Below are 142235 nucleotides of genomic sequence, written 5' to 3'. Positions count from 1 at the left end.
TTACTTCCACAAACAAACAAACAAACAAACTTCAGTCTGTCACACAGGGGGAGGAGAGGAGTGATGTTTACTTCCACAAACAAACAAACAAACAAACAAACTTCAGTCTGTCACACAGGGGGAGGAGAGGAGTGATGTTTACTTCCACAAACAAACAAACAAACAAACTTCAGTCTGTCACACAGGAGGAGGAGAGGAGTGATGTTTACTTCCACAAACAAACAAACAAACAAACTTCAGTCTGTCACACAGGGGGAGGAGAGGAGTGATGTTTACTTCCACAAACAAACAAACAAACAAACAAACTTCAGTCTGTCACACAGGGGGAGGAGAGGAGTGATGTTTACTTCCACAAACAAACAAACAAACAAACAAACTTCAGTCTGTCACACAGGGGGAGGAGAGGAGTGATGTTTACTTCCACAAACAAACAAACAAACAAACTTCAGTCTGTCACACAGGGGGAGGAGAGGAGTGATGTTTACTTCCACAAACAAACAAACAAACAAAAACAAACAAACTTCAGTCTGTCACACAGGGGGAGGAGAGGAGTGATGTTTACTTCCACAAACAAACAAACAAACAAACAAACAAACTTCAGTCTGTCACACAGGGGGAGGAGAGGAGTGATGTTTACTTCCACAAACAAACAAACAAACAAACTTCAGTCTGTCACACAGGGGGAGGAGAGGACTGATGTTTACTTCCACAAACAAACAAACAAACAAACTTCAGTCTGTCACACAGGGGGAGGAGAGGAGTGATGTTTACTTCCACAAACAAACAAACAAACAAACAAACTTCAGTCTGTCACACAGGGGGAGGAGAGGAGTGATGTTTACTTCCACAAACAAACAAACAAACAAACAAACTTCAGTCTGTCACACAGGGGGAGGAGAGGAGTGATGTTTACTTCCACAAACAAACAAACAAACAAACAAACAAACTTCAGTCTGTCACACAGGAGGAGGAGAGGAGTGATGTTTACTTCCACAAACAAACAAACAAACAAACAAACAAACTTCAGTCTGTCACACAGGGGGAGGAGAGGAGTGATGTTTACTTCCACAAACAAACAAACAAACAAACTTCAGTCTGTCACACAGGGGGAGGAGAGGAGTGATGTTTACTTCCACAAACAAACAAACAAACAAACAAACAAACTTCAGTCTGTCACACAGGGGGAGGAGAGGAGTGATGTTTACTTCCACAAACAAACAAACAAACAAACAAACTTCAGTCTGTCACACAGGGGGAGGAGAGGAGTGATGTTTACTTCCACAAACAAACAAACAAACAAACTTCAGTCTGTCACACAGGAGGAGGAGAGGAGTGATGTTTACTTCCACAAACAAACAAACAAACAAACTTCAGTCTGTCACACAGGGGGAGGAGAGGAGTGATGTTTACTTCCACAAACAAACAAACAAACAAACAAACTTCAGTCTGTCACACAGGGGGAGGAGAGGAGTGATGTTTACTTCCACAAACAAACAAACAAACAAACAAACTTCAGTCTGTCACACAGGGGGAGGAGAGGAGTGATGTTTACTTCCACAAACAAACAAACAAACAAACTTCAGTCTGTCACACAGGGGGAGGAGAGGAGTGATGTTTACTTCCACAAACAAACAAACAAACAAAAACAAACAAACTTCAGTCTGTCACACAGGGGGAGGAGAGGAGTGATGTTTACTTCCACAAACAAACAAACAAACAAACAAACAAACTTCAGTCTGTCACACAGGGGGAGGAGAGGAGTGATGTTTACTTCCACAAACAAACAAACAAACAAACTTCAGTCTGTCACACAGGGGGAGGAGAGGACTGATGTTTACTTCCACAAACAAACAAACAAACAAACTTCAGTCTGTCACACAGGGGGAGGAGAGGAGTGATGTTTACTTCCACAAACAAACAAACAAACAAACAAACTTCAGTCTGTCACACAGGGGGAGGAGAGGAGTGATGTTTACTTCCACAAACAAACAAACAAACAAACAAACTTCAGTCTGTCACACAGGGGGAGGAGAGGAGTGATGTTTACTTCCACAAACAAACAAACAAACAAACTTCAGTCTGTCACACAGGAGGAGGAGAGGAGTGATGTTTACTTCCACAAACAAACAAACAAACAAACAAACAAACTTCAGTCTGTCACACAGGGGGAGGAGAGGAGTGATGTTTACTTCCACAAACAAACAAACAAACAAACTTCAGTCTGTCACACAGGGGGAGGAGAGGAGTGATGTTTACTTCCACAAACAAACAAACAAACAAACAAACAAACTTCAGTCTGTCACACAGGGGGAGGAGAGGAGTGATGTTTACTTCCACAAACAAACAAACAAACAAACTTCAGTCTGTCACACAGGGGGAGGAGAGGAGTGATGTTTACTTCCACAAACAAACAAACAAACAAACAAACAAACTTCAGTCTGTCACACAGGGGGAGGAGAGGAGTGATGTTTACTTCCACAAACAAACAAACAAACAAACTTCAGTCTGTCACACAGGGGGAGGAGAGGAGTGATGTTTACTTCCACAAACAAACAAACAAACAAACAAACAAACTTCAGTCTGTCACACAGGGGGAGGCAGGTGTCTTACGCCTTTATGGACTCAGTGACCGAGCCGATCTGGTTGACTTTGAGCAGCAGACAGTTGCAGGCCTTCTTCTCCACCGCCTGCTGGATCCTCTTAGGATTGGTCACTGTCAGGTCATCTCCTACGACCTGATTGGTTGAAACAGACACGTCAGTCACTGTAACCTTGTGGCTGGGGTCACCTCTGACCTGCCCGTCTCACCTGGATGTCTACAGAGGCGGTGAACTTGGCCCATTGCTCCCAGTCGTCCTGATCAAATGGATCCTCGATGGACTGGACTGCAAACAGAGACGGAGGTTAAAGAGAGCAGAAAGTGTGGTGCTGACCCCTACAGGCTACAAGGCGCCACTGCAGCAGTTTTAGTGAATTTAGTGGCATTTTATCTTTTAATTAGTCCCGTGTTGATTAAAATAAACTTTAAAATAGTGAATACATGGGCCCACTTTCTTCTGGAAAGGTCCAGGTGCTGAGAAGGGCCGGTTTCTATGACAACACGTGAACAGTACCTGGCCTACATCTCCACTGTCTGTGCGGTTAACGCCTGTGATTTGCACCCCCCCCCCGGCAGGTGTTTTTATGTTGTGGGGTGGCGTTACCAGGGTAACCCTTGATGAAGCTGCGGTACAGGTCTCCCAGCTTCTCTCCACTGATGTGTCTCGCTGGGTCGTCGGGGGACTTGAAGTCCAGGTCGTATTTGCCGCTGCGGAAGAACTCGGAGGCGGCTACATCCATGCCGATGATGATCTTATCGGGGTAACCGGCCTTCTCGATGGCCGACTTCAGCAGCTCGAGAGCTGTGGAGGCAAACGGCGAGGAGAGACCGCAGGAATGTCCGTTACAGCGCATGTAGCCTTAGACTGGATCCATCTGCCACAGGACCAAAGCACTCACCCTCGTTGTTCTCCAGGATGTTGGGGGCGAAGCCGCCCTCGTCTCCCACGTTGGTGGCATCCTTGCCGTACTTGGCCTTGATGACGTTCTTCAGGTTGTGGTAGACCTGAACACACAGACAGTTAGAGGAGAGTATCGGACAGAAACGGCCCTGCTGAACAGAGCTCCTCGCACCTCGGCTCCGATCCTCATGGCCTCGTGGAAGTTGGCAGCTCCAACGGGCAGAATCATGAACTCCTGCATGGCGAGCTTGTTTCCAGCATGACTGCCACCGTTGATCACGTTAAAGGCCTGAAAGGACAGAAAGACATCCACGTCAACGGCTGCCTTTCCAGGACAAAGGAGAGTTTTCCCGCCACACCACTCTTCAGATTCTACCGGACCGGGCTGTGACATCACTACCGCCGGGGGATATATCATAAAGACCCCGTGTCTTTTTCTGTGGAGTCCTGGGTTCAACTTAAACTCCTTAAACTGGTCTGGTACAGCTGCATTTTCAAATGATTAAATCAATTGATCCTTTTCATCATTGGTTGGGATTTTTAAACACGTTTTAGTCACCTGACATGTACAGAGCTCTCGAATTTAAACAGCTTTCTCCTTAAATGGGAGTGAATCTTTATTCTTAAAGACGTCTGAACATGCTCATGAGTTCTTGCACATGAGGTTTTACCCAGTGGTCTCAGAGACGGCGTGAAGTGGGAGGAAGTCACAAAATTAACACCTTTAAAGCTGAAGAGTTGTTGGGGCTCTCATGAAGTTTCAAGCCATAAGATTTGACTTTTGGAAGATGGCTGAAGGTCCAAAGTGTGCAACACTGGCAGAAAATATTTAGTTTTTGGTGTGAAACTGGCTTGTTGGTGTGAAACTGGCTTGTTGGTGTGAAACTGGCTTGTTGGTGTGAAACCGGCTTGTTGGTGTGAAACCGGCTTGTTGGTGTGAAACCGGCTCGTTGGTGTGAAACTGGCTCGTTGGTGTGAAACTGGCTCGTTGGTGTGAAACTGGCTTGTTGGTGTGAAACTGGCTTGTTGGTGTGAAACTGGCTCGTTGGTGTGAAACCGGCTCGTTGGTGTGAAACCGGCTTGTTGGTGTGAAACTGGCTTGTTGGTGTGAAACTGGCTTGTTGGTGTGAAACCGGCTTGTTGGTGTGAAACTGGCTTGTTGGTGTGAAACTGGCTCGTTGGTGTGAAACTGGCTTGTTGGTGTGAAACTGGCTTGTTGGTGTGAAACTGGCTCGTTGGTGTGAAACCGGCTCGTTGGTGTGAAATCGGCTTGTTGGTGTGAAACTGGCTCGTTGGTGTGAAACCGGCTCGTTGGTGTGAAACTGGCTTGTTGGTGTGAAACCGGCTTGTTGGTGTGAAACTGGCTTGTTGGTGTGAAACTGGCTCGTTGGTGTGAAACCGGCTCGTTGGTGTGAAACTGGCTCGTTGGTGTGAAACCGGCTCGTTGGTGTGAAACCGGCTCGTTGGTGTGAAACTGGCTTGTTGGTGTGAAACTGGCTCGTTGGTGTGAAACTGGCTTGTTGGTGTGAAACTGGCTCGTTGGTGTGAAACTGGCTCGTTGGTGTGAAACTGGCTCGTTGGTGTGAAACTGGCTCGTTGGTGTGAAACTGGCTCGTTGGTGTGAAACTGGCTTGTTGGTGTGAAACTGGCTCGTTGGTGTGAAACCGGCTCGTTGGTGTGAAACTGGCTTGTTGGTGTGAAACTGGCTCGTTGGTGTGAAACTGGCTCGTTGGTGTGAAACTGGCTTGTTGGTGTGAAACTGGCTTGTTGGTGTGAAACTGGCTTGTTGGTGTGAAACTGGCTCGTTGGTGTGAAACCGGCTTGTTGGTGTGAAACTGGCTCGTTGGTGTGAAACCGGCTCGTTGGTGTGAAACTGGCTCGTTGGTGTGAAACTGGCTCGTTGGTGTGAAACCGGCTCGTTGGTGGCTTGTTGGTGTGAAACTGGCTTGTTGGTGTGAAACTGGCTCGTTGGTGTGAAACTGGCTCGTTGGTGTGAAACTGGCTCGTTGGTGTGAAACCGGCTCGTTGGTGTGAAACCGGCTTGTTGGTGTGAAACTGGCTTGTTGGTGTGAAACTGGCTCGTTGGTGTGAAACCGGCTCGTTGGTGGCTTGTTGGTGTGAAACTGGCTTGTTGGTGTGAAACTGGCTCGTTGGTGTGAAACTGGCTCGTTGGTGTGAAACTGGCTTGTTGGTGTGAAACTGGCTCGTTGGTGTGAAACTGGCTTGTTGGTGTGAAACTGGCTTGTTGGTGTGAAACTGGCTCGTTGGTGTGAAACCGGCTCGTTGGTGTGAAACTGGCTTGTTGGTGTGAAACCGGCTCGTTGGTGTGAAACTGGCTTGTTGGTGTGAAACCGGCTCGTTGGTGTGAAACTGGCTCGTTGGTGTGAAACTGGCTTGTTGGTGTGAAACTGGCTTGTTGGTGTGAAACTGGCTCGTTGGTGTGAAACCGGCTCGTTGGTGTGAAACTGGCTTGTTGGTGTGAAACCGGCTCGTTGGTGTGAAACTGGCTCGTTGGTGTGAAACTGGCTTGTTGGTGTGAAACTGGCTTGTTGGTGTGAAACTGGCTTGTTGGTGTGAAACTGGCTTGTTGGTGTGAAACTGGCTTGTTGGTGTGAAACTGGCTCGTTGGTGTGAAACTGGCTTGTTGGTGTGAAACTGGCTCGTTGGTGTGAAACCGGCTCGTTGGTGTGAAACTGGCTTGTTGGTGTGAAACTGGCTCGTTGGTGTGAAACTGGCTTGTTGGTGTGAAACTGGCTCGTTGGTGTGAAACTGGCTCGTTGGTGTGAAACTGGCTTGTTGGTGTGAAACTGGCTCGTTGGTGTGAAACTGGCTCGTTGGTGTGAAACTGGCTTGTTGGTGTGAAACTGGCTTGTTGGTGTGAAACTGGCTTGTTGGTGTGAAACTGGCTCGTTGGTGTGAAACCGGCTTGTTGGTGTGAAACTGGCTCGTTGGTGTGAAACCGGCTCGTTGGTGTGAAACTGGCTCGTTGGTGTGAAACTGGCTCGTTGGTGTGAAACCGGCTCGTTGGTGGCTTGTTGGTGTGAAACTGGCTTGTTGGTGTGAAACTGGCTCGTTGGTGTGAAACTGGCTCGTTGGTGTGAAACTGGCTCGTTGGTGTGAAACTGGCTTGTTGGTGTGAAACTGGCTTGTTGGTGTGAAACTGGCTCGTTGGTGTGAAACTGGCTCGTTGGTGTGAAACCGGCTCGTTGGTGTGAAACCGGCTTGTTGGTGTGAAACTGGCTTGTTGGTGTGAAACTGGCTCGTTGGTGTGAAACCGGCTCGTTGGTGGCTTGTTGGTGTGAAACTGGCTTGTTGGTGTGAAACTGGCTCGTTGGTGTGAAACCGGCTCGTTGGTGTGAAACTGGCTCGTTGGTGTGAAACTGGCTCGTTGGTGTGAAACCGGCTCGTTGGTGGCTTGTTGGTGTGAAACTGGCTTGTTGGTGTGAAACTGGCTCGTTGGTGTGAAACTGGCTCGTTGGTGTGAAACTGGCTCGTTGGTGTGAAACCGGCTCGTTGGTGTGAAACCGGCTTGTTGGTGTGAAACTGGCTTGTTGGTGTGAAACTGGCTCGTTGGTGTGAAACCGGCTCGTTGGTGGCTTGTTGGTGTGAAACTGGCTTGTTGGTGTGAAACTGGCTCGTTGGTGTGAAACTGGCTCGTTGGTGTGAAACTGGCTTGTTGGTGTGAAACTGGCTCGTTGGTGTGAAACTGGCTTGTTGGTGTGAAACTGGCTTGTTGGTGTGAAACTGGCTCGTTGGTGTGAAACCGGCTCGTTGGTGTGAAACTGGCTTGTTGGTGTGAAACCGGCTTGTTGGTGTGAAACTGGCTTGTTGGTGTGAAACTGGCTCGTTGGTGTGAAACTGGCTCGTTGGTGTGAAACCGGCTCGTTGGTGTGAAACCGGCTCGTTGGTGTGAAACTGGCTCGTTGGTGTGAAACTGGCTTGTTGGTGTGAAACTGGCTTGTTGGTGTGAAACTGGCTTGTTGGTGTGAAACTGGCTTGTTGGTGTGAAACTGGCTCGTTGGTGTGAAACTGGCTTGTTGGTGTGAAACTGGCTCGTTGGTGTGAAACCGGCTGGTTGGTGTGAAACTGGCTTGTTGGTGTGAAACTGGCTCGTTGGTGTGAAACCGGCTCGTTGGTGTGAAACTGGCTCGTTGGTGTGAAACCGGCTCGTTGGTGTGAAACTGGCTCGTTGGTGTGAAACTGGCTCGTTGGTGTGAAACTGGCTTGTTGGTGTGAAACTGGCTCGTTGGTGTGAAACTGGCTCGTTGGTGTGAAACTGGCTTGTTGGTGTGAAACTGGCTCGTTGGTGTGAAACTGGCTCGTTGGTGTGAAACTGGCTCGTTGGTGTGAAACTGGCTTGTTGGTGTGAAACTGGCTTGTTGGTGTGAAACTGGCTCGTTGGTGTGAAACCGGCTTGTTGGTGTGAAACTGGCTCGTTGGTGTGAAACCGGCTCGTTGGTGTGAAACTGGCTCGTTGGTGTGAAACTGGCTCGTTGGTGTGAAACCGGCTCGTTGGTGGCTTGTTGGTGTGAAACTGGCTTGTTGGTGTGAAACTGGCTCGTTGGTGTGAAACTGGCTCGTTGGTGTGAAACTGGCTCGTTGGTGTGAAACTGGCTTGTTGGTGTGAAACTGGCTTGTTGGTGTGAAACTGGCTCGTTGGTGTGAAACTGGCTCGTTGGTGTGAAACCGGCTCGTTGGTGTGAAACCGGCTTGTTGGTGTGAAACTGGCTTGTTGGTGTGAAACTGGCTCGTTGGTGTGAAACCGGCTCGTTGGTGGCTTGTTGGTGTGAAACTGGCTTGTTGGTGTGAAACTGGCTCGTTGGTGTGAAACTGGCTCGTTGGTGTGAAACTGGCTTGTTGGTGTGAAACTGGCTTGTTGGTGTGAAACTGGCTCGTTGGTGTGAAACCGGCTTGTTGGTGTGAAACTGGCTCGTTGGTGTGAAACTGGCTCGTTGGTGTGAAACCGGCTCGTTGGTGTGAAACTGGCTCGTTGGTGTGAAACTGGCTTGTTGGTGTGAAACTGGCTCGTTGGTGTGAAACTGGCTTGTTGGTGTGAAACTGGCTCGTTGGTGTGAAACTGGCTCGTTGGTGTGAAACTGGCTCGTTGGTGTGAAACTGGCTTGTTGGTGTGAAACTGGCTTGTTGGTGTGAAACCGGCTTGTTGGTGTGAAACTGGCTCGTTGGTGTGAAACTGGCTCGTTGGTGTGAAACCGGCTCGTTGGTGTGAAACTGGCTCGTTGGTGTGAAACTGGCTTGTTGGTGTGAAACTGGCTCGTTGGTGTGAAACTGGCTTGTTGGTGTGAAACTGGCTTGTTGGTGTGAAACTGGCTCGTTGGTGTGAAACCGGCTCGTTGGTGTGAAACTGGCTCGTTGGTGTGAAACCGGCTCGTTGGTGTGAAACTGGCTTGTTGGTGTGAAACCGGCTCGTTGGTGTGAAACTGGCTCGTTGGTGTGAAACCGGCTTGTTGGTGTGAAACTGGCTCGTTGGTGTGAAACTGGCTCGTTGGTGTGAAACTGGCTTGTTGGTGTGAAACTGGCTTGTTGGTGTGAAACCGGCTTGTTGGTGTGAAACTGGCTCGTTGGTGTGAAACTGGCTCGTTGGTGTGAAACCGGCTCGTTGGTGTGAAACTGGCTCGTTGGTGTGAAACTGGCTTGTTGGTGTGAAACTGGCTCGTTGGTGTGAAACTGGCTTGTTGGTGTGAAACTGGCTTGTTGGTGTGAAACTGGCTCGTTGGTGTGAAACCGGCTCGTTGGTGTGAAACTGGCTCGTTGGTGTGAAACCGGCTCGTTGGTGTGAAACCGGCTCGTTGGTGTGAAACCGGCTCGTTGGTGTGAAACTGGCTTGTTGGTGTGAAACCGGCTCGTTGGTGTGAAACTGGCTCGTTGGTGTGAAACTGGCTTGTTGGTGTGAAACTGGCTCGTTGGTGTGAAACCGGCTCGTTGGTGGCTTGTTGGTGTGAAACTGGCTTGTTGGTGTGAAACTGGCTTGTTGGTGTGAAACTGGCTCGTTGGTGTGAAACTGGCTCGTTGGTGTGAAACCGGCTCGTTGGTGTGAAACCGGCTTGTTGGTGTGAAACTGGCTTGTTGGTGTGAAACTGGCTCGTTGGTGTGAAACCGGCTCGTTGGTGGCTTGTTGGTGTGAAACTGGCTTGTTGGTGTGAAACTGGCTCGTTGGTGTGAAACTGGCTCGTTGGTGTGAAACTGGCTTGTTGGTGTGAAACTGGCTCGTTGGTGTGAAACTGGCTTGTTGGTGTGAAACTGGCTTGTTGGTGTGAAACTGGCTCGTTGGTGTGAAACCGGCTTGTTGGTGTGAAACTGGCTCGTTGGTGTGAAACTGGCTCGTTGGTGTGAAACCGGCTCGTTGGTGTGAAACTGGCTCGTTGGTGTGAAACCGGCTTGTTGGTGTGAAACTGGCTCGTTGGTGTGAAACTGGCTTGTTGGTGTGAAACTGGCTTGTTGGTGTGAAACCGGCTTGTTGGTGTGAAACTGGCTCGTTGGTGTGAAACTGGCTCGTTGGTGTGAAACCGGCTCGTTGGTGTGAAACTGGCTCGTTGGTGTGAAACCGGCTCGTTGGTGTGAAACTGGCTCGTTGGTGTGAAACCGGCTCGTTGGTGTGAAACTGGCTCGTTGGTGTGAAACTGGCTTGTTGGTGTGAAACTGGCTTGTTGGTGTGAAACTGGCTCGTTGGTGTGAAACTGGCTCGTTGGTGTGAAACCGGCTCGTTGGTGTGAAACCGGCTTGTTGGTGTGAAACTGGCTTGTTGGTGTGAAACTGGCTCGTTGGTGTGAAACCGGCTCGTTGGTGGCTTGTTGGTGTGAAACTGGCTTGTTGGTGTGAAACTGGCTCGTTGGTGTGAAACTGGCTCGTTGGTGTGAAACTGGCTTGTTGGTGTGAAACTGGCTTGTTGGTGTGAAACTGGCTCGTTGGTGTGAAACCGGCTTGTTGGTGTGAAACTGGCTCGTTGGTGTGAAACTGGCTCGTTGGTGTGAAACCGGCTCGTTGGTGTGAAACTGGCTCGTTGGTGTGAAACTGGCTTGTTGGTGTGAAACTGGCTCGTTGGTGTGAAACTGGCTTGTTGGTGTGAAACTGGCTCGTTGGTGTGAAACTGGCTCGTTGGTGTGAAACTGGCTCGTTGGTGTGAAACTGGCTTGTTGGTGTGAAACTGGCTTGTTGGTGTGAAACCGGCTTGTTGGTGTGAAACTGGCTCGTTGGTGTGAAACTGGCTCGTTGGTGTGAAACCGGCTCGTTGGTGTGAAACTGGCTCGTTGGTGTGAAACTGGCTTGTTGGTGTGAAACTGGCTCGTTGGTGTGAAACTGGCTTGTTGGTGTGAAACTGGCTTGTTGGTGTGAAACTGGCTCGTTGGTGTGAAACCGGCTCGTTGGTGTGAAACTGGCTCGTTGGTGTGAAACCGGCTCGTTGGTGTGAAACTGGCTTGTTGGTGTGAAACCGGCTCGTTGGTGTGAAACTGGCTCGTTGGTGTGAAACCGGCTTGTTGGTGTGAAACTGGCTCGTTGGTGTGAAACTGGCTCGTTGGTGTGAAACTGGCTTGTTGGTGTGAAACTGGCTTGTTGGTGTGAAACCGGCTTGTTGGTGTGAAACTGGCTCGTTGGTGTGAAACTGGCTCGTTGGTGTGAAACCGGCTCGTTGGTGTGAAACTGGCTCGTTGGTGTGAAACTGGCTTGTTGGTGTGAAACTGGCTCGTTGGTGTGAAACTGGCTTGTTGGTGTGAAACTGGCTTGTTGGTGTGAAACTGGCTCGTTGGTGTGAAACCGGCTCGTTGGTGTGAAACTGGCTCGTTGGTGTGAAACCGGCTCGTTGGTGTGAAACCGGCTCGTTGGTGTGAAACCGGCTCGTTGGTGTGAAACTGGCTTGTTGGTGTGAAACCGGCTCGTTGGTGTGAAACTGGCTCGTTGGTGTGAAACTGGCTTGTTGGTGTGAAACTGGCTCGTTGGTGTGAAACCGGCTCGTTGGTGGCTTGTTGGTGTGAAACTGGCTTGTTGGTGTGAAACTGGCTTGTTGGTGTGAAACTGGCTCGTTGGTGTGAAACTGGCTCGTTGGTGTGAAACCGGCTCGTTGGTGTGAAACCGGCTTGTTGGTGTGAAACTGGCTTGTTGGTGTGAAACTGGCTCGTTGGTGTGAAACCGGCTCGTTGGTGGCTTGTTGGTGTGAAACTGGCTTGTTGGTGTGAAACTGGCTCGTTGGTGTGAAACTGGCTCGTTGGTGTGAAACTGGCTTGTTGGTGTGAAACTGGCTCGTTGGTGTGAAACTGGCTTGTTGGTGTGAAACTGGCTTGTTGGTGTGAAACTGGCTCGTTGGTGTGAAACCGGCTTGTTGGTGTGAAACTGGCTCGTTGGTGTGAAACTGGCTCGTTGGTGTGAAACCGGCTCGTTGGTGTGAAACTGGCTCGTTGGTGTGAAACCGGCTTGTTGGTGTGAAACTGGCTCGTTGGTGTGAAACTGGCTTGTTGGTGTGAAACTGGCTTGTTGGTGTGAAACCGGCTTGTTGGTGTGAAACTGGCTCGTTGGTGTGAAACTGGCTCGTTGGTGTGAAACCGGCTCGTTGGTGTGAAACTGGCTCGTTGGTGTGAAACTGGCTTGTTGGTGTGAAACTGGCTCGTTGGTGTGAAACTGGCTTGTTGGTGTGAAACTGGCTTGTTGGTGTGAAACTGGCTCGTTGGTGTGAAACCGGCTCGTTGGTGTGAAACTGGCTTGTTGGTGTGAAACTGGCTCGTTGGTGTGAAACTGGCTTGTTGGTGTGAAACTGGCTCGTTGGTGTGAAACTGGCTCGTTGGTGTGAAACTGGCTTGTTGGTGTGAAACTGGCTCGTTGGTGTGAAACTGGCTCGTTGGTGTGAAACTGGCTCGTTGGTGTGAAACTGGCTTGTTGGTGTGAAACTGGCTCGTTGGTGTGAAACTGGCTCGTTGGTGTGAAACCGGCTCGTTGGTGTGAAACTGGCTCGTTGGTGTGAAACTGGCTCGTTGGTGTGAAACTGGCTCGTTGGTGTGAAACTGGCTCGTTGGTGTGAAACTGGCTTGTTGGTGTGAAACTGGCTCGTTGGTGTGAAACTGGCTCGTTGGTGTGAAACTGGCTTGTTGGTGTGAAACTGGCTTGTTGGTGTGAAACTGGCTTGTTGGTGTGAAACTGGCTTGTTGGTGTGAAACTGGCTCGTTGGTGTGAAACCGGCTTGTTGGTGTGAAACTGGCTCGTTGGTGTGAAACCGGCTCGTTGGTGTGAAACTGGCTCGTTGGTGTGAAACTGGCTCGTTGGTGTGAAACCGGCTCGTTGGTGGCTTGTTGGTGTGAAACTGGCTCGTTGGTGTGAAACTGGCTCGTTGGTGTGAAACTGGCTCGTTGGTGTGAAACTGGCTCGTTGGTGTGAAACTGGCTTGTTGGTGTGAAACTGGCTTGTTGGTGTGAAACTGGCTCGTTGGTGTGAAACTGGCTCGTTGGTGTGAAACCGGCTCGTTGGTGTGAAACCGGCTTGTTGGTGTGAAACTGGCTTGTTGGTGTGAAACTGGCTCGTTGGTGTGAAACCGGCTCGTTGGTGGCTTGTTGGTGTGAAACTGGCTTGTTGGTGTGAAACTGGCTCGTTGGTGTGAAACTGGCTCGTTGGTGTGAAACTGGCTTGTTGGTGTGAAACTGGCTTGTTGGTGTGAAACTGGCTCGTTGGTGTGAAACCGGCTTGTTGGTGTGAAACCGGCTCGTTGGTGTGAAACTGGCTTGTTGGTGTGAAACTGGCTCGTTGGTGTGAAACCGGCTTGTTGGTGTGAAACTGGCTCGTTGGTGTGAAACTGGCTCGTTGGTGTGAAACCGGCTCGTTGGTGTGAAACTGGCTCGTTGGTGTGAAACTGGCTTGTTGGTGTGAAACTGGCTCGTTGGTGTGAAACTGGCTTGTTGGTGTGAAACTGGCTCGTTGGTGTGAAACCGGCTTGTTGGTGTGAAACTGGCTCGTTGGTGTGAAACTGGCTTGTTGGTGTGAAACTGGCTTGTTGGTGTGAAACCGGCTTGTTGGTGTGAAACTGGCTCGTTGGTGTGAAACTGGCTCGTTGGTGTGAAACCGGCTCGTTGGTGTGAAACTGGCTCGTTGGTGTGAAACTGGCTCGTTGGTGTGAAACTGGCTTGTTGGTGTGAAACTGGCTCGTTGGTGTGAAACTGGCTCGTTGGTGTGAAACCGGCTCGTTGGTGTGAAACTGGCTCGTTGGTGTGAAACCGGCTCGTTGGTGTGAAACTGGCTCGTTGGTGTGAAACCGGCTCGTTGGTGTGAAACCGGCTCGTTGGTGTGAAACTGGCTTGTTGGTGTGAAACTGGCTTGTTGGTGTGAAACCGGCTCGTTGGTGTGAAACTGGCTTGTTGGTGTGAAACCGGCTCGTTGGTGTGAAACTGGCTCGTTGGTGTGAAACTGGCTTGTTGGTGTGAAACTGGCTTGTTGGTGTGAAACTGGCTTGTTGGTGTGAAACTGGCTTGTTGGTGTGAAACTGGCTCGTTGGTGTGAAACTGGCTCGTTGGTGTGAAACTGGCTTGTTGGTGTGAAACTGGCTTGTTGGTGTGAAACTGGCTCGTTGGTGTGAAACCGGCTTGTTGGTGTGAAACTGGCTTGTTGGTGTGAAACCGGCTTGTTGGTGTGAAACCGGCTCGTTGGTGTGAAACCGGCTCGTTGGTGTGAAACCGGCTTGTTGGTGTGAAACTGGCTCGTTGGTGTGAAACTGGCTTGTTGGTGTGAAACTGGCTTGTTGGTGTGAAACCGGCTTGTTGGTGTGAAACCGGCTCGTTGGTGTGAAACCGGCTCGTTGGTGTGAAACTGGCTTGTTGGTGTGAAACCGGCTCGTTGGTGTGAAACCGGCTCGTTGGTGTGAGCTGAAGCCCCGCCCACTTACAGGAACAGGAAGGATGACGTCCTTGTGTCCAGCGAGGTCAGCGATGTGGCGGTACAGAGGAACTCCCTTTTCTGCTGCTCCAGCCTTACAGACGGCCAGCGACACGCCCAGGATGGCATTAGCTCCAAACTTAGCTGCAGACAGACAGGAAGACAGGTGAGACAGGTCAGACAGACAGGTCAGACAGACAGACACGGGTCCTTACATTTGTTCTCGGTGCCGTCCAACTCCAGCATGAACTTGTCGATCTTCTCCTGCTCGACGACGCTGAATTTCTGCAGACAGACAGGTGGGGGTTATCTTGAGGGTTACCTGAGCGACGGTTGGAGTCGGGATCAGCAGCGAGTCACAAGCGTCTGCTGAGTGTAGCCAGGAATTACTGATGGTCTATACCTTCTCCAGCAGCTTGGGGGTAATGTCCTTGTTGACGTGCTCCACAGCCTTCAGGGTACCTGCAGACAAACAGATGTTAGCAGCTGTACCGCCGCCTGCGCCCAGGCTTCGGCCGCCGCCTGCGCCCAGGCTTCGGCCGCCGCCTGCGCCCAGGCTTCAGCCGCCGCCTCCTACCTTTGCCCAGGTAACGGCTCTTATCTCCGTCACGGAGCTCCAGCGCCTCATGGACTCCGGTGGATGCTCCACTGGGGACGGCAGCTCTGAAACGACCTGACAAAACACACGAAGTCAGCTTTCTGAGCGAAGACTGAGTCCCAACATCAGACTTATCTGGGCTCACCTTTGGCTGTCCACAGGTCCACCTCCACAGTGGGGTTTCCTCTGGAGTCCAGAATCTCACGAGCGTGAATCTTAGTGATAGACATCCTGACTGAGGAAGACGAGACACACATGAGAGGGAGTCAGACACTGAATTCAGGACACATTACAAGCTATTTCATCCACAACAGCTCAGTCCACTGCGTGAAGAATCCCAAAGATAACGAGGGTTGAGACGAGCAGACCAGAACCAGATCCTCCGAGGACATCTGTGTCCTCTTATGGGAAAATGAGACAGGACCAGACCCCCTGTCACACAGGGACACAGTGGGCCCCATCCTCATGGACCCCGTCCCCACAGATGGAGCCCAACCCGATGGACCCCGTCCCCACAGATGGAGCCCAACCTCATGGCCCCCATCCCCACAGATGGAGCCCAACCTCATGGCCCCCGTCCCCACAGATGAAGCCCAACCTCATGGCCCCCGTCCCCACAGATGGAGCCCAACCTCATGGCCCCCGTCCCCACAGATGGAGCCCAACCCGATGGACCCCGTCCCCACAGATGAAGCCCAACCTCATGGCCCCCGTCCCCACAGATGGAGCCCAGCCCGATGGCCCCCGTCCCCACAGATGGAGCCCAACCCGATGGACCCCGTCCCCACAGATGAAGCCCAACCTCATGGCCCCCGTCCCCACAGATGGAGCCCAACCTCATGGCCCCCATCCCCACAGATGGAGCCCAACCTCATGGCCCCCGTCCCCACAGATGGAGCCCAACCCGATGGCCCCCATCCCCACAGATGGAGCCCAACCTCATGGCCCCCGTCCCCACAGATGGAGCCCAACCCGATGGCCCCCGTCCCCACAGATGGAGCCCAGCCCGATGGACCCCGTCCCCACAGATGGAGCCCAACCTCATGGCCCCCGTCCCCACAGATAGAGCCCAACCCGATGGACCCCGTCCCCACAGATGGAGCCCAGCCCGATGGCCCCCGTCCCCACAGATGGAGCCCAGCCCGATGGCCCCCGTCCCCACAGATGGAGCCCAACCTCATGGCCCCCGTCCCCACAGATGGAGCCCAGCCCGATGGACCCCGTCCCCACAGATGGAGCCCAACCTCATGGCCCCCGTCCCCACAGATGGAGCCCAACCCGATGGACCCCGTCCCCACAGATGGAGCCCAACCTCATGGCCCCCGTCCCCACAGATAGAGCCCAACCCGATGGCCCCCGTCCCCACAGATGGAGCCCAACCCGATGGACCCCGTCCCCACAGATGGAGCCCAGCCCGATGGCCCCCGTCCCCACAGATGGAGCCCAACCTCATGGCCCCCGTCCCCACAGATGGAGCCCAACCTCATGGCCCCCGTCCCCACAGATGGAGCCCAACCTCATGGCCCCCGTCCCCACAGATGGAGCCCAACCCGATGGACCCCGTCCCCACAGATGGAGCCCAACCCGATGGCCCCCGTCCCCACAGATGGAGCCCAGCCCGATGGACCCCGTCCCCACAGATGGAGCCCAACCTCATGGCCCCCGTCCCCACAGATAGAGCCCAACCCGATGGACCCCGTCCCCACAGATGGAGCCCAACCCGATGGACCCCGTCCCCACAGATGGAGCCCAGCCCGATGGACCCCGTCCCCACAGATGGAGCCCAACCTCATGGCCCCCGTCCCCACAGATGGAGCCCAACCTCATGGCCCCCGTCCCCACAGATGGAGCCCAGCCCGATGGACCCCGTCCCCACAGATGGAGCCCAGCCCGATGGCCCCCGTCCCCACAGATGGAGCCCAACCTCATGGCCCCCGTCCCCACAGATGGAGCCCAGCCCGATGGCCCCCGTCCCCACAGATGGAGCCCAGCCCGATGGACCCCGTCCCCACAGATGGAGCCCAGCCCGATGGCCCCCGTCCCCACAGATGGAGCCCAACCTCATGGCCCCCGTCCCCACAGATGGAGCCCAGCCCGATGGCCCCCGTCCCCACAGATGGAGCCCAACCTCATGGCCCCCGTCCCCACAGATGGAGCCCAGCCCGATGGCCCCCGTCCCCACAGATGGAGCCCAACCTCATGGCCCCCGTCCCCACAGATGGAGCCCAGCCCGATGGCCCCCGTCCCCACAGATGGCCCCTGTCCTGGGTCTGAATGGTTAAACTGGGTGAGAGTTTCATCGTGTCAATAAAGGCTCAGTAAATTTAAATGTCATCACAGTAACCTTGAAAAAATAAAAACTTTCTCTTCCTCCGAACGCGTGCATGAGTAGCGTGCTGCAAGTGTTCGTGTAGTAAATGTGTGCGAGAGTGTAGTAAATGTGTGTGCGCGAGAGTGTAGTAAATGTGTGTGCGCGAGAGTGTAGTAAATGTGTGTGCGTGAGAGTGTGTCAGACCTGCAGCAGAGATCCTGTGTAACGCCATGATGCCTCCATGCTGTCTGTTGGCCCCGCCCACTTCCCTCCCCAGCCAATCGACCAACAGGAGGCAGGGAGATACCACTCTGCTGTTAGAGGGGGGGTGTCTGCGCTCAGACGCTCACACAGAACAGGCCACTGACCTTTCAGCAGACCTTTCTGAGGAGGTCAGCGTTGCACACGCCCGTGAACACTAATGTCTCTGACATTTGAAGGCATCCGTGACTCTGAGAGCTGATATCAGAGTGATGTCCCTGACCCCTGAATCCCCTCAGCTGCAGGATGAACTCAGCACTTTGGACTTTGTAGGTGCATTGAGTGCACAGCTCATTTGATCCCTTTATTCATTCATTCATGCAGCTGTGTGTCCAGCTGTCACGTCTGCTGTGTGCGACCGGTCAGTCGTGCCAGCAGAACAACAGCTGAACCCCTACAGAACACTTGAAACCACTGATGGCCTTTACAAAGTCCTCACTGTGTAACCCCCCCCCACACACACTGATCTCGGGCTTCATCCTGGGGATTATTTGTCTGCACACACAACAAAGTGTGCACATCAGGTTTCCAGTAAGAAGCACAGTGCATGTGTGTGCGTTCAGATTGTTCCCACACACATTTACACACCTGAATCGGCAGCTCTTCCCTGGCTCAGAGACACGAGTCCTGAGCTACTTCACTGCTGTCTGTAAACCTGACCCCGTTACCTGTGGTTGTGACTCCAGAAAGCAGACGACATCATGGGAAGGAGGACGAACCACAAACTAATAAAGACGTGGTCATGTGCAAAGACATGTTACTGCTACAGGGAGTGAGTCTCTGGCTGAGTTATTTAAAGCTCCACTTCAACTAGATTTAAAGGAGTATTAATAACCTGCAACTAGATGAGAAGCAGCTCACTCTTCATCTGCTAACGGACAGGAACTTTACTGGTTCTGCTCTGAAAATGACTCAGAATCTATGACTGTTTCATGAAAAGCTGATTTTCACTCTGTTCAGTCTGAGATTTGATCTCTAAGTACACACTCCCTAGTTTTGTGTGCATTTGTGGACTTTGTGCTCCGCCTTCTGTTTGCCAGATTTCAGCTCTGTGACCTTCAGCCGGCTCGCTGTCAGTCCTCTCAGAGCTTTAGTCTTTTTGATCCAACCAACACTTACAGGTGAAGGAGTCGTGTGACCCAACACAACAAACACAAATAAGTGCACTTTCAAAATTAAAACACAGGGCAGAGGCAGTATGAGCTGGAGTCAAACAGGAAGTAGTTGAGAGACTTAATCTCTGAGTTTAAACAGCATGGAAGCTGAGGTGAATCGCGCCTTGTCTGTTCTTACCTGAAAAATGCTGCTCAGAGAAGAACGAGGGGGTAGTTTCTGGCCGTCCGACTGGCCGTCTGTCTGTCTGACTGACTTGAAAAGTGTTTCTTCTCGCTCTGCAGGGTTTTTATAGACGCTGCCTGAAGGGGGAGGAGGCAGGGTGGGGAGCCAGGGAGCGTCTGCATGTACCAGGACTGCAGGAAACTGAAAAACACACCCTGACACTCAGATATCACTCAAATGTCACTCAGATATCACTCTGATATCATTCAGATATCATTCAGATATCACTAAGATATAATTCAAATAAAACTCAGATATCACTCAGATATCACTCTGATATCACTCTGATATCATTCAGATATCATTCAGATATCAATCAGATATCACTGAGATATCACTCAGATATCACTCAGATATCACTCTGATATCACTCTGATATCACTCTGATATCACTCAGATATCACTCAGATATCACTAAGATATAATTAAAATAAAACTCAGATATCACTCAGATATCACTCTGATATCACTCTGATATCACTCAGATATCATTCAGATATCATTCAGATATCAATCAGATATCACTCTGATATCACTCTGATATCACTCTGATATCACTCAGATATCACTCAGATATCACTCTGATATCACTCAGATATCATTCAGATATCACTCTGATATCACTCAGATATCACTCAGATATCATACAGATATCACTCTGATATCACTCTGATATCACTCAGATATCATTCAGATATCAATCAGATATCACTCAGATATCACTCAGATATCACTCAGATATCACTCTGATATCACTCAGATATCACTCAGATATCATTCAGATATCACTCAGATATCATTCAGATATCACTCTGATATCATTCAGATATCAATCAGATATCACTCAGATATCACTCAGATATCACTCAGATATCACTCTGATATCACTCAGATATCACTCAGATATCATTCAGATATCACTCAGATATCATTCAGATATCACTCAGATATCACTCAGATATCACTCAGATATCACTCAGATATCACTCTGATATCACTCAGATATCACTCAGATATCATTCAGATATCACTCTGATATCACTCAGATATCACTCTGATATCACTCAGATATCACTCTGATATCACTGAGATATCACTCAGATATCATTCAGATATAATTCAAATAAAACTCAGATATCACTCTGATATAATTCAAATAACACTCTGATATCACTCAGATATCACTCAGATATCATTCAGATATCACTCTGATATCACTCAGATATCACTCAAATATCACTCAAATATCACTCAGATATCACTCTGATATCACTCTGATATCACTCAGATATCATTCAGATATCATTCAGATATCACTCAGATATCACTCAGATATCACTCAGATATCACTCTGATCTCACTCAGATATCATTCAGATATCATTCAGATATCACTCTGATATCACTCTGATATCACTCAGATATCACTCAGATATCACTCTGATATCACTCAGATATCACTCAGATATCACTCAGATATCACTCAGATATCACTCAGATATCACTCAGATATCACTCAGAAATCACTCTGATATCAATCAGATATCACTCAGATATCACTCTGATATCACTCTGATATCACTCAGATATCAATCAGATATCAATCAGATATCAATCAGATATCAATCAGATATCACTCTGATATCACTCAGATATCAATCAGATATCACTCAGATATCACTCAGATATCACTCAGATATCACTCAGATATCACTCTGATCTCACTCTGATCTCACTCAGATATCACTCAGATATCACTCAGATATCACTCAGATATCACTCTGATATCACTCTGATCTCACTCAGATATCACTCAGATATCACTCAGATATCACTCAGATATCACTCTGATATCACTCAGATATCACTCAGATATCACTCAGATATCACTCTGATATCACTCAGATATCACTCAGATATCACTCAGATATCACTCAGATATCACTCAGATATCACTCAGAAATCACTCTGATATCAATCAGATATCACTCAGATATCACTCTGATATCACTCTGATATCACTCAGATATCAATCAGATATCAATCAGATATCAATCAGATATCACTCTGATATCACTCAGATATCAATCAGATATCACTCAGATATCACTCAGAAATCACTCAGATATCATTCAGATATCACTCTGATATCAATCAGATATCACTCAAATATCACTCTGATATCACTCTGATATCACTCTGATATCACTCAGATATCAATCAGATATAAATCAGATATCAATCAGATATCAATCAGATATCACTCTGATATCACTCAGATATCAATCAGATATCAATCAGATATCACTCAGATATCACTCAGATATCACTCAGAAATCACTCAGATATCATTCAGATATCACTCTGATATCAATCAGATATCACTCAAATATCACTCTGATATCACTCTGATATCACTCTGATATCACTCAGATATCACTCAGATATCAATCAGATATCAATCAGATATCAATCACATATCACTCAGATACCACTCTGATATCACTCTGATATCACTCTGATATCACTCAGATATCACTCAGATATCACTCTGATATCACTCTGATATCACTCAGATATCACTCAGATATCAATCAGATATCAATCAGATATCAATCAGATATCAATCACATATCAATCACATATCACTCAGATACCACTCAGATATCACTCAGATATCACTCTGATATCACTCTGATATCACTCTGATATCACTCAGATATCAATCAGATATCAATCAGATATCAATCAGATATCAATCAGATATCAATCACATATCACTCTGATATCACTCAGATATCAATCAGATATCAATCAGATATCAATCAGATATCAATCACATATCACTCTGATATCACTCAGATATCAATCAGATATCACTCAAATATCACTCAGATATCACTCTGATATCACTCTGATATCACTCAGATATCACTCTGATATCACTCTGATATCACTCTGATATCACTCTGATATCACTCAGATATCAATCAGATATCACTCAAATATCACTCAGATATCACTCAGATATCACATCTCAGCACACAGGCTCAACATTTTCTTCCACATGTGCGTTAGAACGGTTCTCACTGTGATGGAACTATCCGGACGGCCCCTAACTCCTTCAGAGAAGGTCAAAGTTCATAAAAGGGGAAATGTGAGACTTGAGAAGCATTCACTGCAAAGGGCAGTAACCCTAACACACACACAGACACACACCTTACCCTTTAAACTCACCTTTAAGTGTGCTTCAGCCTCTGAGAGCCGACCAAGCTAAATATAACTGAGGAGCCACTGGAGAAACTGCTACTGTGGTACTGACTGTAGTACTGACTGTGGTACTGACTGTAGTACTGACTGTGGTACTGACTGTAGTACTGACTGTGGTACTGACTGTGGTACTGACTGTAGTACTGACTGTGGTACTGACTGTGGTACTGACTGTAGTACTGACTGTAGTACTGACTGTGGTACTGACTGTAGTACTGACTGTGGTACTGACTGTAGTACTGACTGTGGTACTGTCTGTGGTACTGACTGTGGTACTGACTGTAGTACTGACTGTGGTACTGACTCTGGTACTGACTGTAGTACTGACTGTAGTACTGACTGTGGTACTGACTGTAGTACTGACTGTAGTACTGACTGTGGTACTGACTGTGGTACTGACTGTAGTACTGACTGTGGTACTGACTGTGGTACTGACTGTAGTACTGACTGTAGTACTGTCTGTAGTACTGTCTGTGGTACTGACTGTGGTACTGACTGTAGTACTGTCTGTAGTACTGTCTGTGGTACTGACTGTGGTACTGACTGTGGTACTGACTGTAGTACTGACTGTGGTACTGACTGTGGTACTGACTGTGGTACTGACTGTAGTACTGACTGTGGTACTGACTGTGGTACTGACTGTAGTACTGACTGTAGTACTGACTGTGGTACTGACTCTGGTACTGACTGTAGTACTGACTGTGGTACTGACTGTGGTACTGACTGTAGTACTGACTGTAGTACTGACTGTGGTACTGACTGTAGTACTGACTGTAGTACTGACTGTGGTACTGACTGTGGTACTGACTGTGGTACTGACTGTAGTACTGACTGTAGTACTGACTGTGGTACTGACTGTAGTACTGACTGTAGTACTGTCTGTAGTACTGTCTGTGGTACTGACTGTGGTACTGACTGTGGTACTGACTGTGGTACTGACTGTAGTACTGACTGTGGTACTGACTGTGGTACTGACTGTGGTACTGACTGTAGTACTGACTGTGGTACTGACTGTGGTACTGACTGTAGTACTGACTGTAGTACTGACTGTGGTACTGACTCTGGTACTGACTGTGGTACTGACTGTAGTACTGACTGTGGTACTGACTGTGGTACTGACTGTGGTACTGACTGTAGTACTGACTGTGGTACTGACTGTGGTACTGACTGTAGTACTGACTGTGGTACTGACTGTGGTACTGACTGTGGTACTGACTGTAGTACTGACTGTGGTACTGTCTGTGGTTCTGACTGTAGTACTGACTGTGGTTCTGTCTGTGGTTCTGACTGTGTTTCTGACTGTGGTTCTGTCTGTGGTTCTGACTGTGGTTCTGACTGGAACCTGAACAGTCTGGTTGGGATTGGGTCTAACATACAAGTTGATGGTTTAGAAGAGACTATTGCTGTTGTTAGCTCAGAAAGATCAACTGGACAGAAGCTGTCTAAATACAATTCAGGTTCTAAAGATATTCTAAAGCTGCTCTACTTGATGATACATCAGTGATAATAATGGGAAGGATTCCATTAATCTTCTCTCTGATAGAAACAATTTTATTGATGAAGAATCTCATGAAATCATCACTGCTGAGAGTTAAAGGAATACATGGCTCAACAGAGCTCGGACTCTTTGTCAGCCTGGCAACAGCGCTGAAGAGAAACCTGGGATTGTTCTGGCTACAGCGCTGAAGAGAAACCTGGGATTATTCTGGCTACTGCGCTGAAGAGAAACCTGGGATTGTTCTGGCTACAGCGCTGAAGAGAAACCTGGGATTGTTCTGGCTACAGCGCTGAAGAGAAACCTGGGATTATTCTGGCTACTGCGCTGAAGAGAAACCTGGGATTGTTCTGGCTACAGCGCTGAAGAGAAACCTGGGATTGTTCTGGCTACAGCGCTGAAGAGAAACCTGGGATTGTTCTGGCTACAGCGCTGAAGAGAAACCTGGGATTGTTCTGGCTACAGCGCTGAAGAGAAACCTGGGATTGTTCTGGCTACAGCGCTGAAGAGAAACCTGGGATTGTTCTGGCTACAGCGCTGAAGAGAAACCTGGGATTGTTCTGGCTACAGCGCTGAAGAGAAACCTGGGATTGTTCTGGCTACAGCGCTGAAGAGAAACCTGGGATTGTTCTGGCAACTGCGCTGAAGAGAAACCTGGGATTGTTCTGGCTACAGCGCTGAAGAGAAACCTGGGATTGTTCTGGCTACAGCGCTGAAGAGAAACCTGGGATTGTTCTTATTCTCTTCTATCAATGATAAATAATAAGCAGTTCTATCTGTCAGCTCTTTGTCAGGGAGGTGTTGCAGCTGCCTCTTACCTTTGATCCCGAACACCAGGCGAAGTAAAGCAACACAGACAGTTGGTAAAATAAACAGGTTTGTCTTTATTTCATCCACACGTATGATTGAATGCTGTAAAGCATGATGTAACACTGACGTGTGCAGGTGGCTCAAACCAGACAGCATTCAGACAAAGACAGAAACACTACTGAAGCTCAGAAAGCGGTGGTGGCAGGGCAGTCCGGAGGCGGAGCATCTGTTTCGGAGAGAGGAGGAGGGCCCGGCAGCCATGTTGGTTCAGGAGTTTAGTTTCCTGAGATATTCCACCATTTTAAATACAGGAGTGGCCAGCTGCCCGTTTCCAACGTCTTTCTTCCCCAGTGCTATGATTATAGCTGTGGAGGCAGAGGGGAGACAGAGGGGAGACAGAGGGGAGGCAGAGGGGAGGCAGAGGGGAGACAGAGGGGAGGCAGAGGGGAGGCAGAGGGGAGACAGAGGGGAGACAGAGGGGAAGGGGAGGCAGAGGGGAGGCAGAGGGGAGACAGAGGGGAGGCAGAGGGGAGACAGAGGGGAGGCAGAGGGGAGACAGAGGGGAGGCAGAGGGGAGGCAGAGGGGAGGCAGAGGGGAGGCAGAGGGGAGGCAGAGGGGGGAGTCAAACACTTTGAGCATGAATTGTTCAGAGTTTCTTGGTCAAACAGAAATCCGTCTCACTTTTTATGGTCTTGCCGACACACATCCCGTAGCTGTGGCCGTCAGCGTCAGCGGCGCTCTTCAGGTGCAACAGGTTTCTTCCCTCTATGTCCAGCTCGTCTCGGAGCATCCGGTACCGCTGTCCTGCGATTTCCACGCCTTTCAGAGGAAAGTCTGTCCGGCTGCTGATCAGCGCCTTAATGTCATTGACCTGTCAGACACAGAAAGATCGAGAGCCTCAACACTCCCACAGGCCTTGAACTACCCACCAGCTGACAGGAAGTCACAGCTGCTTTAATGTTCTTCTAATCATTGCACATTATTATGGGATGATCTTAACCATGAATGAATATATTCAGAGTAGAAACCTGCATGGACTCTGATTTCATCAGGATGAAAGATCACGATTATGTTGAATTTAAATGATCTCATTATATTTAAAAAAAACTGAAGAAAAGCAGCTCAGTGGATCAGATGCGCCGCGACTGAAATAAGTCAGCAACACACGGGTGAAAGGAATGAGATTGATCAGCGACACAGAGATGGAGGGAAATGTGGCACCTGCTGCCTTGTCTGAGTCGAATGAGATAACCACGCCCTCTGGTTACATAACCACGCCCTCTTATTAGATAACACACTCCCTCGTTAGATAACCACGCCCTCTTATTAGATAACACACTCCCTCGTTAGATAACCACGCCCTCTTATTAGATAACACGCTCCCTCATTGGATAACCACGCCCTCTCGGTAGATAACACACTCCCTCATTGGATAACCACGCCCTCTCGGTAGATAACACACTCCCTCATTGGATAACCACGCCCTCTCGTTAGATAACCACGCCCTCTCATCTAAGCATCGGAAGAAGAAATAAAAAGAGCCGACTCAAGCGTGCCATTAAAATTCAAATGACACAAAATGCTCCATTAATCCTAAATATGCTCGTAGGTGTAGATTTATCTGTTTTATAATCGTTGAAACGTCGTTCCACATCTCACACACACACACCCACAGCGTGCACGAGAGACACATTTAGTCCGAAGGGGAAACAACTGGACTTCTGCTCAGAAAAAGAGCAGAAGAAGAAGAAAAGAATGTGAGACGACAAGTCGAGACAGGAACAGATGCAGAGGAGCACTTCCCCAAAAGCTTCAGCCAATCACAGTCGAGCCTTGGAGGTAGCTTTTTTACATGCAGTGTGACACGCACACACACACACACACACACACACACACACACAGACACACACACAGACACACACACACACACACTCACACACAGACACACACAGAGACACACACACTCACACACAGACACACACAGAGACACACACACTCACACACAGACACACACACACACAGACACTCACACACAGACACACACACACACACACACACACACACAGACACACACACAGACACACACACAGACACACACACACACACACACACACACACACAGACACACACACACAGACACACACACTCACACACACACACACACACACACACACACACAGACACACACACACAGACACACACACTCACACACAGACACACACACACACAGACACTCACACACAGACAGACACACACACACACACACACAGACACACACACACAGACACTCACACACAGACAGACACACACACACAGACACACACACACACACACACAGACACACACACACAGACACACACACACAGACACACACACACACACACTCACACACACACACACACACACACACACACACACACACACAGACACACACACACAGACACACACACACAGAGACACACACACACACACACACACACACACACACAGACACACACACACACACAGACACACACAGACACACACACACACACACAGACACACACACACACACACACAGACACACACACACAGAGACACACACACACACACACACACACACACAGACACACACACACAGACACACACACACACTCACACACACACACACACACACAGACACACACACACAGACACACACACACAGAGACACACACACACACACACACAGAGACACACTCACTCACACACACAGACACACACACACAGACACACACACACACAGAGACACACTCACACTTCAACCCAAATCTAAAGTGTTGAAACCTGTCAGTAAAGATGTAAAAACTAAGAAACCTGGTGAATGTGACTCTGCTGCAGGGTGATGCGCACACACATACCTCACGCAGCCTGCATGTGCCTGCATGTGCGTGCATGTGCCTGCATGTGCGTGCATGTGCCTGCATGTGCGTGCATGTGCCTGCATGTGCGTGAAGAAACAAGAAGCAGCCGTCACAGCTTCCTGCATTCGCTCTTTTTGACACTGTGTCCTTATAAGGTAGTCAAAGACAAACACCCGGAAACTGCCGTACCTGCGCCTGCAAACGCCTGCAAACGCCTGCAAACGCCTGCAAACGCCTGCAAACGCCTGAAAACGCCTGAAAACGCCTGAAAACGCCTGAAAACGCCTGCAAACGCCTGAAAACGCCTGAAAACGCCTGCAAACGCCTGCAAACGCCTGAAAACGCCTGAAAACGCCTGAAAACGCCTGAAAACGCCTGCAAACGCCTCCAAACGCCTCCAAACGCCTGAAAACGCCTGAAAACGCCTGAAAACGCCTGAAAACGCCTGCAAACGCCTGCAAACGCCTGAAAACGCCTGAAAACGCCTGCAAACGCCTGCAAACGCCTAAAAACGCCTGAAAACGCCTGCAAACGCCTGCAAACGCCTGCAAACGCCTGAAAACGCCTGAAAACGCCTGAAAACGCCTGAAAACGCCTGAAAACGCGCCTGCAAACAAACAAACGTGATGCTGTAACCGTGCGCTTCAGAAACACTTCATGAGTGAAATTATTTCACACACGTCAGATTTCTGATTACAACAACTTCCACATTTCCAAAAACATGCGCAGCAGGAAGTCAGAGAACACAGAGCGGGTCGGGCGCCGCCACGCCGCACAGCTTTCTGAGTGTGAGCAGCTGAGGCCACGTGTGTCACAGTCAGTGGGGGGGGTGCTCACCTTTAGATTGTCCAGGCCTTTCCTGGCCCACACACTCTCCTCCCCTACGGTGCTCCCACAGATGGCCACCTCAGCTATCACTGATTCTGGATTGGTCATCAGCAAATCGACGTACGAGTCCCACGACATTCTGATCCCTAACAACACACACAGAGGACAATCAATCACAGCTCAGGAGGCGCGTGAGTGTGCGTGAGGCACCAGGCCAGCTTACCTGTGCAGGTCGAGTCTGAGGTACAAACAGCACGGGCGAGAGAAGAGGAATGCAGGGACCAGGAAGAAGAAGGTCCTTTTATACGCCCGACCACTCCCCGCCTGCAGGCTGCTTCCTGCCTCCCTCTGAGACAGGCTGAGAGCACGAATCCTCCCTTTACAGCCTGTCCCCACCCAGCTGCTGGTGTAACACAGCCAGAACAGTCCGAGAAGCAGCCTGTGCACGGCTATCTGTCACCTTTGTGCATGTACCGGGTGGTTTACAGGGTCCCATCTGCATCATTTGTGTCAGGACTTGTGTAACTACCTGAGTTCAGACTGAGAGCAGGAAGCTGCCGTCAAACCTGTCATTTCTACACAAACCACTTCCTCCTGCCCCGTTTCAGTTCACCCCGACACAACTGCTGCCTGCCCTCCTCCATCTTTACTGTCACTTCTGCTCCATCCATTTTCTGCACTGACACCAACGACCGTGCACGCTCACACGCACTCCTGCCATCAGCTTACAGCCACCAGTGAACCTGACATGCATGGTGGGAGGAAGGTGGAGTACCCGGAGAGAAGGAACCCAGAGCTGGAACCCAGAGCAGGAACCCAGAGCAGGAACCCAGAGCAGGAACCCAGAGCAGGAACACAGAGCTGGAACCCAGAGCAGGAACCCACAGCAGGAACCCACAGCAGGAACCCAGAGCTGGAACCCAGAGCTGGAACCCAGAGCAGGAACCCAGAGCAGGAACCCAGAGCAGGAACCCAGAGCAGGAACACAGAGCAGGAACCCAGAGCTGGAACCCAGAGCTGGAACCCAGAGCTGGAACCCAGAGCTGGAACCCAGAGCAGGAACCCACAGCAGGAACCCAGAGCTGGAACCCAGAGCAGGAACACAGAGCTGGAACCCAGAGCAGGAACACAGAGCTGGAACCCAGAGCTGGAACCCAGAGCTGGAACCCAGAGCTGGAACCCAGAGCAGGAACCCAGAGCTGGAACCCAGAGCTGGAACCCAGAGCTGGAACCCAGAGCAGGAACCCAGAGCAGGAACCCAGAGAAGGAACCCAGAGCTGGAACCCAGAGAAGGAACCCAGAGCTGGAACACAGAGCTGGAACCCAGAGCAGGAACCCAGAGCAGGAACCCAGAGCAGGAACCCAGAGCAGGAACCAGGAGCAGGAACCTCACACCAGTCTGCCTCACACCAAGTCTGCCTCACACCACTCTGCATCACACCAAGTCTGCATCACACCAGTCTGCATCACACCACTCTGCATCACACCAGTCTGCCTCACACCAGTCTGCCTCACACCACTCTGCATCACACCAGTCTGCCTCACACCAGTCTGCCTCACACCAGTCTGCCTCACACCAGTCTGCATCACACCAAGTCTGCCTCACACCACTCTGCATCACACCAGTCTGCCTCACACCAGTCTGCCTCACACCAGTCTGCATCACACCAGTCTGCCTCACACCAGTCTGCCTCACACCAACTCTGCATCACACCAAGTCTGCCTCACACCAAGTCTACCTCACACCACTCTGCATCACACCAGTCTGCCTCACACCAGTCTGCCTCACACCAGTCTGCATCACACCAAGTCTGCCTCACACCACTCTGCATCACACCAAGTCTGCATCACACCAGTCTGCCTCACACCAGTCTGCCTCACACCAGTCTGCATCACACCAGTCTGCCTCACACCAGTCTGCCTCACACCAACTCTGCATCACACCAAGTCTGCCTCACACCAAGTCTACCTCACACCAACTCTGCCTCACACCAGTCTGCCTCACACCAAGTCTGCATCACACCAAGTCTGCATCACACCAGTCTGCATCACACCAGTCTGCCTCACACCAGTCTGCCTCACACCAAGTCTGCCTCACACCAAGTCTACCTCACACCAACTCTGCCTCACACCAGTCTGCCTCACACCAAGTCTGCATCACACCAAGTCTGCATCACACCAGTCTGCATCACACCAGTCTGCCTCACACCAGTCTGCCTCACACCAACTCTGCATCACACCAAGTCTGCCTCACACCAAGTCTACCTCACACCAACTCTGCCTCACACCAGTCTGCCTCACACCAAGTCTGCATCACACCAAGTCTGCATCACACCAGTCTGCATCACACCAGTCTGCCTCACACCAACTCTGCCTCACACCAGTCTGCCTCACACCAGTCTGCCTCACACCAAGTCTGCATCACACCAAGTCTGCATCACACCAGTCTGCATCACACCAGTCTGCCTCACACCAGTCTGCATCACACCAGTCTGCCTCACACCAGTCTGCCTCACACCAGTCTGCCTCACACCAGTCTGCCTCACACCAACTCTGCATCACACCAAGTCTACCTCACACCAACTCTGCCTCACACCAGTCTGCATCACACCAGTCTGCCTCACAGCAACTCTGCATCACACCAGTTTGCCTCACACCAGTCTGCCTCACACCAGTCTGCCTCACACCAGTCTGCCTCACACCAGTCTGCCTCACACCAGTCTGCCTCACACCACTCTGCATCACACCAAGTCTGCCTCACACCAAGTCTGCATCACACCAAGTCTGCCTCACACCAGTCTGCCTCACACCAGTCTGCCTCACACCAAGTCTACCTCACACCAACTCTGCCTCACACCAGTCTGCCTCACACCAGTCTGCCTCACACCAACTCTGCCTCACACCAGTCTGCCTCACACCAGTCTGCATCACACCAAGTCTGCCTCACACCAAGTCTACCTCACACCAACTCTGCCTCACACCAAGTCTGCATCACACCAAGTCTGCCTCACACCAGTCTGCCTCACACCAGTCTGTCTCACAGCAACTCTGCATCACACCAGTTTGCCTCACACCAGTCTGCCTCACACCAGTCTGCCTCACACCAGTCTGCCTCACACCAGTCTGCCTCACACCAACTCTGCCTCACACCAGTCTTCCTCACAGCAACTCTGCATCACACCAGTTTGCCTCACACCAGTCTGCCTCACACCAGTCTGCCTCACACCAGTCTGCCTCACACCAACTCTGCCTCACACCAGTCTTCCTCACACCAACTCTGCCTCACACCAGTCTTCCTCACACCAGTTTGCCTCACACCAGTCTGCCTCACACCAGTCTGCCTCACACCAGTCTGCCTCACACCAGTCTGCCTCACACCAACTCTGCATCACACCAAGTCTGCCTCACACCAAGTCTACCTCACACCAAGTCTGCCTCACACCACTCTGCATCACACCAGTCTGCCTCACACCAAGTCTGCATCACACCAGTCTGCATCACACCAAGTCTACCTCACACCAACTCTGCCTCACACCAGTCTGCCTCACACCAGTCTGCCTCACACCAGTCTGCCTCACACCAGTCTGCATCACACCAGTCTGCCTCACACCAGTCTGCCTCACACCAACTCTGCATCACACCAAGTCTGCCTCACACCAAGTCTACCTCACACCAACTCTGCCTCACACCAGTCTGCCTCACACCAAGTCTGCATCACACCAAGTCTGCATCACACCAGTCTGCATCACACCAGTCTGCCTCACACCAGTCTGCCTCACACCAGTCTGCCTCACACCAGTCTGCCTCACACCAGTCTGCCTCACACCAGTCTGCATCACACCAAGTCTGCCTCACACCAAGTCTACCTCACACCAACTCTGCCTCACACCAGTCTGCCTCACACCAAGTCTGCATCACACCAAGTCTGCATCACACCAGTCTGCATCACACCAGTCTGCCTCACACCAGTCTGCATCACACCAGTCTGCCTCACACCAACTCTGCATCACACCAAGTCTACCTCACACCAAGTCTACCTCACACCAACTCTGCCTCACACCAGTCTGCCTCACACCAAGTCTGCATCACACCAGTCTGCCTCACACCAGTCTGCCTCACACCAGTCTGCCTCACACCAGTCTGCCTCACACCAACTCTGCATCACACCAAGTCTACCTCACACCAACTCTGCCTCACACCAGTCTGCATCACACCAGTCTGCCTCACAGCAACTCTGCATCACACCAGTTTGCCTCACACCAGTCTGCCTCACACCAGTCTGCCTCACACCAGTCTGCCTCACACCAGTCTGCCTCACACAAACTCTGCCTCACACCAGTCTGCCTCACACCACTCTGCATCACACCAGTCTGCCTCACACCAAGTCTGCATCACACCAAGTCTGCCTCACACCAGTCTGCCTCACACCAGTCTGCCTCACACCAAGTCTACCTCACACCAACTCTGCCTCACACCAGTCTGCCTCACACCAGTCTGCCTCACACCAACTCTGCCTCACACCAGTCTGCCTCACACCAGTCTGCATCACACCAAGTCTGCCTCACACCAAGTCTACCTCACACCAACTCTGCCTCACACCAAGTCTGCATCACACCAAGTCTGCATCACACCAGTCTGCCTCACACCAGTCTGCCTCACACCAGTCTGTCTCACAGCAACTCTGCATCACACCAGTTTGCCTCACACCAGTCTGCCTCACACCAGTCTGCCTCACACCAGTCTGCCTCACACCAACTCTGCCTCACACCAGTCTTCCTCACAGCAACTCTGCATCACACCAGTTTGCCTCACACCAGTCTGCCTCACACCAGTCTGCCTCACACCAGTCTGCCTCACACCAACTCTGCCTCACACCAGTCTTCCTCACACCAACTCTGCCTCACACCAGTCTTCCTCACACCAGTTTGCCTCACACCAGTCTGCCTCACACCAAGTCTGCATCACACCAAGTCTGCCTCACACCAGTCTGCCTCACACCAGTCTGCCTCACACCAAGTCTACCTCACACCAACTCTGCCTCACACCAGTCTGCCTCACACCAGTCTGCCTCACACCAACTCTGCCTCACACCAGTCTGCCTCACACCAGTCTGCATCACACCAAGTCTGCCTCACACCAAGTCTACCTCACACCAACTCTGCCTCACACCAAGTCTGCATCACACCAAGTCTGCATCACACCAGTCTGCCTCACACCAGTCTGCCTCACACCAGTCTGTCTCACAGCAACTCTGCATCACACCAGTTTGCCTCACACCAGTCTGCCTCACACCAGTCTGCCTCACACCAGTCTGCCTCACACCAACTCTGCCTCACACCAGTCTTCCTCACAGCAACTCTGCATCACACCAGTTTGCCTCACACCAGTCTGCCTCACACCAGTCTGCCTCACACCAGTCTGCCTCACACCAACTCTGCCTCACACCAGTCTTCCTCACACCAACTCTGCCTCACACCAGTCTTCCTCACACCAGTCTGCCTCACACCAACTCTGCATCACACCAAGTCTGCCTCACACCAAGTCTACCTCACACCAACTCTGCCTCACACCAGTCTGCCTCACACCAAGTCTGCATCACACCAAGTCTGCATCACACCAGTCTGCATCACACCAGTCTGCCTCACACCAGTCTGCCTCACACCAGTCTGCCTCACACCAGTCTGCCTCACACCAGTCTGCATCACACCAAGTCTGCCTCACACCAAGTCTACCTCACACCAACTCTGCCTCACACCAGTCTGCCTCACACCAAGTCTGCATCACACCAAGTCTGCATCACACCAGTCTGCATCACACCAGTCTGCCTCACACCAGTCTGCATCACACCAGTCTGCCTCACACCAGTCTGCCTCACACCAGTCTGCCTCACACCAGTCTGCCTCACACCAACTCTGCATCACACCAAGTCTACCTCACACCAACTCTGCCTCACACCAGTCTGCATCACACCAGTCTGCCTCACAGCAACTCTGCATCACACCAGTTTGCCTCACACCAGTCTGCCTCACACCAGTCTGCCTCACACCAGTCTGCCTCACACCAGTCTGCCTCACACAAACTCTGCCTCACACCAGTCTGCCTCACACCACTCTGCATCACACCAGTCTGCCTCACACCAAGTCTGCATCACACCAAGTCTGCCTCACACCAGTCTGCCTCACACCAGTCTGCCTCACACCAAGTCTACCTCACACCAACTCTGCCTCACACCAGTCTGCCTCACACCAGTCTGCCTCACACCAACTCTGCCTCACACCAGTCTGCCTCACACCAGTCTGCATCACACCAAGTCTGCCTCACACCAAGTCTACCTCACACCAACTCTGCCTCACACCAAGTCTGCATCACACCAAGTCTGCATCACACCAGTCTGCCTCACACCAGTCTGCCTCACACCAGTCTGTCTCACAGCAACTCTGCATCACACCAGTTTGCCTCACACCAGTCTGCCTCACACCAGTCTGCCTCACACCAGTCTGCCTCACACCAACTCTGCCTCACACCAGTCTTCCTCACAGCAACTCTGCATCACACCAGTTTGCCTCACACCAGTCTGCCTCACACCAGTCTGCCTCACACCAGTCTGCCTCACACCAACTCTGCCTCACACCAGTCTTCCTCACACCAACTCTGCCTCACACCAGTCTTCCTCACACCAGTTTGCCTCACACCAGTCTGCCTCACACCAGTCTGCCTCACACCAACTCTGCATCACACCAGTCTGCCTCACAGCAACTCTGCATCACACCAGTTTGCCTCACACCAGTCTGCCTCACATCAGTCTGCCTCACACCAGTCTGCCTCACACCAACTCTGCCTCACACCAGTCTTCCTCACACCAGTCTGCCTCACAGCAACTCTGCATCACACCAGTCTGCCTCACACCAGTCTGCCTCACACCAGTCTGCCTCACACCAGTCTGCCTCACACCAACTCTGCCTCACACCAGTCTGCATCACACCAGTCTGCCTCACACCAGTCTGCCTCACACCAGTCTGCCTCACACCAGTCTGCATCACACCAAGTCTGCCTCACACCAGTCTGCCTCACACCAAGTCTGCCTCACACCAACTCTGCCTCACACCAGTCTGCATCACACCAACTCTGCCTCACACCAGTCTGCATCACACCAACTCTGCATCACACCAACTCTGCCTCACACCAGTCTGCCTCACACCAAGTCTGCATCACACCAAGTCTGCATCACACCAGTCTGCATCACACCAGTCTGCCTCACACCAGTCTGCCTCACACCAGTCTGCCTCACACCAGTCTGCATCACACCAAGTCTGCCTCACACCAAGTCTACCTCACACCAACTCTGCCTCACACCAGTCTGCCTCACACCAAGTCTGCATCACACCAAGTCTGCATCACACCAGTCTGCATCACACCAGTCTGCCTCACACCAGTCTGCATCACACCAGTCTGCCTCACACCAGTCTGCCTCACACCAGTCTGCCTCACACCAGTCTGCCTCACACCAACTCTGCATCACACCAAGTCTACCTCACACCAACTCTGCCTCACACCAGTCTGCATCACACCAGTCTGCCTCACAGCAACTCTGCATCACACCAGTTTGCCTCACACCAGTCTGCCTCACACCAGTCTACCTCACACCAGTCTGCCTCACACCAGTCTGCCTCACACAAACTCTGCCTCACACCAGTCTGCCTCACACCACTCTGCATCACACCAGTCTGCCTCACACCAAGTCTGCATCACACCAAGTCTGCCTCACACCAGTCTGCCTCACACCAGTCTGCCTCACACCAAGTCTACCTCACACCAACTCTGCCTCACACCAGTCTGCCTCACACCAGTCTGCCTCACACCAACTCTGCCTCACACCAGTCTGCCTCACACCAGTCTGCATCACACCAAGTCTGCCTCACACCAAGTCTACCTCACACCAACTCTGCCTCACACCAAGTCTGCATCACACCAAGTCTGCCTCACACCAGTCTGCCTCACACCAGTCTGTCTCACAGCAACTCTGCATCACACCAGTTTGCCTCACACCAGTCTGCCTCACACCAGTCTGCCTCACACCAGTCTGCCTCACACCAGTCTGCCTCACACCAACTCTGCCTCACACCAGTCTTCCTCACAGCAACTCTGCATCACACCAGTTTGCCTCACACCAGTCTGCCTCACACCAGTCTGCCTCACACCAGTCTGCCTCACACCAACTCTGCCTCACACCAGTCTTCCTCACACCAACTCTGCCTCACACCAGTCTTCCTCACACCAGTTTGCCTCACACCAGTCTGCCTCACACCAGTCTGCCTCACACCAGTCTGCCTCACACCAGTCTGCCTCACACCAACTCTGCATCACACCAAGTCTGCCTCACACCAAGTCTACCTCACACCAAGTCTGCCTCACACCACTCTGCATCACACCAGTCTGCCTCACACCAAGTCTGCATCACACCAGTCTGCATCACACCAAGTCTACCTCACACCAACTCTGCCTCACACCAGTCTGCCTCACACCAGTCTGCCTCACACCAGTCTGCCTCACACCAGTCTGCATCACACCAGTCTGCCTCACACCAGTCTGCCTCACACCAACTCTGCATCACACCAAGTCTGCCTCACACCAAGTCTACCTCACACCAACTCTGCCTCACACCAGTCTGCCTCACACCAAGTCTGCATCACACCAAGTCTGCATCACACCAGTCTGCATCACACCAGTCTGCCTCACACCAGTCTGCCTCACACCAGTCTGCCTCACACCAGTCTGCCTCACACCAGTCTGCCTCACACCAGTCTGCATCACACCAAGTCTGCCTCACACCAAGTCTACCTCACACCAACTCTGCCTCACACCAGTCTGCCTCACACCAAGTCTGCATCACACCAAGTCTGCATCACACCAGTCTGCATCACACCAGTCTGCCTCACACCAGTCTGCATCACACCAGTCTGCCTCACACCAGTCTGCCTCACACCAGTCTGCCTCACACCAGTCTGCCTCACACCAACTCTGCATCACACCAAGTCTACCTCACACCAACTCTGCCTCACACCAGTCTGCATCACACCAGTCTGCCTCACAGCAACTCTGCATCACACCAGTTTGCCTCACACCAGTCTGCCTCACACCAGTCTGCCTCACACCAGTCTGCCTCACACCAGTCTGCCTCACACAAACTCTGCCTCACACCAGTCTGCCTCACACCACTCTGCATCACACCAGTCTGCCTCACACCAAGTCTGCATCACACCAAGTCTGCCTCACACCAGTCTGCCTCACACCAGTCTGCCTCACACCAAGTCTACCTCACACCAACTCTGCCTCACACCAGTCTGCCTCACACCAGTCTGCCTCACACCAACTCTGCCTCACACCAGTCTGCCTCACACCAGTCTGCATCACACCAAGTCTGCCTCACACCAAGTCTACCTCACACCAACTCTGCCTCACACCAAGTCTGCATCACACCAAGTCTGCATCACACCAGTCTGCCTCACACCAGTCTGCCTCACACCAGTCTGTCTCACAGCAACTCTGCATCACACCAGTTTGCCTCACACCAGTCTGCCTCACACCAGTCTGCCTCACACCAGTCTGCCTCACACCAACTCTGCCTCACACCAGTCTTCCTCACAGCAACTCTGCATCACACCAGTTTGCCTCACACCAGTCTGCCTCACACCAGTCTGCCTCACACCAGTCTGCCTCACACCAACTCTGCCTCACACCAGTCTTCCTCACACCAACTCTGCCTCACACCAGTCTTCCTCACACCAGTTTGCCTCACACCAGTCTGCCTCACACCAGTCTGCCTCACACCAACTCTGCATCACACCAGTCTGCCTCACAGCAACTCTGCATCACACCAGTTTGCCTCACACCAGTCTGCCTCACATCAGTCTGCCTCACACCAGTCTGCCTCACACCAACTCTGCCTCACACCAGTCTTCCTCACACCAGTCTGCCTCACAGCAACTCTGCATCACACCAGTCTGCCTCACACCAGTCTGCCTCACACCAGTCTGCCTCACACCAGTCTGCCTCACACCAGTCTGCCTCACACCAACTCTGCCTCACACCAGTCTGCATCACACCAGTCTGCCTCACACCAGTCTGCCTCACACCAGTCTGCCTCACACCAGTCTGCATCACACCAAGTCTGCCTCACACCAGTCTGCCTCACACCAAGTCTGCCTCACACCAACTCTGCCTCACACCAGTCTGCATCACACCAACTCTGCCTCACACCAGTCTGCATCACACCAACTCTGCATCACACCAACTCTGCCTCACACCAGTCTGCCTCACACCAAGTCTGCATCACACCAAGTCTGCATCACACCAGTCTGCATCACACCAGTCTGCCTCACACCAGTCTGCCTCACACCAGTCTGCCTCACACCAGTCTGCATCACACCAAGTCTGCCTCACACCAAGTCTACCTCACACCAACTCTGCCTCACACCAGTCTGCCTCACACCAAGTCTGCATCACACCAAGTCTGCATCACACCAGTCTGCATCACACCAGTCTGCCTCACACCAGTCTGCATCACACCAGTCTGCCTCACACCAGTCTGCCTCACACCAGTCTGCCTCACACCAGTCTGCCTCACACCAACTCTGCATCACACCAAGTCTACCTCACACCAACTCTGCCTCACACCAGTCTGCATCACACCAGTCTGCCTCACAGCAACTCTGCATCACACCAGTTTGCCTCACACCAGTCTGCCTCACACCAGTCTGCCTCACACCAGTCTGCCTCACACCAGTCTGCCTCACACAAACTCTGCCTCACACCAGTCTGCCTCACACCACTCTGCATCACACCAGTCTGCCTCACACCAAGTCTGCATCACACCAAGTCTGCCTCACACCAGTCTGCCTCACACCAGTCTGCCTCACACCAAGTCTACCTCACACCAACTCTGCCTCACACCAGTCTGCCTCACACCAGTCTGCCTCACACCAACTCTGCCTCACACCAGTCTGCCTCACACCAGTCTGCATCACACCAAGTCTGCCTCACACCAAGTCTACCTCACACCAACTCTGCCTCACACCAAGTCTGCATCACACCAAGTCTGCCTCACACCAGTCTGCCTCACACCAGTCTGTCTCACAGCAACTCTGCATCACACCAGTTTGCCTCACACCAGTCTGCCTCACACCAGTCTGCCTCACACCAGTCTGCCTCACACCAGTCTGCCTCACACCAACTCTGCCTCACACCAGTCTTCCTCACAGCAACTCTGCATCACACCAGTTTGCCTCACACCAGTCTGCCTCACACCAGTCTGCCTCACACCAGTCTGCCTCACACCAACTCTGCCTCACACCAGTCTTCCTCACACCAACTCTGCCTCACACCAGTCTTCCTCACACCAGTTTGCCTCACACCAGTCTGCCTCACACCAGTCTGCCTCACACCAGTCTGCCTCACACCAGTCTGCCTCACACCAACTCTGCATCACACCAAGTCTGCCTCACACCAAGTCTACCTCACACCAAGTCTGCCTCACACCACTCTGCATCACACCAGTCTGCCTCACACCAAGTCTGCATCACACCAGTCTGCATCACACCAAGTCTACCTCACACCAACTCTGCCTCACACCAGTCTGCCTCACACCAGTCTGCCTCACACCAGTCTGCCTCACACCAGTCTGCATCACACCAGTCTGCCTCACACCAGTCTGCCTCACACCAACTCTGCATCACACCAAGTCTGCCTCACACCAAGTCTACCTCACACCAACTCTGCCTCACACCAGTCTGCCTCACACCAAGTCTGCATCACACCAAGTCTGCATCACACCAGTCTGCATCACACCAGTCTGCCTCACACCAGTCTGCCTCACACCAGTCTGCCTCACACCAGTCTGCCTCACACCAGTCTGCCTCACACCAGTCTGCATCACACCAAGTCTGCCTCACACCAAGTCTACCTCACACCAACTCTGCCTCACACCAGTCTGCCTCACACCAAGTCTGCATCACACCAAGTCTGCATCACACCAGTCTGCATCACACCAGTCTGCCTCACACCAGTCTGCATCACACCAGTCTGCCTCACACCAGTCTGCCTCACACCAGTCTGCCTCACACCAGTCTGCCTCACACCAACTCTGCATCACACCAAGTCTACCTCACACCAACTCTGCCTCACACCAGTCTGCATCACACCAGTCTGCCTCACAGCAACTCTGCATCACACCAGTTTGCCTCACACCAGTCTGCCTCACACCAGTCTGCCTCACACCAGTCTGCCTCACATCAGTCTGCCTCACACAAACTCTGCCTCACACCAGTCTGCCTCACACCACTCTGCATCACACCAGTCTGCCTCACACCAAGTCTGCATCACACCAAGTCTGCCTCACACCAGTCTGCCTCACACCAGTCTGCCTCACACCAAGTCTACCTCACACCAACTCTGCCTCACACCAGTCTGCCTCACACCAGTCTGCCTCACACCAACTCTGCCTCACACCAGTCTGCCTCACACCAGTCTGCATCACACCAAGTCTGCCTCACACCAAGTCTACCTCACACCAACTCTGCCTCACACCAAGTCTGCATCACACCAAGTCTGCATCACACCAGTCTGCCTCACACCAGTCTGCCTCACACCAGTCTGTCTCACAGCAACTCTGCATCACACCAGTTTGCCTCACACCAGTCTGCCTCACACCAGTCTGCCTCACACCAGTCTGCCTCACACCAACTCTGCCTCACACCAGTCTTCCTCACAGCAACTCTGCATCACACCAGTTTGCCTCACACCAGTCTGCCTCACACCAGTCTGCCTCACACCAGTCTGCCTCACACCAACTCTGCCTCACACCAGTCTTCCTCACACCAACTCTGCCTCACACCAGTCTTCCTCACACCAGTTTGCCTCACACCAGTCTGCCTCACACCAAGTCTGCATCACACCAAGTCTGCCTCACACCAGTCTGCCTCACACCAGTCTGCCTCACACCAAGTCTACCTCACACCAACTCTGCCTCACACCAGTCTGCCTCACACCAGTCTGCCTCACACCAACTCTGCCTCACACCAGTCTGCCTCACACCAGTCTGCATCACACCAAGTCTGCCTCACACCAAGTCTACCTCACACCAACTCTGCCTCACACCAAGTCTGCATCACACCAAGTCTGCATCACACCAGTCTGCCTCACACCAGTCTGCCTCACACCAGTCTGTCTCACAGCAACTCTGCATCACACCAGTTTGCCTCACACCAGTCTGCCTCACACCAGTCTGCCTCACACCAGTCTGCCTCACACCAACTCTGCCTCACACCAGTCTTCCTCACAGCAACTCTGCATCACACCAGTTTGCCTCACACCAGTCTGCCTCACACCAGTCTGCCTCACACCAGTCTGCCTCACACCAACTCTGCCTCACACCAGTCTGCCTCACACCAGTCTGCCTCACACCAGTCTTCCTCACACCAACTCTGCCTCACACCAGTCTTCCTCACACCAGTCTGCCTCACACCAACTCTGCATCACACCAAGTCTGCCTCACACCAAGTCTACCTCACACCAACTCTGCCTCACACCAGTCTGCCTCACACCAAGTCTGCATCACACCAAGTCTGCATCACACCAGTCTGCATCACACCAGTCTGCCTCACACCAGTCTGCCTCACACCAGTCTGCCTCACACCAGTCTGCCTCACACCAGTCTGCCTCACACCAGTCTGCATCACACCAAGTCTGCCTCACACCAAGTCTACCTCACACCAACTCTGCCTCACACCAAGTCTGCATCACACCAAGTCTGCATCACACCAGTCTGCCTCACACCAGTCTGCCTCACACCAGTCTGTCTCACAGCAACTCTGCATCACACCAGTTTGCCTCACACCAGTCTGCCTCACACCAGTCTGCCTCACACCAGTCTGCCTCACACCAACTCTGCCTCACACCAGTCTGCCTCACACCAGTCTGCCTCACACCAACTCTGCATCACACCAGTCTGCATCACACCAGTCTGCATCACACTCACTGCATTCGTCAGGTTAACACACACCTGAGGAATCTCAGCGGTGAATCAGCAACACGCTCAGGCTTGAGCCAGCTGCAGTGCTGGTACAGTGTGGAAAGGCCTGAGGTCACACCCAGCAGGAGGACGGAGGGTCATGCATGCTCTGCCGTCCACCTGAAGCACCTGGACGAGGCGACCTCTGACCCCTGAGGAGGCTCTGTGAGGAACCCTGCAGTCAGAGAGGGTGTGTTGCTTCAGACTGACACGTTTCTACCAGCTGCCATCCAAACTATGCCCTGAGTTCTCACTGCATCTGCAGCTCCAACCAAACTTCATTCACATTTTATTCGATTGTCATTTTGACTGCGTTCTGACGGGGAGCGGGACGAACTGTGGTCCGGTTCAGATCGGTTCAGACCGGTTCAGACCCGAAACATGTCAGCAGCCTCTGCAGCCTTGGTTCAGATGCGTGATCTGGAACTGTTTTTGTGCTGCTTCAGCAGCTCGAGGGACTCCACCTCACCGTCTCCTCACAGAAGGAGTTCAGGTTTGAACGCCGCCTGACATTTCTGCAGGTTAAAGCAGAACGTGCACAGAGCAGAGGAAGAGCTGAATGTCAGAACGTGCACAGAGCAGAGGAAGAGCTGAATGTCAGCATGGAAACACACACACTTCCTCACTAACGGTAAACTTGTTTTCTGAGTCAAGTTGAAAGATACTGAGGCGAATGCATGAAGAGGAAGTGGTGATTCTGCCTCTCGCACGCACCCACACACACATGCACGCACACACATGCACACACACACACACTTCACTGCAGCTTCAACCGCTGAAGTGTGCGAGTCCTTATATGGCAATGCACAGAGCTGCTTGAGACAGACACAGTGAGTCTGAACATTTCTTTTTATAATGAACTCAACACTTGTGGTGTTTTTTATGGGAAACTCAGTTAAACTTTTTCACAGGCCAGACCCACTTCCTGTCATCGACTTTTACTTCCTGTTCAGTGTTAAACTCGTGTTAAACACACACAAACACCTCCACCCTGCCACCAGAAGCAGCTCAGTTTAAAAAAAGGCTTCTTTGACTTCTTCTTTGGCAGAAGCCGCTCCCATCACCCTGATTTCTTCCACTTTCTGATGTTTTTCTGGCAGGAACAGCTGCTCCTCCATCACTCTGTCTGCCCAACACTGCAGAAAGGGCCCCCCCTCCCCACGGCCCTGTGTCACCCTCTACGTTCAGTTTCCACCAAACTAAATAAAAGTTGGAAACATTGTGTGTTTGGTTGCTCTTCTTCAGGCGTTTTCTCACACTTCAGTGAAGGTGAACATTATCCTGAAAGGTTCCCGTGTTCTTCGGTGAAAGGAAGCTAAACGTGCAGTCAGTCAGCTGCTGGAACAGCCTGAGCTGGCGTCCCGCAGGGCAGCAGAGCAAGGAGCCCCGACACCCCCCCATCTGTGTGTCTGCACCATCCCAGCGAGGCAATGATGGCGATGATGCAAACATTATCAAAAGAAGTGATGCACCTCTCCCCCCTCTGCTCTCTTTACTCTCCATAGTTCTGCTGCTGTAGGCCCGGCCTGCAGAGGGAGCTCCCATGATGCACCTCTCCATAGTTCTGCTGCTGTAGGCCCGGCCTGCAGAGGGAGCTCCCATGATGCACCTCTCCATAGTTCTGCTGCTGTAGGCCCGGCCTGCAGAGGGAGCTCCCATGATGCACCTCTCCATAGTTCTGCTGCTGTAGGCCCAGCCTGCAGAGGGAGCTCCCATGATGCACCTCTCCATAGTTCTGCTGCTGTAGGCCCGGCCTGCAGAGGGAGCTCCCATGATGCACCTCTCCATAGTTCTGCTGCTGTAGGCCCGGCCTGCAGAGGGAGCTCCCATGATGCACCTCTCCATAGTTCAGAGCCTGAACTCTGAGAGTTGGAACTGATCCTCTTTGTGGCTCAGTTCCTTCAGTCCAGCGTTGAACTGGACCAAGTTGTTAAAACAGTGGGATGAAAAGTGTCTGCTGCACATTCACAGTCTTTAGCTAACTCTGCTGGAACATTAGCCTCAGATATAGTTTATCCACTGGGCTCTTATATCCTCTGAGGCTGCTGCTGGATGGAAGATGCATGCTCCTCAGTGCAGCTGACAGCAGAACATTTCCACCAGAAGCTGGCTTCATCCGTCCAGCAGGGTGGATGTGAGTGGGCGGGGCTTAGCGGAGGGGGCGGGGCCAATTTAAACAGCTCATTAAAGGAGGAACTTTCACACAAATGGGAACTAAATAAATACCAGGGTTGTGTTTTTGGGAGTTTTACACCTGCTGGTGGCTTAAGACGCCCTGATATCTGCTCCCAGGAGCAGGAAGAAGGAGTTTTACACTTCAGACGCCCTGATATCTGCTCCCAGGAGCAGGAAGAAGGAGTTTTACACTTCAGACGCCCTGATATCTGCTCCCAGGAGCAGGAAGAAGGAGTTTTACACTTCAGACGCCCTGATATCTGCTCCCAGGAGCAGGAAGGAGGAGTTTTACACTTCAGACGCCCTGATATATGCTCCCAGGAGCAGGAAGAAGGAGTTTTACACTTCAGACGCCCTGATATCTGCTCCCAGGAACAGGAAGAAGGAGTTTTACACTTCAGACGCCCTGATATATGCTCCCAGGAGCAGGAAGAAGGAGTTTTACACTTCAGACGCCCTGATATATGCTCCCAGGAGCAGGAAGAAGGAGTTTTACACTTCAGACGCCCTGATATCTGCTCCCAGGAGCAGGAAGGAGGAGTTTTACACTTCAGACGCCCTGATATATGCTCCCAGGAGCAGGAAGAAGGAGTTTTACACTTCAGACGCCCTGATATATGCTCCCAGGAGCAGGAAGAAGGAGTTTTACACTTCAGACGCCCTGATATCTGCTCCCAGGAGCAGGAAGGAGGAGTTTTACACTTCAGACGCCCTGATATATGCTCCCAGGAGCAGGAAGAAGGAGTTTTACACTTCAGACGCCCTGATATATGCTCCCAGGAACAGGAAGAAGGAGTTTTACACTTCAGACGCCCTGATATATGCTCCCAGGAGCAGGAAGAAGGAGTTTTACACTTCAGACGCCCTGATATATGCTCCCAGGAACAGGAAGAAGGAGTTTTACACTTCAGACGCCCTGATATATGCTCCCAGGAGCAGGAAGAAGGAGTTTTACACTTCAGACGCCCTGATATATGCTCCCAGGAGCAGGAAGAAGGAGTTTTACACTTCAGACGCCCTGATATATGCTCCCAGGAGCAGGAAGAAGGAGTTTTACACTTCAGACGCCCTGATATATGCTCCCAGGAACAGGAAGAAGGAGTTTTACACTTCAGACGCCCTGATATATGCTCCTAGGAACAGGAAGAAGGAGTTTTACACTTCAGACGCCCTGATATATGCTCCCAGGAACAGGAAGAAGGAGTTTTACACTTCAGACGCCCTGATATATGCTCCCAGGAACAGGAAGAAGGAGTTTTACACTTCAGACGCCCTGATATATGCTCCCAGGAGCAGGAAGAAGGAGTTTTACACTTCAGACGCCCTGATATATGCTCCCAGGAGCAGGAAGAAGGAGTTTTACACTTCAGACGCCCTGATATATGCTCCCAGGAGCAGGAAGAAGGAGTTTTACACTTCAGACGCCCTGATATATGCTCCCAGGAGCAGGAAGAAGGAGTTTTACACTTCAGACGCCCTGATATATGCTCCCAGGAGCAGGAAGAAGGAGTTTTACACTTCAGACGCCCTGATATATGCTCCCAGGAGCAGGAAGAAGGAGTTTTACACTTCAGACGCCCTGATATATGCTCCCAGGAGCAGGAAGAAGGAGTTTTACACTTCAGACGCCCTGATATATGCTCCCAGGAGCAGGAAGAAGGAGTTTTACACTTCAGACGCCCTGATATATGCTCCCAGGAACAGGAAGAAGGAGTTTTACACTTCAGACGCCCTGATATCTGCTCCCAGGAGCAGGAAGAAGGAGTTTTACACTTCAGACGCCCTGATATATGCTCCCAGGAGCAGGAAGAAGGAGTTTTACACTTCAGACGCCCTGATATATGCTCCCAGGAGCAGGAAGAAGGAGTTTTACACTTCAGACGCCCTGATATATGCTCCCAGGAGCAGGAAGAAGGAGTTTTACACTTCAGACGCCCTGATATATGCTCCCAGGAGCAGGAAGAAGGAGTTTTACACTTCAGACGCCCTGATATATGCTCCCAGGAGCAGGAAGAAGGAGTTTTACACTTCAGACGCCCTGATATATGCTCCCAGGAGCAGGAAGAAGGAGTTTTACACTTCAGACGCCCTGATATATGCTCCCAGGAGCAGGAAGAAGGAGTTTTACACTTCAGACGCCCTGATATATGCTCCCAGGAGCAGGAAGAAGGAGTTTTACACTTCAGACGCCCTGATATATGCTCCCAGGAGCAGGAAGAAGGAGTTTTACACTTCAGACGCCCTGATATATGCTCCCAGGAGCAGGAAGAAGGAGTTTTACACTTCAGACGCGCTGATATATGCTCCCAGGAACAGGAAGAAGGAGTTTTACACCTCAGACGCCCTGATATCTGCTCCCAGGAACAGGAAGAAGGAGTTTTACACTTCAGACGCCCTGATATATGCTCCCAGGAGCAGGAAGAAGGAGTTTTACACTTCAGACGCCCTGATATATGCTCCCAGGAGCAGGAAGAAGGAGTTTTACACTTCAGACGCCCTGATATCTGCTCCCAGGAACAGGAAGAAGGAGTTTTACACTTCAGACGCCCTGATATATGCTCCCAGGAACAGGAAGAAGGAGTTTTACACTTCAGACGCCCTGATATATGCTCCCAGGAACAGGAAGAAGGAGTTTTACACTTCAGACGCCCTGATATATGCTCCCAGGAACAGGAAGAAGGAGTTTTACACTTCAGACGCCCTGATATCTGCTCCCAGGAACAGGAAGAAGGAGTTTTACACTTCAGACGCCCTGATATATGCTCCCAGGAACAGGAAGAAGGAGTTTTACACTTCAGACGCCCTGATATATGCTCCCAGGAGCAGGAAGAAGGAGTTTTACACTTCAGATGGAAGCTTTAAGTTAAATTTAGTAGAATCTGTGGACAGCTGTGTGCAGGAGCAGAAACACAACAACAAAACAAAACTTAGGCTCAAAACTGTTTATTCGTCCCTCCGTTACCATGGTAACCAACCAATGCCACCATGATGCTGTGTGTTGGGGGGGGGGGGGGTGTCACAGTTCTACGATAAGACTTGTCATCAGTAACCTGTGACATCAGCGACTGATGTTTAAACTATAATTATTTTACATTCTTTTCTTTACAAAAAGAAGTGCATGTGTGTGTGTGTGTGTGTGCATGTGGAAAACGTGGGTCATCCCTGCTTTAGCACTGATGTCACTGAGCTTCATTTAAATGTGTGGGTTCACTTTAAAGGAGCAGTCCTGCATTTAATGACAGTGTGAAGAAAACATGGAACTGCTCCTTTAAATCTGCCTCCAGATCTGCTCTGACAGCACGTGCGTCAGCTGCTGTGCACGTGCGTCAGCTGCTGTGCACGTGCGTCAGCTGCTGTGCACGTGCGTCAGCGGTCCAGGATGTGGGTCTTGTAGAGACGGTTCATCTGCTCGAGGAAGATGAAGGTGAGGACGGTGTGCGGTCCGAGGCGGGCGTAGTACGGCGTGAAGCCCTTCCAGAGCGAGAAGAAGCCCTCCTTTCCCACCACTCGCACCAGCACCTCCTGACCAACACACGGAGGAAAACGGCGTTAAACGCACCTTTAACAAAACTCAGATGTGTTCAACACGTTTAAAACGGTTCTCACAGGGAATTATGTGAAAAAGAATCTTAACTCAAGAGATTAATGAAACAATAAAACGAAAACAGGCGAATTCAGACCAAAGCAATGGATCCGACTAGATTAGTTAGTTACAGTGGGTCGTCCAATAACCGGAAGGTTGGTGGTTCGATTCCCACTCTCGCCGCTCAGGATGGCACAAAAAAAACACATTCTGTCCTTGAGCAAGGCACCGTGCTCTCCAGGCGCTGTGATTGGCTGCTCCAGTGTGTGTTCAACAGGCAACAGGGAACCTTTTAGCAGAACCGGGTCAGAACCCTGACCTGCTGGGTCAGAACCTTTCCTGCATTTACAGATCTTCTGTTTCTAAACCTCTGGGCCGAGGTTCTGGAAGTTCTGAAGGAATTTAAGTTCAGAGTAAACTGATGACCTCAGAACCAGAACCAGAACCAGCTGAGATCATTAATGATTCTCTTTTTCTTTGGGTCTAATAAGCAGTTCTGTGTTTTAGATTCAAAGTGCCTCAGACACATGATCCTGGTCCGGCTGCAGCATGTTTGATCCAATCGATCAATCGATTGATTGATAGATAGATAGATTAGGATCAGCTGTTGTGAACACTTTCTAAGTCTGAACTCAGCATGTTTCCTGTTCAGCTTCATTTAATCTGGTAACAAACATCATTTCTACACCTCAGACCTGCAACATCCCATAAAGTCAGTGAACCTTTTCCCACTTTGTTTCCTTCTGCCAACACTTAAAGCCGTTCTGACTCTGAGGAAACCAGGTGATGCAGAGTTCCAGCTGTTATTTTGTCCCATTCCTCCTTAAACAGGTCTTAAGGTGTGCAGCAGTGCGGGGGGGTGGTTGTTTCTCTGCTGGGGACAGGTCAGGACTGCAGGCAGCCAGTCCAGCACCCGTACCTCTTCTTCCTCAGCCAGGCCTTTGGACTGTGGCAGAATGTGGTTTTCCATGGTCTGCTTGAACAATGCTGGGACGTCCCAGGAAAAGATGTGGCCTTGAAGGCAGCATATGTTGCTGTAAAATCTCAGTGAGCTTTTCTGCATTAATGCTGCCGTCACAGAAGTGGAAATGAGCTTTGCCCCCTGATCCAACCCCATACCATCACAGAGCCTGGCTGCAGGGACTGGCTGCTGACAGCAGGCTGGATGCTGCTTTTGCTCTTTGCTCCATTTCTTCCAGCAAAGATGTGGAATACTGATGGGTCTGACCACAGCACACGTTTCCACCGTGTGACGGTCCATCCCAGACGCCTCCGAGCCCAGAGAAGTGGACGAGGTTAACATCAGGCTTCTTTCCTGCACAGTAAAGCTTGTGAATGGAACTCTGTATTGTGGTGCTGGACAAAGGTTTCCACAGTAATCCCTTGTCCAGGTGCTTCTATCAGCTGCTGATGAATGACGGTTCTTGATGTCTGAGGGGTCAGAGGTCACGGGGTCCAGCTTAGGCTCGCTCCCTCGTCCTTTACACTGAAACTCCTCCAGGTTCCCTGAATGCTTTAATGATATTCTTCAGGACCAGAGCAGCTCACAGTCGGTCTTGTTAGCATGTTAGCATCAGACTCAGTAACAAACCCTAAATGTTAGCATCTTCACTTGAATGTGTTGCAGCCTGAAATGTAAAAACTGATGCATTTCAACACAGAACCGAAGGATTAAATATTGACTTAAATTGACTTTTATCCAACCAACTTCTCATGATTCAGGGTTTTAAGATGAACAAAGAAAGAAACTTTTTATCAGGATGATCTTCTCAGCAGCTTTAAAATAATCTTATTCTCATGATAAAAAGAATTAAACTCAGAATCGGGCCTCGCTGTGACATCATCACTGCAGCTCGGTCGGTCGCAACTCACCAAACCGTTCTTGTACTCGGGCTTCCCGTCGATCATCCTCATGCTCTGGATCCTGCAACACAAAACAGGAAGTGAGGTGGGGGGGTGCACCGTTCAGCTGAACCGCGACCTGCTTCAGAGGAAGATGGCGGCTGACTAAAAGTGGCCTGCTGCGATTGGTCTGAGCTGACGTAAAGTGGCCTGCTGCGATTGGTCGGAGCTGACGTAAAGTGGCCTGCAGCGATTGGTCGGAGCTGACGTAAAGTGGCCTGCAGCGATTGGTCGGAGCTGACGTAAAGTGGCCTGCTGCGATTGGTCTGAGCTAACGTAAAGTGGCCTGCTGCGATTGGTCTGAGCTGACGTAAAGTGGCCTGCTGCGATTGGTCGGAGCTAACGTAAAGTGGCCTGCAGCGATTGGTCGGAGCTAACGTAAAGTGGCCTGCAGCGATTGGTCTGAGCTGACGTAAAGTGGCCTGCAGCGATTGGTCGGAGCTAACGTAAAGTGGCCTGCTGCGATTGGTCGGAGCTCTCTCCTGACAGTAAATGTGGTTTTACTCTCTGTTCTCTGAAGAAGACACATTTTCAGGCTCTTGTGTGAATATATGTTCATCTGGATGATCTATATGTATATATATCTATTCACATACTTTTAGGGCGGGTGGCGTCTCTCACCTCGTCTTCACGATGTCGACGGGCATCGATGCTGCCGTGGTAACCAGGCCGCTGATCATGCTGGCGCAGAAGTGACACAGGATGTCGTCCCCGAAGTAGCCTGAAAACACACGCACAGCGTCATAGACCGCCACACGGCGCCACAGACCGCCACACGGCGCCACGGCTCAGAGGGTGTGTGCTCACTGGGAGTCCAGCGCGTACCTGAGTCCAGCAGCGCCTGTTTGGACTGAGAGTAGGACGCCAGCTGAGCGGCGTTCACCACCACCGCGCGCGCCATGGTCGGAACACAGCCCTGAGACGCACACGCAGGCAAACATCAGGAAGTGTGACATCACACGGAAAGTTCCACTGAGGGGGAAGAGGACTCACCCTCCACAGCGTGGTGACGCCCTCCTCCCTGGTGATGCGAGCCAGAGCGTTGAAGACGTTGCTGTATCCTCGCCGCTGGTCAGCGGGCAGGCTGCAAACACACACACGCTGGTCTGAGATCAGCTGGAAATCACACGTAAACACAAGCAGCCAATCAGCATGCAGGTCTCACCGGCCGTCGGCCGTCATCCTGATCAGAGCCACCTCAGCTGGCGTTCCCACAAACGCTCCTGTGGCGCCGGCCGTCATCCCGATCAGAGCCTGCAGGGGGCGCACAGCAGCACCGCGTTAACCACACGCACGTGCACGCCCACGTGCACACGCACCACAGCGAACGCACCTTCAGGAAGAAGTTCGGCGGCCGTCCATCCGCTCCGGTCATCTTCTCAAACAGGATGGTGTAGATTCCCAGGCGGGTCGTCGTGTAGGTGGCCTGACGCAGCAGACCTGCAGACAGCCTGACACGCACACGTGCACACGCACACGTGCACACGCACAGTTAAACACACGCACAGTTAAACACACGCACAGTTAAACACACGCCAAATGTGCCGATCAAAGATTCATCACGAAGAACCATCTTTGAATTCCAGATCAGGACACAGTAAAAGCAGCCACTGTTAAAACTAAGTGAACCCCTGATCCAGCTGCCATGTTCTTTTTTAGAGAGAAGAGGCTTTCTCCTGCTTTAACATGCTAACTGAGGCCTGTAGAGTGTGAGATGTATGACCTTTAACCTTTAACATGCTAACTGATGCCTGTAGAGTCTGAGATGTATGACCTTTAACCTTTAACATGCTAACTGAGGCCCGTAGAGTATGAGATGTATGACCTTTAACCTTTAACATGCTAACTGAGGCCCGTAGAGTCTGAGATGTATGACCTTTAACCATTAACATGCTAACTGAGGCCCGTAGAGTCTGAGATGTATGACCTTTAACCTTTAACATGCTAACTGAGGCCCGTAGAGTCTGAGATGTATGACCTTTAACCTTTAACATGCTAACTGAGGCCCGTAGAGTCTGAGATGTATGACCTTTAACCTTTAACATGCTAACTGAGGCCCGTAGAGTCTGAGATGTATGACCTTTAACCTTTAACATGCTAACTGAGGCCCGTAGAGTCTGAGATGTATGACCTTTAACCTTTAACATGCTAACTGAGGCCCGTAGAGTCTGAGATGTATGACCTTTAACCTTTAACATGCTATCTGAGGCCCGTAGTGTCTGAGATGTATGACCTTTAACCTTTAACATGCTAACTGAGGCCTGTAGAGTCTGAGATGTAGCTCTGGGCTTTTTCACCTTGGGGTGACCTTTAACCTTTAACATGCTAACTGAGGCCTGTAGAGTCTGAGATGTAGCTCTGGGCTTTTTCACCTTGGGGTGACCTTTAACCTTTAACATGCTAACTGAGGCCCGTAGAGTCTGAGATGTATGACCTTTAACCTTTAACATGCTAACTGAGGCCTGTAGAGTCTGAGATGTAGCTCTGGGCTTTTTCACCTTGGGGTGACCTTTAACCTTTAACATGCTAACTGAGGCCCGTAGAGTCTGAGATGTATGACCTTTAACCTTTAACATGCTAACTGAGGCCTGTAGAGTCTGAGATGTAGCTCTGGGCTTTTTCACCTTGGGGTGACCTTTAACCTTTAACATGCTAACTGAGGCCTGTAGAGTCTGAGATGTAGCTCTGGGCTTCTTCACCTTGGGGTGACCTTTAACCTTTGACATGCTAACTGAGGCCTGTAGAGTCTGAGATGTAGCTCTGGGCTTCTTCACCTTGGGGTGACCTTTAACCTTTAACATGCTAACTGAGGCCTGGAGAGTCTGAGATGTAGCTCTGGGCTTCTTCACCTTGGGGTGACCTTTAACCTTTAGCATGCTAACTGAGGCCTGTAGAGTCTGAGATGTAGCTCTGGGCTTCTTCACCTTGGGGTGACCTTTAACCTTTAACATGCTAACTGAGGCCTGTAGAGTCTGAGATGTAGCTCTGGGCTTCTTCACCTTGGGGTGACCTTTAACCTTTAGCATGCTAACTGAGGCCTGTAGAGTCTGAGATGTAGCTCTGGGCTTTTTCACCTTGGGGTGACCTTTAACCTTTAACATGCTAACTGAGGCCTGTAGAGTCTGAGATGTAGCTCTGGGCTTTTTCACCTTGGGGTGACCTTTAACCTTTAACATGCTAACTGGTTCACTTAGTTTTTGTTGCATAAATAATGACACGCTGTGATATTTCATGTGTTCAGAACCTGCTGTTTTACTTTGTGTCCTGATAAATGAAGCCTTGGATTTAAAGTGAGTGTTTCTGTGACTTCCTGTTCAGACTAAAGCTCAGAGGTCACAGATCTGGGTTCGGTTCTGACTCTTTTTCTCATTGCACTGAATGTGACGTGAGGTCCAAATACCCGGTGTAGATGCCTCCAACGCCCTCGTTCTTCAGGATGGAGACCAGAGCGTGGAAGCTGGTTTTGTACTCGCGGGCCTTCGTCCCCTGACCGCTCAGCTGCATCCTGTTCTTCACCAGGTCCAGCGGCTGCACGAACACCGTCGCTCCCATCCTGCAAACACAGACACGCGGCTGTCAGAACATCTGGGTTCCACCGGATGGTTCTGCTGCAGAACATCAGAGTTCTCCAACACTTCAATGTGCCAGAACCGGGAGGTTATCCCAAAACTGGCCCTGAACGCACCGTTCGGCCGTCGGGAGTAAAACTGGCCCTGAACGCACCGTTCGGACATCAGCAGTAAAACTGGCCCTGAACGCACCGTTCGGCCGTCGGGAGTAAAACTGGACCTGAACGCACCGTTCGGCCATCAGCAGTAAAACTGGCCCTGAACGCACCGTTCGGCCGTCGGGAATACAACTGGACCTGAACGCACCGTTCGGCCGTGGGGAGTAAAACTGGACCTGAACGCACCGTTCGGCCGTGGGGAGTAAAACTGGCCCTGAACGCACCGTTCGGCCGTGGGGAGTAAAACTGGACCTGAACGCACCGTTCGGCCGTCGGGAGTAAAACTGGCCCTGAACGCACCGTTCGGCCGTCAGCAGTAAAACTGGACCTGAATGCACCGTTCGGCCGTCGGGAATACAACTGGACCTGAACGCACCGTTCGGCCGTGGGGAGTAAAACTGGCCCTGAACGCACCGTTCGGCCGTCATAAGTAAAACTGGACCTGAACGCACCGTTCGGCCGTCAGCAGTAAAACTGGACCTGAACGCACCGTTCGGCCGTGGGGAGTAAAACTGGCCCTGAACGCACCGTTCGGCCGTCAGCAGTAAAACTGGACCTGAACGCACCGTTCGGCCGTCAGCAGTAAAACTGGACCTGAACGCACCGTTCGGCCGTCAGCAGTAAAACTGGACCTGAACGCACCGTTCGGCCGTCAGCAGTAAAACTGGACCTGAACGCACCGTTCGGCCGTCGGGAATACAACTGGACCTGAACGCACCGTTCGGCCGTCAGCAGTAAAACTGGCCCTGAACGCACCGTTCGGCCGTCAGCAGTAAAACTGGCCCTGAACGCACCGTTCGGCCGTCAGCAGTAAAACTGGCCCTGAACGCACCGTTCGGCCGTCAGCAGTAAAACTGGCCCTGAACGCACCGTTCGGCCGTCAGCAGTAAAACTGGACCTGAACGCACCGTTCGGCCGTCGGGAATACAACTGGACCTGAACGCACCGTTCGGCCGTCAGCAGTAAAACTGGCCCTGAACGCACCGTTCGGCCGTCAGCAGTAAAACTGGACCTGAACGCACCGTTCGGCCGTCAGCAGTAAAACTGGACCTGAACGCACCGTTCGGCCGTCAGCAGTAAAACTGGACCTGAACGCACCGCTCGGCCGTCAGCAGTAAAACTGGACCTGAAAAGTAAAACTGGACCTGAAAAGTAAAACTGGACCTGAACGCACCGTTCGGCCGTCAGCAGTAAAACTGGACCTGAACGCACCGTTCGGCCGTCAGCAGTAAAACTGGCCCTGAACGCACCGTTCGGCCGTCGGGAGTAAAACTGGACCTGAACGCACCGTTCGGCCATCAGCAGTAAAACTGGCCCTGAACGCACCGTTCGGCCGTCGGGAATACAACTGGACCTGAACGCACCGTTCGGCCGTGGGGAGTAAAACTGGACCTGAACGCACCGTTCGGCCGTGGGGAGTAAAACTGGCCCTGAACGCACCGTTCGGCCGTGGGGAGTAAAACTGGACCTGAACGCACCGTTCGGCCGTCGGGAGTAAAACTGGCCCTGAACGCACCGTTCGGCCGTCAGCAGTAAAACTGGACCTGAATGCACCGTTCGGCCGTCGGGAATACAACTGGACCTGAACGCACCGTTCGGCCGTGGGGAGTAAAACTGGCCCTGAACGCACCGTTCGGCCGTCATAAGTAAAACTGGACCTGAACGCACCGTTCGGCCGTCAGCAGTAAAACTGGACCTGAACGCACCGTTCGGCCGTGGGGAGTAAAACTGGCCCTGAACGCACCGTTCGGCCGTCAGCAGTAAAACTGGACCTGAACGCACCGTTCGGCCGTCAGCAGTAAAACTGGACCTGAACGCACCGTTCGGCCGTCAGCAGTAAAACTGGACCTGAACGCACCGTTCGGCCGTCAGCAGTAAAACTGGACCTGAACGCACCGTTCGGCCGTCGGGAATACAACTGGACCTGAACGCACCGTTCGGCCGTCAGCAGTAAAACTGGCCCTGAACGCACCGTTCGGCCGTCAGCAGTAAAACTGGCCCTGAACGCACCGTTCGGCCGTCAGCAGTAAAACTGGCCCTGAACGCACCGTTCGGCCGTCAGCAGTAAAACTGGCCCTGAACGCACCGTTCGGCCGTCAGCAGTAAAACTGGACCTGAACGCACCGTTCGGCCGTCGGGAATACAACTGGACCTGAACGCACCGTTCGGCCGTCAGCAGTAAAACTGGCCCTGAACGCACCGTTCGGCCGTCAGCAGTAAAACTGGACCTGAACGCACCGTTCGGCCGTCAGCAGTAAAACTGGACCTGAACGCACCGTTCGGCCGTCAGCAGTAAAACTGGACCTGAACGCACCGCTCGGCCGTCAGCAGTAAAACTGGACCTGAAAAGTAAAACTGGACCTGAAAAGTAAAACTGGACCTGAACGCACCGTTCGGCCGTCAGCAGTAAAACTGGACCTGAACGCACCGTTCGGCCGTCAGCAGTAAAACTGGCCCTGAACGCACCGTTCGGCCGTCAGCAGTAAAACTGGACCTGAACGCACCGTTCGGCCGTCAGCAGTAAAACTGGACCTGAACGCACCGTTCGGCCGTCAGCAGTAAAACTGGACCTGAACGCACCGTTCGGCCGTCAGCAGTAAAACTGGACCTGAACGCACCGCTCGGCCGTCAGCAGTAAAACTGGACCTGAAAAGTAAAACTGGACCTGAACGCACCGTTCGGCCGTCAGCAGTAAAACTGGACCTGAAAAGTAAAACTGGACCTGAACGCACCGCTCGGCCGTCAGCAGTAAAACTGGACCTGAAAAGTAAAACTGGACCTGAACGCACCGTTCGGCCATCAGCAGTAAAACTGGACCTGAACGCACCGTTCGGCCGTCGGGAATACAACTGGACCTGAACGCACCGTTCGGCCGTGGGGAGTAAAACTGGACCTGAACGCACCGTTCGGCCGTGGGGAGTAAAACTGGACCTGAACGCACCGTTCGGCCGTCGGGAGTAAAACTGGACCTGAACGCACCGTTCGGCCGTCGGGAGTAAAACTGGCCCTGAACGCACCGTTCGGCCGTGGGGAATACAACTGGACCTGAACGCACCGTTCGGCCGTGGGGAGTAAAACTGGACCTGAACGCACCGTTCGGCCGTCAGCAGTAAAACTGGACCTGAACGCACCGTTCGGCCGTCGGGAATACAACTGGACCTGAACGCACCGTTCGGCCGTCAGCAGTAAAACTGGCCCTGAACGCACCGTTCGGCCGTCAGCAGTAAAACTGGCCCTGAACGCACCGTTCGGCCGTCAGCAGTAAAACTGGCCCTGAACGCACCGTTCGGCCGTCAGCAGTAAAACTGGACCTGAACGCACCGTTCGGCCGTCAGCAGTAAAACTGGACCTGAACGCACCGTTCGGCCGTGGGGAGTAAAACTGGACCTGAAAAGTAAAACTGGACCTGAACGCACCGCTTCTGTAAGTCTTGTGACTGCTGCTGATTCAAAGCTGGACTCACAGGGTTTCTTGTCATGGAGAGATGACCTTTGTTACCATGGTAATCAGTGAGTGGTCAGGTGATTGAGCTGTTGGGATTAGATCTGCAGATTACGGTTAAACTGCTTCAAACTCAGCAGCCTTGTCTCGACATCCAGGAGGGCAAACAACTCCTGCTGTTCATCAGAACGATGGACTGGTCCCTGAAGGCAGCGGCAGCACATGAACGCCTTCCTGCTCAGCTTCGGTTTGCCGGCCTTTAGGGGACAAAGTAAGACACCAGCGAAGCCACGGAGCTGTAAATGCGCTCTGATAAGTTATCAGTCAGCGGGAGACGTGTCATCAGAGGGTCAGAGTTCAGGAAAACACAAGCTCCATGGTAACCGCCTGCTGCCATCGTGTGCAGGGGTGCAGCCATGGATGGATACGTCGGGAGGGGCCGACGTATCCATCCATGGGGAGGGGGAGTGGAACCAGCGACCCTCCGATGGAAGGACTGCCCTTCCTCCTGAGCCCCGTAACATAAGAAATAATAATGGGGGCAGGAAGGATACCATGTAGGGTATCTGCTTCCGTGCTGCGTTTAAGGCCCGCGCGCACGTTCCGTTACTGACGTGCACGTCTCAGATGTCTGGACCCACACCTTCAGTTAGTCTGATGAAGCTGAACCCTCAGATGAACCAGCAGCAGCTCCTCTGACTTACAGCGGCGTCAGGAGCAGTGCATTGTGGGTCTGCTCTTCCTGCCCCGTTTCAGAGCGAACCACAGGGCGATGGGGCGCTTCTGAGTGGCGTCCGTCTTCTGCTGGGTCAGAACGGCCAGGTGCGGGCGTGCACGTGCCGCAGCAGCCAGGTGAGCGCCGGCTCCTCGGCACGATGACCTCACTTCCTGCTTGGTTTCCTCTGGGAGTCTCTTCCTCATGGATTCAGCTGTGAGCCATTTTATAAACTCGGACATAAACAGCTGATGACAGCAGAAGGATCAACTCCACCTGTGGGTTCATCACCTAAAAACGACCGGAGCGAGCCTCCATCCTGCAGGAGTGGCCCGGTCCGGTCCATCTAAGGACTGATAACTGGTGCCGAACCCATTCGACTCTGTTCCAGTCACAGCGGAACACTTTAAAGCGGCTGAACAAAGGTGCAAAACGCCCCCAGCTGAGCAGAACCTGGGGGGTGCATCACCCGTGGTTCTGCTCCAGTCAGAACCGGACCCGGTGGGCGCGCATTGATCAACTAAAAAATGTGCTATTCATAGTGTGACGAACACGACACGGGGCGTGCGTGGTGAGCGCAGCACCCGGCGCTGCCTGTCACTGACAGCCAGCAGATACCTACCTGTGCAGCGGGCGCGCCCCGGCGTGCATGTTCATGACAGAAGCAGACCATAGCTGGTTGATGTGAGCAGAAAGCTCTGCGGGCTTTCACCCTCCCATTAGCCCGCCTGACCCCTCCTGCTGCCCGCCTGACCCCTGCCTGCCATTAGCACGTTAGCACGTTAGCATAACAGCTACAAGCAGCACCTACCCGGCCAAGCCCCCGAACAGGAACTTGATGGCCTTCGGAGAGGTTTTGGGCTTTGCCTCCGCCATGTTTCCCTCAGTTGGTAGGTGGCCGCAGGGTCCCTGCTGCCTGTCTGAGTGCTTCTGGGCCGGACCGTTCCCTGCTCTCGCACCGGTTCAGCAGAAGCAGCAGCCGGGGCAAGGTGACTCTATGAAGGGAGCACGTCCGGAGTCACGAAGCTCAGCGCACCAATCAGCGGCCGAGGACGAAGGACACGAAGATGCACGAACAAAGACGAATGTTGTGGCTGCTTCAATGCTCCCTTTAAGTGCGTAAATCTGAGCTTCATACTGTCAGTGGTTGAGTAAAGCGTGAGACCCGGAGAGCGTTCCGGTGTCGGTGTTCACGAATAAAAGTTACATTTAAAGAATAACTACTGCTCTAAACCCATAAAACTGTATATAAGTTAGGATGCATGATATAATATATAACAGAGTGACTGTACTGACAGGTACAGACACAACAAAACCATTCTTCAGTGAACTTACGGAGACCGAACTTGCATTTATTCAACGTTCATTCAGCAGCTGAGGCATGAAGAGGCCAGAATACACGTAAGGTCATGCAGTTTCTTTTCCTGACAGTCTTTAAACGCAGCGGGGATGATTTATGAGACACTTAAATAAAAATGTTTGGGTCCTTTTGGTTCCACGTATGTAAAATTTTAAGCTATTAAAGACAATTAAGACTGAAAAATTAATGAATAAATCTGAAATATATGACGGAGTATTAGGGCCACATTTTTTAAATTAATTACGAGATTAAAGTCGTTATTAAATATGGCGAGAATTAATTAGGAGAATAAAGTCTTAAATATTCTGTCGGTGAGGAGAACCGTTTAATTAAGGTTTAACGTGCATTACATTAACCTCACAGGCTAACTGTTGCCTTTTCCGTTTTAAGTAGAACAACCTACCAATCACCACTTTATTTATATTTAAAAATGACTTTAATCTCGTAATTATTAGCATTATTTTTAAATGTGGCCCTAATAGCAGTAAAATGCATTTAAAATAAAGTCAAAACACACAAAAAGCGAAAGAAGAAATACTTTTATTTACTTTATATTATGTCTGTTTATGAGCTTCCATAATATATTAATTAACACATTAATTACGATCTATTTAAAGTAATTAAACTGTTTTAATATGAAAGAGTCCAGAACTAAATTAATGCGTCACTCCAGCGTGAACAGCAACAGCGACTGACGAGACAGACGTCCAATAGGATCCGTTTGTTTGCCTTGCTCCACGCTCATTGGCTGGGAGCTCCACAGGGGCGGGACCTGTCAGATGAAGCAGCTCGCAGATAAAGTCCAGACGTCCGGCGGTGAGTAGAGCCTCACAGAACCGGTTCTGACGGCTTAAACTGCTGTTAGAACCCGCGTGGTACCGGTTACTGTGCGGTGGACATTTCCCGGAGCTGCTGGAGCTTCCGGTTGCGTCACATTCGGGTAAACAGTGCAGATAGCGTCAGTTAGCAAACCGCTTCCTGTTTACCTGTTTACTGTCCGCCCACCGCTGCTTTCACAGCTAAATCCTCTGTTTGTGGTCAGATTAACTGACAGAGAGGTTGGAACACGCCAGGATGATGAACGATGGTTGATATTTCCAGCTGTTAATGTCCAGGTGTTTTCATCTGGTCATATTTGAACTTTTTACTCTCTCGTGATGTGGGCTGGCCCATCTTTAACCCGTTTTATGTGATGTCCTGACCCGCCACAGAACACAGATCCGGGCTGTTCGGTGTCAGAATATTCTGCAGAATTCTTTACTGGAATTTAATTCTCATAGCTGCTTTGATGGAACTGATGAGTTTGTGGGTCACCCCCACAGCTTATTGACCCACTCCAAACCAGCCCCGGGGGGGGTTATCAGGGAGCTCACAGTCTTACTCAGGCTACCGTGAACCTGCCTTCCCTCCTGGATCTGAATCGGCTGGATCTAAACAGCTGGATCTAAACAGCTGGATCTGAACCAGCTGGATCTGAACAGCTGGATCTGAAACAGCTGGATCCGAACAGCTGGATCTGAATCAGCTGGATCTGAAACAGCTGGATCTAAACAGCTGGATCTGAACCAGCTGGATCTGAATCAGCTGGATCTAAACAGCTGGATCTGAATCAGCTGGATCTGAACCAGCTGGATCTGAACAGCTGGATCTGAATCAGCTGGATCTGAAACAGCTGGATCCGAACAGCTGGATCTGAATCAGCTGGATCTGAAACAGCTGGATCTGAACAGCTGGATCTGAACCAGCTGGATCTGAACAGCTGGATCTGAACCAGCTGGATCTGAACAGCTGGATCTGAATCGGCTGGATCTAAACAGCTGGATCTGAATCAGCTGGATCTAAACAGCTGGATCTGAACCAGCTGGATCTGAACAGCTGGATCTGAACCAGCTGGATCTAAACAGCTGGATCTGAATCAGCTGGATCTGAATCAGCTGGATCTGAATCGGCTGGATCTAAACAGCTGGATCTGAATCAGCTGGATCTGAACAGCTGGATCTGAACCAGCTGGATCTAAACAGCTGGATCTGAATCAGCTGGATCTGAATCAGCTGGATCTGAAACAGCTGGATCCGAACAGCTGGATCTGAATCAGCTGGATCTGAAACAGCTGGATCTAAACAGCTGGATCTGAACCAGCTGGATCTGAATCAGCTGGATCTAAACAGCTGGATCTGAATCAGCTGGATCTGAACCAGCTGGATCTGAACAGCTGGATCTGAATCAGCTGGATCTGAAACAGCTGGATCCGAACAGCTGGATCTGAATCAGCTGGATCTGAAACAGCTGGATCTGAACAGCTGGATCTGAACCAGCTGGATCTGAACAGCTGGATCTGAACCAGCTGGATCTGAACAGCTGGATCTGAATCGGCTGGATCTAAACAGCTGGATCTGAATCAGCTGGATCTGAACAGCTGGATCTGAACCAGCTGGATCTAAACAGCTGGATCTGAATCAGCTGGATCTGAATCAGCTGGATCTGAAACAGCTGGATCCGAACAGCTGGATCTGAATCAGCTGGATCTGAAACAGCTGGATCTAAACAGCTGGATCTGAACCAGCTGGATCTGAATCAGCTGGATCTAAACAGCTGGATCTGAATCAGCTGGATCTGAACCAGCTGGATCTGAACAGCTGGATCTGAATCAGCTGGATCTGAAACAGCTGGATCCGAACAGCTGGATCTGAATCAGCTGGATCTGAAACAGCTGGATCTGAACAGCTGGATCTGAACCAGCTGGATCTGAACAGCTGGATCTGAACCAGCTGGATCTGAACAGCTGGATCTGAATCGGCTGGATCTAAACAGCTGGATCTGAATCAGCTGGATCTAAACAGCTGGATCTGAACCAGCTGGATCTGAACAGCTGGATCTGAACAGCTGGATCTGAATCAGCTGGATCTAAACAGCTGGATCTGAATCAGCTGGATCTGAACCAGCTGGATCTGAACAGCTGGATCTGAATCAGCTGGATCTGAACCAGCTGGATCTGAACCAGCTGGATCTGAAACAGCTGGATCTGAACCAGCTGGATCTGAACAGCTGGATCTGAATCAGCTGGATCTGAAACAGCTGGATCTGAACGACCTCACAGGTGGTTCTGCTGCTTTCTCTTCTTCTGCAGCAGGTCGCCCTGCTGTGACATCACACGGTGAGACGTCCAATGACAGCGCTCGGCTCATGGCTGCAGGTGGGGCAGCACGCAGGGCGGAGTGATGAGGAGCAGCGACGGCCATGAGGGCCGGGAGGCGGCGCCGCTGCCCGTCTTCCTGTTCCCCTCAGAGCTGGTGTTCCACTCGGAGCAGAGGAGCTCCCACAGGAAGGTGCTGACGCTCTACAACCCCTACGCCTTCAGGATCAGCTTCAAGAGTCAGTGTTTCCCCCCAGCCAGCCCCACAGCGCCCCCTGCTGCTCACACACCACCTAACTCCCTCTGTCTGTGTCTGCAGTGTGGTGCACGGCGCCGGCGCTCTACCGGGTGGTGGAGGCCGAAGGCAGCGTCGCTGCAAAGTCCTGCGTCGACCTGTAAGTATCCCTCAGAGCTGCGACTCACCTGTGGCTGCAGCCCGTCCTGAGCTCAGAGTCCCCCTTCCTCTCACCGACAGGGTGGTGCGGCACCTGGACGTCTCCCCTGCAAACCGGGGGCGCAGGGACCGGTTCCGCATGGAGGTGCGAGGAGGCGGCCAGGTGGGAGGACGGGAGATCTGGGCCGAGCTGAGAGGAGGAGGAGGGGAGGAAGAAGAGGAGAGGGTGAACAGAAAGCCCAGAGCAGGAGGAGGAGAGAGGCAGAGGACGCTGACTCCTCTGCTGGTGCCAACACAGACACACCTGCAGCTGCCTACCTGCACAGGTGAGGGGGGGAGTTTCTCACAGTGTTGCATTCTGGGACGTGTAGTTTACTTTGTTGTTGTGAGACATTGTTTAAGCCGAGTGTGTCATTGATCAGACTGGTGTGTGTGTGTGTGTGTGTGTGTGTGTGTGTGTGTGTGTGTGTGTGTGTGTGTGTGCAGCTGTGCGCAGCGTGTCTCAGTGGGTGGTGTGTGTGTTGTTGGCTGTGCTGTGTGTCGCAGTGTTGATGCTCCCCCTGCACACCGACAGCAGCTCTGTGGTTCCACACTGCCTGCACGTCTCCACCAATCAGAAGCTGGTCTGCGCCTACACACTCGGTAACACACATACACACCTGTAACACGCTTGTAACACACATACACACCTCTAACTCACCTGTAACACACCTCTAACGCACCTGTAACACACCTGTAACACGCTTGTAACACACATATACACCTGTAACACACCTGTAACACACTTGTAACACACCTGTAACACGCTTGTAACACACATACACGCCTGTAACACGCCTGTAACACGCTTGTAACACACATACACGCCTGTAACACGCCTGTAACACGCTTGTAACACACATACACGCCTGTAACACGCCTGTAACACGCTTGTAACACACATACACGCCTGTAACACGCCTGTAACACGCTTGTAACACACATACACGCCTGTAACACGCCTGTAACACGCTTGTAACACACATACACGCCTGTAACACGCCTGTAACACGCCTGTAACACGCTTGTAACACACATACACGCCTGTAACACGCCTGTAACACGCTTGTAACACACATACACGCCTGTAACACGCCTGTAACACGCTTGTAACACACATACACGCCTGTAACACGCCTGTAACACGCCTGTAACACGCTTGTAACACACATACACGCCTGTAACACGCCTGTAACACGCCTGTAACACGCCTGTAACACGCCTGTAACACGCCTGTAACACGCTTGTAACACACATACACGCCTGTAACACGCCTGTAACACGCTTGTAACACACATACACGCCTGTAACACACCTGTAACACGCTTGTAACACACATACACGCCTGTAACACGCCTGTAACACGCTTGTAACACACATACACGCCTGTAACACGCCTGTAACACACATACACACCTGTAACACGCTTGTAACACACATACACGCCTGTAACACGCCTGTAACACGCCTGTAACACACATACACACCTGTAACACACCTGTAACACACCTGTAACACACATACACACCTGTAACACGCCTGTAACACGCTTGTAACACACATACACACCTGTAACACACCTATAACACGCTTGTAACACACATACACGCCTGTAACACGCTTGTAACACACATACACGCATGTAACACACATGTAACACACATGTAACACACATACACACCTGTAACACACTTGTAACACACCTGTAACACGCTTGTAACACACATACACGCCTGTAACACACCTGTAACACGCTTGTAACACACATACACGCCTGTAACACGCCTGTAACACGCTTGTAACACACATACACGCCTGTAACACGCCTGTAACACACATACACACCTGTAACACGCTTGTAACACACATACACGCCTGTAACACGCCTGTAACACGCCTGTAACACGCCTGTAACACACATACACACCTGTAACACACCTGTAACACACCTGTAACACACATACACACCTGTAACACGCCTGTAACACGCTTGTAACACACATACACACCTGTAACACACCTATAACACGCTTGTAACACACATACACGCCTGTAACACGCTTGTAACACACATGTAACACACATACACACCTGTAACACACTTGTAACACACTTGTAACACACCTGTAACACGCTTGTAACACACATACACGCCTGTAACACACATGTAACACACATGTAACACACATACACACCTGTAACACACTTGTAACACACTTGTAACACACCTGTAACACGCTTGTAACACACATACACGCCTGTAACACGCCTGTAACACGCTTGTAACACACATATACACCTGTAACACACCTGTAACACACTTGTAACACACCTGTAACACGCTTGTAACACACATACACGCCTGTAACACACATACACGCCTGTAACACGCTTGTAACACACATACACACCTGTAACACGCCTGTAACACGCTTGTAACACACATATACACCTGTAACACACCTGTAACACACTTGTAACACACCTGTAACACGCTTGTAACACACATACACGCCTGTAACACACATACACGCCTGTAACACGCTTGTAACACACATACACACCTGTAACACGCCTGTAACACGCTTGTAACACACATACACGCCTGTAACACACATGTAACACACATGTAACACACATATACACCTGTAACACACTTGTAACACACCTCTAACTCACCTGTAACACACCTCTAACGCACCTGTAACACACCTGTAACACGCTTGTAACACACATATACACCTGTAACACACCTGTAACACACCTGTAACACACTTGTAACACACCTGTAACACGCTTGTAACACACATACACACCTGTAACACGCCTGTAACACGCTTGTAACACACATACACACCTGTAACACGCTTGTAACACACATACACGCCTGTAACACGCCTGTAACACGCTTGTAACACACATACACGCCTGTAACACGCCTGTAACACGCTTGTAACACACATACACGCCTGTAACACGCCTGTAACACGCTTGTAACACACATACACGCCTGTAACACGCCTGTAACACGCTTGTAACACACATACACGCCTGTAACACGCCTGTAACACGCTTGTAACACACATACACGCCTGTAACACGCCTGTAACACGCTTGTAACACACATACACGCCTGTAACACGCCTGTAACACGCTTGTAACACACATACACACCTGTAACACGCCTGTAACACGCTTGTAACACACATACACACCTGTAACACGCCTGTAACACGCTTGTAACACACATACACGCCTGTAACACGCCTGTAACACGCCTGTAACACGCCTGTAACACGCTTGTAACACGCTTGTAACACACATACACGCCTGTAACACACCTGTAACACGCTTGTAACACACATACACGCCTGTAACAGGCTTGTAACACACTAACACGCCTGTAACACGCTTGTAACACACATACACGCCTGTAACACGCCTGTAACACACCTGTAACAGGCTTGTAACACACATACACGCCTGTAACAGGCTTGTAACACACATACACGCCTGTAACACGCTTGTAACACACAAACACGCCTGTAACACGCCTGTAACACACATACACGCCTGTAACACACACACAAAGGACAGGAATGCTGACTTCAGCTCTGTGTCTCTCAGGTCTTCTCACCATGGTGTTTCTACGGTAACGAGGTGACACAGGTGGACCCAGGCACCCTGCTGACCTCTGACCCCGTGAGCGTTTCCTGACAGCTGAATGAAAACAAAGACTTTCTTGGTGATAAAGACTTAAAAGTGGAGCTGATCTGCAGCCTGGGGATGAATTAAAGTGTGTCGTCCTGTTTATTTAAGGTGGAAAACAGGAAGCTTTCAGCTGCCCCTGCAGCACGGTGTGAGCAGATCCAAACTGTCCCTGCAGCACGGTGTGAGCAGATCCAAACTGTCCCTGCAGCACGGTGTGAGCAGATCCAAACTGTCCCTGCAGCACGGTGTGAGCAGATCCAAACTGTCCCTTTAAATATCTAAGGAGTTAGTTTAGAATCGATTCCTTCTGGAACACAAATGATTCAGTCTCAATAAATCCTCAAAGCAAACGATTTGCTTCGATGTGTCGTTTAATTCACACTGAGATGTTCTGCTCATCCTGTTTCACATTAAATCACCTGCTCCAAAGTGCCATCTTGTCTCTTTAAGTTGTTATCTTTGATCCCAGGTCAGTTTAAATGATGGAAACTGAGTGTTTAGCTTCAGCTTTCAGAGCTAATGGAGGTGATTGGAGGGCTGGAGCTGCTCTTTGTGCCCACATGTCAGTCATGTCTGAGCCAGCTTTGCTTCTCATGTATGTGAACACACACCTGGAGAAGAACCAGAACGTTTTAAATGTGCCGTGAGCAGTGACACAATGTCAGAGTATTCACAGAACCAAACACAAACAGCTGGACTGTAATTACAGGACGTCTGAAGGGCTCCAGCTGCTGTGGGACCATGAATTACCCCCCCCCCCCCCCCCCCAGAGCTTTTCAGTAGGTTTTAACTGCAGAACGGCTGAAAGATGACGACCGAACCAAAGTTTATTCCAACAGGTTTACCTTAAAGGAACAGTACTGTCGTGTTATTGCAGAGCGGCGTGTGATGACATCACGACAGTACTGTTCCTTTATGGTAAACCTGTTGGAATAAACTTTAAATAAAGTTTTAGATTTAGGAATAATCTACATTTAGCAGTTGTAACAATGACTGAGAACATAAGCAGGACTCCTTATTTAAACAGTTCATGCATATCACATTAACATCATGATCTCATCCATCCTGGTTATTAAATCTACATTTATTCTCACTGACCGACAGCATGAAAAGTCCTGAACAGAACCTGGAATCAACAGGCTGATTAATGTTGGGAACTTTACAAAGTCTGAGACTAAACCTTTTCACACAACCGATAAAACTTGATGAGATCACCTTCTTTAATCAGTCCAAACAGTCTTTAGTTACTGAGCTCCAGACAGTTTCAGGCTGTTCTCACAGAACTGCTTTTGATGGAACTTGTGCAATCGAAACCGGAATCAGGGATCTGGTCAGGATTCCCTCCAGGCGCCTCCCTGCAGGTGTTTCAGGCGGGTCCTGAAGGAGACCTTGGAGCTATATCTCTCAGCTGGTTTGGGGAGAACTCGGCGTCCCCCTGAAAGAGCTGCAGGAGACGGCTGGGAAAGGGAGGTACTGGGATCTCTGTTACAGAACTCTCTTGGATCAGTTAAAACAGAGTTAAATAAACCAGAACTGAAGCAAAGGCAATGAACACAGCCTAACTGTTCCAGTTCGGCCTGTTGTTTCAGAATCCGGCACCTGTCCACATCCTTATAAAGCCTGAAACAAAGCGCTGAAGCAGCTGTGACCAGCGCCAGGCTGCTTTCAGCACCAGGTTTTCTGCAGGTTCAGTTCAGGGCGAAGGCCGTACGGCTGGGACCAGTTTGGGAATCTAAGTAGTACCCAGAGCTCACTGGTGTGAGGAATGATTTCCAGCTTCTCCGGACAAAGCCTCCACAGCTGGATGTTTGAGGCAGAACCATCAGCTCATCGCTACAGACACAGAACTGAGTCCACAGCAGTTAAACTTGTATTTATCAGGACAATCAGAGCAGGCACTTTTCACACTTTTTGATAAGTTACTGAATCAGATCGGCTTGTGTTTTAATGACATGACAGTGGTATTGATCAGATTAAGTTATTGTTCCACACAGGCAGCCTTCCTTCCTGCTCTGTCTGCAGCTGGTCCAGGCAGATGGACCCTTCCTGGTTCTGCTTCTGATGGAGGTTTCTTCCTGGTTCTGGTTCTGATGGAGGTTTCTTCCTGTTTAAAGGGAGTTTTTCTCTCCACAGTCGCCTCCTGCAGCTCAGGATCAGAGAGGAGTTTCAGTTGGCTTCTAATAATCAAAGATCCATCAACAAACTGATTGATCAGCCGTCAGAGGAGTCGGATCAATGGAGCTGTTCCTGATGTCCTCTGTTTGATCCTTAAATCTCTCTGCAGAGGAGACAGAAGAAGGTCAGACAGACAGAAAACAGACAGACAGACAGACAGAAAACAGACAGACAGACAGACAGAAAACAAACAGGCAGACAGACAGACAGACAGAAAACAGACAGACAGACAGAAAGACAGACAGAAAACAGACAGACAGACAGAAAACAGACAGACAGACAGAAAGACAACAGACAGACAGACAGAAAACAGACAGAAAGACAACAGACAGACAGACAGAAAACAGACAGAAAGACAGACAGAAAACAGACAGACAGACAGAAAACAGACAGACAGACAGAAAACAGGCAGATAGACAGACAGAAAACAGACAGACAGAAAACAAACAGACAGACAGACAGAAAACAGACAGACAGACAGACAAAAAACAGACAGACAGACAGACAGAAAACAGACAGACAGAAAACAGACAGACAGACAGACAGAAAACAGACAGAAAGACAACAGACAGACAGAGAGACCGACAGACAGAAAACAGACAGACAGACAGACAGACAGAAAACAAACAGGCAGACAGACAGAAAGACAACAGACAGACAGAGAGACCGACAGACAGAAAACAGACAGACAGACAGACAGACAGAAAACAAACAGGCAGACAGACAGACAGACAGAAGAAGGTCAGACAGACAGAAAACAGACAGACAGACAGACAGACAGAAAACAGACAGATAGACAGAAAACAGACAGGCAGACAGACAGAAAGACAACAGACAGACAGACAGAAGAAGGTCAGACAGACAGAAAACAGACAGATAGACAGAAAACAGACAGACAGACAGACAGAAAACAGACAGACAGACAGACAGACGGATAGACAGATAGACAGATAGACAGAAAACAGACAGATAGACAGAAAACAGACAGACAGACAGACAGACAGAAAACAGACAGATAGACAGACAGACAGGCAGACAGAAAACAGACAGACAGACAGACAGACAACAGGCAGGCAGACAGAGAGAAAACAGACAGACAGATAGACAGACAGAGAGAAAACAGACAGACAGATAGACAGGCAGACAGAAAGACAGAGAGAAAGACAGAAAACAGACAGACGGACAGACAGATAGACAGGCGGACAGAAAGACAGAAGACAGACAGGCAGACAGAAAGACAGAAGACAGACAGACAGACAGACAGAAAACAGACAGACTGACAGACAGACAGACGGACAGAAAGACAGAAGACAGACAGACAGATGACAGACAGACAGACAGAAAACAGACAAACAGAAGAAAGAGACAGACAGACAGACAGAAAACAGACAGACAGACAGAAAACAGACAGACAGAAGAAAGAGACAGACAGACAGACAGAAAACAGATAGAAAGACAGAAAACAGACAGACAGACAGACAGAAAAAAGAGACAGAAGACAGACAGGCAGACAGAAAGACAGAAGACAGACAGACAGACAGAAAACAGACAGAAAACAGACAGACAGACAGAAAACAGACAGACAGAAAACAGACAGACAGACAGAAGACAGACAGAAGACAGACAGACAGACAGAAAACAGACAGATAGACAGACAGAAAACAGACAGACAGACAGGCAGACTGACAGACAGACAGATAGACTGACAGGCAGACAGACAGACAGACAGACAGATAGACAGACAGAAAACAGACTGACAGACAGACAGATAGACTGACAGAGAGACAGACAGACAGACCATAACTCTTTCTTATCAGCAGCGCCACACTCACCGCTGACTTTCAGCTTCACTGTTGTTTCTCTTCTGATTTCTTCCTGCTTACTGATGACTTCACATCTGTACTCTCCACCGTCTCTGACTGTGGGCTGATCCAGAGTCAGACTGAGGTCTCCACTTCTCAGAGGGTCTTCATTCATCTTCGTTCTGTTTCTGTAGTGCTGGTTCTGTTCTGCAGGCCGGTCAGAGCCGCTCTGATACACATGGACCGTCATGGAGGGTTCAGGTTCAAAGCGCCTCCACAGCACTTCAGCATCTTCAGGAAGGTCAGGGGTTGTTCTGAAGGGCAGCAGCACAGACTCCACCCCCTCCTCCACCTTAACCTGAAAGTCTGAGGAAACAACAAAACACCATCAGCTGTACAGGCAGCAGCAGCCTTTCTGATCATAGGCGCTTGAATCAAGGCAACTGAACTTCTTCTTGGATCTCATTATTGAGGCAGAAGCAGAACCGCTACGTATGAAGGTAACAGCAGCCTTCTCCAGCGCTAAACCTCCTCCCTCCTACCTCACACCACAGGAAAGGAAGGCAGTGACATCTCTCAGCAGAGACCAGAACATCACCATCTGCCAGCAGGCAGATGATGCTCTGTGGTTCTGAACACAGCCGGTCACCACAGTGACCCTAACCCTAACCCTAACCATTGCAGGACAGGGCAGGGCAGGGCAATAGGGTTAACCCTACCCGAACCCTTACCCTACCTAACCCCTAACCAGTGCAGGACAGGGCAGTGCAGTAGGGTTAACCCTACCCTAACCCTTACCCTACCTAACCCCTAACCAGTGCAGGACAGGGCAGTGCAGTAGGGTTAACCCTACCCTAACCCTTACCCTACCTAACCCCTAACCAGTGCAAGACAGGGCAGTGCAGTGCAGTAGGGTTAACCCTTACCCAAACCCTTACTCTACCTAACCCCTAACCAGTGCAAGACAGGGCAGGGCAGTGCAGTAGGGTTAATCCTACCCTAACCCTTACCCTACCTAACCCCTAACCAGTGCAAGACAGGGCAGTGCAGTAGGGTTAACCCTTACCCGAACCCTTACCCTACCTAACCCCTAACCAGTGCAGGACCAGGCAGTGCAGTAGGGTTAACCCTTACCCGAACCCTTACCCTACCTAACCCCTAACCAGTGCAAGACAGGGCAGTGCAGTGCAGTAGGGTTAACCCTTACCCGAACCCTTACCCTACCTAACCCCTAACCAGTGCAAGACAGGGCAGTGCAGTGCAGTAGGGTTAATCCTTACCCGAACCCTTACCCTACCTAACCCCTAACCAGTGCAAGACAGGGCAGTGCAGTGCAGTAGGGTTAACCCTTACCCGAACCCTTACCCTACCTAACCCCTAACCAGTGCAAGACAGGGCAGTGCAGTGCAGTAGGGTTAACCCTTACCCAAACCCTTACCCTACCTAACCCCTAACCAGTGCAGGACAGGGCAGTGCAGTAGGGTTAATCCTACCCTAACCCTTACCCTACCTAACCCCTAACCAGTGCAGGACAGGGCAGTGCAGTGCAGTAGGGTTAACCCTTACCCTAACCCTTACCCTACCTAACCCCTAACCAGTGCAGGACAGGGCAGTGTAGTGCAGTGCAGTAGGGTTAACCCTTACCCTAACCCTTACCCTACCTGACCCCTAACCAGTGCAGGACAGGGCAGTGCAGTGCAGAGCAGTAGGGTTAACCCTTACCCTAACCCTTACCCTACCTAACCCCTAACCAGTGCAGGACAGGGCAGTGCAGTGCAGTAGGGTTAACCCTACCCGAACCCTTACCCTAACTAACCCCTAACCAGTGCAGGATAGGGCAGGGCAGTGCAGTGCAGTAGGGTTAACCCTTACCCGAACCCTTACACTACCTAACCCCTAACCAGTGCAGGAAAGGGCAGTGCAGTGCAGTGCAGTAGGGTTAACCCTACCCGAACCCTTACCCTACCTAACCCCTAACTAGTGCAGGACAGGGCAGTGCAGTAGGGTTAACCCTTACCCGAACCCTTACCCTACCTAACCCCTAACCAGTGCAGGACCAGGCAGTGCAGTAGGGTTAACCCTACCCGAACCCTTACCCTACCTAACCCCTAACTAGTGCAGGACAGGGCAGTGCAGTAGGGTTAACCCTACCCGAACCCTTACCCTACCTAACCCCTAACCAGTGCAGGACAGGGCAGTGCAGTGCAGGGCAATGCAGTAGGGTTAACCCTACCCTAACCCTTACACTACCTAACCCCTAACCAGTGTAGGACAGGGCAGTGTAGTGCAGTTGGGTTAACCCTTACCCGAACCCTTACCCTACCTAACCCCTAACCATTGCAGGACAGGGCAGGGCAGGGCAGTGCAGTAGGGTTAACCCTACCCGAACCCTTACCCTACCTAACCCCTAACCAGTGCAGGGCAGGGCAGTGCAGTGCAGGGCAATGCAGTAGGGTTAACCCTTACCCTACCTAACCCCTAACTAGTGCAGGACAGGGCAGTGCAGTAGGGTTAACCCTACCCGAACCCTTACCCTACCTAACCCCTAACCAGTGCAGGATAGGGCAGGGCAGTGCAGTAGGGTTAACCCTACCCTAACCCTTACCCTACCTAACCCCTAACCAGTGCAGGACAGGGCAGTGCAGTGCAGGGCAATGCAGTAGGGTTAACCCTACCCTAACCCTTACACTACCTAACCCCTAACCAGTGTAGGACAGGGCAGTGTAGTGCAGTTGGGTTAACCCTTACCCGAACCCTTACCCTACCTAACCCCTAACCAGTGCAGGACAGGGCAGTGCAGTAGGGTTAACCCTACCCGAACCCCTAACCAGTGCAGCACAGGGCAGTGCAGTGCAGTAGGGTTAACCCTTACCCTAACCCTTACCCTTACCCTACCTAACCCCTAACCAGTGCAGGACAGGGCAGGACAGGACAGGACAGGGTAGTGCAGTGCAGTGCAGTAGGGTTAACCCTACCCTAACCCTTACCCTAACTAACCCCTAACCAGTGCAGGACAGGGCAGTGCAGTGCAGTAGGGTTAACCCTACCCTAACCCTTACCCTACCTAACCCCTAACCAGTGCAGGACAGGACAGGACAGGACAGGGCAGTGCAGTGCAGTAGGGTTAACCCTACCCTAACCCTTACACTACCTAACCCCTAACCAGTGCAGTGCAGTGCAGGACAGGGCAGGGCAGTGTAGGACAGGGCAGTGCAGAGTGTGCAGACCTCTATAAAGGACAGACCAAACAACAGTTCCACAACAACATGACACAACACAGAACCAGGCTCAGCAGGTCACCTCCCTCTGAGGTGGCTTGTATCTCCAGACTTACTCATGACTCTGAGCAGCACAGTTTTCTTCCTCTTGTTCTTCCTGCCGGTGACTCTGCAGATGTATCTCCCAGTGTCTCTGTCTGTTGGGAACATGAGGGTCAGACTGAAGTCTCCTGTTTCCTCGCTCAGCTTCGTCCGACCTCTGTAAAATGGGTCCTGCTCAGGCCTCTCATGGGTACCCTGACGTTTGTAGACTGTCATTAGTGGGTCCGGGTCGTAGCGAAACCAGTCCACTGTAGTGTTAGACAGGTCACCTGAGGTTTCAAAGGGCAGCTGGACAGACTCCTCCCCCTCCTCCACCTCCACCTGACAGACTGAGAGAACAACATAACATCGTTTCACCCTGATGAAGAACATGAGGCATATTTTGGTTTGCACCTGGACCACTCAGCAGTTATAAGGTGAGGTGTTCAGGAGTTTGGGTCTAACAACAGATCTTCTGATCCACAGCACTGTGACAGCTTTATGAGCTCAGCTCTGACCTGGACCAACAGCACTGACCTTTGACCTGAACCTTCACTTGTTTCCTCATCAGGGTGTTTCCCTCTCTGCTGTAGACGCTGCAGGTGTAGGTGTAGTTATCGTCATCTGTGGGGTGTTTCAGAGTCAGACTGAGGTCCTCACTTCTCAGCAGGTCTTCTTTCATCCTCGTTCTGTTTCTGTAAAGCTGGTTCTGTTCTTCAGTTCGGTCAGAACCGTTCTGGTACACATGGACCTTTGTGATCCAGATGTGACTGAAGCTCCACTCAACCATCATGTCCTTAGACAGATGGACTGATGATTTGCAGGGCAGCAGGACAGACTCCACCCCTGAATCCACCTCCACCTTAAGAACTGAGAGGACAGCAAACACCATCAGCCAAACAGCATTAAATGTTATAACAGAGATGGAACTTCTAACCGAGGGAACACATTATACATACATGCATTCATGTTTGTTTTCCACGTTTTCATATTAAAGGTTGAATATGTAGAATAAGCAGAATATCAACATCTAGAGGCTGAAGAGTGTAGCTGCAACAACATGAAAATAATTCCAGCAGTTGGGTTGCCAGGTTGTGGCCCTGTGATGGACTGGCGACCTGTCCAGGGTGTACCGCGCCTTTCGCCCGATGACTGCTGGGATAGGCTCCAGCCCCCCCGCTACCCGACCGACGGATTGACGGTATAGAAAATGGATGGATGGGTTGCCAGGTTCGTTGCTGAAGCATCGCACAGCGATCAGCCTGCACACAGACGGCAACACTGTAGACATCGGTAGGTCAAGGCTGCGTGCGGTAGGCCACGCCTATGTTCTGTCCGAGCCACCGCGTCCTCCGGCTGTCCGCGGCGAAGGAGAGAGGTCACTAACACTAAGAGGGTCTAAGAGCCCCAAAGGGTCCAAAGATGGAAACAAACGGCACCTGCCACCTAACTGTTCTCTCATTGGTCCGGGAAGGAGGAGTTTACCCGAGATAAAGAAACATGGAGCATCGGTAACGTGTGTGGATACTTTGTTTGGTTGCATTTCTCCTTCTTTCTGACAAAAATACACGCAATACACAACGGATAATGTAACAATCAGAAATATAGCTACAGGATTACAACAACAACCGCTCGCTCTCCTCGCTTTAACTCAGTGGCTCACCGCTAACGGCTAAAACTTACCGGTCGAGGAGAAAAGGGTTGGGCTGGATAGCGTACTGGTATGATTTCTACCTTCCATGTGGGAGACATGGGTTCAAATCTCCTGCATGAAAGGTATTACCTCCAGTAGGAGTCCTCAGGCAAGACCCCCTTACCCTGACTGCCTACCTGTAAGTCGCTTTGGATAAAAGCGTCTGCTAAATACATAAACATAGAAAAGTCGCCATTTCAGCGTGGAAATCTTCTACCTGCGTCCATCTAGTGCAGGCGTTGCCGATACTTACTCTAGTTTTCGCCCTTCTCCGTCACTCTGCTGCTGGGATGGATAACGCAGCGGTCGCTGGGTCTCTGCCATTCTACCCAGTGTCACCCGGCAACCCGCAACGATGGGCCGCTATTGGCTGGTACGACGTAAACATGAAGTCATTGTCGAACCCGTCAAAATCCCTTAAAATGTTTAATTCAGACTGAATATGCATTTTTAAGGAAACGCTGCACCACTCTAAACGCCTCGTGGATGTATTATTTTTGAAGCTTTTCATAAAATCCTACATATTCAACCTTGAGGCAGCGCAGGAGAAGAATCCCACGACCATCAGACTCAGCTGTTGTCTCTGAGGGGAGGCTGGTGAACAGAGAGCAGAAGGTGGTCCGAGGACCTGTGGCACTGACCTCTGACCCGGAGTGTCACTGGTTTCTTCATCAGGATCTGTCCCCCCCGGCTGCAGACGGTGCACATGTAGGTCTCACTGTCTCTGTCTGTGGGGTGATCCAGTTTCAGACAAATTACTCCAATTTTCATGAGGTTACGTTTGAACTCTGTTCGTCCTCTGTAGGACTGGTGCTGGTGTTCAAGCTGATCAGAGCCGCTCTGAAACGCATGGACCACCCGGTCTTTACCGACCGTCCACTGCACTGTAGCGTCTTCAGGAGGGCGAACTGTGGTTAGACAGGGCAGCAGCACGAACTTTACCCCGGAATCTACCACCACCTGAGGGACTGAGAGGACGAGCATCATCAGCAGGACAGACAGACAGCAGCAGGACAGACAGACGGCAGGACAGACAGACAGACAGCAGGACAGACAGACGGCAGGACAGACAGACAGCAGGACAGACAGACAGACAGCAGGACAGACAGCAGCAGGACAGACAGCAGGACAGACAGACCGCAGGACAGACAGACAGCAGGACAGACAGACAGCAGGACAGACAGACAGACAGCAGGACAGACAGACAGGAGGACAGACAGACAGCAGGACAGACAGACAGACAGCAGGACAGACAGACAGGAGGACAGACAGACGGCAGGACAGACAGACAGCAGGACAGACAGACAGACAGCAGGACAGACAGACAGGAGGACAGACAGACGGCAGGACAGACAGACAGCAGGACAGACAGACAGCAGGACAGACAGACAGCAGGACAGACAGACAGGAGGACAGACAGACGGCAGGACAGACAGACAGACAGCAGGACAGACAGACGGCAGGACAGACAGACAGACAGCAGGACAGACAGACAGCAGGACAGACAGACAGACAGCAGGACAGACAGACGGCAGGACAGACAGCAGGACAGACAGACAGCAGGACAGACAGCAGCAGGACAGACAGACAGCAGCAGGAAAGACAGACAGCAGGACAGACAGACAGCAGCAGGACAGACAGACAGCAGCAGGACAGACAGACAGCAGGACAGACAGACAGCAGGACAGACAGCAGGACAGACAGACAGCAGGACAGACAGACAGCAGCAGGACAGACAGACAGCAGGACAGCAGCAGGACAGACAGACAGCAGGACAGACAGACAGCAGGACGGACAGACAGACAGCAGCAGGACAGACAGACAGCAGGACGGACAGACAGACAGCAGCAGGACAGACAGACAGCAGGACAGACAGCAGGACAGACAGACAGCAGCAGGACAGACAGACAGCAACAGGACAGACAGACAGCAGGACGGACAGACAGACAGCAGCAGGACAGACAGACAGCAGGACAGACAGCAGGACAGACAGACAGCAGCAGGACAGACAGACGGCAGGACAGACAGACGGCAGGACAGACAGACAGCAGGACAGACAGACGGCAGCAGGACAGACAGCAGGACAGACAGACAGCAGGACAGCAGCAGGACAGACAGACAGCAGCAGGACAGACAGACAGCAGGACAGACAGACAGCAGCAGGACAGACAGACGGCAGGACAGACAGACAGCAGGACAGACAGCAGGACAGACAGACAGCAGGACAGACAGCAGGACAGACAGCACCACCCTCTTTCAGCACCACCCACCTGTCTTGAAAAAGTCCCTGAAGCGCACAGCAACGGGCACGATGAGGACAGCAGCCATCACCAGGAGAACCAGGACAACCAGGATCCAGGTGGGAACTGAGAACAGACGTTACTTAAGTTACGTTAAGTTAGATGAAGGTTACTTCATGATAAAATAACTCTGACCTGGGCTCTGACCCAGCTACAGACCGACCTCCGTCCCGTTGGACCTCCAGCAGAACTTCTGTCCGGCTCAGGTCTTCTCCGAACCTGCGGACGGTGCAGATGTACGTGCCGCTGTCGTAGATGTTGGGCTTCGCCAGAGTGAGACTGAGCGCTCCGGTTCTCAGGGCGTTGGTGTCCATGGACGTTCGGCCGCTGTAATGCTGGTTCTGGTTCTGGAGGTCGTCGCCACCCGGTCCACGCAGGTGAACTGTGGGGGGATTCAGATCGTCACGGCTCCACACCACCGTGGCCTTGTCCACCTCAGACTGAGACCCACAGGGCAGTAGGACTAACTCTGCCCCCTCACGCACCTCCACCCCAGAGGCATGCTGGGAAACTGTGAGGATACAGACACAGAGAGAAGCTGGAGTGAGTTGGTTCTGGTCCCTCAGGTTCAGGTCAGGACATGTGTCCTGCAGTCCGGTCCGTTGGTAGAACCTGTTGAAAATGATGGTGCTGAGTGAGGACCGCCAGCTGAGAGCTGAGTCTACAAGCTTTGTTTCCATAGCAACCCACAGAGATTTGCCTCATCAGGGGCTGGTATGAACCTGTTAATCTGTTCAGATTAATGAAAATTTATGCCTGCCCTGCTGCTGCCCTGCTGCTGCCCTCCTGCTGCCCTGCTTCTGCCCTGCTGCCCTGCTGCCCTCCTGCTGCCCTTCTGCTGCCCTTCTGCTGCCCTGCTCCTGCCCTGCTGCTGCCCTGCTTACTCTGACCTCATCCGCCATCTTGGCTCTGCCCTCATCCGCCATCTTGGCTCTGGCTTCATCAGCTGTGATAGAACAGGGCAGCCATCTTGGGTGTGGTCAGCATTAGTTGCTATGGGCAACAGCTGTAACTGCCAACTGCCAACTGCCAAATCTGCACCTCACTTTGTCCCCTTAAAATCATGGGGTTTTCATTTTGAGGAAGAAATCTGGAACAAATGGTCGCTGTTCGAAAAGTAGAAGTCGGATCCGAATAATTCTTTCACCGTGAGCGCCAGAAGGGACGGGGGAAGCCAGCGGTGTCATTTTTATTCTTCTACCCCCCGTGGCTCCTTTATTATGGCAGTTTTAAAATGAGTTTTCCGACTGATTTCAGGGCTCGGCCGTTTTATAATGGGATGGAATGTTCCCTCTCTTCGCTCAGAGGGGATTTGTGAGAAATCTGTGAGGCCAAGCTCAATGACAGTCACATTGGGTGAAAGACAACTAAAATACCTACGTTTTGATGTATCATTTATCCAGATCAGGCAGATATTTTGGACATGGGAGGAATTTGTTCGAGAAATCTGTTTTAAAAGATTTTTAGAGTGACAGTTACAGTGTAACTGACATGAGACGACCTCCTCTGGACACCTAAAACGTAAACTGCCGTTGTGTCAAAGCTGTATAAGCTATTAACAAGCCCTTTACACCAGTTAAAGCTGAGTCTTTCCTGTCACACACAAACTTTGAATGATGTGTGTGTGACGCTGTATGGCTGAGTTCAGAGGCCTCCTCACGAAGAGCCCCAAACTGCCTCTTTTAGGCCTTCTCCATTCATTTTCCCATTGACAATTTTCCCGCTTTTTCCCATTTATCCGCTATTCCATTCGAGTAATGAGAGAGAAAAGTAATAGCACACCTCTCCCCACCGGCGCGCACGCAGCCATGTATTTTTTATTTTAGTCGGACCTTCGCTGTGGGAGGAGTAGCGCGCCGAAAAACGTGACGGAAACGGGAGAATAATAAGTATTCACAATAGTAATATGTGTGCCCTGCCTTTGGCATTGGGCACACATAATAAACGCACCTGAAGAACCACAAAGACCTGAATGTGAGTTCAGGTGTGAACCTGTGAAGCCGAGCAGAAACACGGAGCCAGGAATCTGCTTTGATTTGGTTGGATGTCATGTCACCTGCCTGAGGAATGCAGACGAACCAGCCGGGCAGTGGCCACACCTTTACCTGGAAGAGTGTGTGAGTGTGTGTGTGAGTGTGTGTGAGTGTGTGAGTGTCTGTGTGTGTGTGTGTGTGTGTGTGTGTGTGTGAGTGTGTGTGTGTGAGTGTGTGTGTGTGTGTGTGTGTGTGTGTGTGAGTGTCTGTGTGTGTGTGTGAGTGTCTGTGTGTGTGTGTGTGTGAGTGTGTGTGTGTGTGTCTGTGTGTCTGTGTGTTGTTTAGAAAATGAGTTTGAATCATCGGAACAGAAGAAGCTTTTCTTACCGTGCAGGACAACCACAAACAGCACAAACATCTTCTTCCTCTCTGCTTCTTCCTCTCTGCTTCTTCTTCTCTGCTTCTTCTTCTCTGCTTCTTCTTCTCTGCTTCTTCTTCTCTGCTTCTTCTTCTCTGCTTCTTCTTCTCTGCCCCACTGAGCGACTGTACCAGCATCAGATCCAGTTGGTTCACTAACAGCCGTCACAGAGTCGCTCCGGAACAGGAAGCAGGAATTCCAAACACAGTTTCCATGGAGACGTCAGATTCACAGGAAGTTTCTATTTAACCAGAATGTTCAAATAATCGACCAGAATCGGATTTGGATCTTCATTTTTCTTCTTCGGTGGAAGCAGAATAACAAACAAGTCAAAGTTTGGAGGCTTTTTAACACAGAAAGTGAATAAATAAATGTGTGAATTGTTCATCTTTCTGAAATGAAATGGACTCTGATGCAGCCTCCCGGGAAAAGACGGCACCTTGATGGCAGCATCTGTCTCTCCAGAACTCCAACATCCAGCTGTGCATCAGTGGTACCTTCACCCAGATGAAGCCCTCCATGCCATGGACTCTGCTGCAGCCCCAGACCATCACAGACGCTGGCTTTAAACCTTCCTCTGAGAACAGCTGGATGCTCTTTCTCAGCAGTTTTTCCCAGAAGCAGCTGAAACGTGGACTCATCTGCCCACAGAACACGTGTCCACTGTCTTTCTGTCCCTCTGAGATGAGCTGGAGTCCAGAGAACTGGGCCGTGGTTCTGCTCAGAGCTGATATATGGCTTCCTCCTGGTGTGATGCAGCTTCAGCTCACATTTCTGGATGCAGCCGTGGACTGTGTTGAGTGGAAATGCTTTTCCCAGCTCCTCCTGAGCCCATGTGGCTGTATGGATCATGGTGGCCTGACGGTTTCTCCTGCAGTGCTGCCTGAGGGCTCCGAGCTCATCCAACAGGGCTTTCTGTCCTTGGCCTTTCCACACTGAGACTTCCCCAGACTCCCTGAATCTGTTCCCAATATCCTGCTCTGTAGATGCTGAAAGACCAAAGTTCTTTCCAGTCTGACTCTGAGGAATATTTCCTGAACTTATTGATGATTCTCTGATGGAGTTTGGCCCAAAGCGGTGAGCCACGACCCATCCTTGTTGGAGAGGCTGAACCTTTGGTGGAAGCTGCTTTTATACCCAATCCTGACACCCTCACCTGGCAGCAGGTAACCTGCTGCTTGGAGAAGCTCCAGAAGCTGTAGATTCTACAAACTTTCTGTCTTTCTTTGACACAAGAACAGCTGCTTCAGGTTCTACTTTTGGTTCTTTTTCTAAATAAAATGATGAGCTTTTCTCTGCCTGGCGAAGAACAAAAATGTATCTAAACGGGTCGTCTTCATCTCAGAAAAGCAGGTCGTCTTCATCAGCGTCACAACAGACGGCGGCAGTGACGCCGGCAGCTGTCCACAGGAAGTGAAGCTGCAGGCGTCACTCTGCTGTTCAGACGCAGGATCAGACAGCATGAAGACTCTGGTGCTCGGTGAGTCAAACACAGCTGCTGCACTCATGCATCTATATTTCATCCATCGTGCATCCATTTCCACACTCTCACAGCAGGAAGTGGCATCATGAGAGCTTCGTGTTTCAGTCAGATGAGCCTCTGAAGGCTGCTTTCAGCTGATTGTTGGCAGTGAAGTCAGATAGAAGACATGAGGAGATGTTACATGCTTGAAAGCTCATGAAAACGACAGCTTAAAACATACGTGAGAAGGTTCCTTTTACAACAGGTTCCCCAGTCTCTGAATGGTCTGTTATGAGCTCTGAGCTCGGTAAGTTGAGTCAGGGGCGTTAGAATTAAAGTTAGCAGCAGAAGAACCTGGAAACTGACTGATTTTCACCACCAGACATGTTCTTACAAAGGAAACCACAGCTGAGCGCAGAAACCTCAATATGCTCTCATTATATTCAGTTTCTAACTTCCTTTGTTCGGTGCCAAGTTTCCATTGTGTGGTTTCAGTCTAATAACCTTCTGAGATCAGTTATCAGTGAGGATTCCTGTTAGTTCTGGTCCCAGTGAGAGTCAGACAGCAGCAGCTGTTTTCTGTGGCTTCAGCGGGATTATAACGAAGCTCCATCACTGTTTCTGATCATCAGCTTTTATAAAGGAGGAGGCCAGGTGACCGAAGCAGTGCTTTCACACAAAGGCAGAACATTTATGGTGCCATAGATCTGGTATGGATCCCAGTGACTGCACAGGCCTCACTTCCATGCAGACACTCATCTTTTGCATGAAGACAGACACAAAGTTCACTTTAACTCTTATAACTACTGTTTAACTGCTCAAGCAGCCGTTAGCTTAGCTGTTCACCCCGATGAGCAGGAGGTTCGTGGCGTCCTACAGAAGATCGCTCAGAGTCTGAGATGAGAAAGCTTTTATTCATCAGCTCTGCTGTGTCTGTTTATTCTGAGATTTGTAACATGGCTCCACTTCATCTGGGAAGAGTTTCTGCAGTAAAAACGAGGCTTTAACATGAAAACAGAATGTCTGGAGGTGCATTTCACACTTTTTACGACACTTTTATTAACTTTACATCATCTGACGTCAATTAAAGTTCAGTCTATGATGAAATACGTGTTCTGTGATCTCATGAGTTCTATTTAAGTTCACTTTAATTCTTTATGTGGCAGTGTAAAACAATGCAGTGCTCCTCCACCTCTGCTGTAAGAGAGTAGTACTGCAGTGTAAAACAATGCAGTGCTCCTCCACCTCTGCTGTAACAGAGCAGTACTGCAGTGTAAAACAATGCAGTGCTCCTCCACCTCTGCTGTAACAGAGCAGTACTGCAGTGTAAAACAATGCAGTGCTCCTCCACCTCTGCTGTAACAGAGCAGTGTAAAACAATGCAGTGCTCCTCCACCTCTGCTGTAACAGAAGAGAACTGCAGTGTAAAACAATGCAGTGCTCCTCCACCTCTGCTGTAAGAGAGCGGTACTGCAGTGTAAAACAATGCAGTGCTCCTCCACCTCTGCTGTAACAGAGCAGTACTGCAGTGTAAAACAATGCAGTGCTCCTCCACCTCTGCTGTAAGAGAGCAGAACTGCAGTGTAAAACAATGCAGTGCTCCTCCACCTCTGCTGTAAGAGAGCGGTACTGCAGTGTAAAACAATGCAGTGCTCCTTCGCCTCTGCTGTAACAGAGCGGTACTGCAGTGTAAAACAATGCAGTGCTCCTCCACCTCTGCTGTAACAGAGCAGTGTAAAACAATGCAGTGCTCCTTCACCCCTGCTGTAACAGAGCAGTGTAAAACAATGCAGTGCTCCTCCACCTCTGCTGTAACAGAGCAGTGTAAAACAATGCAGTGCTCCTCCACCTCTGCTGTAACAGAGCAGTGTAAAACAATGCAGTGCTCCTCCACCTCTGCTGTAACAGAGCAGTGTAAAACAATGCAGTGCTCCTCCACCTCTGCTGTAACAGAGCGGTACTGCAGTGTAAAACAATGCAGTGCTCCTTCGCCTCTGCTGTAACAGAGCAGTACTGCAGTGTAAAACAATGCAGTGCTCCTCCACCTCTGCTGTAACAGAGCAGTACTGCAGTGTAAAACAATGCGGTGCTCCTTCACCCCTGCTGTAACAGAGCAGTACTGCAGTGTAAAACAATGCAGTGCTCCTTCACCTCTGCTGTAACAGAGCAGTACTGCAGTGTAAAACAATGCAGTGCTCCTTCACCTCTGCTGTAACAGAGCAGTACTGCAGTGTAAAACAATGCAGTGCTCCTTCACCTCTGCTGTAACAGAGCAGTGTAAAACAATGCAGTGCTCCTCCACCTCTGCTGTAACAGAGCAGTACTGCAGTGTAAAACAATGCAGTGCTCCTCCACCTCTGCTGTAACAGAGCAGTACTGCAGTGTAAAACAATGCAGTGCTCCTCCACCTCTGCTGTAACAGAGCAGTACTGCAGTGTAAAACAATGCAGTGCTCCTCCACCTCTGCTGTAACAGAGCAGTGTAAAACAATGCAGTGCTCCTCCACCCCTGCTGTAACAGAGCAGTACTGCAGTGTAAAACAATGCAGTGCTCCTTCACCTCTGCTGTAACAGAGCAGTACTGCAGTGTAAAACAATGCAGTGCTCCTCCACCTCTGCTGTAACAGAGCAGTGTAAAACAATGCAGTGCTCCTCCACCTCTGCTGTAACAGAGCAGTACTGCAGTGTAAAACAATGCAGTGCTCCTTCACCTCTGCTGTAACAGAGCAGTGTAAAACAATGCAGTGCTCCTCCACCTCTGCTGTAACAGAGCAGTGTAAAACAATGCAGTGCTCCTCCACCTCTGCTGTAACAGAGCAGTACTGCAGTGTAAAACAATGCAGTGTTCCTCCACCTCTGCTGTAACACAGCAGTACTGCAGTGTAAAACAATGCAGTGCTCCTCCACCTCTGCTGTAAGAGAGCGGTACTGCAGTGTAAAACAATGCAGTGCTCCTCCACCTCTGCTGTAACACAGCAGTACTGCAGTGTAAAACAATGCAGTGCTCCTTCACCCCTGCTGTAACAGAGCAGTACTGCAGTGTAAAACAATGCAGTGCTCCTCCACCTCTGCTGTAACAGAGCGGTACTGCAGTGTAAAACAATGCAGTGCTCCTCCACCTCTGCTGTAACAGAGCAGTACTGCAGTGTAAAACAATGCAGTGCTCCTCCACCTCTGCTGTAACAGAGCAGTGTAAAACAATGCAGTGCTCCTCCACCTCTGCTGTAACAGAGCAGTACTGCAGTGTAAAACAATGCAGTGCTCCTCCACCTCTGCTGTAACACAGCAGTACTGCAGTGTAAAACAATGCAGTGCTCCTCCACCTCTGCTGTAAGGGAGCGGTACTGCAGTGTAAAACAATGCAGTGCTCCTCCACCTCTGCTGTAACACAGCAGTACTGCAGTGTAAAACAATGCAGTGCTCCTTCACCCCTGCTGTAACAGAGCAGTACTGCAGTGTAAAACAATGCAGTGCTCCTCCACCTCTGCTGTAACAGAGCAGTGTAAAACAATGCAGTGCTCCTCCACCTCTGCTGTAAGAGAGCAGTACTGCAGTGTAAAACAATGCAGTGCTCCTTCGCCTCTGCTGTAACACAGCAGTACTGCAGTGTAAAACAATGCAGTGCTCCTTCGCCTCTGCTGTAACAGAGCGGTACTGCAGTGTAAAACAATGGAGTGCTCCTTCGCCTCTGCTGTAACAGAGCGGTACTGCAGTGTAAAACAATGGAGTGCTCCTCCACCTCTGCTGTAAGAGAGTAGTACTGCAGTGTAAAACAATGCAGTGCTCCTTCACCCCTGCTGTAACAGAGCAGTACTGCAGTGTAAAACAATGCAGTGCTCCTTCACCCCTGCTGTAACAGAGCAGTACTGCAGTGTAAAACAATGCAGTGCTCCTTCACCCCTGCTGTAACAGAGCAGTACTGCAGTGTAAAACAATGCAGTGCTCCTTCACCCCTGCTGTAACAGAGCAGTACTGCAGTGTAAAACAATGCAGTGCTCCTTCGCCTCTGCTGTAACAGAGCGGTACTGCAGTGTAAAACAATGGAGTGCTCCTTCGCCTCTGCTGTAACAGAGCGGTACTGCAGTGTAAAACAATGGAGTGCTCCTCCACCTCTGCTGTAAGAGAGTAGTACTGCAGTGTAAAACAATGCAGTGCTCCTTCACCCCTGCTGTAACAGAGCAGTACTGCAGTGTAAAACAATGCAGTGCTCCTTCACCCCTGCTGTAACAGAGCAGTACTGCAGTGTAAAACAATGCAGTGCTCCTTCACCCCTGCTGTAACAGAGCAGTGTAAAACAATGCAGTGCTCCTTCACCCCTGCTGTAACAGAGCAGTACTGCAGTGTAAAACAATGGAGTGCTCCTTCACCCCTGCTGTAACAGAGCAGTGTAAAACAATGCAGTGCTCCTTCACCCCTGCTGTAACACAGCAGTACTGCAGTGTAAAACAATGCAGTGCTCCTTCACCCCTGCTGTAACAGAGCAGTACTGCAGTGTAAAACAATGCAGTGCTCCTCCACCTCTGCTGTAACAGAGCAGTGTAAAACAATGCAGTGCTCCTCCACCTCTGCTGTAAGAGAGCAGTACTGCAGTGTAAAACAATGCAGTGCTCCTTCGCCTCTGCTGTAACACAGCAGTACTGCAGTGTAAAACAATGCAGTGCTCCTTCGCCTCTGCTGTAACAGAGCGGTACTGCAGTGTAAAACAATGGAGTGCTCCTTCGCCTCTGCTGTAACAGAGCGGTACTGCAGTGTAAAACAATGCAGTGCTCCTTCACCCCTGCTGTAACAGAGCAGTACTGCAGTGTAAAACAATGCAGTGCTCCTTCACCCCTGCTGTAACAGAGCAGTACTGCAGTGTAAAACAATGGAGTGCTCCTTCACCCCTGCTGTAACAGAGCAGTGTAAAACAATGCAGTGCTCCTTCACCCCTGCTGTAACAGAGCAGTACTGCAGTGTAAAACAATGCAGTGCTCCTTCACCCCTGCTGTAACAGAGCAGTACAGGAGGTCCTTCCTGCCAGCAGCAACAACCACACATGATGAAAGCTTGTCATGACTGATCAGAATAAAACGATATTTTTTTAAGTTGGCAGCAAACAGATGAAGCAGCTGCATTAAACGCCTCTCTGCCCTCCTGCTGCAGGTGTCTGCGTTCTGCTGCTGTCTGCACCGACTGTTCCTTCAGGTGAGTTTCTGCAGCAGAAACGTCAGTAAATGTCTCTCAGATGATGATGAAGCTACCTGTCCTGTGTCTGTCTGTCCTGCAGACTGTCTGAGCGTCCGTCCAAACCTGCAGCAGTTCTTTCTAGGTGAGCCAGTCTCTCTGAGCTGTGAGGGTCACATGGTCTCTGACGGCTGGACCGTGAAGAGGACACAAGACACCAAGGTGGAGTCATGCGGGGCCGGATTTGGAGTTTTAAACGGTTCATCCTGTTTTCTCAATAATTACAACCCGAACTCTGGAGTTTACTGGTGTGAAAGTGGAGCTGGAGAGAAGAGCGACTGGGTCACCGTCACGGTTTCAGGTACCGAAGCGCTGCCTGAGAGGTGAACATCACTCAAACCACCTGCTCATCTTTCCACATGACTCTGTCTGTGTCTCTGCTGTTCAGGTGGTCCTCTGATCCTGGGGATCCCTGCACTTCCTGTCAGGACAGGAAGTGATGTCACTCTGCGCTGCAGACGGAGGAAAGGTGGCCCGGTCGCAGCTTATTTCTTCTTTAATGGAAGTTCTGTTCAAGCCCAAGCCAAAGAGCTGTTCCTCAGTAAGGTCCAGCAGTCTGGAGAAGGTCTCTACAGGTGTTCGACTGATGAGTTTGGATCATCTCCTCAGAGCCTCCTGAGGGTCAGAGGTCAGGACACTGACATTGTTTCCTCAATTTTATTAATGTCACACGGTTCAAAGAAAAGTAGAGCCAAGAATTGAAATGAAACAAAGATCTGGTTCCACAGCGGACCTGGAGGCTCCGACAGGGAACAACGAGACCTTTTAGATGAGGTGGAGCTTTATTTTAAAGGCTTTATATGTCACCAGAGGATTCTAAATGATTCAGTTTCACAGGTGAAATGTAGAAAGTCCAACACCAGATAAGCGTGATCTGTCCTGAAGGTGTGGACCAGAACTCAGCAGGATCAGCTGAAGGATTTTAGGCTCAGGTGACGCTACAGTCGTCCAGCCCAGATGTTCTGAGTCTGCATCACGTTGGGTCAGGATGCTTCTGATCTGACTCTATTACAAAAAGGAAAGCCGGGTCCAGAGACCTGCAAACTTCAGTAACTAAAAGGTCAGTCAGTAAACCTGGAGATCAGAGCAACATGATCCAGAGAAAGTAACTGCCTGCCTGGAGCATCTCTGAGGTATCCAGGGCCAAAAACTAATTATTCTGAATTCAAAAGTATAGATCATCAACGCCTTTATGTGTCCAAGACAAGGCTGCAGCTTCAGAAACTGATCAGTTCCCTCTGGTTCCATAGAGAAATAGAGCTGCTGTCTCCGGTAACGAGTCTGTACCGGTTACAGATAGATCAACCTGCCCAGATCCTGATCCTGAAAGGTCACTGTCAGCAGGACCAACGCAGAGACAAAACCACCATGAGAGGCCGGAAGGAAGCTTTAATCAGTTCTCTGTTGAACTAAACCAGAAACTCTTCATATAAACCCAGCTGCTTGACCTTAGTGATGAAATGAAGGTCGGATATTTGTCTGTAATTCACTAAAACAACACGATAAAGACTGGGCCGGCTGATCAGATGAAGCAGAGAAGTGCTGGTAAAAGTAAAGCGTCCTTGAATAGTGGAGCTGGGTCGGATCCGGCAGACATGATGGTTTAAAGCGACCTGATTTCTGACGCCGACTCAGTTCAGTCAGCAGTAAATAAACAGCTTAGATGAGAGTCTAAATAAGAGTTATGCTGTTTTCTACAGTTCCTCCAACTCAGGAACATGTGGACAGATGTATTTTCAGGGTAAAGCTGACAGAGAGAGGACTGATGGGATGATCTGTCTGTTTCCATCATCTCTCCTGCAGCTCCTCCCACAGCTACCTCTCCTACGACTGCTCTCACCTCCACTTCTGCAGCCTCCACCACCTCTGCTCTCCCGGCTCCGCCCCCTGCCTCCTCCACCTTCGTCCCTGTGGTAGCAGCTGTTGGTTCTCTGGTTGTTCTGGTTCTGGCTGTAGCTCTGTGGCTGAGGAGGAAACGGACAGGTATGAAGTCTCTCTGCCTTTCAGAGTGATTCCTCTCTGGATCAGAGGGAAGATTTCATGTTTTAGCTTCTTTTATAGAGCGCCAAGTCGAGACCAGAACTCCTCAGACTGTGGCAGCAGGTTCATCTGTTCTGTGCAGATATCCTGTAATGTTTACATATTAAAGTTACAGCTGGAACATTGCATTTAATATGATTTAATATGAAGTGTTCCCAACCAGGAAGTGTTTAAAAGCTCCTTTCTCCACACTGGATAAAACAGGCTGAAAGTCCCACATCAACATATTGTTTCTGCTCGGTGCCACTCGATGGGAGAACCGTTTAATTTCAGTTAAACACCATCAGACAGATGTGACAGATGCTGAGCCCACTGAGCTGCTGTCCCTCCTCCTCACTGATGATTTCTGGACTCTGAGAACAAACTAACAGATATGAACAGATGAATCTAACAGATATGAACAGATGAATCTAACAGATATGAACAGATGAACCGACAGATATGAACAGATGAAACTAACAGATATGAACAGATGAAACTGACAGATATGAACAGATGAAACTAACAGATATGAACAGATGAACTGACAGATATGAACAGATGAACCGACAGATATGAACAGATGAAACTGACAGATATGAACAGATGAAACTAACAGATATGAACAGATGAACTGACAGATATGAACAGATGAACCGACAGATATGAACAGATGAACCGACAGATATGAACAGATGAAACTGACAGATATGAACAGATGAAACTCAGATATGAACAGATGAACTGACAGATATGAACAGATGAAACTGACAGATATGAACAGATGAAACTAACAGATATGAACAGATGAAACTCAGATATGAACAGATGAAACTAACAGATATGAACAGATGAACTGACAGATATGAACAGATGAAACTGACAGATATGAACAGATGAACTAACAGATATGAACAGATGAACTGACAGATATGAACAGATGAAACTGACAGATATGAACAGATGAAACTAACAGATATGAACAGATGAACTGACAGATATGAACAGATGAACTGACAGATATGAACAGATGAACTGACAGATATGAACAGATGAACTGACAGATATGAACAGATGAACTGACAGATATGAACAGATGAACTGACAGATATGAACAGATGAAACTGACAGATATGAACAGATGAACTAACAGATATGAACAGATGAACTAACAGATATGAACAGATGAACTAACAGATATGAACAGATGAAACTCAGATATGAACAGATGAAACTGACAGATATGAACAGATGAAACTGACAGATATGAACAGATGAACTGACAGATATGAACAGATGAAACTGACAGATATGAACAGATGAAACTGACAGATATGAACAGATGAAACTAACAGATATGAACAGATGAACTAACAGATATGAACAGATGAACTGACAGATATGAACAGATGAACTAACAGATATGAACAGATGAACTAACAGATATGAACAGATGAAACTCAGATATGAACAGATGAAACTGACAGATATGAACAGATGAACTGACAGATATGAACAGATGAAACTAACAGATATGAACAGATGAAACTGACAGATATGAACAGATGAAACTGACAGATATGAACAGATGAACTAACAGATATGAACAGATGAACTAACAGATATGAACAGATGAACTAACAGATATGAACAGATGAAACTCAGATATGAACAGATGAAACTGACAGATATGAACAGATGAAACTGACAGATATGAACAGATGAACTGACAGATATGAACAGATGAAACTGACAGATATGAACAGATGAAACTGACAGATATGAACAGATGAAACTAACAGATATGAACAGATGAACTAACAGATATGAACAGATGAACTGACAGATATGAACAGATGAACTAACAGATATGAACAGATGAACTAACAGATATGAACAGATGAAACTCAGATATGAACAGATGAAACTGACAGATATGAACAGATGAACTGACAGATATGAACAGATGAAACTAACAGATATGAACAGATGAAACTGACAGATATGAACAGGTGAAACTGACAGATATGAACAGATGAAACTGACAGATATGAACAGATGAACTAACAGATATGAACAGATGAACTGACAGATATGAACAGATGAACTGACAGATATGAACAGATGAACTGACAGATATGAACAGATGAAACTGACAGATATGAACAGATGAAACTAACAGATATGAACAGATGAAACTGACAGATATGAACAGATGAAACTCAGATATGAACAGATGAAACTGACAGATATGAACAGATGAACTGACAGATATGAACAGATGAACTGACAGATATGAACAGATGAACTGACAGATATGAACAGATGAAACTAACAGATATGAACAGATGAAACTGACAGATATGAACAGGTGAACTGACAGATATGAACAGGTGAACTGACAGATATGAACAGATGAATCTAACAGATATGAACAGATGAAACTGACAGATATGAACAGGTGAACTGACAGATATGAACAGATGAATCTAACAGATATGAACAGATGAAACTGACAGATATGAACAGATGAACTGACAGATATGAACAGATGAAACTGACAGATATGAACAGATGAAACTGACAGATATGAACAGATGAACTGACAGATATGAACAGATGAAACTAACAGATATGAACAGATGAAACTGACAGATATGAACAGATGAACTAACAGATATGAACAGATGAAACTAACAGATATGAACAGATGAAACTGACAGATATGAACAGATGAAACTAACAGATATGAACAGATGAACTGACAGATATGAACAGATGAAACTAACAGATATGAACAGATGAACTAACAGATATGAACAGATGAACTGACAGATATGAACAGATGAACTGACAGATATGAACAGATGAACTGACAGATATGAACAGATGAAACTAACAGATATGAACAGATGAAACTGACAGATATGAACAGGTGAACTAACAGATATGAACAGGTGAACTGACAGATATGAACAGATGAACTGACAGATATGAACAGATGAATCTAACAGATATGAACAGATGAAACTGACAGATATGAACAGGTGAACTGACAGATATGAACAGATGAATCTAACAGATATGAACAGATGAAACTGACAGATATGAACAGGTGAACTGACAGATATGAACAGATGAAACTAACATATGAACAGATGAAACTGACAGATATGAACAGATGAAACTGACAGATATGAACAGGTGAACTGACAGATATGAACAGGTGAAACTGACAGATATGAACAGATGAACTGACAGATATGAACAGATGAACTGACAGATATGAACAGATGAAACTGACAGATATGAACAGATGAACTAACAGATATGAACAGATGAACTAACAGATATGAACAGATGAACTAACAGATATGAACAGATGAACTAACAGATATGAACAGATGAACTAACAGATATGAACAGATGAAACTGACAGATATGAACAGGTGAACTGACAGATATGAACAGATGAACTAACAGATATGAACAGATGAACCTGACAGATATGAACAGGTGAACTGACAGATATGAACAGATGAATCTAACAGATATGAACAGATGAAACTGACAGATATGAACAGGTGAAACTAACAGATATGAACAGATGAAACTGACAGATATGAACAGATGAAACTGACAGATATGAACAGATGAAACTGACAGATATGAACAGATGAAACTAACAGATATGAACAGATGAACTGACAGATATGAACAGGTGAAACTAACAGATATGAACAGATGAACTGACAGATATGAACAGATGAAACTAACAGATTTAAACAGATGAAACTAACAGATTTAAACAGATGAAACTAACATATTTAAACCAGTTCTCTGCCACTCAAACACTGAAGAATCAGGATCTGATTAAAGACTTTTTACTGATTCTTCCTGACGTTCATTTCACTGATTTTCTGTTGTTTTTATGTGGATAAAATGACAGAAAAACATGAAAACGCTGTAATGTGTTGAATGTGTCACATGGCGTCTCTGAAAACAAACACGATGCTCTGATCTCCATCTGGTCTCTGCAGGAACATCTCCTTCCTTTCCTCCACCTGACTGCACCTACGCTGACGTCACCTTTCGACAGACAGCCAGCACCATCCCATCCAGCCAATCGGACGGCCGACCCCTCCCGTCCGTGCACACAGAGTGCACGTACGACTGGGATCCAACAGGTGACGCTTCGATCCAATCACTGAAGAGGAAGATGTTCTGATCCAACTGAGTCCGTGTGCTGAGAACAGAGACCGATGTCTGCTTTTGTTTCTGAACAGCAAACTGAGGACCGACCCACAGAACTGCTGAGGTCCACTCGGGCTCCAGGCCCGGCCCGACCAGCAGAACTGCTGAGGTCCACTCGGGCTCCAGGCCCGGCCCGACCAGCAGAACTGCTGAGGTCCACTCGGGCTCCAGGCCCGGCCCGACCAGCAGAACTGCTGAGGTCCACTCGGGCTCCAGGCCCGGCCCGACCAGCAGAACTGCTGAGGTGCTTTAGCCTCTTCGCTGACACGCTGAAACCCAGAACCTAAAGTTCTGTTCGTGTTGCTTCATTCTCATGAGCTGAGGAGACCAAAAGCACAGAAATAGCATGAAAAACAGCAGAAGAACGCCTGTTTGTCGTAGTTTTTATGGAAATGTCATCATTAATGAATAAAGATGCACCCGTGTTCCTGTTTTTGTCTTGTTGTCGTCTTCTTCTCACTGAAAGATGTCAGGATTAGTTTCAGATTCACACTGAGGCTGAAGACTTTCCCCACAGAAACGAACAGGCATAAAGAATCAGTTCTGTTGTGTTTGGCTGAAACTGAGCGTGAACTCGTGAGTCGGTTCTTCAGAACGCGGCGCTGAGGGTTAACCGCCGTGTTTCCTGTCTGTAATGCACAGATGTGAACCTGCAGCTGCGGTGGACAGCGAGGGTTACAACAGTTTTAATGACTTACTTCCAGCTTCCAGGTGCGTTCGGCAGGTAAAACGCTGTTTTTAACCCTGAACAGCAGACGAACATTTAGGCCCAACATGTGGTTTCTGTGGGAAATCTGCAGCTTTGTAACACATCAAACATGCTCAGCAGCAGGTGCTGTACCTGCAGGCAGTCGCCTCTGCTGGCTGAGGGGGATAAACCTGTTAGCCAATCAGCTCTCAGATCAGGGGTCCCCTCACAGGATCTCTTTAAAACTGTATTCAGAATGATTTGAACCATTATTATTATGGGTGCCAATGCCAAAGGCAGGGCACACATATTACTATTGTGAATACTTATTATTCTCCCGCTTCCGTCAGTTTTTTGGCGTGCTACTCCTCCCGCAGCGAAGGTCCGACTAAAATAAAAAACACATGGCTGCGTGCGCGCCGATGGGGAGAGGTGTGCTATTACTTTTCTCTCTCATTACTCGACCGGAATAGCGGATAAATGGGAAAAAGCGGGAAAATTGTCAATGGGAAAATTAATGGAGAAGGCGAAAAAGAGGCAGTTTAGGGCTCATAAATTTCCATTAAACTGAACAGATTAACAGCTTCATGGCAGCTGGTGACGACACAAATGCGCGCGATAGATATTTTGCAGATATTCTGGACGTGAGAGGCATTTGTTTGAAAAATCATTTTTTAAAGATTTTTAGAGTGAGAAGCCAGGAAATGAGCTCCTCTGGACACCTAAAACGTAAACTGCTGTTGTGTCAAAGCCGTATAAGCTATTAACAAGCCCTTTACCACAGTTAAAGCTGAGTCCTTCCTTTCACACACAAACTTTGAATGATGTGTGTGTGACCTTGTATGGCTGAGTTCAGAGGCCTCCAAGGGGAGGCCAAACTGCCTCGTTAAGGCCTTCTCCATTCATTTTCCCATTGACAATTTGCCCGCTTTTTCCCATTTATCCGCTATTCCGGTCGAGTAATGAGAGAGAAAAGTAATAGCACACCTCTCCCGATCGCACGCAGCCATGTGTTTTTTATTCCGGTTGGACCAACGCTGCAGGACGAGTAGCGCGCCGAAAAACGGGCGGAAACGGAAGAATAATAAGTATGAGCAATAGTAATATGTGTGCCCTGCCTTTGGCATTGGCACCCATAATATTGGTGGACCTTCAATTTGACCTTCAACTCTCAGCACATTAACTCATATTTCTCTGTGTGGACGGGCAGCAGCTTGGCACCCATCAAAATTTCTTCAGAAATTTTCTAGTTATCCTTATTCTTATGAATTCGGCTGCAAATAAAACCTAACAAACATTAAAGTGACCTGGCAGAGCTGTAAGGATGTGGGATTACAGCAGTTTTGGGAGACGCCTCCCGCTGTGTGAAAAATCCAAGCAGCACCTGAAGGCACCACAGAGATGACGTGCAGCTGCCGGCAGGGGGCAGCAGCACGTTCATTAAAGGAAACAGCAGCTGCTCTTCAGCTGCTTCAGCTTTTAAAGTTCTGCTCATTTTGTAGAAAGGAGACGACTGAGAGGTTTTTCTGTGACACCTGAGCCAGCTGTGCACGCTCTTACTGTGCACTCTGGATGATGTCAGCACCACACAGCAGAGAAAGCCCAGAGTTTGATTGACAGGTGTCCTGTCCATCAGCAGGTTGTAGTGCCGCCGCTGTCCTGCAGAGGGCAGCAGAGTCTCAGACTCACAGAACCTTCTGCTGGTGGAAGTGAGATGAAATGTGACTCCTTCTCTGGGTTTTTGCTGCCTGACTGAAGCTGTTTGTTGTTCCAATGATTCATTGATTGAGACTGGAGGCGGGACGTGTTACCCATGAACTGAGCTGCACAAACTGGCTGAACAGGAGGGAAACTATGAGGAAACTGAGGCTCTGAAGCTGATTGGTGGAAACAACCTTCCTGCAGGTGAAGTGACGGTTAGGTGTTGTCAGAGCGTCAGTCGATGCTCAGCAGAGGGAAGATGTTCGTGGTGTTTGTGATCCTCCTGCACGGTAAGATCAGCTCATCACTGCAGTCTGGCTGCACTTCCTCCATCTTCCTCTCTCTGATTCGGACATTTCAGACGCCACCTTGTTTCTGTGTGAACAGAAAGCAGCTTTGCGTTTGGCTCTTTCCGTCTCCTTCGGTGTTGACTTCAGAGAGAAACTCTGTGGGAGCTCCCCACAGCTGATGACTTCATGCAGGTGTAACGTGCACAGTGTGAGCGTGACAGTCTGACTTTGTTCCAGCACATCTGTGGAATCTAGTCCAGCAGGTCACTTCTGAGGAAAGAGGAGGAGTTTCCTCATAGTTTCACTCCTGTTCATCCAGTTTGTGCCGCCTCAGATCACCTCTGTGCTCACAGGTGTGTCAGCGCATCACTTCCCTGTTCGTGTCAGTCTCTGCTCTGATTGGCTGCACTTCAGCGGCTTCCATCTTTCTGAACTAAATTCTTTAATAATCAGCTTTCAAATGAAATGTTTCGCTGCTGAAAGAAAACCGAAGAAGAAACAAAGTAGTCAAACATGGAAGCTGAGACCGTATATTTCAAAGAGCCAACTCATGTATTTCTTGGTTAATGTTACACTTCTCTCTGTGGCTCCTCAGATGTTCTTACTTTAACGTTGGTGGAAATCTTCCTGAAATTTGACCAGTGAACAGATGGTTTCGTTATTCCTGGTTTAGCTGTTTCTGTTTTATCTTTGCTCTGTGATCTCTGCCCTGACCGTGGTCTCCTCAGCTTCTCTACCCTTCAGCTCAGTTCTCTGGCTTTCAGCAGCTGCTTCTGCGAGCTCATGGAAGCAGAAACCTTCCAATTTACTTCTTATTCAAGCTTTCAAACAGACTTTTCAGGTGGCTGTTTCCTTGCTATTCCTCCAGCTTGTTGCCAGGAGTCAGCAGAGGTTGGACAGACTTTCGATGTCTGTTCTTGTGCTTGGATCCCGACTGACTAAGATGTTTCTCATGTATGACTCATTTAGGCAGAACCTGCATCTGAAACTGTGACAGCAGCTGGTGTTTCAGCCTGATCTTTACTCCAGTGTTTCTGACTGAAATGTAGGTTTTCACAGCTGAAACTGGCCTCTGATCTGCAGCCCACCATGTGGACACTGAGACGAGCCCACAGCTGATTTGTGTTTCTGTTTGTGTCCTCAGTTTCCCAGCATGCTCTGGCTGGAGTGCTGGAGGTTAATGAGGGGGCGGAGTCAGTCCTGCTGCCCTGTGAGTACTCTGGTATTACACCTGAAGACGACCCCCAAGTCCTATGGAGCCGTGAAGGTCTCAGTCCCAAATCTGTCCACCTGCGACGAGAAGAAGAAGATGATGTTAAAGAGCAAAACCAGCGGTACAGAGGACGCACGTCAATGACTCCTGATGCTCTGTACACTGGAGAGTTCAGCCTCACGCTGAGAGAACCACGACTCTCTGACAGTGGAAACTACACCTGCTCCATCAGTGATGGAGTACGAGAACGAAGAGTGACCGGTGTTCAGCTGAAGGTCAAAGGTGAGCAACAAGCAGCTGCTGCAGATGCAGGTCAGAGGTCAATCTGAGGTAATAACTGGGTGAACGAACCAAAAACAGAAGCTGTAAAGATCACATAAAGAAAATAATTGACATTATGTTTCAATCAGAGTTTTGAGTATCCCTGATCCTGAGAGCTGTGTCGGGATCATTGGCTCCTTGTAGGGAAACAAAGCTATCGAGGAGAACATGTCTCTACTCGAATAGGGAATCCAGGGAATCTGAGTGAACAAATTGCATCTTTGCTTCTCATGTTTGATCCTTCATTTGAGAAAAGACATTTTAGGATTTTGCAACACAAAGAATCATTGTTATCCTTGATTACATATAATCAGCAGCAGTAGGACAGAGTCACAGGATACTGTAACAGCTGCTGCTCTAAATGATATTAAATTCAATGTTTCCTCAGACGACCAGGTGCAGGTGGAGGCGTATGAAGGGGCGGAGTCTGTTATCCTGCCCTGTAAAACAGCAGCTGACCTACCTGTGGACACCACAGTGGAGTGGACTCTCTCTGAGCCGGACTTCAAGATGGTTCATTTGTTTTCAAACACAACCAGAAACCAAATGAAACAGGACAAAGTTTACAGGAGCCGCACAGAGATGAATGAAGATCTGCTGAAAACTGGAGACGTCAGTCTGACCCTGAAATACCCCACAGTCAGAGACTCAGGAAGCTACATCTGCACCGTCTACAGAGGCAAAGACATCCTGAGACAGAAAGTAGCTGTGAAACTGGTCAAAGGTCAGTGCTGTAGGTACAGGTCAGAGGTCACAGCTGTAGGTACAGGTCAAAGGTCAGAGCTGTAGGTACAGGTCAGAGGTCAGAGCTGTAGGTACAGGTCAGAGGTCACAGCTGTAGGTACAGGTCAAAGGTCAGAGCTGTAGGTACAGGTCAGAGGTCACAGCTGTAGGTACAGGTCAGAGCTGTAGGTACAGGTCAAAGGTAAGAGCTGTAGGTACAGGTCAGAGGTCACAGCTGTAGGTACAGGTCACAGCTGTAGGTACAGGTCACAGCTGTAGGTACAGGTCAGAGCTGTAGGTACAGGTCAAAGGTCAGAGCTGTAGGTACAGGTCAGAGGTCAGAGCTGTAGGTACAGGTCAGAGGTCACAGCTGTAGGTACAGGTCACAGCTGTAGGTACAGGTCAGTGCTGTAGGTACAGGTCAGTGGTGTAGGTAGGGGTCAAAGGTCAGAGCTGTAGGTACAGGTCACAGGTCAGTGCTGTAGGTACAGGCCAGAGCTGTAGGTAGGGGTCAAAGGTCAGAGCTGTAGGTACAGGTCACAGGTCAGTGCTGTAGGTACAGGTCAAAGGTCAGTGCTGTAGGGAAAGGTCAGTGCTGTAGGTAGGGGTCAAAGGTCAGTGCTGTAGGTACAGGTCACAGGTCAGTGCTGTAGGTACAGGTCAGTGGTGTAGGTAGGGGTCAAAGGTCAGTGCTGTAGGTACAGGTCAAAGGTCAGAGCTGTAGGTACAGGTCAGTGGTGTAGGTAGGGGTCAAAGGTCAGAGCTGTAGGTACAGGTCACAGGTCAGTGCTGTAGGTACAGGCCAGAGCTGTAGGTAGGGGTCAAAGGTCAGAGCTGTAGGTACAGGTCACAGGTCAGTGCTGTAGGTACAGGTCAAAGGTCAGTGCTGTAGGTACAGGTCACAGGTCAGTGCTGTAGGTACAGGCCAGAGCTGTAGATACAGGTCAAAGGTCAGAGCTGTAGGTACAGGTCAAAGGTCAGTGCTGTAGGTACAGGTCAAAGGTCAGTGCTGTAGGTACAGGCCAGAGCTGTAGGTAGGGGTCAAAGGTCAGAGCTGTAGGTACAGGTCACAGGTCAGTGCTGTAGGTACAGGTCAAAGGTCAGTGCTGTAGGTACAGGTCAGTGCTGTAGGTAGGGGTCAAAGGTCAGTGCTGTAGGTACAGGTCACAGGTCAGTGCTGTAGGTACAGGCCAGAGCTGTAGGTACAGGTCAAAGGTCAGAGCTGTAGGTACAGGTCAGAGGTCACAGCTGTAGGTACAGGTCAGAGCTGTAGGTACAGGTCAGAGGTCACAGCTGTAGGTACAGGTCAAAGGTCAGAGCTGTAGGTACAGGTCAGAGCTGTAGGTACAGGTCAGAGCTGTAGGTACAGGTCAGAGGTCAGAGCTGTAGGTACCGGTCAGAGGTCAGAGCTGTAGGTACAGGTCAAAGGTCAGAGCTGTAGGTACAGGTCAGAGGTCACAGCTGTAGGTACAGGTCACAGCTGTAGGTACAGGTCAAAGGTCAGAGCTGTAGGTACAGGTCAGAGCTGTAGGTACAGGTCAGAGGTCAGAGCTGTAGGTACAGGTCAGAGCTGTAGGTACAGGTCAGAGCTGTAGGTACAGGTCAGAGGTCAGAGCTGTAGGTACAGGTCAAAGGTCAGTGCTGTAGGTACAGGTCAGAGCTGTAGGTACAGGTCAGAGCTGTAGGTACAGGTCAGAGCTGTAGGTACAGGTCAGAGGTCAGAGCTGTAGGTACAGGTCAGAGCTGTAGGTACAGGTCAGAGCTGTAGGTACAGGTCAGAGGTCAGAGCTGTAGGTACAGGTCAGAGCTGTAGGTACAGGTCAGAGGTCAGAGCTGTAGGTACAGGTCAGAGCTGTAGGTACAGGTCAGAGGTCAGAGCTGTAGGTACAGGTCAAAGGTCAGAGCTGTAGGTACAGGTCAGAGCTGTACGTACAGGTCAGAGGTCAGAGCTGTAGGTACAGGTCAGAGCTGTAGGTACAGGTCAGAGGTCAGAGCTGGAGGTACAGGTCAGAGGTCAGAGCTGGAGGTAAAGGTCAGAGGTCAGAGCTGGAGGTACAGGTCAGAGGTCAGAGCTGGAGGTAAAGGTCAGAGGTCAGAGCTGTAGGTAAAGGTCAAAGGTCACAGCTCTAGGTACAGGTCAGAGCTGTAGGTACAGGTCAGAGCTTTAGGTACAGGCCAGAGGTCAGAGCTGTAGGTACAGGTCAGAGGTCAGAATTGTAGGTACAGGTCAGAGGTCAGAGCTGGAGGTAAAGGTCAGAGGTCAGAGCCGTAGGTACAGGTCAGAGCTGTAGGTACAGGTTAAAGGTCAGAGCCGTAGGTACAGGTCAGAGGTCAGAGCTGTAGATACAAGTAAGAGGTCAGAGCCGTAGGTACAGGTTAAAGGTCAGAGACGTAGGTACAGGTCAGAGGTCAGGGCCATAGGTGCAGGTCAGAGGTCAGAGCTGGAGGTAAAGGTCAGAGGTCATCGCCGTAGGTACAGGTCAGAGGTCATGTTTTGCTTTGTTTTTCTCAACAGAAACCTTTCCATCCTGGGCCACAGCTCTTTTGGTCCTCCTGGTCCTCCTTCTCCTTTTTGTCTTTGCAGGTCTTTTATTTAATTTTCGGCAGTATATCCAGTCTGGTGAGTCTCTTTATTTCTAACCATGTGCAGCATCATGGCTGAATGCTGAGTGAGAAAAACAAAAACACATTTGCTTTGCCTTTATACTTAAGTACTATATATCAATTTATTTGTCTTAGAATACGTCAGGGGATCCCAGCCTAAAGCAGTTCCTTTAATCCCAATAACATGTTCAAGTCTCTGTAACAGAATGCTGTGATCGATCGTATCAAATGCAGCTCTGAGATCCAACAGGACAAGAAACAAGTCCGCTATCAGAGGCTAACAGGAGATCATTGGTAACTTCCACCAGTGCTGTTTCTGTGCTATGATGCACTCTGAATCCTGACTGAAACTCTTCAAACAGATTATTTATGTGGAAATGATCACAAAGTTGAACTTTAGACAAAAAAGGGAGATTGGATATAGGTCGATAATTAGCCAACACTTCTGAATCAAGAGTAGGTTTTTTAAGTAAAGGTTTAATTACAGCAACCTTAAAAGTCTGAGGTACATATCCTATCAACAAAGACCGATTGATCAGATCCAATATGGAAGTGTCAATTAAGGGGAAAACCTCCTTGAACAGTCTGGTTGGGATTGGGTCTAACATACAAGTTGATGGTTTAGAAGAGACTATTGCTGTTGTTAGCTCAGAGAGATCAACTGGGCAGAAGCTGTCTAAATACAATTCAGGTTCTAAAGATACTTCTAAAGCTGCTCTACTTGATGATACATCAGTGATAATAATGGGAAGGATTCCATTAATACTTTTATCTTTTAAAAACGTTCAGTTGATGTTTGTTTCTCTCAGTTTACCAGGTGGAGGTGGATTCAGGGGTGGAGTCTGTCCTGCTGCCCTGCAAAACCACAGTTCACCTGTCTGAAAAAGCTAAAGTGGAGTGGAAGGATGGTCACAACTGGAAGGTCCATGTGTATCAGAACAGCTCTGACCGACCTGAAGAACAGGACTTATTGCACAGAAACAGAACGGAGATGAACCTGATGAAAACTAGAGACCTCAGTCTGACTCTGAAACACCCCACAGATGGAGATACTGGCTTCTACACCTGCACCATCCACAGTGAGCAGGGAAAGATTCTGATGGAGAAACATGTGAAGCTCCATGTCAAAGGTCAGTATTCGAGATAAAGTTAAAAAATCAGCTGTGTCTCCTGTTCACACTGAGGACTTTCTATCTAACAGTCCATCACCAACATTCAGCTGGTTCTCGTGACTTCACTAGGTGATGAATTCTTGATGTTTGTCTCCGACAAACAGTCTGATGTCTCTGAGAAACTGTAGAAATGGCAGCACAGTGGGAATCCCCTCCAGCAGCTCCTGCTCACACTGTTTGATGTGATCTTTGTTCTTCGGTCATGGTGGAAGCCTCCCTCCATGTCTCTGCTGGGACGTCCCAGGGAAAATCTCCTCCACCCCTGGTGCTTTGCCATTGGGAAGCTTTTTGATGGTGATGGACAAGTCTTCGCCTGAGTCTTCCTACTCTGCCTTCTCAGTGGTGGACATGTCAGCCAGACATAGGAGATCCTTAAAGTGCTCCTTCCACTGTTCAACGATATCCTCAGTTCGGGCCAGCAGTTCTCCACCCAGGTCAAGCACAACCCTGCTTTCCCTTTCTGAGTCGTTGAACGGTTTGCCAGAACAGCCTTGAAGCAAACCGAAAGTCCTTTTCCATAGTCTCCCCAAATTTCTCCTTAACCCAAGTTTTAGCTTCAGCATCCACCAATACTGCAGCCCTGTCAGCTGCTCCGGGTGTTCCTGTCAGGTGCTTTGTTAGCCCGAAAGGACTCCTTCCTCAGCTTGATGGCTTCCCTCACCGGACCTACGGCCGCAGGTCTGATGACACGACTACAAAGTCGATTATTGACCTTTGGCCTAAGGTGGCCTGGTACCAGGTACACTCATGAGCCACCTTGAAGATGGTGTTTGTGATGGACAATCCATGACTAGCACAGCAGTCTAAAAACAAACACCACTCGTATTCAGATCAGGGAGGCCGTTTTTATCAATCTCCAGGTCACTCCATCATTGCCCACTCGGGCAACAATGGAATCCCCAGGAGACATTGCCTTCAGACCCAGACTCCAGGAAGAAGAGGTCATTTGAACTGCTGCTAACCCATACAATCAACAGTCAGGACCCTCCCGGCTGCCACTTCCAGCCACAGTGAGACAACCCTCTTGCTCACCGGGGAGAGATCCAACATGGAGGCATTCAGCTGGGGGCTTATGAGTATCCCCACATCTCCATGGGCAACTCCAGAGTATGGGAGAGTCCAGCCCTTCTCCTGGAGTTTGGTTCCAGAGCCAGCCGGTCCACCTCACGCACCAGCTCTGGCTCTTTCCCTGCCTTGAGCCAGTTTGCATCACCAGGGATTGCCACACCCAGATCCCCGCCTCCTGCTCACATTGCATCCGACTTGGAATTTCCTCCCCAAGTGGTGGGCCCACATGGAGGTGGCTTCTTGATTCTTCTTCGAGCCCAACCAAGCACCAGGAGCCAAGGCTCTGCCATCAGGCACTGGCAAGCCCTGCAATAATTTCCCTTCATACAGTCAAAGAAAATGTTCTCAGAGCTGCTGCTGCTGTCTGTACAGCTGATGGTGTTTGTTGTCCTTTCAGTTCCTGAGGTGGAGGCGGATTCAGGGGTGGAGTCTGTCCTGCTGCCCTGCAGAACAACATCTGAGCTCCCTGAAGATGCTAAAGTGGAGTGGATAGATGACAAAAATACAAATGTGCATTTGTATTGGAACGGCTCTAACCAGCTAAAAGAACAAGACTGGTTTTACAGAAACAGAACCAAGATTAATGAAGAGCCGCTGAAAACTGGGGACCTCAGTCTGACTATGATAGAGCCCAAATACACAGACACCCTGACCTGCTCTGTCTACGACAAGGAGGGAAACATCCTGATGAGGAAACAAGTGAGGCTCAAAGTCAGAGGTCAGTGGTGTAAATCTGATGCTCATGTTATATTTTCCAAACAGTTCAGAGTTGTTATCAATATAAATCAAAGACTGATTGCAGCATTAAAGTGGTTCCAAAGTTAAATGTGTGCGTTAACCTCAGAGAGATCAACTGGGCAGAAGCCGTCTGAATACAAATCAGGTTCTAAAGATGCTTCTAAAGCTGCTCTACTGGATGATACATCAGTGATAATAATGGGAAGGATTCCATTAATCTTCTCTCTGATAGAAACAATTTTATTGATGAAGAATCTCATGAAATCATCCCTGCTGAGAGTTAAAGGAACACATGGCTCAACAGAGCTCAGACTCTTTGTCAGCCTGGCAACAGCGCTGAAAAGAAACCTGGGATTATTCTGGCTACAGCGCTGAAGAGAAACCTGGGATTATTCTGGCTACAGCGCTGAAGAGAAACCTGGGATTATTCTGGCTACAGCGCTGAAGAGAAACCTGGGATTATTCTGGCTACAGCGCTGAAGAGAAACCTGGGATTATTCTGGCTACAGCGCTGAAGAGAAACCTGGGATTATTATTATTCTCTTCTATCAATAATGAATAATAAGCAGTTCTAGCTTTACGAAGTGCTTTCTTATACGTTATTAAACTATCTTTCCAGACTAATTGACTCTTCTAAATTAGAGGAACGCCACTGTCTCTCCAGCTTTCTTGCAGTCTGCTTTAAAGCAGCTGTGAATTATACCAAGGAGCCAACCTCTTCTGACTGATTACCTTCCTTTTCAGAGGGGCAACATTGTCCAGTGTTGTACGCATTGAAGCTATAGTGCTGTCAACAAGAGAGTCAAGTTCTACTGGAGTAAAATTTAGGTAGCCGTCCTCTGTCATATCTGCACATGGCAGTGAAGAAAAGGATGATGAAATCAACTCTTTAAATCTGGTTACAGCATTCTCTGACAGACACACAATGTCCAGTTCCTTTTGAAGGACAGACAGACCTGACAGTCCATATGGCCAAGGCAGTGCCCATATTCTGTGGCTTTTCTCTTCTTTTTGTTGGGTTTTTCACTACAAACCACTGCACAGACCAGAGCAGCTGCAGCTAAAAGCTGCTTCTCCTCCATGTTTGTAAAACTTCTGCTGAGCATGATGGGGAAAAATTAAAAACATCTTTTTTGTAGTCTTGTAAATAGTGACCAGGCTGGCCTGGGGCTAAAAACTCTGAACACTAGTCTTTAGATGTGAGCTGATAGTCTTTTCTCAGTCTTTTCTCAGTATTTTCAGTCTTTTCTCAATCTTTTCTCAGTCTTTTCAGTCTTTTCTCGGTCTTTTCTTAGTATTTTCAGTCTTTTCTCAGTCTTTTCTTAGTATTTTCAGTCTTTTCTCAGTCTTTTCTCAGTCTTTTCTCAGTCTTTTCTCAGTCTTTTCTCAGTCTTTTCTCAGTATTTTCAGTCTTTTCTTAGTATTTTCAGTCTTTTCTCAGTATTTTCAGTCTTTTCTCAGTATTTTCAGTCTTTTCTCAGTCTTTTCTCAGTATTTTCAGTCTTTTCTCAGTCTTTTCACAGTCTTTTCACAGTCTTTTCACAGTCTTTTCTTAGTATTTTCTCAGTCTTTTCACAGTCTTTTCTCAGTCTTTTCACAGTCTTTTCACAGTCTTTTCACAGTCTTTTCTTTGTATTTTCAGTCTTTTCACAGTCTTTTCTGTCTTTTCAGTCTTTTCACAGTCTTTTCACAGTCTTTTCTCAGTCTTTTCTCAGTCTTTTACAGTCTTTTCTCAGTCTTTTCTCAGTATTTTCTCAGTATTTTCAGTCTTTTCTCAGTCTTTTCAGTCTTTTCTCAGTCTTTTCTCAGTCTTTTCTCAGTCTTTTCACAGTCTTTTCTTAGTATTTTCTCAGTCTTTTCACAGTCTTTTCTCAGTCTTTTCTCAGTCTTTTCTCAGTATGTTCAGTCTTTTCTCAATCTTTTCTTAGTATTTTCAGTCTTTTCTCAGTATTTTCAGTCTTTTCTCAGTCTTTTCACAGTCTTTTCTTAGTATTTTCTCAGTCTTTTCACAGTCTTTTCTCAGTCTTTTCACAGTCTTTTCACAGTCTTTTCACAGTCTTTTCTTAGTATTTTCAGTCTTTTCACAGTCTTTTCTGTCTTTTCAGTCTTTTCACAGTCTTTTACAGTCTTTTCTCAGTCTCTTCACAATCTTTTCTCAGTCTTTTCTCAGTCTTTTCAGTCTTTTCACAGTCTTTTCAGTCTTTTCTCAGTCTTTTCTCAGTCTTTTCAGTCTTTTCTCAGTCTTTTCTCAGTATTTTCTCAGTATTTTCAGTCTTCTGGTGTGTGAGGCAGTGAGTAAGTCTGTGAACACTTTGATGTTAGGACACCTGTTGGGATGGGATGCCTTTCTGTGACCTTCTGCTCTCACCTGCTGCGGTTCTTCAGCTGATGGTGTTTTGTTGTTCTCTCAGAGCATCGGGTGGAGGTGGAGGAGGGGGCGGAGTCTGTTCAGCTGCCCTTCAGTATGCCACCTGACCTGGCATTAAACACGACAGTTGTGTGGGAACGTGTCCGTCCACAATTTATGAGGGTGCACAAATATCAGGGCGGCTCAGAGCGACCTGAAGAACAGAACCAGCGCTACAGAAACAGAACGAAGATGAATGAAGACCCTCTGAGAAGTGGAGACCTCAGTCTGACTCTGAATCAGCCCACAGTCAGAGACGGTGGAGAGTACAGATGCTGGGTTGAGAGCGGGATGATCCTCAGAAAGAAAAGATTTCTGCTCAGAGTCAAAGGTTGGTTTATTGGTCTCTGGTTGTTGTTGGTCTCTGCTTCTTCTGTCTGACTGAATTCTGTCTCCTCTGCAGAGAGAGTTCAGGTCCAGCATCAAAGAGAGGACATCAGGAACAGCTCCACTGATCCCACTCCTCTGATGGCTGATCAATCAGTCTGATCAGTTAGCCCCCCCCCTCTCCTGCTCACTCTGATAAACTGTAACCAGGAGGGGTCGACTCAATGAGAACAGCAGCACGGTTATTCTGGTCCAACCAAGTTTCAGTTAAAAACATAAAACCATTAATTAAGAATGTTTTCCAGCTAAAGAACGAACATTTAATGAAGCCAACTTCAGTGTTTCAGAGGTATTATTCTGGTGTTTGTGTGACAGGTTGAAATTATTAAAATATTTAAAGTGTTTCACACAGATTAAAGTATACATGTTTAAAGGGTTAAGGGTTGATATAAAGGTTGACTGCTGGGATAGGCTCCAGCCCCCCCGCTACCCGATTAACGGACTGTCGGTATAGAAGATGGATGGATGTTTAAAAGGTTAAGGGTTGATATAAAGGTAAAAGCAACAGTTCCAAATGATTGATTGTACAGTTATTATTTTGTTACGGTTGATTAAAAATGTTAATGCGGTACTAAAAGTAGGAATACTGTGTGCAACACTTGGAGCAGTCTGCGGAACATGAGGTGTGATTACTTTACTTAAAGGTCTTTAAACTCTCTGTGTTTTAACTGGGCCACATTCCTCCTTCTGTCACCTGAAAGCACAGAAATGTTAAAACCTCCTAATAAAAGGGTCCCGGCTTGTCCTGGGAAAGGTCAGAAAGGTCAGGATCCTGGCAGCCTCCACACATCAGAACATGGTGGCGGCCATGATGATTCAATCAGGCGATTAAATGGACTCCCTTCATAAACTTTGGGTCACACTCAGTATTTTTATCGTTTACAGTTTCATTTTATCTCTGATTGTTTTTAATCTGCAGCCTGTTGAAACCTGGAAGTTAAAATTTTAAGTTTTCTTTTTTTTAAAAACCTCAAAGCTTAAAACAAAGCAGCTTAGTTTCATCTTTATTATTCTAAACTTTAATTTACTAATCAAACATGTAAATTAGTTCATATGCAGCCTGAAGAATACTTCAAGTTGTTCCACTTTAACACAAAAGTACAATAAATCCACTTTAATCCACTTTTTTTTTACAATTTAATAAATAAATGAGAAGAAAACTCGTTGTTCCAGCATCTAAACTTCAGGTTAACTGGTCACTTCCACACTAAGTGTCCTGAGGCTGTGCTGTTTCCCATGATGCAGTGCGGCGTGGCACCAGCAGGTGGCAGCAGCTTCACACTGACAGGTTTGATCCTGCTGGAACCTGAGTAATGAACATATTCATCTCACAGATTTGTGTTTAAAACGCTGGGAAACATCTGAGCTGTGAATCAGGAGAACGAAGGCAGGATTAAATCATCATGGCGAGCTAACGTCTAACCCTGTTCTTCTGCGCTAACAGGCCAAAATAATCGTTTATTTTCACTAAAACTCTAACGCTCCAGACACAGAATAGTTTAGTTTGTGATCCTCCTCCATCTTTGCAGCTCTTCACCATTTTCAACGTATTTTCCGTGTTTTTGGTGCCGGTTTAACGTCTTTTCTTTTTTAAAATGACAAAAGAAAAATACAAACCCAGCAAATGACTCGTAGGAAGGCTGGTGAGGCAGTCAGGGGGGGTCTGCACATGTTCTGGACTTAACTAGCTCCTTTTTCCTTTCATTTTATTATTATTAATGATCACATGTTCCTGTTTCTGTCTCTTGGACGTTCAGTTCATCTGTAACTTTGTGTTTTGCTGCCTAACTAAAACAGGTTTCTCTTGCAAATGAGACCCTGGGTCTCAGTGAGATTTTACCTGTAGAAATAAAGGTTAATAAATAATAAATTAAATCCCCTTTCTCCCTCCATTAGGAGCGAATCCTCTCATTATTTAAGGTAACCTAATACTTAAATTCTTGTGAATGTGTCGGCTTGTCCTGCTGATTATGTGTCGGGTTATTCGCTGAAGCCGAACGCTGAGGCTGAGTATCGAAAACAAGTCATCAGCTGTCTCCATTTGGTAGAAACCATTATATTCCTGACTGTCCCTCTGAATGATGGCTTCGCCTCTGCTGGCCTTAACTTACTTTAATGATGGGCCCCGATGGATCCGGTGGGTCCGATGGGCCCCGATGGATTCGATGGGCCCCGATGGGTCCGATGGGCCCCGATGGGCCCCGATGGGTCCGATGGGTCCGATGGGTCCGATGGGCCCCGATGGGTCCGATGGGTCCGATGGGCCCCGATGGGTCCGGTGGGTCCGATGGGTCCGATGGGTCCGATGGATCCGATGGGCCCCGGTGGATCCGGTGGGCCCCGGTGGATCCGGTGGGCCCCGGTGGATCCGATGGGCCCCGATGGGTCCGATGGGTCCGATGGGCCCCGATGGATCCGATGGGCCCCGGTGGATCCGGTGGGCCCCGGTGGATCCGATGGGCCCCGATGGATCCGATGGGCCCCGGTGGATCCGGTGGGCCCCGGTGGATCCGGTGGGCCCCGGTGGGCCCCGATGGGCCCCGATGGGTCCGATGGGCCCCGGTGGATCCGATGGGTCCGATGGGTCCGATGGGTCCGATGGGTCCCGGTGGATCCGGTGGGCCCCGGTGGGCCCCGGTGGATCCGATGGGTCCCGGTGGGTCCGATGGGCCCGGTGGGTCCGATGGGCCCCGGTGGGCCCCGATGGGCCCGGTGGGTCCGATGGGCCCCGATGGGTCCGATGGGCCCCGATGGGCCCCGGTGGGTCCGGTGGGTCCGATGGGTCCGATGGGTCCCGGTGGATCCGGTGGGCCCCGGTGGGCCCCGGTGGATCCGATGGGTCCCGGTGGGTCCGATGGGCCCGGTGGGTCCGATGGGCCCCGGTGGGCCCCGATGGGCCCGGTGGGTCCGATGGGCCCCGGTGGGTCCGATGGGCCCCGGTGGGCCCCGATGGGTCCGATGGGTCCGATGGGCCCGGTGGGTCCGATGGGCCCCGATGGGTCCGATGGGCCCGGTGGGTCCGATGGGCCCCGGTGGGCCCCGATGGGCCCGGTGGATCCGGTGGGCCGAGTCCTGGTCTGGTTAGTGCACACTCAGAAACACAGAAGAAAGGACTGAATGGTAATAAACTAAACTAATAAACTAGTAAACTAAAAGTCATGTTTAGAAGATGTAAAACAACAAAAAAACAACTAAAATGACAGAAACTGAATTAAAACAACTTTGTACCTGGAGCCCGACTCACGGCCAGTGAAACGCACACAGAGCGGATCAGACTATTTCCTGGATGTGGAAACCTCTGGATCCGCTCCAGATGTGTGCGTTTCTGAACATGCGGCATCTGGTTTGTGTAATGAAAACACTCTGAGCTGCGTGTCTCAGCGGCAGACCTTCAACTTAACCTCCCTCTCTTCATCCCTCATTCCTTCATTCCAGCTGTAAGCGCTGCCAGATGTTGGAGGATCAGAGGAGCAACATGAGCCTGAGATGGATGTGACATGTGTAAACACGCTGTAGTCTGACGGTGACGAACATCAGGGAGGGCTCCCACCCCCCAGCTCTGACTGGCAGGAAGTGGAGCGCTTACAGTCTCAGCTGATGAGACGTTCAGAGAGAAGAAGAAGAGGCTCTGAGGGTGGACCCCAGCCCTGAGGAAGAAGAAGAGCCTCTGAGGGTGGACCCCAACCCTGAGGAAGAAGAAGAAGAAGAGCCTCTGAGGGTGGACCCCAGCCCTGAGGAAGAAGAAGAAGAAGAGGCTCTGAGGGTGGACCCCAACCCTGAGGAAGAAGAAGAAGAAGAGCCTCTGAGGGTGGACCCCAACCCTGAGGAAGAAGAAGAAGAAGAGCCTCTGAGGGTGGACCCCAGCCCTGAGGAAGAAGAAGAAGAAGAGGCTCTGAGGGTGGACCCCAGCCCTGAGGAAGAAGAAGAAGAAGAGCCTCTGAGGGTGGACCCCAGCCCTGAGGAAGAAGAAGAAGAAGAGGCTCTGAGGGTGGACCCCAGCCCTGAGGAAGAAGAAGAGCCTCTGAGGGTGGACCCCAACCCTGAGGAAGAAGAAGAAGAAGAGGCTCTGAGGGTGGACCCCAACCCTGAGGAAGAAGAAGAAGAAGAGGCTCTGAGGGTGGACCCCAACCCTGAGGAAGAGGAAGAAGAAGAGGCTCTGAGGGTGGACCCCAGCCCTGAGGAAGAAGAAGAAGAAGAGGCTCTGAGGGTGGACCCCAACCCTGAGGAAGAAGAAGAGCCTCTGAGGGTGGACCCCAGCCCTGAGGAAGAAGAAGAAGAAGAGGCTCTGAGGGTGGACCCCAACCCTGAGGAAGAGGAAGAAGAAGAGGCTCTGAGGGTGGACCCCAGCCCTGAGGAAGAAGAAGAAGAAGAGGCTCTGAGGGTGGACCCCAGCCCTGAGGAAGAAGAAGAAGAAGAGCCTCTGAGGGTGGACCCCAACCCTGAGGAAGAAGAAGAAGAAGAGGCTCTGAGGGTGGACCCCAACCCTGAGGAAGAAGAAGAAGAAGAGGCTCTGAGGGTGGACCCCAACCCTGAGGAAGAGGAAGAAGAAGAGGCTCTGAGGGTGGACCCCAACCCTGAGGAAGAAGAAGAAGAAGAGGCTCTGAGGGTGGACCCCAGCCCTGAGGAAGAAGAAGAGGCTCTGAGGGTGGACCCCAACCCTGAGGAAGAAGAAGAGGCTCTGAGGGTGGACCCCAACCCTGAGGAAGAAGAAGAAGAAGAGGCTCTGAGGGTGGACCCCAACCCTGAGGAAGAAGAAGAGGCTCTGAGGGTGGACCCCAGCCCTGAGGAAGAAGAAGAGGCTCTGAGGGTGGACCCCAACCCTGAGGAAGAAGAAGAAGAAGAGGCTCTGAGGGTGGACCCCAACCCTGAGGAAGAAGAAGAGGCTCTGAGGGTGGACCCCAGCCCTGAGGAAGAAGAAGAGGCTCTGAGGGTGGATCCCAACCCTGAGGAAGAAGAAGAAGAAGAGGCTCTGAGGGTGGACCCCAACCCTGAGGAAGAAGAAGAAGAAGAGGCTCTGAGGGTGGACCCCAGCCCTGAGGAAGAAGAAGAAGAAGAGGCTCTGAGGGTGGACCCCAGCCCTGAGGAAGAAGAAGAAGAAGAGCCTCTGAGGGTGGACCCCAGCCCTGAGGAAGGAGAAGAAGAAGAGCCTCTGAGGGTGGACCCCAACCCTGAGGAAGAAGAAGAAGAAGAGCCTCTGAGGGTGGACCCCAGCCCTGAGGAAGAAGAAGAAGAAGAGGCTCTGAGGGTGGACCCCAACCCTGAGGAAGAAGAAGAGGAAGAGGCTCTGAGGGTGGACCCCAACCCTGAGGAAGAAGAAGAAGAAGAGGCTCTGAGGGTGGACCCCAGCCCTGAGGAAGAAGAAGAGGCTCTGAGGGTGGACCCCAGCCCTGAGGAAGAAGAAGAAGAAGAGGCTCTGAGGGTGGACCCCAACCCTGAGGAAGAAGAAGAAGAAGAGGCTCTGAGGGTGGACCCCAGCCCTGAGGAAGAAGAAGAAGAAGAGGCTCTGAGGGTGGACCCCAGCCCTGAGGAAGAAGAAGAAGAAGAGGCTCTGAGGGTGGACCCCAGCCCTGAGGAAGAAGAAGAAGAAGAGCCTCTGAGGGTGGACCCCAGCCCTGAGGAAGGAGAAGAAGAAGAGCCTCTGAGGGTGGACCCCAACCCTGAGGAAGAAGAAGAAGAAGAGGCTCTGAGGGTGGACCCCAACCCTGAGGAAGAAGAAGAGGCTCTGAGGGTGGACCCCAACCCTGAGGAAGAAGAAGAGGCTCTGAGGGTGGATCCCAGCCCTGAGGAAGAAGAAGAGCCTCTGAGGGTGGACCCCAGCCCTGAGGAAGAAGAAGAAGAAGAGGCTCTGAGGGTGGACCCCAGCCCTGAGGAAGAAGAAGAGCCTCTGAGGGTGGACCCCAGCCCTGAGGAAGAAGAAGAAGAAGAGTGTCGTGACTAGTTACAGACGGATTAAACCACGTTCGTGTGGACGCTCCTGAAGCTGCGAGGCAGTAATTCTGCACATTGACCCGCCGGCTGAGTTCATCTGTGGTCGTCTCAGAGGAAACAGAACCACAGTCGGTCCAATTGAACCCGGACCTCAGACCTGTTGAGCAAACGAAGACGCTTCATCTTCCTCACAGGAACATAAACATGAGTCAGACGATAAAATATGAGCTAAACTCTAATCATTCAGGAAGAAAACTAACATTTTGAGCAGCTCTGGCAGTTTATTCAGAGCAGTTCCTGTTCCCCTCATCTCAACGTGAGCCTGATTGTTAACGTGTTGTAAAGGAAGGTGCTCAGAGTCAGGAGGTGTGTCCTTTACAGTCTGAGAAGATAAAGCTACCTTCAGATGAATGTGCCAACATTAACCCAACAGCCGTGATTCAAATAAACAAAACCAGGTGCTCAACATAAAGCTCAACAGCCGACAGATCGGCTCAGATCAGCGAGTCGAACGGCTCCCTTTAAGATGCAATTTCAACAGGCTGCAGATTAAAAACTGTGGATGGGAAAAGTACCGAGAGGGACCCAAACTTTATGAGTACATTTAGTTTGCATGTGGTGACATCACTGATCATTTAATCCAGTTTAAAACAGGCTTTTAATCCAGTTTAAAACAGGCTTTTAATCCAGTTTAAAACAGGCTTTTAATCCAGTTTAAAACAGGCTTTTAATACAGTTTAAAACAGGCTTTTAATCCAGTTTAAAACAGGCTTTTAATCCAGTTTAAAACAGGCTTTTAATACAGTTTAAAACAGGCTTTTAATCCAGTTTAAAACAGGCTTTTAATCCAGTTTAAAACAGGCTTTTAATCCAGTTTAAAACAGGCTTTTAATCCAGTTTAAAACAGGCTTTTAATCCAGTTTAAAACAGGCTTTTAATCCAGTTTAAAACAGGCTTTTAATCCAGTTTAAAACAGGCTTTTAATCCAGTTTAAAACAGGCTTTTAATCCAGTTTTAAACAGGCTTTTAAACCAGTTTAAAACAGGCTTTTAATCCAGTTTAAAACAGGCTTTTAATCCAGTTTTAAACAGACTTTTAATCCAGTTTTAAACAGGCTTTTAAACCAGTTTAAAACAGGCTTTTAATCCAGTTTTAAACAGACTTTTAATCCAGTTTTAAACAGAGTTTTAATCCAGTTTTAAACAGGCTTTTAAAACAGTTTTAAACAGGCTTTTAATCCAGTTTAAAACAGGCTTTTAATCCAGTTTTAAACAGAGTTTTAATCCAGTTTTAAACAGGCTTTTAAAACAGTTTTAAACAGGCTTTTAATCCAGTTTTAAACAGGCTTTTAATCCAGTTTAAAACAGGCTTTTAATCCAGTTTTAAACAGACTTTTAATCCAGTTTTAAACAGGCTTTTAAAACAGTTTAAAACAGGCTTTTAATCCAGTTTAAAACAGGCTTTTAATCCAGTTTAAAACAGGCTTTTAATCCAGTTTTAAACAGACTTTTAATCCAGTTTAAAACAGGCTTTTAATCCAGTTTAAAACAGGCTTTTAATCCAGTTTAAAACAGGCTTTTAATACAGTTTAAAACAGGCTTTTAATCCAGTTTAAAACAGGCTTTTAATCCAGTTTAAAACAGGCTTTTAATACAGTTTAAAACAGGCTTTTAATCCAGTTTAAAACAGGCTTTTAATCCAGTTTTAAACAGACTTTTAATCCAGTTTTAAACAGGCTTTTAAAACAGTTTTAAACAGGCTTTTAAACCAGTTTAAAACAGACTTTTAATCCAGTTTAAAACAGGCTTTTAATACAGTTTAAAACAGGCTTTTAATCCAGTTTAAAACAGGCTTTTAATACAGTTTAAAACAGGCTTTTAATCCAGTTTAAAACAGGCTTTTAATCCAGTTTAAAACAGACTTTTAATCCAGTTTAAAACAGGCTTTTAATCCAGTTTAAAACAGGCTTTTAATCCAGTTTAAAACAGGCTTTTAATCCAGTTTAAAACAGGCTTTTAATCCAGTTTAAAACAGGCTTTTAATCCAGTTTTAAACAGGCTTTTAAAACAGTTTTAAACAGGCTTTTAATCCAGTTTAAACTAGACTTTTAATCCAGTTTAAACCAACTTTTAATCCAGTTTTACACATGGAGACGAGAGTGACTCATCTTATTGGAGGCTTAACACTAAATCTACATTTCCCAAATCTCTCCTCATTAACAGTGACCCTACAGATTAATGAAGTGAGAACTTGACTGCAGACGAGGTAAATGTCTGAGAATAAACCACTCGGTTAGATGCTGAGTTCTCTCATTATGTGGACATTCATTTGAATAATTAGTTTGAATCATTTGTCTTTATGATGTCTCAAAGTTGGCTTCTGATCTGATCCTGCAACCAGCTGCTGTGAACAGAGCTGTACAGATGTGGCTGAGAGCAGCTGCTGTTCTGTGTGAGAGAAGCAAGAAATCAACGCTTGGTTTTTAGATATTTGTGTGAGGCGGCTGTATCCTGAAAGGCATGATGGGAAACGTAGGAAACCCCCCCCCTGCAGCAGCGGCAGGTCAGGAGACAGCTGAGCGACATCACTTCCTCCCGAACAACGGCAGGAATGTGGCAGCAGGGAGGAGCGCAGGAAGAGGAAGAGGAGCCTCCTCCTGCCGCCACAGGCCGGGGTCAGAGGTCACAGGGGGGCATCGGAGGCTCACCTTTCAGCCCGTTGCCGTGGAGACGACAGGGAGGCTGAAAGCACTTCCAGCTGCGTTTGTGTTTCTGCCAATTCTGTGAGTTTGTGTTCATCTGGATGCAGATTTATGAACGCTGTAAACATCCCGGACCACCGGCGTGACTGACAGCTCGTCACGAATACCTTCCAGAGCCGACCAATTACACCGCAGGATGGAGAAAACACACGCAGAATTACCCAGGAGCCACCAGGGAGCTCACTGAGAGCGCTGTAATGGTTCCAGTCAGAGCTGTGGAAACTCTGAGAGCGCCACTTCCTCTGAGCGCTCACTGCAACTTTCCTCTCCGTTAAGGTTCAAACCTGCAAAATTAACTCTCCGTTAAGGTTCAAACCTGCAACTTTTCCTCTCCGTTAAGGTTCAAACCTGCAACTTTTCCTCTCCGTTAAGGTTCAAACCTGCAACTTTTACTCTCTGTTAAGGTTCAAACCTGCAACTTTTCCTCTCCGTTAAGGTTCAAACCTGCAACTTTTACTCTCCGTTAAGGTTCAAACCTGCAACTTTTCCTCTCCGTTAAGGTTCAAACCTGCAACTTTTACTCTCCTTTAAGGTTCAAACCTGCAACTTTTCCTCTCCGTTAAGGAAACCTGCAACTTTTACTCTCCGTTAAGGTTCAAACCTGCAACTTTTACTCTCTGTTAAGGTTCAAACCTGCAACTTTTCCTCTCCGTTAAGGTTCAAACCTGCAACTTTTACTCTCCGTTAAGGTTCAAACCTGTAACTTTTACTCTCCGTTAAGGTTCAAACCTGCAACTTTTACTCTCCGTTAAGGTTCAAACCTGCAACTTTTACTCTCCGTTAAGGTTCAAACCTGCAACTTTTACTCTCTGTTAAGGTTCAAACCTGCAACTTTTCCTCTCCGTTAAGGTTCAAACCTGCAACTTTTACTCTCCGTTAAGGTTCAAACCTGCAACTTTTCCTCTCCGTTAAGGTTCAAACCTGCAACTTTTCCTCTCCGTTAAGGTTCAAACCTGCAACTTTTACTCTCCGTTAAGGTTCAAACCTGCAACTTTTCCTCTCCGTTAAGGTTCAAACCTGCAACTTTTACTCTCTGTTAAGGTTCAAACCTGCAACTTTTCCTCTCCGTTAAGGTTCAAACCTGCAACTTTTACTCTCCGTTAAGGTTCAAACCTGCAACTTTTACTCTCCGTTAAGGTTCAAACCTGCAACTTTTCCTCTCCGTTAAGGTTCAAACCTGCAACTTTTACTCTCTGTTAAGGTTCAAACCTGCAACTTTTCCTCTCCGTTAAGGTTCAAACCTGCAACTTTTACTCTCCGTTAAGGTTCAAACCTGTAACTTTTACTCTCCGTTAAGGTTCAAACCTGCAACTTTTACTCTCCGTTAAGGTTCAAACCTGCAACTTTTACTCTCCGTTAAGGTTCAAACCTGCAACTTTTCCTCTCCGTTAAGGTTCAAACCTGCAACTTTTCCTCTCCTTTAAGGTTCAAACCTGCAACTTTTCCTCTCCGTTAAGGTTCAAACCTGCAACTTTTACTCTCCGTTAAGGTTCAAACCTGCAACTTTTCCTCTCCGTTAAGGTTCAAACCTGCAACTTTTCCTCCCCGTTAAGGTTCAAACCTGTAACTTTTCCTCGCTGTTAAGGTTCAAACCTGCAACTTTTCCTCTCCGTTAAGGTTCAAACCTGCAACTTTTCCTCCCCGTTAAGGTTCAAACCTGCAACTTTTCCTCTCCGTTAAGGTTCAAACCTGCAACTTTTACTCTCCGTTAAGGTTCAAACCTGCAACTTTTACTCTCCGTTAAGGTTCAAACCTGCAACTTTTCCTCTCCGTTAAGGTTCAAACCTGCAACTTTTACTCTCTGTTAAGGTTCAAACCTGCAACTTTTCCTCTCCGTTAAGGTTCAAACCTGCAACTTTTACTCTCCGTTAAGGTTCAAACCTGCAACTTTTCCTCTCCGTTAAGGTTCAAACCTGCAACTTTTACTCTCCGTTAAGGTTCAAACCTGCAACTTTTCCTCTCCGTTAAGGTTCAAACCTGCAACTTTTCCTCTCCTTTAAGGTTCAAACCTGCAACTTTTCCTCTCCGTTAAGGTTCAAACCTGCAACTTTTACTCTCCGTTAAGGTTCAAACCTGCAACTTTTCCTCTCCGTTAAGGTTCAAACCTGCAACTTTTCCTCCCCGTTAAGGTTCAAACCTGCAACTTTTCCTCCCCGTTAAGGTTCAAACCTGCAACTTTTACTCTCCGTTAAGGTTCAAACCTGCAACTTTTACTCTCCGTTAAGGAAACCTGCAACTTTTCCTCTCCGTTAAGGTTCAAACCTGTAACTTTTCCTCGCTGTCCATCATTAAATCAGAGGAAACTCTTCACCAACATTTACTCCATCTGTCGGAGTAAAGATAAATATGATTACAAACTTTATTTACCGAGTTTATTATGTCTGCAAACAACATAGAAAACTCCAGATGTGTCCAGTCCTAGCTTTACCAGCTTCTGATTGGTTAATTGGCACCATTTGAGTTAATTGGCGGAGCACCTGTGGATGTGCTTAAAGGTAGAACTCCAACACAGAGCCTCCTCTGTGGCATCATGGGGTCATTCAGAGAAATCAGGCAACAATGTGCCGGTATAAGCACCGAGGAGCAGCCACCCCGCCAGTAACCCTGTCAGATTATCCACAGGAACAGAACCTTTCATCTTCGTTTGTGGAGTCCTGTGGTCTGATAGAGCTGAAAGTTCTTCCTCTGAAAGAAGAGGAGACGCTCTGTGGAAATGGAGGTCCCAACGTGACCCCCCCCCCCTCACATCATAACTCGTCTCCTCGCCTCCAACCACCTCCGGAGGCCTTCAGAATATGACCGACACATCAGGGCAATGTTTTAGATAATATATAGAAACAGGAAGTTTTGTCCAGATGAATCTTTAAGAACAAAGTTTCTCCCGTTTAAAACCAGCTCAGACAGAAAAAAGCTCTTTTACTTTAGCATGAAAGTCCTGACATGTTCCAGTGCTTTGAGTTTAAAGGTGACCAAACCCTTTAAAATGAAATGAGTCAGAGCTAAAAGGGCTGACAGGACTCGGGCTCTCAGAACCCTAACCCTGGCTCAGGTCTGAGCCGTAAATGGACCAGCAGCCCCTCTGCACAGCCATGATGGGGCTCCTCCCTCTCATCTTCTGTCTCTGGTGGTTTGCAGAGCTGAAGATGGCCGAGCGGTGACCACAAAGAGACAGAGTGGAGACAAACCCCAGCTGGGACCAACAAAGGTACAAATCCAGCGGTTTCATTCAGTAAGAGGATGTGGTCACAACCAGATTCCCTGCACAAAACAACAGCTGACAGAGTCTCTGCTTTCTGGGCTGAGTTCCCGCTGCTGCTCTCTCTTATTGAGCTGTCTGAGTTTCCATCAGTGAGCGCTGAACCTTAATGTGATTACAGCACCTCTGAAACGACACCGATGACACATGTTTCTGTTTTCAGGAGTCGGCCGAGTGGAGCCAGACTGTTTACACTGAGGGACTGATGGAGGTTTGTTTCCTGCTGGAATAAACTGACAAAGGCAGCAGCCTGTCTGTCTGAGAGGAGCACGCCGTCAGGAAGCTGCACGGCCTGTTTCCTGCCCGCTAAAACTGGCTGTCCGGGGGGGGCTGCTGTCTGTGTGGTGCTCTTCTGTCTTATTTTCAATCATCCATGAACACATCATGCCGCTGAGGTGGTTTCAGGTTTTAAGCAGCGTACGATGATCAGTTTAAGATACAAACCGTGTTAAACTGGAGGTTTTCACTGAAGCATCTCATCATCAGGAGCTTAAATCTGAGATGATTTGGATCCTGGAAACAGAACAGCTGTGGAGCAGCTGGCTGTAGATGGAATAAATCACAGCAGATTTTAGGGTGAAGCTGCATTTGATTCCCAAATCATGTTCGGTTACTCTGAAAATCAGTAAAAGAGAAGCCAAAGACAAACTGCAGCTCATTAACATCTCATCACATAACGCTGCTCAGCTGCCTGCGAAACACACCAAGAAGTGAAAACATTCTGTTTTTACATCAAAGACAAAAGGGGGGACTGTGACACCGTTAGCCTAGCTTAGCATCGGAGCAGGTGTAGCTTTAGCATTAGCATTAGCTCGATATTTGAGCTGCCAAAGCTGTTTGTATGAGGCAAGAATGGAAGAAAATAACCCCAAAACATAAAAAAATGGTTTTCAAACCTCCATCTGTGGACAGGAAGAGTCGATCTTACTGAAATATTTATGTATTTAAATTTATATTTTAAATTCAGTTTGTATCTCTGTGAGGAACATGTAGAAACTATTTCATCATCATACAAATCAATCTTTGTCATTTACATCTGGAGTTAGGACCGCCCCCTCATCAGCATAATGAGGCAGAAACTCATCGTAATGTAAAAGCAAAGGGAAGTAATAAAGAAAGAAATAAAGGATAAAACAGCAAAAGAAATGAGAAATATTCCAAATATAATAAGAAATAAGACATTGGACACTGAGTGGAAAAGTAAACATCAAGAGAAGCTAAAAAATCTATAAAAAACATTTTATTTTCTAATGATTTTTTTGAGCATTATTCAACATATGAACTTATTTATTTAGCCGTTTATGTTTTTGTATCTCTTTATAAAGTTAAAAACCTAATGAATTATTAATGAGGGGGCGGGGCCCGTGTGTGATTGACAGCTCAGAGGGCGTGATTCTCAGGGTCACACGTGTTCAGCACATGTTCAGCCCACACTCCCACTGTTTGGGTGATTTTGCACTTTTCAACTCGTTTTTGTCCAACAGGTCATTGAACACACCACACACACTCACACAGGCCAACAATAACATGTGATAAACCAGAACCAGAACTCTTCTGTGAGCCTCTGGGCACTCGTGTTGCTATCTCTGTGAGGACCGCGGTTTGTCCCGGCGGTTTCACAGAGCAGCTGCAGAACAGGGATAATATCTATGATTCCAGCTGCAGTTTGGACCAGAACCAGCACACATAATCCGGGTTTAATCCAGCTCTGGATGGGATCGCCTGTGTGACTCCAGGTTATCAGTCTGGGAACAAACACCAGGTCCTCACTGGTGCAGGAAGAGCAGCCGGAGTGTGTGTGATGCTTGGAATTTCCCTGTGGTGTGTGTGCTCACGGACATCGAGCCAAGAACACACACACACCCAGTTTCCTGTCAGAACTGGCCAATCAGATGAGCCAAAACCAGCCGTGACCTCTGACCCCTCCCCTCCGCTCAGGCACAGAAAGCATTAAAGGGCCGTTCCACTTAAATCCAAACATTTGACCCGAGTGAGCTCATCAGTGAGAGGTTAGAGGTTTCAACTCCTGCCTCAGAGCCCTGCAGCAAGGCAGCCAAAGCTGCCAGACTGCAGGTAGCGATGAGTTTAATGTTCACTAACAGCGGTAACTTCAGACAGATATAACTTTATAACAGAGTTTTCTCCCTTTGTCATGAAATAAAAACCATGATCATAAAAATAGAATCTGTGACTGGAACCACTGATTCCCAACAGAAGGCAGCGGTGACAAAACGAGGCGCTCTTCATGGAGCTGAACTTATATTTTAAGGCATCTCGTCCCGCGGCTTCATGCCGGCCGTCTTTCTCTGCAGCACTCGGGGGCTTCCCGTCCTGTGCTATGAAATATGAAACTGTATCATCTTTGCTTTTCTTTTGGTGTGGCAGCCACAGATGATGATGCTTTCCTATTTGACTGCGTCACATCAGCCCTAATCGCCCTGCTGTCTGAGTTCCTAACCTTAACCCCAACCCGGGGATAAGGTAGGGGTAATCTAACCCCTAACCCTGGGTGAAGGTAGGGGTAATCTAACCCCTAACCCAGGGTGAAGGTAGGGGGTAATCTAACCCCTAACCCAGGGTGAAGGTAGGGGGTAATCTAACCCCTAACCCTGGGTGAAGGTAGGGGTAATCTAACCCCTAACCCAGGGTGAAGGTAGGGGTAATCTAACCCCTAACCCAGGGTGAAGGTAGGGGGTAATCTAACCCCTAACCCTGGGTGAAGGTAGGGGTAATCTAACCCCTAACCCAGGGTGAAGGTAGGGGTAATCTAACCCCTAACCCTGGGTGAAGGTAGGGGTAATCTAACCCCTAACCCAGGGTGAAGGTAGGGGTAATCTAACCCCTGATCCTGGGTGAAGGTAGGGGTAATCTAATCCCTAACCCAGGGTGAAGGTAGGGGTAATCTAATCGCTAACCCTAGGTGAAGGTAGGGGGTAATCTAATCCCTAACCCTGGGTGAAGGTAGGGGGTAATCTAACCCCTAACCCTGGGTGAAGGTAGGGGTAATCTAACCCCTAACCCAGGGTGAAGGTAGGGGGTAATCTAACCCCTAACCCTGGGTGAAGGTAGGGGGTAATCTAACCCCTAACCCAGGGTGAAGGTAGGAGGTAATCTAACCCCTAACCCTGGGTGAAGGTAGGGGTAATCTAACCCCTGATCCTGGGTGAAGGTAGGGGGCAATCTAATCCCTAACCCAGGGTGAAGGTAGGGGGTAATCTAATCCCTAACCCTGGGTGAAGGTAGGGGTAATCTAACCCCTAACCCTGGGTGAAGGTAGGGGTAATCTAACCCCTAACCCAGGGTGAAGGTAGGGGGTAATCTAACCCCTAACCCAGGGTGAAGGTAGGAGGTAATCTAACCCCTAACCCTGGGTGAAGGTAGGGGTAATCTAACCCCTGATCCTGGGTGAAGGTAGGGGGCAATCTAATCCCTAACCCAGGGTGAAGGTAGGGGGCAATCTAATCCCTAACCCAGGGTGAAGGTAGGGGGTAATCTAACCCCTAACCCTGGGTGAAGGTAGGGGTAATCTAACCCCTAACCCAGGGTGAAGGTAGGGGGTAATCTAACCCCTAACCCTGGGTGAAGGTAGGGGGTAATCTAACCCCTAACCCTGGGTGAAGGTAGGGGTAATCTAATCCCTAATCCAGGGTGAAGGTAGGGGTAATCTAACCCCTAACCCTGGGTGAAGGTAGGGGTAATCTAACGCCTAACCCTGGGTGAAGGTAGGGGTAATCTAACCCCTAACCCAGGGTGAAGGTAGGGGTTATCTAACCCCTAACCCAGGGTGAAGGTAGGGGGTAATCTAACCCCTAACCCTGGGTGAAGGTAGGGGTAATCTAACGCCTAACCCTGGGTGAAGGTAGGGGTAATCTAACCCCTAACCCAGGGTGAAGGTAGGGGTTATCTAACCCCTAACCCAGGGTGAAGGTAGGGGTAATCTAACCCCTAACCCTGGGTGAAGGTAGGGGTAATCTAACCCCTAACCCAGGGTGAAGGTAGGGGGTAATCTAACCCCTAACCCAGGGTGAAGGTAGGGGTAATCTAACCCCTAACCCTGGGTGAAGGTAGGGGGTAATCTAACCCCTAACCCAGGGTGAAGGTAGGGGTAATCTAACCCCTAACCCTGGGTGAAGGTAGGGGGCAATCTAACCCCTAACCCAGGGTGAAGGTAGGGGTAATCTAACCCCTAACCCAGGGTGAAGGTAGGGGTAATCTAACCCCTAACCCTGGTCAGATATCAGATATTTCAGCACGTTTCTGCAGCAGAATCTGAGAAAAGTCAGATTTCAGTCATAATAAATGTTTATTCCAGTTCTGCGCTCCTTTATCCAGACAAACTGATCCTGAAGAGAAGAGGGCGGAGCTGCATCTGAACTGAACCATGTGACCTCCTCAGGTATCACCTGACCAGGTATCACCAGGTAAACACCTTCAGAAAAGTCTACAGGTGTGAAGGTTAGTCTGTCAACAGGAGTTTTTCTTTTCAGTTTGGTACCTAAATGATTAATGAGTAAATAATGGGAGAAGACGGACTTGGAGGTTCTTTACAAAGACTTTATGACGAGGAAAAGATGTTTGAGGCGAAATGTGAGGGATTATACCAGGATTTTAAGGAATGAAGACAGGAAACACCAAACATGTGAACACAGGAGTTTTCTGACAACATGAAGCCCAGAGGCAGGAAGGATTAGACAGATAATTAACAGGGTGTTCTTCAGAGGAACATAAGATCGGCTTCAGAAGACACCGGGTCAGAACTCGTACTCGGTGGTGACATCAGCAGCGATGTCGTCGTAGTCCTCCTGGAACTCCTGAGCTCCTTCAATGAAGTGGGACATCTCCATGGATTCGGCTTTTGGAAGACCTGCAGGGAAGTGTCGACAGAGTTAAGCACGACCTGGTCTGGGCCTGCTCCAGGTGTTCAAAGTGAGTGTGTCGGAGTCCTACTTGGTTTCATTCTGCTGAGAGCTGAATACACCTGAACTGTGGCGATGAAGTACGGGACGATGACCACCAGCTGGATTAAAGACCGGGTCGGAGAGAAGGGAGGCACGAAGGAGACGACTGAGTGAGCACAGAAGAAATGTATCAGTGTTGGTGTGGGAGGGTCAGCGGCTGCTTTATCTTCATAGACTCACCTGCAGTGACAGTCAGTCCACACAGCAGCAGCACCGCCGCACCTGCAACAGGAGCACAGACACCCGTTAGGGTCAGAGGTCGCTGGTACAGACAGCGTGATGAGAAGAAAGAGTTCATAAGGACACAGTGTCCCCATAATGTTTGGGACAGGTGTGTTCCAGGTGTGTGTGGTTCCTCAGGTGAGATTCACTGCTTCATCAGTTCAGCGAGAAGGTACCTCGGCTTGTTTCTGTAGCTGTTCAGCATGAGGAGAGAAGCTGAGCCCAATGGATCAGAACCATCTGCAGGAGGCAGGTGTCTCTGTCAGAGACGACTGTCCACAGCAGACTTCATGAACAGAAGCACAGAGGCTACACTGCTACATGCTAACAGCTAGTTAGCCACAGAAACAGAGGCTACACTGCTACATGCTAACCGCTAGTTAGCCACAGAAACAGAGGCTACACTGCTACATGCTAACTGCTAGTTAGCCACAGAAACAGAGGCTACACTGCTACATGCTAACCGCTAGTTAGCCACAGAAACAGAGGCTACACTGCTACATGCTAACCGCTAGTTAGCCACAGAAACAGAGGCTACACTGCTACATGCTAACCGCTAGTTAGCCACAGAAACAGAGACTACACTGCTACATGCTAACCGCTAGTTAGCCACTGCTACATGCTAACAGCTAGTTAGCCACAGAAACAGAGGCTACACTGCTACATGCTAACAGCTAGTTCTGGACAGACCGGACCCAGATGAAGCTGCATCAGAGTGATGGCAGGAAGAAAGTGTGGAGACCAACAGGAACCAAGATCCACAGCATAGCAGCTGCTCTGCTGAACACGGTGGGGGGGGGGGGGGGGGGGGGGTGATGGCGTGGGCATGTCTGGCTGCCACAGGTTCTGCTGCCACAGGTTCTGGCTGCCGCGGGTTCTGCTCACTTATCTTCACTGATGATGGAGCAGCTGATGGCAGCTGCTCCATCATCAATGAAATCAACTCTGAAACATCTGATCTGCTCCAGTTCCAGTAAATGCCTCCAAAGCTTCATCCTGCAACAAGATAATGATCCAAACATCCTGCTGAGCAGCACCAGAGTTTCTCAGAGCTGAAACATGGCCGAGCCCGTCAGCTGGTTCAGATCCAGCTGAGCTTCTATCTGCTGAAGGAGAGACTTAAAGGGACAAACTGGTCCTGGTGAGTCTGGGAAACTGAGACAGAATAAAGTAGAAACTGGACTAAGATCAGAACTGAGGCAGACCCAAACTGAGACGACATCAGATAAATATAAAACTAAAGCAGGGGCAAATCATCAAAGAGAGACCAGAACCAGGCTGATACAGAGAATAAATGATGTTGATGTTGGACCCAGAACTCCAAAGTACCGAGAACACAAACAAGAAAACAGAATGAAACCGAAGGAATCTGACCCAAAGTCTCAAATTAAAACGGATGAGTTGGACTCACCGAACAGCAGAGACACAGATGGAGGCTTCATGTTGTCAGAGGAAGTATCCGCTGGTAAAACACTCCTGAAACGTGTTATATCCTGTCACTGAGCTCATTTACAACTGTAAGAGACGAGCGGTACCGAAGAAGAAGCCCGGCGGAGGTTCTGGTGTTTCTGACTCGGCTGGATCAGACTTTAAATCCCGAAAGCTTTGGTCTCATCACAGGTCCAGTCGTCTTCACTCGGTCTCGGAGAGCAGCAGGCGATGCCTCAGCTTCACCACTTCCTGTTAATAATCGTCTCAGAGGAACTGCGGCCATATAAGGAAGATCAGAAACACCATCTCACCCCCCACTGCGAGGGAGCGGGTCACGGGGGGGTGACCTCAGACATCAGTGGACTCCTGCTGGTCATTCTGCAGTGACGGGTCCGACGGGCCTGGGTCTGCTGGGATGGACCTGCTCCTCTAATGAGGGACTCATAGAAACAGGAAGAAGACAAATAAACCACTGATAGGGCAGAAGGAAACAGGAACCGTGGTTCTGTCGGGTTTCTTAGTTCTTATCACTGTTCCAGGAAGTTCCCCCACTTTTCTGTGCCAGCTGCAACAACAGAACCAGAGGAAAGGGGAACAGGTGAAGAAGAGGGGGATGGACTGGGGAACAGGCGAAGAAGAGGGGGATGGACTGGGGAACAGGTGAAGAAGAGGGGGATGGACTGGGGAACAGGCGAAGAAGAGGGGGATGGACTGGGGAACAGGCGAAGAAGAGGGGGGTGGACTGGGGAACAGGCGAAGAAGAGGGGGATGGACTGGGGAACAGGTGAAGAAGAGGGGGATGGACTGGGGAACAGGCGAAGAAGAGGGGGATGGACTGGGGAACAGGCGAAGAAGAGGGGGATGGACTGGGGAACAGGTGAAGAAGAGGGGGGTGGACTGGGGAACAGGTGAAGAAGAGGGGGATGGACTGGGGAACAGGTGAAGAAGAGGGGGATGGACTGGGGAACAGGCGAAGAAGAGGGGGATGGACTGGGGAACAGGTGAAGAAGAGGGGGATGGACTGGGGAACAGGTGAAGAAGAGGGGGATGGACTGGGGAACAGGTGAAGAAGAGGGGGATGGACTGGGGAACAGGTGAAGAAGAGGGGGATGGACTGGGGAACAGGTGAAGAAGAGGGGGATGGACTGGGGAACAGGTGAAGAAGAGGGGGATGGACTGGGGAACAGGCGAAGAAGAGGGGGATGGACTGGGGAACAGGTGAAGAAGAGGGGGATGGACTGGGGAACAGGCGAAGAAGAGGGGGATGGACTGGGGAACAGGCGAAGAAGAGGGGGATGGACTGGGGAACAGGCGAAGAAGAGGGGGATGGACTGGGGAACAGGTGAAGAAGAGGGGGATGGACTGGGGAACAGGTGAAGAAGAGGGGGATGGACTGGGGAACAGGTGAAGAAGAGGGGGATGGACTGGGGAACAGGTGAAGAAGAGGGGGATGGACTGGGGAACAGGCGAAGAAGAGGGGGATGGACTGGGGAACAGGCGAAGAAGAGGGGGATGGACTGGGGAACAGGCGAAGAAGAGGGGGATGGACTGGGGAACAGGCGAAGAAGAGGGGGATGGACTGGGGAACGGGCGAAGAAGAGGGGGATGGACTGGGGAACAGGCGAAGAAGAGGGGGATGGACTGGGGAACAGGCGAAGAAGAGGGGGATGGACTGGGGAACAGGTGAAGAAGAGGGGGATGGACTGGGGAACAGGTGAAGAAGAGGGGGGTGGACTGGGGAACAGGTGAAGAAGAGGGGGATGGACTGGGGAACAGGTGAAGAAGAGGGGGATGGACTGGGGAACAGGTGAAGAAGAGGGGGGTGGACTGGGGAACAGGTGAAGAAGAGGGGGATGGACTGGGGAACAGGTGAAGAAGAGGGGGGTGGACTGGGGAACGGGCGAAGAAGAGGGGGATGGACTGGGGAACAGGTGAAGAAGAGGGGGGTGGACTGGGGAACAGGCGAAGAAGAGGGGGATGGACTGGGGAACAGGTGAAGAAGAGGGGGGTGGACTGGGGAACGGGCGAAGAAGAGGGGGATGGACTGGGGAACAGGTGAAGAAGAGGGGGATGGACTGGGGAACGGGCGAAGAAGAGGGGGATGGACTGGGGAACAGGTGAAGAAGAGGGGGGTGGACTGGGGAACAGGCGAAGAAGAGGGGGATGGACTGGGGAACAGGCGAAGAAGAGGGGGATGGACTGGGGAACAGGTGAAGAAGAGGGGGGTGGACTGGGGAACAGGCGAAGAAGAGGGGGATGGACTGGGGAACAGGCGAAGAAGAGGGGGATGGACTGGGGAACAGGTGAAGAAGAGGGGGGTGGACTGGGGAACGGGTGAAGAAGAGGGGGATGGACTGGGGAACGGGTGAAGAAGAGGGGGGTGGACTGGGGAACAGGTGAAGAAGAGGGGGATGGACTGGGGAACAGGTGAAGAAGAGGGGGATGGACTGGGGAACAGGTGAAGAAGAGGGGGATGGACTGGGGAACAGGCGAAGAAGAGGGGGATGGACTGGGGAACAGGTGAAGAAGAGGGGGGTGGACTGGGACATGGAGCCGGGACAACCAGACAGACCTCGAGAGGACGGCGGTACCTGAACAGGACAGAAAGAGACACCGAGAGGAGCCCAGCTGGGTTCTTCTGGGCAGGTTCGTTCCCACAGCGACTCTGACTCTGTAGCCGATAAAACCAGCAGCCTGTGCAGCACCTTCTCTGCTGACCCAGGAGACACTTGGTGATCTGAAACACTTTCCAGACAGCGGTCCAGTTCTGTCACTAAAGAACCAAAAACAGGCACTAATATATCAGCCAATCAGAGAGCCGCAACTTAGCTCAAATCACGCAACATTCGACAAAGAGAAAGAGACGGATAAATTTACCCAAAACCTTTATCATTGATGGATCTGATTAACCTAAAAAAGCTCCGTGTCTGAACTGATTCCTGAACACAACAAAGACCGTCTCACTCTGCAGGTTGGGAGCGTTTCTCTGCTGGACCCGATGTGAACACAACACTCGGAGAAACCTGCGCCAGAACCAACGTGACTCAGAAGCTGCTTCGCATATTTGAGGCTCCAGCCTGAAAGATTTATTTAGATTGCAGCCCTGAGCTCAGACTGACAGGCTCAGACTGCTCGCTGCTTTAAAGGTTTGTTTTGTGGGATAAACCTGAAGAAAGTCTGATGAAGTTAAAGTCATGTGACCCAGTGTGACGGAAATAAAGACGACGGCATGTTCACTGTCATATCTACATCGGATCAGCACGAAACAGACGGCAGATCGCATACGAGAAGAGATGAAATCTAACCACAAACACAGGCTCACAGTGAGGCAGCTGCTTTTATGAATATGAATCATGTATGCAGATGTGTTCCAGATGTTCTCTGTGAGCAGAGGAAACTCAGAAACGGTAGCACCAACATGCAGAACACTACTCTGATTCAACTTTGATATCAAGACATCCGAACGTAAATCAAACTGAAGCTTCAGACCAGAACCACAAATGCAAGTTTAATGTCTGTGGCTCTGAAAAACATTCTGACAATGATTGGACTTGTTTCTCTTTATTTGGTGGAAATAAGGAACATAATCAGCTTCCATAATGTCATTGAAAACTGGACCAAAGAGAAGCAGATCCTATCAGGCACCTGTGCATCATTACTGTGCTCATTAAAGCTGGAACAAACACAAAAAGTCTTTCTTCTGGTTTTCCTGAACCTCCGTCTTCATGTTTTCGTTGAAGAAAACTCGGCATATTTCAGTCAGTCGGACTGTAGCAGCTCCTCGTTAAATCTAAACAAAGTTCCCACTGAGAGAATAACTCAAACTTCCGCTGAGCTTCACCCCTTCTTCTTGCTTTGTTCTTCGTGGAGTCCCACAGGGTCTTGTACTTGGCCTGCAGCTCTTTATCTTGGACGTGGCTCCTTTAACACTTAATTTCATGCTTCCTGCTGATTTTTATGCTCCAGTTTTTTCTTATTTATGGAAAGGAAACACCACTAAGTTTTATCTTCCTGAAACAAAAGTAACTTCCAAAGATAACTGACCTGTCCACCGGCAGGTTTTCTCTTCGGCTCCTGATGATTTGCTTCACTTCTTCTGTCAAAAGGTCGATCGTTACGTCAGAACGCAGGAATCTGCTGATGTTTATGTCTGTTAAAGTTCTTGTTAGATATGAGTTTGTTCTCAAAGACCCTTACAGATGAATAAATTATTAAAAGGTGACATATTGTGTAAAACTCCTTCTTCCTGCTCCTGGGAGCAGATATCAGGGCGTCTGAGGTCACCAGCAGGTGAAAAACTCCCAAAAAAACACAACACCGGTCCTCTCCTCACTCTCGGTGTGCTAACGCTACATTATCGGCATGTTTCTGATAAAGATGGAGGTCTCCAGATACAACTGTTTAATGAGGTTAATATATCCAAAATGTTTAAACGCAGTAATTAACGGTTCACATGCATTACTACGAGTTACGCTGTGCACATCTCCGGCTTGGTCCATTACTGCTGATGAGAAAGCATTGTTTGCTAGCATCTGCTGCTAACTTACAGCTAACTGCTAACTTACGGCTAACTGCTAACGTACAGCTAACTGCTTACTTACGGCTAACTGCTAACGTACAGCTAACTGCTAACTTACAGCTAACTGCTAACGTACAGCTAACTGCTAACTTACAGCTAACTGCTAACTTACAGCTAACTGCTAACTCACAGCTAACTGCTAACGTACAGCTAACTGCTAACTTACAGCTAACTGCTAACGTACAGCTAACTGCTAACTTACAGCTAACTGCTAACTCACAGCTAACTGCTAACGTACAGCTAACTGCTAACTTACAGCTAACTGCTAACGTACAGCTAACTGCTAACTTACAGCTAACTGCTAACGTACAGCTAACTGCTAACTCACAGCTAACTGCTAACTCACAGCTAACTGCTAACCTGTTTCCCTCTGGGATAAATACAGTAACTATCTGTATCTACAGACCTGGAGTGTTTCTGACTGCAGGAACAGCTTCATTTTGTCTGTGTTGCTGCATTAAATCACAGCAGATGTCCAGGTGCTGATGACAGGTAACGGATGGAAACACACCGTAACTCTCCACAGCCAGACCTCCCATAATGCACCGGGACATGTCTCCGGCCTATCGGGGATAAGAACAAGGTGTGGATGGAAAACAGACGTCCCGACAGATACATGATCATGTGGTCCCAACCTGGCAGCCTTTTCTTCTCCAGAAACCAAAAACCACAGAAAAGGAGAAAATACAAAGATTTATGAAGTGATCGGATCGTTTCTGAAGAGCTACCCACAATGCACTGCTCCATTACAGACACCTGATATACACTTGACAGGTGGTGTGTGTGTGTGAAATTACACACAAGTTGGAAAATATGCAGAGAAAAGGCAGACAGTGAACACATCATCACTTCAACTGATATCAGCGATGCCTTCAAGGTCAGATCACAGTCCAGAAACATCTGAGACGCTCACACACACACACACACACACACAGACACACACACAGAGACACACACAGAGACACACACACACACACACACACACACACACACAGCCTGGAGTGTGTGAGTCACCGTTTATTAAGTTTCAGCCTTCAAAAGACTGAAAAGATCCTGTTTCTGCGTGTGTGTGTGTGTGTGTGTGTGTGTGTGTCTGTGTCTGTGTGTGTGTCTGTGTGTGTGTGTGTGTGTGTGTGTGAGTGTGCATGTGTGTGCGTGTGTGTGTGTGAGGTCATAACCAGGTCGGGAGGGGCTTGTGGTAACGAGGTGTCAGCCTATCAGCTGACTGATCACCCGTTGATTGACAGGTATGATCATTACCATGGCGACAGGCTGCCTGTCTCCTTCAGGACGCACACACATGTCCGCTCTGTGTGTGCGTCCTTGAAACAGCTCCCTGAAGGCTTCAGGAGCTTCCAGGATCCTTAAAAGGTTCCAAGGATGCTCCAGGAGGTTCTGGAGGCCCGTCTTCAGATGGAACCAGGTCTTGAGCAGGTTCTGGGGATCATGAAGAAAGTTCTCTTAGAACCTGAGGCTTGAACATTTCGGTGTCTTCAGCAGCTTACTCTCGTATCCCAGGTAGCAGGTAAAGGGTTAAAGTTGAGCCACCTGAACTGGACCCTCACCAGGCTCTGCTCACATTGCTCCAGTGTTTGGGTTCTTAATGAGTTCTGACTGTCTCAAACACTCATGATGAGGACGCTCTCAGGGATCCTGAAAGTTTTCCTCAGACAGTTTCAGGCTCTTTTCTGTTGCTTTCTGTGGCTCAAACAGCTCCTGCGTCCCATGATGCAACACAGATGAAGATAAATGGTTGAGAGGTATTTTAAAAAGGAGGAATTGGACGGTGGAGAAGTCCTGCATCCAGTTCTGAGTGAAGCAGCGACTTGTCCGGAGGGAAAAGTGCTGACAGCAGATCAGATAACCTCTCATTCCTCACTGTCACAATATTATTCCACCGATTAGCCTGGAAAAACACAAGCTGCCCAACGTGTTCCTCACAGAGCTGAAGAGGTGGTATTTCATAACGACCGTGGACGCCGGGTGGTCCGGTGCAGGTTCTGGGACCCGAGCTGTGGCTCCAGGTTCATGAGAAATGTTCTGAAAATCAAAGTTCAACGAGGATTTATGAGTTAGGCACGAGGTCCCGGGAGCTTCTTTAATGATTCAGAACAACGTGTAAATAGTTCATCAGGAGGTTTGAAACTATCAGTGAGGTTCTGGTTCTGATTTCTGGATACCAGGGAGCTGCTGGAGAGCCGACAGAAAACCCAAAGCTTCTCTATGAAGAGGCTGTTACTGAGGAATCAGAGTTAGGTTAGTTAGGTTTGTGAGGTTAGTCATGTCCGATGGGTTAGTTAGGTTAGTCATGTCCGATGGGTTAGTTAGGTTAGTGAGGTTAGTCATGTCCGTTGGGTTAGTGAGGTTAGTCATGTCCGATGGGTTAGTTAGGTTAGTGAGGTTAGTCATGTCCGATGGGTTAGTTAGGTTAGTCATGTCCGATGGGTTAGTTAGGTTAGTGAGGTTAGTCATGCCCGATGGGTTAGTTAGGTTAGTCATGTCCGATGGGTTAGTTAGGTTAGTCATGTCCGATGGGTTAGTTAGGTTAGTTAGGTTAGTCATGTCCGATGGGTTAGTTAGGTTAGTAATGTTAGTGAGGTTAGTCATGTCCGATGGGTTAGTTATGTTAGTAATGTTAGTGAGGTTAGTCATGTCCGATGGGTTAGTTAGGTTAGTCATGTCCGATGGGTTAGTTAGGTTAGTCATGTCCGATGGGTTAGTTAGGTTAGTAATGTTAGTGAGGTTAGTCATGTCCGATGGGTTAGTTATGTTAGTCATGTCCGATGGGTTAGTTATGTTAGTCATGTCCGATGGGTTAGTTAGGTTAGTGAGGTTAGTCATGTCCGTTGGGTTAGTTAGGTTAGTCATGTCCGATGGGTTAGTGAGGTTAGTCATGTCCGATGGGTCAGTTAGGTTAGTGAGGTTAGTCATGTCCGATGGGTTAGTTAGGTTAGTCATGTCCGATGGGTTAGTTAGGTTAGTGAGGTTAGTCATGTCCGATGGGTTAGTGAGGTTAGTCATGTCCGATGGGTCAGTTAGGTTAGTGAGGTTAGTCATGTCCGTTGGGTTAGTTAGGTTAGTCATGTCCGATGGGTTAGTTAGGTTAGTGAGGTTAGTCATGTCCGATGGGTTAGTTAGGTTAGTCATGTCCGATGGGTTAGTTAGGTTAGTGAGGTTAGTCATGCCCGATGGGTTAGTTAGGTTAGTCATGTCCGATGGGTTAGTTAGGTTAGTCATGTCCGATGGGTTAGTTAGGTTAGTTAGGTTAGTCATGTCCGATGGGTTAGTTAGGTTAGTCATGTCCGATGGGTTAGTTAGGTTAGTGAGGTTAGTCATGTCCGTTGGGTTAGTTAGGTTAGTCATGTCCGATGGGTTAGTGAGGTTAGTCATGTCCGATGGGTTAGTTAGGTTAGTGAGGTTAGTCATGTCCGATGGGTTAGTTAGGTTAGTTAGGTTAGTCATGTCCGATGGGTTAGTTAGGTTAGTCATGTCCGATGGGTTAGTTAGGTTAGTGAGGTTAGTCATGTCCGTTGGGTTAGTTAGGTTAGTCATGTCCGATGGGTTAGTTAGGTTAGTGAGGTTAGTCATGCCCGATGGGTTAGTTAGGTTAGTCATGTCCGATGGGTTAGTTAGGTTAGTTAGGTTAGTCATGTCCGATGGGTTAGTTAGGTTAGTAATGTTAGTGAGGTTAGTCATGTCCGATGGGTTAGTTATGTTAGTAATGTTAGTGAGGTTAGTCATGTCCGATGGGTTAGTTAGGTTAGTCATGTCCGATGGGTTAGTTAGGTTAGTCATGTCCGATGGGTTAGTTAGGTTAGTAATGTTAGTGAGGTTAGTCATGTCCGATGGGTTAGTTATGTTAGTAATGTTAGTGAGGTTAGTCATGTCCGATGGGTTAGTTAGGTTAGTCATGTCCGATGGGTTAGTTAGGTTAGTCATGTCCGATGGGTTAGTTAGGTTAGTAATGTTAGTGAGGTTAGTCATGTCCGATGGGTTAGTTATGTTAGTCATGTCCGATGGGTTAGTTATGTTAGTCATGTCCGATGGGTTAGTTATGTTAGTCATGTCCGATGGGTTAGTTAGGTTAGTCATGTCCGATGGGTTAGTTATGGTTAGTTAGGGTTAACTATGTTTGATGGGTTAATTAGGGTTAGTTATAGTGAGCTTTCGGGTTTTTCAGATAACTTTTGCTGCATTTGAATAAATGTTAAATAAATACTAAAAAATAAATACAAACATTTAATTGAATTGGGTCGAATCGAACTGAGTTGAATTGAATGAAAGTTAATTGAATGAAAATGAAAACTCAAGCTTCAGTAGTTCTGACAGAGGCTCTAAAAGTGGTAAGTTTAGTAGGTGCAAAAGCGGAATAAATCTGCTTTTGTGAATTCAAACGCAGGTAGTTTGAATCCTTCTGGACATTTTTGAGAATAACTCCATGAAATCAAAATGTTCTTCTTTAAGAAGAAGGTCAGTTTGTTATCATAGTAAAACTAAAATCCTTTTCATAGATTTTAACTGAATACCCAGAAATATAAACCCAGAAAACTGCAGGTCTGAGTCAGACTTTCCAGTTCAACACTGCATTTAATCAGCTGATTTATCCGAACTGGAGGACTTTGGTTCATAACTGTGTCTGTTTTAGGCAGCCTGAGGGCGTCCATCTTGTTCAACATCTGGAGGTGGGAGGAGTTTGGTGACTTTAAAACAGGTTAAAGTGAGGAAAATATCTGGTTAGCGCATGAACAAAAGCTCCCAGTGAAACACATCCAGATGAATGAAGTTCAGACTGATGAAGACAGCCAGGATTTTAAGTCAAACAGCTTCAGGATGGAGACTTAAGGGCCGTTTATGCTTCAAGCTTCGCCGTCGATGTGGTCCCCGACGCCATAGCCTGACGTGCACCTCCACAAAATTCTAACTACATGTCGCGTGGACGCGGGCGCCACCTCGGTTGCCGTTGGTTACTGTTATTAACTGCGACCGGAAGACAAAGCAAGGATTCGGCTGTAACCTGAAACCACACAAACACACAGCCACAGCCCCCTAGTGGCCTGGTGGAGAACTGCAGAGCAACGAGTTCCCTCGACCCAGAACGTTATTGAGGAGTATAAACTAGAACTTAACAAGTGCTCAACTCCACCCTTTTAGGGAGGTCAGCTGGTAGTTAAATGGTTACTCTACAGAGGGAAACAGTTTAGCAGTTAGCTGTGAGTTAGCAGCAGATGGTGGAGGTCTATGATCCCTGATATCTGCTCCCAGGAGCAGGAAGAAGGATTCATCTGTCCCCTTTAAGGGCCTCCAGGGGCCTCCAGGAGTTTCAGTCACGCTTCAGAGTCTTTGGAGAAGACCTGTCTGAGGTCCTGAAGGCTTTTTAGAACTCAGTAATAGTTATTAGTGAGGATTTTAGGAGATTTGGGTGCTTTTTAGGTTGTGTTTAAGTCAGCTGTTCATCAGGAAGACTCTGAGATTCATGAGATTCATTCCCGTCGAGCTTCAAGGAGTCTCAGAGAAAGTTCATTCGTGAGTCACTGGTTCTTCAGGAGGTTCTGATGAGCTTCAGAGGTTCTTCAGGAGGTTCTGATGAGCTTCAGAGGTTCTTCAGGAGGCTCTGATGAGCTTCAGAGGTTCTTCAGGAGGTTCTGATGAGCTTCAGAGGTTCTTCAGGAGGTTCTGATGAGCTTCAGAGGTTCTTCAGGAGGCTCTGATGAGCTTCAGAGGTTCTTCAGGAGGTTCTGAGGAGCTTCAGAGGTTCTTCAGGAGGTTCTGAGGAGCTTCAGAGGTTCTTCAGGAGGTTCTGATGAGCTTCAGAGGTACTTCAGGAGGTTCTGATGAGCTTCAGAGGTTCTTCAGGAGGTTCTGATGAGCTTCAGAGGTTCTTCAGGAGGTTCTGATGAGCTTCAGAGGTTCTTCAGCAGGTTCTGATGAGCTTCAGAGGTTCTTCAGGAGGTTCTGAGGAGCTTCAGAGGTTCTTCAGGAGGTTCTGATGAGCTTCAGAGGTTCTTCAGGAGGTTCTGATGAGCTTCAGAGGTACTTCAGGAGGTTCTGATGAGCTTCAGAGGTACTTCAGGAGGTTCTGAGGAGCTTCAGAGGTTCTTCAGCAGGTTCTGATGAGCTTCAGAGGTACTTCAGGAGGTTCTGATGAGCTTCAGAGGTTCTTCAGGAGGTTCTGAGGAGCTTCAGAGGTTCTTCAGCAGGTTCTGATGGTTACTGGAGAGGTTCCAGTTGTGTCACATGGTTTTAAGAGATTTTACAGCTCGTCCTCGTGAACTTTCTGAGGTTCTCACATAGAATATCGCTTCAGGTTCCTGTAGAGAACGGGTCAGAATATTTTTGATGGAGAGGAGATGAAACTGCTGAAGCTGGAGGAGTCGTCACCCATGGAGACTTCAGGGGGATTATTGGGGGGTTTCCAGGAGTCCTTAAACAGATCCCAGAGGTTCAGAGGGTGGATCAACAGATCCTTGAAGAGGTTCCAGGTTTCTTTGGTATGTTGGAGGTCAGGAGGTTTGTCAAAAAGTGGAAAATCTTAAACACACACATGTATTCAGGCACTTCAGGGCTGTCAGGTCTGATCGGGGAGAAGACAAAGACGGAGAGCAGGAGGGCAGCCAAACCCTCGCTGGATAACGCACACACAGCTCAGCACTTACTGATGAAACACAAACCTTCTGCTTTTCCGCTTTCCTGCGCCTCGCTGCCAGCAGTGTGCTCATTAAAGTGAAATAACATGTTGAAATGTGCCTTCCCATACATCACATGAAGCTGGACTGCTCTCCGGTCCCAGCAGAACATCAGATCCTGCAGCGCGGCGGCGAGCAGCTGGTACTCATAAAGCGCCGCGCTGCTCTGGTCCGGCGCTGCGTCTGGAAGTCATTTCTGTCAGACGAGCGGCGGCGGCAGGAGTTTCAGGAGCTGAGTGAGGAGGCTCAGAGGGACGAGTCCCGAGGGCCAGAGGGAAACCCGAGCCTCTGGGTTCTGATCCAGAAGTTTGAACCCGAGCCTCTGGGTTCTGATCCAGAAGTTTGAAAACCTCATTTGTAACCCAACTGACACTCGTAGCGACATGAATAAGTGAAGGTCAGAACCAGCGTGTGGCTCAGTTCAGGTGCTTTCCTTCATGAAAGATTCATCTTTGGTCTGTTTGGAGTTCCTCATGAAGCCTCAGACGGGTTTCAGAGGTTCTGAAAGAGTTCTACAGTTCAGGACTTTAGGGGTGTCGGGTTGGCTGTTTTGCACGTTTAAGGTCCAGGTCTGAAAGGTGAAGCGACCTCATCCCGCCTGAGCGGAACCGGAAGCCCGGTGTCTCTGCAGGGGAGGTTCTGATCCGGTCCGGATCACACGATCAGAACCAGAAACAGGCTGAAGACGCTGCAGAGAAGAAGTTATCAGTGAAAACATCCTCCCTGAGACGCCCCAGCTGCTGGTCACATGACCCGGTCACCCCCCGCGTCTGACCTTTGACCCCCGTCACTCTCAGTTAGTTGGAGCTAAACACCTGCTGTGGGTTTCATGAACTCTTCATCGCTCTGACCGTGGCGATGAAGACTCTTAGCAGCGAATTATGATGGTTCATAATTATGGTGTCCGACAGCTGCTGTAATTTTCTGTTATTAGAACGCAGAGCGTGTTCCAGGATGTGTTTCCACTGCGGTTTCAGACCGACTGTTGCTTAAATAAAGTTAAAGAACCTGCTGTAAAGGGAAGGGAAACTATGGGATGTTTCAGGATCACGGCTGGGACAGCCCCCTGCCACCCTGAGCTGGATTAAGTGGCTTTAGAAAATGGATGAATGAAACGGCCAATTAAAAGAAAGGTAGAGAGGGTGTCTGCTTCCTGAAGCCAAGCTGGCAGCTGGTTCCACAGAGAGGGGCCTGATAACTGAAGGCTCTGCCTCCCATTCTGCTTTTAGGGGCCTGATAACTGAAGGCTCTGCCTCCCATTCTGCTTTTAGGGGCCTGATAACTGAAGGCTCTGCCTCCCATTCTGCTTTTAGGGGCCTGATAACTGAAGGCTCTGCCTCCCATTCTGCTTTTAGGGGCCTGATAACTGAAGGCTCTGCCTCCCATTCTGCTTTTAGGGGCCTGATAACTGAAGGCTCTGCCTCCCATTCTGCTTTTAGGGGCCTGATAACTGAAGGCTCTGCCTCCCATTCTGCTTTTAGGGGCCTGATAACTGAAGGCTCTGCCTCCCATTCTGCTTTTAGGGGCCTGATAACTGAAAGCTCTGCCTCCCAATCTGCTTTTAGGGGCCTGATAACTGAAGGCTCTGCCTCCCATTCTGCTTTTAGGGGCCTGATAACTGAAGGCTCTGCCTCCCATTCTGCTCTTAGGGGCCTGATAACTGAAGGCTCTGCCTCCCATTCTGCTTTTAGGGGCCTGATAACTGAAGGCTCTGCCTCCCATTCTGCTCTTAGGGGCCTGATAACTGAAGGCTCTGCCTCCCATTCTGCTTTTAGGGGCCTGATAACTGAAGGCTCTGCCTCCCATTCTGCTTTTAGGGGCCTGATAACTGAAGGCTCTGCCTCCCATTCTGCTTTTAGGGGCCTGATAACTGAAGGCTCTGCCTCCCATTCTGCTTTTAGGGGCCTGATAACTGAAGGCTCTGCCTCCCATTCTGCTTTTAGGGGCCTGATAACTGAAAGCTCTGCCTCCCAATCTGCTTTTAGGGGCCTGATAACTGAAGGCTCTGCCTCCCATTCTGCTTTTAGGGGCCTGATAACTGAAGGCTCTGCCTCCCATTCTGCTCTTAGGGGCCTGATAACTGAAGGCTCTGCCTCCCATTCTGCTTTTAGGGGCCTGATAACTGAAGGCTCTGCCTCCCATTCTGCTCTTAGGGGCCTGATAACTGAAGGCTCTGCCTCCCATTCTGCTTTTAGGGGCCTGATAACTGAAGGCTCTGCCTCCCATTCTGCTTTTAGGGGCCTGATAACTGAAGGCTCTGCCTCGCATTCTGCTTTTAGGGGCCTGATAACTGAAGGCTCTGCCTCCCATTCTGCTTTTAGGGGCCTGATAACTGAAGGCTCTGCCTCCCGTTCTGCTTTTAGGGGCCTGATAACTGAAGGCTCTGCCTCCCGTTCTGCTTTTAGGGGCCTGATAACTGAAGGCTCTGCCTCCCATTCTGCTTTTAGGGGCCTGATAACTGAAGGCTCTGCCTCCCATTCTGCTTTTAGGGGCCTGATAACTGAAGGCTCTGCCTCCCGTTCTGCTTTTAGGGGCCTGATAACTGAAGGCTCTGCCTCCCATTCTGCTTTTAGGGGCCTGATAACTGAAGGCTCTGCCTCCCATTCTGCTTTTAGGGGCCTGATAACTGAAGGCTCTGCCTCCCATTCTGCTTTTAGGGGCCTGATAACTGAAGGCTCTGCCTCCCATTCTGCTTTTAGAAACTCTGGGAACCACAAGGAAACCTGCAGCCTGAGAGCAAAGTGCTCTGTTGGGGAAATATCCAACTGTGAGATCTTTAAGATGTGATGGAGCTCGGTCATTAAGAGCTTTATATGTGAGGAGAAGAAGCTTAAATTCTATTCTGAATCTAACAGGGAGCCAATGAAGAGAAGCTGGAGAAACATGATCTCTGCTGTTAGATCTCAGCAGAACTCTGGCTGCAGGGTTCTGGATCAGCTGGAGGCTTTTAGAGCCTGTGAGCTGAGAATGAGGCTGAATATGTGAGCCGCTCAGACGGGTTTCAGATAAACTCTGAGCTCTGCTCTCTGTCCGCCACACTCTCATCACTCTGTCACCTCAGGCCCGATAAGCAGCTCTCAGTCGGGCGTCCCGGTGGTCTGAGGGTCAGAGGTCAAACCGAAGACACTTCAGTCTGTTCCTGCGGCTCTAATTCAAACATAAAGCTGTACTCTGACCTTTGAAACACACAAAGCAATCAGCTGTGATTAAAGGGCTGTGACCATCATTCAGAATCAGACCGCAGAGCTGCGTGTAAAAAAGCGCCATAATGACAACGAATCAGCTGCTGAGTCAGTCCTGTCTTCTTCTGTGGTGTCACGGTTTGGCCTTCAGCTAAATCCATTTTAAATGTTGACTCCCCTCCTCCGTTCAGGGAATTGAAGCTTCTTCTTCCATCTGGATGAAGCTGTTTTTAGTCCCAGAAGCAGCTCCTCATCTGCACAATAAGCTGTTTTATTCTGGTTTGAACCAGGTTTTGTTCTGGTTTAGATCAGAATAAAGAACAGAGCTTTTTATGTTTGTCCATATGTGTGGAACCTTTCTGTGGAGCCGGGTCACGGCCTTAGGCACTCTAAGCTGGTTGGAAACCGCAGAGAAAACCCCGAATAAATAAAAAATACAGCGAGCTTCCATCGGGATGAGGAAGGACTCTGAGGAAGGAAACTGAGGAAGGAAACTGAGGAAGGAAACTGAGGAAGGAAACTAAGGAAGGAAACTGAGGAAGGACACTAAGGAAGGAAACTGAGGAAGGAAACTGAGGAAGGAAACTGAGGAAGGAAACTGAGGAAGGACACTAAGGAAGGACACTGAGGAAGGAAACTGAGGAAGGAAACTGAGGAAGGACACTAAGGATGGACACTAAGGAAGGAAACTGAGGAAGGAAACTGAGGAAGGACACTAAGGAAGGACACTAAGGATGGACACTAAGGATGGACACTAAGGAAGGAAACTGAGGAAGGACTCTGAGGAAGGACACTGAGGAAGGAAACTGAGGAAGGAAACTGAGGAAGGAAACTAAGGAAGGAAACTGAGGAAGGACACTAAGGAAGGAAACTGAGGAAGGACACTAAGGAAGGAAACTGAGGAAGGAAACTAAGGAAGGAAACTGAGGAAGGAAACTGAGGAAGGAAACTAAGGAAGGAAACTGAGGAAGGAAACTGAGGAAGGACACTAAGGATGGACACTAAGGAAGGAAACTGAGGAAGGAAACTGAGGAAGGACACTAAGGAAGGACACTAAGGATGGACACTAAGGATGGACACTAAGGAAGGAAACTGAGGAAGGAAACTGAGGAAGGAAACTGAGGAAGGAAACTGAGGAAGGAAACTAAGGAAGGAAACTGAGGAAGGACACTAAGGAAGGAAACTGAGGAAGGAAACTAAGGAAGGAAACTGAGGAAGGAAACTGAGGAAGGAAACTAAGGAAGGAAACTGAGGAAGGAAACTGAGGAAGGACACTAAGGATGGACACGAAGGAAGGAAACTGAGGAAGGAAACTGAGGAAGGACACTAAGGAAGGACACTAAGGATGGACACTAAGGATGGACACTAAGGAAGGAAACTGAGGAAGGAAACTGAGGAAGGAAACTGAGGAAGGAAACTAAGGAAGGAAACTGAGGAAGGAAACTGAGGAAGGACACTAAGGATGGACACTAAGGAAGGAAACTGAGGAAGGAAACTGAGGAAGGACACTAAGGAAGGACACTAAGGATGGACACTAAGGATGGACACTAAGGAAGGAAACTGAGGAAGGAAACTGAGGAAGGACACTAAGGAAGGAAACTGAGGAAGGAAACTAAGGAAGGAAACTGAGGAAGGAAACTGAGGAAGGAAACTAAGGAAGGAAACTGAGGAAGGACACTAAGGAAGGACTCTGAGGAAGGACACTAAGGAAGGAAACTGAGGAAGGACACTAAGGAAGGAAACTGAGGAAGGAAACTAAGGAAGGAAACTGAGGAAGGAAACTGAGGAAGGAAACTGAGGAAGGAAACTAAGGAAGGAAACTGAGGAAGGAAACTGAGGAAGGACACTAAGGATGGACACTAAGGATGGACACTAAGGAAGGAAACTGAGGAAGGAAACTGAGGAAGGACACTAAGGAAGGACACTAAGGATGGACACTAAGGATGGACACTAAGGAAGGAAACTGAGGAAGGAAACTGAGGAAGGACACTAAGGAAGGAAACTGAGGAAGGAAACTAAGGAAGGAAACTGAGGAAGGAAACTGAGGAAGGAAACTAAGGAAGGAAACTGAGGAAGGACACTAAGGAAGGAAACTGAGGAAGGAAACTAAGGAAGGAAACTGAGGAAGGACACTAAGGAAGGAAACTGAGGAAGGAAACTGAGGAAGGAAACTGAGGAAGGACACTAAGGAAGGAAACTGAGGAAGGACTCTGAGGAAGGACACTAAGGAAGGAAACTGAGGAAGGACACTAAGGAAGGACACTGAGGAAGGACACTAAGGAAAGGCACTGAGGAAGGACACTAAGGAAGGAAACTGAGGAAGGACTCTGAGGAAGGAAACTGAGGAAGGACACTAAGGAAGGACACTGAGGAAGGACACTAAGGAAAGGCACTGAGGAAGGACACTAAGGAAGGAAACTGAGGAAGGACACTAAGGAAGGACACTGAGGAAGGACACTAAGGAAAGGCACTGAGGAAGGACACTGAGGAAGGACACTGAGGAAGGACACTAAGGAAGGACACTGAGGAAGGACACTGAGGAAGGACACTGAGGAAGGACACTGAGGAAGGACACTGAGGAAGGACACTAAGGAAGGAAACTGAGGAAGGACACTAAGGAAGGACACTGAGGAAGGACACTAAGGAAAGGCACTGAGGAAGGACTCTGAGGAAGGACTCTGAGGAAGGAAACTGAGGAAGGACACTAAGGAAGGACACTGAGGAAGGACACTAAGGAAAGGCACTGAGGAAGGACACTAAGGAAGGAAACTGAGGAAGGACTCTGAGGAAGGACACTAAGGAAAGGCACTGAGGAAGGACACTAAGGAAGGAAACTGAGGAAGGACACTAAGGAAGGACACTGAGGAAGGACACTAAGGAAGGAAACTGAGGAAGGAAACTGAGG

At 49.3% G+C, this 142235-nt stretch overlaps 7 protein-coding genes across 11 annotated transcripts in view; 3 read left to right on the top strand and 4 right to left on the bottom strand.

The window, feature by feature from the left end:
* Positions 1–18933, bottom strand: part of eno3 (enolase 3, (beta, muscle)) — a 23047-nt gene extending 4114 nt beyond the window's left edge. Inside the window, exons 1-11 of the mRNA XM_072376136.1 lie at positions 18827–18933; positions 15107–15196; positions 14941–15036; positions 14767–14825; positions 14579–14648; positions 14374–14507; positions 3673–3789; positions 3499–3604; positions 3204–3401; positions 2809–2885; positions 2611–2735 (exon numbers count right to left, since the gene is read on the bottom strand). Coding sequence (XP_072232237.1) covers positions 2611–2735; positions 2809–2885; positions 3204–3401; positions 3499–3604; positions 3673–3789; positions 14374–14507; positions 14579–14648; positions 14767–14825; positions 14941–15036; positions 15107–15191 — 1067 coding nt within the window. The 5' untranslated portion in view covers positions 15192–15196; positions 18827–18933. The remainder of the gene's footprint in view (positions 1–2610; positions 2736–2808; positions 2886–3203; positions 3402–3498; positions 3605–3672; positions 3790–14373; positions 14508–14578; positions 14649–14766; positions 14826–14940; positions 15037–15106; positions 15197–18826) is intronic.
* A 5566-nt stretch (positions 18934–24499) lies between these two features.
* On the bottom strand, positions 24500–28998 carry pfn1 (profilin 1). Of its 3 annotated transcripts, none has more exons than XM_072376149.1 (4): positions 28380–28998; positions 28166–28295; positions 25128–25317; positions 24500–24810 (listed from the first exon to the last, which is right to left on the bottom strand). In XM_072376149.1, the coding sequence occupies exons 2-4, from the start codon at positions 28292–28294 to the stop codon at positions 24713–24715; spliced, it is 417 nt and encodes a 138-aa protein (XP_072232250.1). In that variant the 5' UTR covers position 28295; positions 28380–28998; the 3' UTR covers positions 24500–24712. The 3 variants fall into 3 exon arrangements, with proteins under 3 accessions (XP_072232250.1, XP_072232248.1, XP_072232249.1); XM_072376147.1 differs by having other exon boundaries at positions 28166–28302; positions 28380–28994; XM_072376148.1 differs by having other exon boundaries at positions 28166–28997.
* An 18331-nt stretch (positions 28999–47329) lies between these two features.
* On the bottom strand, positions 47330–58785 carry slc25a11 (solute carrier family 25 member 11). The gene is made up of 9 exons (XM_072376134.1): positions 58576–58785; positions 53282–53434; positions 51215–51332; positions 51047–51135; positions 50875–50965; positions 50707–50797; positions 50503–50602; positions 49852–49903; positions 47330–47918 (listed from the first exon to the last, which is right to left on the bottom strand). Exons 1-9 carry the CDS (start codon positions 58638–58640, stop codon positions 47763–47765), a joined length of 915 nt encoding a protein of 304 aa, XP_072232235.1. The 5' UTR covers positions 58641–58785; the 3' UTR covers positions 47330–47762.
* Positions 58786–59861: 1076 nt separating this feature from the next.
* Positions 59862–66805, top strand: LOC140281638 (motile sperm domain-containing protein 1-like). Of its 3 annotated transcripts, none has more exons than XM_072376138.1 (6): positions 59862–59940; positions 62252–62496; positions 62577–62652; positions 62733–62977; positions 63138–63293; positions 66318–66804. In XM_072376138.1, the coding sequence occupies exons 2-6, from the start codon at positions 62343–62345 to the stop codon at positions 66344–66346; spliced, it is 660 nt and encodes a 219-aa protein (XP_072232239.1). In that variant the 5' UTR covers positions 59862–59940; positions 62252–62342; the 3' UTR covers positions 66347–66804. The 3 variants fall into 3 exon arrangements, with proteins under 3 accessions (XP_072232239.1, XP_072232240.1, XP_072232241.1); XM_072376139.1 differs by having other exon boundaries at positions 59866–59940; positions 62255–62496; positions 66318–66805; XM_072376140.1 differs by lacking the exon at positions 59862–59940 and adding an exon at positions 59947–60064 and having other exon boundaries at positions 66318–66805.
* Positions 66806–67732: 927 nt separating this feature from the next.
* LOC140282280 (uncharacterized) lies at positions 67733–81569 on the bottom strand. The gene is made up of 10 exons (XM_072376870.1): positions 81389–81569; positions 80031–80186; positions 77834–78181; positions 77641–77736; positions 76012–76338; positions 74215–74547; positions 73713–74027; positions 70409–70744; positions 68606–68679; positions 67733–67858 (listed from the first exon to the last, which is right to left on the bottom strand). The coding sequence occupies exons 1-10, from the start codon at positions 81567–81569 to the stop codon at positions 67733–67735; spliced, it is 2292 nt and encodes a 763-aa protein (XP_072232971.1).
* A 14097-nt stretch (positions 81570–95666) lies between these two features.
* Positions 95667–101747, top strand: LOC140281641 (butyrophilin subfamily 1 member A1-like). The gene is made up of 5 exons (XM_072376144.1): positions 95667–95697; positions 96842–97192; positions 97620–97955; positions 100470–100574; positions 101368–101747. The coding sequence occupies exons 1-5, from the start codon at positions 95667–95669 to the stop codon at positions 101703–101705; spliced, it is 1161 nt and encodes a 386-aa protein (XP_072232245.1). The 3' UTR covers positions 101706–101747.
* A 1362-nt stretch (positions 101748–103109) lies between these two features.
* Positions 103110–106432, top strand: LOC140282279 (uncharacterized). Its single transcript, XM_072376869.1, has 3 exons — positions 103110–103516; positions 105948–106274; positions 106347–106432. The coding sequence occupies exons 1-3, from the start codon at positions 103138–103140 to the stop codon at positions 106430–106432; spliced, it is 792 nt and encodes a 263-aa protein (XP_072232970.1). The 5' UTR covers positions 103110–103137.
* Positions 106433–142235: the final 35803 nt, after the last annotated feature.

This window comes from Leuresthes tenuis, unplaced genomic scaffold (assembly GCF_036924035.1).
Source record: "Leuresthes tenuis unplaced genomic scaffold, fLeuTen1.0.hap1 SCAF_22, whole genome shotgun sequence".
NCBI classification, from domain to species: domain Eukaryota; kingdom Metazoa; phylum Chordata; class Actinopteri; order Atheriniformes; family Atherinopsidae; genus Leuresthes; species Leuresthes tenuis.
Note: the sequence above shows the minus strand (reverse complement) of the source record. Positions and strands in the feature narration are given on the sequence as shown.

Coding starts and splice junctions, on each gene's coding strand:
- pfn1 (XM_072376149.1), bottom strand. CDS start 28,294: ATGTCGTGGGACTCGTACGTCGATTTGCTGATGACCAATCCAGAATCA. Junction 25,318..28,165: donor AAGGCCTGGACAATCTAAAG/GTGAGCACCCCC, acceptor TGTGTCTGACAG/GTCAATGACATTAAGGCGCT. Junction 24,811..25,127: donor TGTCGGCAAGACCATAAAAA/GTGAGACGGATT, acceptor CTGCCTCCACAG/CTATAATCATAGCACTGGGG.
- slc25a11 (XM_072376134.1), bottom strand. CDS start 58,640: ATGGCGGAGGCAAAGCCCAAAACCTCTCCGAAGGCCATCAAGTTCCTG. Junction 51,333..53,281: donor GTTGGAGGCATCTACACCGG/GTATTTGGACCT, acceptor TGTGCGTGTCAG/GCTGTCTGCAGGTCTGCTGC. Junction 50,603..50,706: donor ACAGGCGCTGCTGGACTCAG/GTACGCGCTGGA, acceptor GTGTGTTTTCAG/GCTACTTCGGGGACGACATC.
- LOC140281638 (XM_072376139.1), top strand. CDS start 62,343: ATGAGGAGCAGCGACGGCCATGAGGGCCGGGAGGCGGCGCCGCTGCCC. Junction 62,497..62,576: donor CTTCAGGATCAGCTTCAAGA/GTCAGTGTTTCC, acceptor CTGTGTCTGCAG/TGTGGTGCACGGCGCCGGCG. Junction 62,653..62,732: donor GCAAAGTCCTGCGTCGACCT/GTAAGTATCCCT, acceptor TCTCACCGACAG/GGTGGTGCGGCACCTGGACG.
- LOC140282280 (XM_072376870.1), bottom strand. CDS start 81,569: ATGAGTGCAGCAGCTGTGTTTGACTCACCGAGCACCAGAGTCTTCATG. Junction 74,548..76,011: donor AGTGACACTCCGGGTCAGAG/GTCAGTGCCACA, acceptor CTGTCCTCTCAG/TTCTTAAGGTGGAGGTGGAT. Junction 67,859..68,605: donor CTCTGACGGCTGATCAATCA/GTTTGTTGATGG, acceptor TCCCTTTCCCAG/CCGTCTCCTGCAGCTCTTTC.
- LOC140281641 (XM_072376144.1), top strand. CDS start 95,667: ATGTTCGTGGTGTTTGTGATCCTCCTGCACG. Junction 95,698..96,841: donor GTTTGTGATCCTCCTGCACG/GTAAGATCAGCT, acceptor TTGTGTCCTCAG/TTTCCCAGCATGCTCTGGCT. Junction 97,956..100,469: donor AGCTGTGAAACTGGTCAAAG/GTCAGTGCTGTA, acceptor TTTTCTCAACAG/AAACCTTTCCATCCTGGGCC.
- LOC140282279 (XM_072376869.1), top strand. CDS start 103,138: ATGTTCTCAGAGCTGCTGCTGCTGTCTGTACAGCTGATGGTGTTTGTT. Junction 103,517..105,947: donor AGTGAGGCTCAAAGTCAGAG/GTCAGTGGTGTA, acceptor TTGTTCTCTCAG/AGCATCGGGTGGAGGTGGAG. Junction 106,275..106,346: donor ATTTCTGCTCAGAGTCAAAG/GTTGGTTTATTG, acceptor TCTCCTCTGCAG/AGAGAGTTCAGGTCCAGCAT.